Source organism: Hippopotamus amphibius, chromosome 1 (assembly GCF_030028045.1).
Source record: "Hippopotamus amphibius kiboko isolate mHipAmp2 chromosome 1, mHipAmp2.hap2, whole genome shotgun sequence".
Classification (NCBI taxonomy): domain Eukaryota; kingdom Metazoa; phylum Chordata; class Mammalia; order Artiodactyla; family Hippopotamidae; genus Hippopotamus; species Hippopotamus amphibius.
In genome coordinates, this window is record NC_080186.1 from 21377632 (window position 1) to 21517492 (window position 139861).

Below are 139861 nucleotides of genomic sequence, written 5' to 3' on the forward strand. Positions count from 1 at the left end.
AGATATAAAGCACTGCCGCCTCAGAGGCAGCCAAACGAACAGGCTTTGGAGTCATTCCTCTAGTTCAAGCCTTAGTTTCTTTATCTCTAAAACGGTGCTAATAATTCCTGCCTTTCAGGGCATATGTGAAGATTAATAAGGACAAGCTGGCCCCTAATAAGAGTACACGGGAGGCCTCTCTCGCATCCGTTCCCTGCCTCACCATCAGCATGTTTAAGCTCTATTCACCCATTTCCAGCAAACAGCTGCCCCTTGGCCACCTCGCAGGCCTAGGAATGTATCCTGGCAGTGGGGTTTGGACTAGGCAAGGGCCATTCAGGCTCTGGGACCTAGCTCAAGGGATTCTAGGATCTGGGTACCCAGAGCGGGTGGAGGTGGGCTCCAGGCGGGCATGGCCTCTTGGCCTCTTTCCAACTCCTCACTCCATGGGGAAGGGCCCAGTAGAGGAGGCCTAGAGTGAGCCCTCTGAAATGTGGGGGTTCCTACCTCCCTTAATTAGGGCCAAACGAATTAGGAATAAATGACAGGGAGTTCCTTGGTGGGCCAGTGGTTAGGACTGCGCACTTCCACTGCAGGGGGCAAGGGTTTGATCTGTGGTCGGGCAACTAAGATGCCGCAAACAAAAACAACAACAACATAAAAACTCTAAAAAAAAAAAGGAGAAATGACAAAGCCCATAGTAGACACTTAGGAAATAGTAAGAATGCCTGCCATCGATTATCTTCACAACAATCCAGAAAAGCAGGCACTATTGAGTCCATTTTGAAGATGAAGAAACTGAGGCTCAGAGAGGTAAAGTCACTTGCTTGGGGGTCACACAGCTATATCTAAGGGCACAGCTGAGATTCAAAGCTGGATCTGTCTGATCGCAAAAGAGCTGCTAGCCAAAGGACAGGAATCCCAAGGTCACCAGCAGACTCTTGTTGGGGCTGGACCAGAAGCCAGATGCTGGACGGGGTGTGGTGTGGTCCCAGGATGATGAGCAGATCCACTCAGGGTAGAGGGGTTTCATGTATCCTCAGAAACCTGCTGTGAGCCCAGCTCACAACTTTCTTACCAAAGTTATTCACTCCACACACAGTTGCACATCCCTTCCTTAAGTGGAGCCGTATGCTGGGCCCTGGGGACCCTGGATGAATCGGACTTGGACGTTGCCCTCTAAGTGCTGCTAATCTGCTAGGGGAGGCACAGACATGGCTAGAAACCTTACTACAGGGTGAGGTGGACTAGAGAGTAAGCACGTGAGCTGTGGCAACCAACTCCGTGGGCTGGAGCCCCAGCTCTATCACTTATTACCTTTAGAAACAGGGCCAGTCACTAAACCTTTCTGAGCCTCAGTTTCATGTGTGTAAAATGGGATGATGATAAGATATTTTCTTTCTTTTCTTTTTTGGCGACGCCATGCAGCATGTGGGATCTTAGTTCCTAGACCAGGGATCGAACCTGTGCCCCCTGCAGTGGAAGTGCAGAGCCCTAACCACCGGACCGCTAGGGAATTCCAAGATATTTTCTTTTAAGATATCCATGAGGATTAAATAATATCATGAACATGAAATCCTTATGTAAAGTCTAGCACATAGAAAGAAGCATCCAGGGGACTTCCCTGGTGGTCCAGTGGGTAAGACTCCGTGCTCCCAATGACGAGGGCCCGGGTTCAATCCCTGGTCAGGGAACTAGATCCCACATGCATGCCGCAACTAACAGTTTGCATCTGCAACTGAGTCAGCATGCTGCAACTAAGAGTCAGCATGCCACAACTAAGAAGTCTGCATGCCACAACTAAAAGATCCCGTGTGCCGCAACTAAGACCCAGCACACCCAAAATAAATAAATAAATAAATAAATAAATAAATATTTCTGAAAGAAATAAGCATCCGATGAGTACTAGCTGTCTGTAATTAAATGTAACGGGGGCATAAAGAGGAGAAACCTATTTTTTGTTGGGGAACAGGAGTCAGGAGAGGCTTCTTGGAGGAGGGGACATCTGGGTTGGGCCCTCAAGGATAAAGACTTCACCTGGAGAAGTGGGGAAGGGCACTCCAGGAGGCTATACCACAGGGACAAGGGCCCAGAGACCGTAGGATATGACCTGTTTGGGTGTGGCTGAGCAGAGTCAGCTGGGAGGAGTGATTGGAAATGAGGCTGGAAAGGCGGTTTCAAGGGCCTCGAGTGCCTCGCTGCCACTGCCCAGTTTGAACTTTAAAGGGCTGGGGACAGAGCAGGCCTTTAAGAGCTGGGAAGGGACATGATTGTGCCTATTTTAGGAAGATGATTCTAACTGTAGTGTGGAGAGTGAACCGGAAGGGGAGAGACTGGATGTCAGGGAGCGGATCTGAGTGTGTGCCCCCGTGGGTTAAAGTCCCCCAGGGGCTCCCCAGCAGCCTGAAGATCAGGCTCTGACCTCTTCCCTCCTGCCTGCCCACAGGCTCCTCTGCGTGCAACATCTTCCCTCTCCCTTCCCCGGCTAATTCCTGGTCCTCCCTCTGGTCTCCTTTAGCCAGGCTTCCTCCTGGAAGCCCTTCTGGGCCCCCCAGGTCTAGATGAGGTTTTCCTCCTCCTCGGGACTCGTGGACTTGCCCAGACTAGACTCTGGCCGAGAGCAGGGACTGTGTGGTCCTGCTCAGGGCAAGTCCACAAGGCCCAGCAACGTGCCCAGCACATAGAGGGCGCTCAGCCACGATAGGAGGAATGATTGAACCCGTGAGTGAAGGGACAAGCCCGTTAGGGGGCAGGTGTGATAGGCAAGTGACAATAATGGGGTCTGCAGCGGAGTGAGGAGAGAGAAGCCAAGCCTTCAGAGAATTGACAGGACACACGACTGATGAGAAACGAGCACAGGGGGAAAAGAAAGAGTTGGCGATAACTCAGGTTTCTCCCTCTGATAGCCCGATGCCTTTAACCAAGATAGGAAACATGTGTGGGGCGGAGGTGGGGAGGAGGAGCGGGCTGGGGCGGGAGAGGGGGCCACGGTGCAGGCTGCTCCCCGAAAGTCCTTCCCCCTTGGCTCCCCACTGGTGGGTCCCCATCAATGTCTGAGGCCACTTTGACCACCCTAGGTAGGCTGGCCCCCTATAGATTACTTTCTCCCAACATAACCATTCCATTTCCTTCCCAGCCCCTTTATGATCATATATCTGTTGATTTGTATTTTGTTTGTAGTGTGTCTTTCTCAATAGATGGGAAGTTCCACTAAGGCAGGGATCTTGCTTGTTTCACTGACCGTGTACACCTGGCAGGCTCCACAAAACACAGTAGGTGCTCAAAACAAGATTTTTTGGTATGAATGAGGGAAGGAAGGAAGGAAGGAAGGAAGGCCTTGGATGCCATGATAAGGAATTTGACTCTTAGCCTCAAAGGAATGGGGAGCCATGGAATGTTCTTAAGGGAGGCAGTGTTAGGATTCAGCTTGTGTTTTAGAAAGCTCACCCTGGGGGCTGTGTGGAAGATGAATTGGGCAGGGAGGCAGGGGCAGCTGAGACAAAGACAGTACCTGGGGCCAGGCTTGGAAGACCCATGCCTGTGGGGGCCTGGAGCCCCCTCCCTGTCCTTCCCCACCCCCGGCCAGGCCTGTTGTCTCAGAGCCCAGAGGCGGGCGGGCGGGCGGTGGGAAGAGCAGGGCTGGCAAAGCTGACACTCACTAATCACGGCCCTCACCCCGGAGCCGCACTGACTGTCTGGTCTCCATGGAGACACGGCAACCTCCGGCCACTTGTTCATGGCAGCTCAACAAGGCTGCAGCAGTGGGGACGGGCCTGACCTGCGTGCCCCAGCCCGGCACCACCTGCCCCAGCCTGGGCCACTGCAGCAAACCCCAGGGGCGCCTGAGTCGGGGGACGGGGCTGAAGGTCTGCTGGCAGGGAGGCTCCCCCCACCCCTCCGCGGCCCCACCTCCCTTGGCAGTGCCAAGCAGTGAGAGGGCAGAGGCAGCCTCGGCCCTGGCTGCCTCCTCCACAGGGCTGCTGGGAAGCTGAGCTCATGCAGGTCACCTCGGCAGGGCCAAAGGGCTGGAGGGGGATGGTGAGGAGAGTGGGGGGGAACCTGCCTGCATCTCACAGGCAAGAGGACCGGAGGAGAGGGCGCTTCGCCTGCCCTGACAAACCTCTGCTCTGCGAGCCCGAGGCAGGGACCCGATGGGGAACCATCTGTCCAGAACCTCTTCCCTGGTTTGCTGTCACTACATCTGAAATCTGAAATGCCACCATGAGCAATTCACTCCTTCGGGAGGCAGCGTGGCATAGCACAAAAAACACTGTCTTTGCCGTCAGGCAGGCCTGGATATAAGGCCTGGCTCTGTCTCGCCACCTCTGCGCATGGATCTCCCCGTCTGTAAAATGGGATAGTAATCGCACCCACACAGACACTCATTCAAACGTGCACACTTCTTTGGGCTTACTCTGATTTGTCCTAGGAGACGGAGCTCAATACCTGTGACTCCTGCTCCCCTAGGCCTTTCTTCACCCCCACAGCTGAGCTGGGTGTCTCCTCCATGGTCCCCAGGAGAACTTTCAACCTCCTCCTTTAACTGTCTGTCCCACCTTTGTCCTCCCCACAGACTTCCCTGTAGGACAGGGCAGCATGCGCAGCAGGAGAGGTTTGTCTAACAGAGGAGGTGGGTAGGCGGAGCCTCCCTCTGCCTTTTGTCCTCCTTCCTCCGCAGGGGGGTACTCAGCCCCTAGAGCACTGCTTGAGGGCCTCCTCTCCCTCTCTCCTTCATACCTCTGTTTGTCCATCTGTCTGTCTGCCCAGCCATCCTGCAAAGATGTGTGAGAGGGCCCAGATGGGACCCCAGCAAGCAGGTGAGGCAGAGGCCAGATTCCTCGGGTCAGACACCTGAGGCCCACCCACAGCCACCCAGACCTTGCAACAGCTGCCGCCCCCAACCACATTTCTCCTCAGTCACTCCCTAGGCAACATTCCAAGCTGAGAGGGCCCTTGCAAATGGGCTAGTCTAATCCACTGCAGCCGGATGAAGAAACCAAGGCCCAGGGAGGACTGGGGCTTTGCCCGAGATCCCACAGCAGCTCTGTTTTTGAGTTGACAATGTACCAATTATGTGGGCCTGCTTGGGAGGTGGCTTTTGGCTCTCTTGGCCCTGCTGACAGCTGTGTTCCCAGTGGCAGCTGGAATGCTGGTGGGAGGCCTGTCTGGCCTTTGCACCGTGACTCCCCAGGGCAGAACCAGGTGGCTCTGAGGGGCGCTCAGGGCCTGGGGGGCGGGGTGGGAGGGCTTCAGAGGGGCAGCCCAGATACCAGCGGGGGCGTGGGATGTCTGGAAGATAAAGGAGGCAACACTGATTTTAAAGACTTTATGAGACGCCCTGAGCCGCTATCCCAGCTCTGCCACACTCACTTGTTGGGCAACCTTGGGTGCATCATTTGACTTCTCTGAACCTTAGTTTTCTTATCTGTAGAATGAAAATGTAATGTCAATGGTGACAGCAGTACAGCGGTGAGGAATTTTTAACTGTTGCACTGAAAAGCTAAGTCTCTGGAAGGGGAAGGGACTAGCCCCAGGTCGCAGAGTGAACCCACACCTCCCTCCCATGAGTTCTCTGCACGGAATTGGTTACAAGGTTTAGGAGCTGGAAGAAGCATCCAGACCAGACTGTTCCCTTGCTGAAGGAGGAGAAAACAGGATCAGAGAGGGGCAGCAAGTTCCCCAAGGTCACCCAGTGAGCCTGAGGCCAATGTGGGCCCAGAGCCGAGGCTGGGCACGAAGTCCCCCTGCCCAGCTGCCTGGCTTGCTCATCCAGCCCCCTTGGTTTTGTCTCCCCCAGTGAGTGGGCGCGGAACGGGCCCAGCTTCCTTCCTGCCGCCCTGCCCGCCGTCTGCCACGTTGGCAGCCGCCCGCCGCCTTCTCGCCCCTGCTGCTGCTGCTGCTGCTGCGGCGGCATCAGCCGAGACCAGCCCGCCGAGAGTTTGCCCAGAACAGCCAGGGCTGCCGGAGCCGGGGCTGGGCTGGCTGACTCTGCCAGAAAGGAAGGAGTGAGCCAGCCGGTGGAGGGAGGGAACAAGGGCTGAGCCAGCCCCCAACCTTCCCAGTCCTTCCCCTCCCTCACCAGCCAAGGAAGGGAGGCAGGAGGCTTGGTTTGGGGGCCTGGGGCTGGGGGGTCTGCGGGTGAGGTTCAGATAGCCAGCTCTGTCTGTGGGAGCACGCACGCTTGTGTGTGCAGGGAGGAGCATGTTGGGGGTGATTTGTGAGTCTGTTTGCCTCCGTGTGCACTGGTGACTCTGTGTGTGAGTTTGTGCTGGTTCGTGATACTCAGGGGCCACTGCATGTTTGTGTAAGCACAAGGGAAGATGACAAGAGGACAACTGTTAGTGACAAGGAATCTGTGTGCATAGAAGGCTCAGCATGTGTCAGTGTGTGTACTCACCTCATGTCTGGCTGCACTGGGGCCCCTGTGAATTTGTTATTGTGGACAAGAGGATGATGACGTAACTGTGAGTTTGAGCTCCTCTGTGTGTGCCCAGGGGACAGCGACTGTGTGTGCACAGCAGAGCGATGCGTGCAGCTGGGATTTTAGGCAGGTCTCGGTGCCCAGGAAGACACTGTGTAACAGAGTGGGCTGGTCCAAATGCCCAGGGCATGGGCACGGGCTGTCTCTGTGCCTGGCGGGCTTTGTTAGTGTGGTTATCTCTGGTGATGCAGGGGATGACCGCGTGTGACTGTCGGTGCGGTGCAGTATGTGCAGAGAACAGGCGGCACGGCTGTTGTGTTGCTGGGGTTGCATCCGCACGGGGCCGAAGCAGCCCTGGTGGTGGTGGCGGTTGTGCTGTGCAGGGAGACAATACGCTACGGGTTTGCACTTGCTTCTGTGCTCGGCAAGGCCCTGTGTATGACTGTGTTTGTGCGTGTCTGTGAGCACCGCGTGCTGGAAACTGCGTGCTTCTGGGTCTGTGGTAAGCTGAGTGTAGGAAGGGGGGGGTACATGGCTGTGTTTGTACTTGTCTGTGAGCCCGGGGTCAGATGCGCTCCATGTGCTACCTCCTGTGTGCACAGGTGGCCGCTGTGTCCAACCGTGTCTTTGTGTGTCTCGGGTCGTCTGAATGTGCACAGGAGGAGGACGTGGAGGGGAACTTGAGTGCGTGCCTGTGCAGGCCCCTTTAACGTGGCAAGTCGAAGAAATGTCGGCCTTCTTGGCAGCAAATCTGGGCTTGGTTCCACTGGGGGTGTCTGCAGAGAGGGGCTCTTAGAAGGGACGTGCTTGAGCGAGAGAGACAGGAAGGGAAGGGGGGGCCAGCCCCAGCTCGGGGTTTCCAGGAGGGAAAGCCAGACATTGGAACTTGTCAACGCTACCTCCTTCCCCGCCCCCACCTCCCCTCCTGGCGCCTGAAGGCTGCTGGCAGCCGGACAGACAGACAGACAGTGCACACATAGACTGGCTCACCGGCACAGAGCCCGAATGTGAGCCCCTAAATACACAAGCCTGGACGCCTAAGGTCCAGAGAGGGCAAAAGACGTGGCTAAGGCTTAGAGGAGCACATGTGTTTATATGTACTGGGGGGCAGGGGGTGTTGGCCTCTGGTGCTTCAACCCAGACTAGAGCCCAGGCCTAGAAGGGGGAGGAGGCTGCGGCAGAGCCTCTGAGGAGGGGTCTCTTATTACTCTAATCAGACTCCCAAGGCTCCCAGGCCCCCTCCCTGTTTATACAACTGCTGCAGTGTCTTTGAGAATCTCATTGCCTCAGGAATCACCAACTGCAACTCTCTCTTTGTTAGAAGCAGAAGAGAGAGCCAGAGAGGGGGAGCAACGGATCCAGGGTAACACAGCCAAGTCAGAACTGGAACCCAAGGGCTGCTTCTTTCCCTAGTTGTGTCTGCTTGTGCCCACTGACCCACGGGCCAGCACGTCCTATCCCAGCCTTCCCGTTGCCCATTTAGCTGTTTCTCCCTCCCAGTTCTTCAGGGTATGACAATGACCTCTGGCTTTTGCCTTTTTTTTTTTTTTTTTGGTCCCAAGTGATGTGTCTGTCTGCTTGTTAGTCCATCTGTTTATCACAAGGGCTCCAACACCCTCTAGGGCAGCAGAACCTGGAAGAGAAAAGGAGAGTTTGGTTTTGGGCCAAGAGCTACTGGGGAGGTGGTGGTGGGATGGAGAGATGGAACTCAAGAAGAGAGGGAGGAGGGGAGAAGAGCAAAGCGGGGAGGGGCCTGGTGGCAGATCTGAGAAGCATAGACTCTCCTGGCTCCACCTCCAGTCTGGGCACCAAGGGCAAACTCTGAGCTCAGAGGGAGTTCAGCCCCTTGCTGGGTTTCTCTAGGGCCTGCCCTCAACCCCCAAACCCTGGGGTCAGCAGGGTTGGAATCTTGGGGGCAGTATTCTGGGAGCACGTGTGGTGTGCAGTGACCACACTGCCCTTGAGAAAAGAGGAAAGGGGCTGGGTATGAAACTGGGTGTGTGGCCTCTTTGGAGCTTGGGAGTTAGGTGTGTTTGTGAGGTTGTGAGTGTGATAGGACTCTGTGTGTACATTTGTGAACACAGGCAAACAGGCTTGGACTTCACTGGTAGGGGGAAGATTGTGGGGATGTGTGCATGTGTGTCTGCTATGGGCAGGGAGAGGAATTTTACCCTGAGGGGATAGTTGTGTACGTGTGTGTGCACGTGGGCACGTAGAGGAGGGTACGTGAACCTGCACTCACATGCTCTTGTAGAGCTGTATTCTGTGTACACAGGTAAATAAATAATATGGCTATGCACACTGTGTGTGTGTGGCTGGATTTGTGTGTATCGTGTTTGACTGCATGAATATTTACATGTGAAGTGTATAATTGCACATGTGTACAGCTGTGTACGTCTGTGATTGTTTCGAGGTACAAGGAGATTGTATGAGTCTTGACTGTGGGTGGTGTGTGCAGTTGTGTGTATTTGTGGGACAGTGAATGTCAGGGAGCTGTTCACATGTGTGGTTGTATATTTTGGGGGACTGGGTTAAATGTGTGGTTCTTGAAGCAGTACTTTGTTTATTTTGTGTTTCTGGTCAAACATTCCCCCACCAGAACGTAAACTCTGGAAGGGCTGGAATTTGGGTCTGTTGTGTTCATGGTACCCTTTGTATTTAGAATAGTGCCCAACGCACAGTAGGCACTGAATCACATTTCTCGACTGAATGACGAGAGAGTGTGTGTGCGCTTGGTTGGGTGTGGAAGTGTGGTATATGTCTGAATTGTGTATGTGTGTATCTGGCTGTGTGAACAGGTACAGTTTGTATTGTCCAGGTGGGTGAGATTTTAGGCATAAGTGGCTTGTGAACCAAGGGTGTGCATGTGTGTGTCTAGATCTGCACATAACTGTGTACCTGAAGCTGTGCCCCTTAGGTGAGCACTGGGAGTGTTGGGGGACGTGCCTGTGTGTGTGCACGGCTGTGTGTGCGTGTGCACGGGGGCGGGAAGGCGATGGCGGCTTCTCCCAGCCTTCAGCACTCACTCAGCTTCACCCCAGGTCGCCTGCTGTGAAATGTCAGTGGCAGAGAAGCTAAAAATATCCGCTCTCCTCCTCCTGCTCACTGCTTGGGCTGATGGGGCTGTGGGGCCCTGGCAGGCCCCTTGGGCCCTGGGGGGAGGAGGAACTGCTGGGTGAGGGGCGGGTGTGGGGTGAGATAAGGAAGGCCTCCTCAGCACACTCTCTCCTCCTTTCCTCTTGGGCTCCAAAAGGAGGCCCTAGGCTCACTTCTATCAGGAAGCCCTCCAGAACCCCCCAGGAGCTGCCACATGCTGGTGTGTATGTGTGTCTGTCTGTAGTGTCCACAGCTGTCTGGGAGGAGATATGGCCTCCATCAGACCAGAGCTCATCTGGGCAGGACAGTGCCTCCTCTGTCAGTCCAGGAAGGGATTTGGGAGGACAGAGCTACAGACAGGGGGCTCCTGGGTGTGGGCTGTAACTTTCCCCTCAGTCTACGGGCTCCCAGGGAAGGAGCTGGTGCTGTTTCCTCCCTAGTGCTGAGGGTCGGGGTACCGCCCAGGCTGTCTGGATTCATCTGGAGCTGGTACTGGGGCCACGAGGGCCCTCTGACCCCAAGGCACATCTGCTGCTACTCAGGGTTTGTGGGCAGGGAGGAGTCTCCGCTCTGCTCACACCCTAGGCCGGCATGTGTTTGTGCTATGGGCATTTGTGTGGGTGCGGGTGGGACATGTCAGGGCCCGTGGTCCTTCAGGGACTTGTGTCTCTTCACATGTTGGGCTCCTGGGTGTGTCTTTGCTTACGTCCGTGCTGTCAGCAACTGCCTGCCTTAAGCGTTGTGGGCAATCAATAAAAGTTTGGGGGGTTGTGTGTTTTTCTGTGTGCGTGTGGGTGACTCCATATGTGAGGCTGGGTTTCTTTCATAATGCAGACCTGCAAATTCTAGCTGGAGTGAACTGTGTTAGTCTGATAGCTGCTGGTGTCACCACATGGGGACATTGGCGTGTCAGCGTGTTGGATTGTGTGTCTCTATCAGATGGTCGGTGCCTGTTTGTCCTCTGTATCAAGAGGTCTGTGAGTGTGTCTGTGTGTTGGGGTTTCGATCACTTGATTACTGTGTTTCTATGTGTCAGTGTGTGTCTGCCTGGATGTCGTCATGTCAGTGGGCATCTCTGTGCCTGTGTGTGTGCCTATGTCAGCTTTGATTTCATGGGGCTGTGTGTACATGTGTCCCTGCAAATGCTGGAGTTGTCTGTGTGGGTTGAAATCTGTGTATAAACTGGGCACCCTCGTCCTCCAGCCCTTTCTCAAGGAATTTTTTTTTTTGGCTGTGCCACACAGCTTGTGGGATCTCAGTTCCCCAACCAGGGATTGTACCTGGGCCACCGCAGTGAAAGCCCAGAATCCTAACCACTAGGCCACCAGGGAACTCCCCCAAACCTTTCTTAGTCTCCCACCATTTCTCTGTTGAAGGCCTTGGGTTTTCTGTGTGTGTATATGTGTGTATCAAATGTCCCCAGCCCCAAGGCCTCCAGCTCTGAGATCTGCCCTCCCACCCTCTCTCCAGTTGGACTTGAGGTGGGAGCTGAAGCAAAGAGGGCAGGCAGGCAGGCACCAGGCACAGAGCCCACCACAGCCGGGGGCCGGGGCCAGGCTGCCACCAGGGCACTGCCTCAGCTTTCCTCCAAGCAAGTGGTAAGCCAGAGCCTCGGTTACATGTAAACACCAGCTGTGTCAAGACAGCGCAGCTTCTTCTAGGTCAACAGACAGCTGTGGGGTTGCTAGGCAACTGCCTGGCTCTCCCCCCCCAATTAAGCCCCCTCCCACTGCCTCTACCTGCAAACCCTCTGCTGGCTCCCCCTACCCCAGGATACCGCCACGCCCCTCCATGCCAATTAAAACAGCGGGGCTGAGAGCGTTGTGGGTCAAGGCTGCGTGAAAGGGGGACTCTGGGGCTGGGATTAAGGTATGGGAAGATGTAACCCTTCTGGTGCCACTGTCCCCCCAGCCCTCAGTCCTCAGCACACTCCTCCACACCCCAACCTCACCAGTCAGACAAGGGCAGAACTGAAGTGATGGTAACTAATTCCGCCTCCTCCCCCCCCCCCCCCCCCCCCCCCCCCCGCCCCAAAGGCCAAGCCAGATCTGGAGAGAGGCTGGAAGCAGATGGAAAGTGAGGGGTGTAGATTGTATTAGCGATTGGTCAAGTCCCCGCCCCCTCCCCAGCCAAGCCTGGGGAAGAGTGGCTGGAGGGCCCTCTGGCAAGAAAAGGGTTAAATTCCCCCTTTATTTCCGCCCCCCTCCCAGGACTGCCGCCCCGGTTTCCAAGACAGCACCTGCGCTCCCAGCTGCCGTGCCCGTTTGGTGCCCGTGCCCAGGCCGGGCAGCCCCCCGCAGCGCCCCAGGCCCTCACCCCGCGCAGCCTTTCACCTGGCCTGGGCCTCCTCTGGGGGTCCCGCAGCCCCGGGCCTCAGGCTGGCAAGGGGGGGGGGGGGGGAGGCTCTGGCCCTCCGAGTCGCGTGCGCGGGCCAAGCCGCGGGCCGGGGCGATTCGGGCTGAGCTGCAGGAAGGAGTGGGAGGAGGGAGCGGGGCGGGCAGGGGGCAGCGCCCGTGGCCGCCCCATTAGTATGCGGCGGCGCTGGGCGCACCATGGCAACCGCTCCCCCAGCGCCGCGCCGGGCGGGCAGCCCCGGGCGCAGCGCGCACCTCTCCTCCCACAGGTGGCGGGGCGGGCGCGGGCGCGCGCGCGGGCCCGCACACTCGGGGCGCCGGGGGGCGAGCCGTGGGCGCCGGGGTCGAGCCGTGGGCGCCAGGTGCGCTGGGCCGCCCGGGCCCGCTCCCGCCGCCTGTGGGCGTGTCCCCAGGTGCTGCAGCGTGAGCCCCGAGGGGGGGTGTACCTGAGGGTGTTCTGCCTGTGCTGGGTGTGGCCCTCAGAGTGCCTGTTGTGCCTCTGTCTCTGGTTGTCCTGGAGGGTATTTGCCTGTCTGTGCACATTTGCCTCCTTACTCCTGACTGTATGTGGCTCTGAGTGTGACTGCCGCTGTGTAACTGAGTGTGCCTTTGTATATTTGTGTTTCAGTGTGTGATTGTGTCTCCTATCTTTGTGCTTGTCTGTCTGTATGTTCCTGAGCATGTGTGTATGTATGTTTGTGTCCATGTGTGTGCCCATGGCCCTGGGTTTTCTTCTGGAAGAATGCCCCATGTGCCTATGCCTGTATATCTGGGTGTGTCAGATGAGTATTTGTGTGTGTGTGTGTGTGACTTCTTTGCATGTGACCTGTGGTGTTTGGTATCCTTGTGTGTTGTGGGGTGCAGCTGTGTGTTGAACTGTGTACCTGTGTGTATGTCCCCGAGAACCCAGCTCTCCATGTATGTCACTGTGCACTCCTGTGTGTGCCCTGAGTATGTGTCCTGGAGTGTGGCTGTGTGTCCAGGGGCTCCTGGCTCTGTGCCCTCCTCAACTTCACTCCCTGCTGCCTGAGTGAGCCGACACCTGCTCCCTGAGCACTGGGCCCCCTCCTCCCACCTGGCAAGGACAAGGAAGGACACGCAGACAGAGGCAGACATAGAGGCAGAGACAGAGAGACTTGGAAGGGGACACTGAGAGCCAAGTAGGCTGGAGAGGTGGTGACCCAGAGTCATGTGATCAGTCTCAGAGCCCAAGACCCAGAAGAGAGAAACAGAGATCCAAGATCCAGACATTAGAGAGAGAGAGAGAGACCCAGAGTCACACAGAGACCCAGAGCACCAAGTCCGGAACTGCTGAAACAGACCAGAGATCAAGGATGTGGCTCCCCAGCCTCCCTCCCTCTCTCCCTCCCTCTCCCTTCCTCCCACTCTAGAGTTTCCAGCCCCAGCTGTGCCTCCTCCACACACCCAAAGCAGAATCCTCTTGGCCCTGGGAGTTTGTGCCCTGGGACTGGAACCCAGCCTCCTCTCTGCAGCAGCTGGCTGTGTGTGTGCGCTTGAGTGTGCACAGGCCACCATCTGTGTGCTGTTCTAGGCTGGTGCTTACTTTGCACCCAGCCCTCCCCCATCACCCCCTCCTACACACACACACACACACACACACACACACACACACAGTTGTCCACATTTTCACTGGCCCACATCACGCACACCTTTATACACATGCCACACATTCGGCCACACTCATTCAAACCTGGAGACGTGCTCTGGTCTCCCTCTCTCAAACACATCTGCACACAGGGCCAGAAGATCCACCATGCACACAGCCAACCAGCAAGTCTCACCTTCCTAAGTCCTCCCAGCCAGCCACTCACCCCTCAGCAACCCCTGAGGGCTTCCCAACCCCTGCCACCCACAGGGAAAGACATGAGACCAAATTTGTCAATTCCATCAGACCATGCACACCAAGGCTGAGACTCCATCTGTCTTGTTTGCTGTTGTATCCCCAGTTGCCTGGGATGGTGCCTGGAATCTTGTAGATGCTCAAGAAATATCGGTTGAATGAATGTGTTCACACAGTGTCTCTAACAGTCACTGGAAGAACCCATGGTAATATACAACCTGCCACTCAGTGAAACACATTGATGGATGCCACAGTGTACACACAAGAAAGCACCTTATGCACACCTAGGACAACTCATTAAATATAGGTGTGTGCACACAGGTGGCTGCTTCTGCGCAAACACTCAGCACAATAGCTAGGTTAGAGGTTCTCAACTTTGGCTGCACATTAGAACCACCCAGGGAGCTTTTAAAAATCTCCATGCCCAGGCCCCACCCAGACCAATAAAATCTCTGGGTTGAGAACCACTGATCTAGATGAATGGGCCTGAAAATGTTGACACAAGGATTATTACCAGGAATGGGGGTAGAGTGGGGTTTCACCTTGAACAGTATAGTTAGTGAAACAGACTCCTGAAGGAGACTGCTTGGGTTTCAACCCTGGTTGTCACCATGTACTCATTGAGTGGTCTTTGTAACTTACCTCTCAGCATTTGAGGTTCCTGTCTGTAAAAACGGAAATGCTAATCATTACAATAAAGCCTCATAGGGTTGTTGTGGGCATGGAATGAGTTTATATATATGATTTAGAATAGGAACTAGTACATAGTGTAATATAATTATTTCCTACTCTTATTTCTATCATTTAAAAATTTTATTATAGAATAGATGAATTTTGGGATGAATTTTATAAGCAAGATTTTTTTCCCTTTAAATTGTTATGAAAAAGTAAAGGCTCACAGCCAGACTCTGGGCCAACCTACCTCTGCCACCTCCTGTGGGATCTTGGACAGGTCACTTACTCTGTGTCTCTGAACCTGTCTTCCGTCTGTAAATGAGGTGAGTATTTTTCTCTACCTCAAGGATTGTCTTGAGGAATAAAAACCTCAGGGAAGTGTTTAATAAATGGCGGCAAAACCCAAGAATCTAGGAGCCATGTTGCCTTGATGGGACCAGGTGTGGGATTGTGGCTGTGAAGACCCACATTTCTGAGCAGGGTCTCTGCTGCCCTTTCCCCGGAAGCCCCAGGGCCCAAGGGCCAAGAGAAGCTTCCATCCTAAAGGCTAGGCCCTTGGCTATGGCAGATCTCTAATACTCGGCCCTCCTCAGCACTCTTCAGCCGGGACTAAGCCACAACCCTAGACTGAGACCCCTCCCCTTCCCGAGCTCCCCTCTCTTCAGGAGCCTCCTTTAACCTTTCAAGGAGCCTCAGTTCTCCTCACCAAGCCTCCCTCCCATCCCGGAAACCACAAGGCCTTCTCTGGGTTCCATCCCTCTCCAGGTGCCCCTCTCTTTTCAATGAATCCCCACCCCTCCTACAAAGCCCTCTTCAAGTTACAGAGCCCGCTTGCTGGGCTATAATTACCTCCCTAAACTCCCATTTCCTTCCTGGGTCGTCCACCCCCACCCCCACCCCCACCCCAATTCCTGGGCACACAAGCCCTCACTGTCCTTCCTCTCCATCTTGCAGAGCCCCGACAATCCCTTCCCCTACTACCCCTTCCCCACTGCACCCCCAGCCCCTCTCACCGGGCCCCACCCTCCACTCAGCCTGCCCCACCTGGACAGCCTTCCCAGGTCTCTTCTGCTTCCTCAGTAGCCACAGAACACACTCGTTTTCTCCCTGCAGGCGATTCTTGGAGCTGAAAACAAACTTCTCATGGCTTCCCCCACTGGTCCCTTTGATGCCACACACCCCTTCCAACCAGTCTTCCCCCTGCCCAGGGGTGACCTTGCCAAAGCCCTCTCCCCTCCCACAAACATCCACACAGTGTCTACTCCAAACAGACCTAGCCACGTGTGGCTTCCACCCCTGCCCTGCTCTTTCCTCCTCTGGGAACTCCCTCAGTCTTCTGCCTCGCACCCTGGTCTTGGCCTCCAGGACGCCCTTGCCAGGGCCTCTGCTCTCACCATGCAGGAGGGTAGGAACGGTGTCTTCAGCTGAGTCTTGGGGCTGCACAGAGGGGGCCTGCTGGGAGGCTGAACCTTCGCATCCAGTGCAGAGAATGCAGTTTCAGGGACTGTTACCTGCCTCTGTCTGAACCCTCCAGTGTCCTCTTTCAGACAGGGGTGCCCAGAAGGTGGGAGTCTATCTCCCTCCTCAGACCAAGGGTTCCTCTGACTCTCCCAAGGCCTGGGCCGTGCCGGTTGGGTCAAGGAGGGCAGGTGGTATGGAGCTGTCCCTTGGGGTCTCCTTGAGCTTCAACAGGGAGGGACACAGAGCAGGGCTTTAACATAAACTGGGCCGATGGGAAAAGCTGCTTGCTAAGGACCAGGCAGCCCAAAGTGGGCTTATTCGGTCAAGGGTAGCCAAGAGCTCCCCAAGGTCAGGGGGTGGGAAACAGTTTGGCCCTGCCAGGTCCACCAGAAATAGGCACAGGATTAGGAGTTTTCTTTTTCCAAAGTTTACAAACCTGGGAGGAAATACAGACCCACTAGGATGGAAAGAAAGGGGAAGGCAGAAATATTGCGGTTATTAGCCTAGTCAAACCCTGGAGTTTACATAGGCAGATACAGGTGTGTTGGGGCAGAAAAGAGGGGGGCCTGGAGACAAAGGAGACCCAGGCCCTGGGGTGAACAGGAGACACACAAACAGGGGATACTCCAGTCTTTGTGGGAAAGAGGGGTGTTCCACAAGGGTTCTTGCACTTAGAATGGATTGAGTGTCTCAAAGACAGGTCTCCTGAACTGGAGTACAGCTGTGGGGCCCAAAGGCTGGGGGAACACAGGACAAATGAAGGGGCTGGAATCAGAGACCTGGGACCAAGGATGGGGTGAGGGGGGTCTAGAAGCAGGGGAGACCCAAGACCTGATTTATATGGGGGTTCCGCAGGGAGAGGAAATGTAGGACTTGGAGGAGAACAGGGGCCTCAGAATCATGGGACAGCCTGGACCTAGGGCAAAATGCACTAGGCACATTCCCTGGACCTGGGACAGAATGCACGTACCAGGGGCCAGGAAGCCCCAGGGGGCAGACTGGAGAGCCCAGAGGCAGGGGAGACCCAGGGCCTGGGGTGTAAAGGGAGGGGCCCAAATGCACAGGTCACTCAGGTCTCAGGCAGAGGTTAGAACTCTGAGGGAGGGAACACATGGAGGTATTTCAACTCCTCTGGGGACCCAGTGTCTGGTGAGGACCCCCAGCTGTCACACCCCTTCCACTCTGTCCACCCTCACTCACCCCCTTTCACAAGACACGAGGTTGTTTTTTGTTTTTGTTTTTGTTTTTTTTTGCTTTTTTTCATTTCTTTTTAATACAAACTTGGATCTTTGGGTGTGTCCTGCCAACAGAAAACAACAACAACAACAGAAGAGAAAACCCAAAAGAGTGAAAAATAAGAAAGAAAGAAAGAAAAAAAAAAAGCTCCCGCAAGAGGTTCTTCTCCCTCCCCCCCACCATGCGAATTTGCACACCACGGGACCACAGCAGGTTTACAGAATGCAATATACAATCCACGATTTATAATAAAACAGTATATACAATAAATAGGATATTGTTCATTTTTGTCAAACGACCTGTAGATAAATTTCTCAGTGCATACTTGCAGGGGCTCTGGACACATCGAGGCCCCGCTCGCAACCTCTTGCACACGCTCGCGCTCTCTCTCTCTCTCTTTTTTTTGTCTTTTTCTAAAACTGTGTTTTGTTTTTAAGTTTTGTACATTTTTAAAAAGTATTTACAATTGCTGGTTTTGTGCAGAAAGGGCTCACCTTCGGCTTCTGCGTGGAGGAGATGGGCAGGGAGGGGTGGGGGGGAGATGGGACTGCAGGGGGTGCAGGGGGTGCAGGGGAGGCAGAGGGGCAGGCGCTCCTGCCAGAGGACGATGTGGACGCTGGGAGGGGTCTTGGCGTTGGTTTTCTGAAAGCTGCAAAGAAACACAAGAGAAGAGGCAGAAGTCAGCAGCAGAGTCAGACCCTGAGCTCTGGGAATAGGGAGGCTAAAAGCGGGACCTCCACCCAGTCCCTACCAGGACTCTGAGAGAAGGGGAACTGCCTTGTTCCTTCTCGCAGAAAATTCCAAACGGCCCCTGCCCATGAGACTCCGGACTGCTTCTGGCCTGCTCTGAGCTCACTTTCCCCATCTGTAAAATAGGTGTATGTCCAAGGCCCACAGCACTGAGAGGTAAAGGATGTGCTGGATGAGGAGCTGGGATTCCAGGCAGTGCAATTGGTTCAGAACTTGAGCTCCTGAGTCAGACAAAGACGAGTTCAAATGCTAGCACCACCATTTAATAGCTCTATGACCTTGGGCAAGTCAGTGAATCTCTGTGAGCCTCAGTTTACTCAAAAGGGGATAACAGAACTATCCCGCAAATTTGTTGGGAAGATTCAGTGGTTTGAGGCAGATTAAGCCTGGTCCATAAATGCATCATAAGTGATACTAATTAGTATTAGTCATTACCTTCTTGGGGCCTGGGCCAGCTAGGCTCCCCAGGCCTTGGTTTCCTCATGCAACAATGAGTTTAGTAATTCCTCCTACCTAGGCTGTCCTGAGGAATGACATAATGGGAAGACAGGGCCTTAGCACAGCACAGGTGTGAACCACTGCTTTCATTTTTTCCAAATCCAACCTTCTCCCCATTCCCTACCAATGCCATTCTGTTCCTTAGAGAGGTGAGGTGATGAGGAAGTCTGTCTGATTACAGGAATAAAGAAATTGTCCAACACGATACCATCTGTGTTTGGCTGCACCCCCTGCCTTCCTGAAGCTTGGAAACTCCTGAGTCCCCAGTCCCTACAATCACTAGACACTAGAGATCTGAAGTACCTCCCTTCCCTAGATGGTCCTAATTATGTTTGCAGGGCTCTGGGGACCTGACTCCCTATCCAGACCCCCAGCTTTGCTGGAGTGAGTGGGAAGATGCCCAGTGGAAAGGTGTGGGCTCATTACCCTCAAGACCTCCAGTCATTAGCCTGGCTCTTTTGGAGCTCTGTCTTCTTCTCAGAGCCCTGAAATTCATGTCTCCTACACTTGGTGGGTGACCATCCCACCAAAATTAAGGGACAAGCGTGGGGGTGCTAAAACCACCTTCTGAGGCTCCTCAGCAAGCCATCCACCCTCCCCCATCCCTGCAGGAACCGGCAGCCACAGAAAGCCTTTCCTCTCTCGTCCTCTTTCTTGGCTTCCCTTTCCAACGGGGCCACATTTAAATTCTGCTCAGCCTCGGCTGCTGTCTGCTGGGCAGTCAGCCCCGGGGAAGACTTTTGTCCTGAGGCTGGACTTGCCAGGACTCCCCCCAAGGGCCAGGGGAGCCAGGTGCACTCCTGGGAGGTGGGACAGCACCCCATCCTGGTGCCTCAGCCCAGGTGGCATGCAGAGGCTTGAGGGGGAGGGTAGGAGCTGCATCTTTGTTAAGCTGTCAGATCTCCTGCCGGTGAGGGGAGGATGGAATATTAGCCGAAGGGGTAAGAGGTGTGCTTGTTAGGGTGACAGCTGTATTACAACCGGGGTGATTGGGGCAGGGGATGCAGCTGGGGTAGGTGTCAGTTCTCCAGTTAGGGTGATGCACAGGGTGGGGGAACAGGTTCAGCTGGTGGGCTGGGGGCATCTATCTGTAGGACAGCTTTATTGCAGTTGAAGAACAGCTGCCAAGCTAAGGAACCTGTTGGGATGACAGACATGGTGTGTTGGGGTGATGAAGTTGGGGGGAGATTTAGAACAGGCAGCTCCAAACTACTTAGCAAGCTAACTGTACTGAACCCCAGCCTCCCCTGCTCCCCTTAAGGGCCCTGGGGCAGGCTGGGAGCCTCGGCACAAATCCTTGTCGCCCCCGCCCCCTCCAGCCCTTAGCCACTGCCAGTGACCCTCTCTAAGCCAGGTCTCCATGGTGATCTCAGCCCAGCAGGCAGCTTCTGCCAGAACCATTCCCGTGGTGCCGGCGGCGGCCAGGCAGCAGGGAGGCTTTCTCACCCTCTGCTAAGCCACACTGTCTCACCTTCCTCCTCCCACCGCCCTCCCCAGCTTTCATGACTTGGCCAGAATTTAGGGGGATGGCGGGGGGTGGGGGATGGGGAGAGAAGCAAAACCAGAGGTTCCTGATCCGGGGAGGGGAGAAGTCAGAATGCTGTGGCCATGCAGAACCCTGACCCTGCCAGGTTCAACTCACCACGGAACAGAACCAGTGCTGCTGGGTCAGGTGGCCCAGAGCTGGGCACTGGAGACAAAGCAGAGAGCGAGACCTGGATCCCAGCCCTTGAGGGGCTCACAGAGCAGAGAGGGAAGCAAAGTGGACCCCAAACCAGGCGATCACAACACAGGGAGATGGGGGTGTGCCAAAAGGAGCCCCGGAGGGCTCAGGGAGCACAGTGGGGGCACCTCCCCCAGCTCTGGTGGGAGGCACTGTGGCTCTTCAACTCACCGCTGAGCAAGGCGCCCAGCACATGCTGGGGTCAACAATGTGTGCCGACTGAACGACAGAGCCGTGACCAGTCTATGTCCGATCGGCGAGTCAAGGTCCAGCTCAGGTCTTGCACACCTCTGGATGCCTCCTCAGACCACCCTGTTACCACAGCTACTGGGGCATTTGTCATTCCCTTCTGCACTCCTCCTGGGCAGAGACCTGTGTCTGGTACCTCCATATACCCGATGCCAGCATGCGGCTGGCGCCCCAGGACACCAGCCATTGTTCATGAGACTTAACCTTTTAGTGCCTCCATAATGAAGGAGTGCACAGCCACATTCCATGGAGTCCTCGTGCTCCAGCAGTTTTACCATCTGTGGGGCCAGGGCTTTATGTGGTCTCTGCCTGTCAACAGGGACTAGCACTGGGGGCACCAAGGGAGAGCTGAGCAGGGATTTAAAATGCTGCAGACCACGTATAAATCACGTTGTCCAACGAGAGCTGCTCTCCCCAGCGAAAGAAGCACATGTTCGTGCATTCACTCAAGCAACCAACAGACACGTATTCACACCCACTAACTGCCAGGCCATGAGCTAAGGTCTAACCCCACCTTCTCGTCTCTACCCTCCAGAAAGGGGTCTCGACATCAATCAAGGCAGTGGAGCAGAAGGCAAAGAGTGCATGAGAAATTGCAGAGACTGATTTGCTGTGTGACCTAGGGCAAGTCCTTTCCCTCTCTGGGCTTCAGTTTCTAAGTAAAATAAGGGGATTGAACAGGGAATGGGAGAGATCTTCAGGCACTGAGATAGTGCACCAAAGATAAGAGGTCAGAGACAAACCACAGCTGCCCAAAGGCTGATCCAACCAACCCTTCTGATGTTTTCAGGCAAAGTCAGGCCTGCGAGTCCCTTAAATGTGGAGAGGATACTGCTTTCCTGAGGCCCAGATCACACCTGACAGATGGAGATACCCTCAGGTAGGGTGGACCCAGAGTTCTGAGGGATGAAGCTTCCAATTGTGGACAAGTAGACTGTGGCGTGTGGATGGGTGTGTGGCTCTCCTCCTCACCCCAGAAAAGTTTTTCAAAATCTGTCCACCAGTGACCAGATGCATTCCTTAAGCTCCAGCTCTGCCACTCATTCCCTCCTTAGGGATCTTCCCCTACCTCCCTCACTGCTGGGCATAGAGAGGGATGCTAGTGGGACCAAACGGGGTTTATATCCACGGTCACCCACCTAGCTTGTGTGTATCTCTCACGTCTCAGAGCCTCACACTCCCACCTGTCCTGGGAGGAGGCTATACACGCCCCGCTAACACCCACATCCTCCACCCTCCCGATCAGAGATGCCTATGGAAGGACAGGCATCACCCATGGGTATGTGTTGCACATGCAACTGAGTGCAGGCTGAGGCAGGGGCAAGGGACCCGCAAGGGACCTTCCTGGCTCTACCTTTCCGTGATTCCCTGCCTTGGTGGCTGTGTGTCTTTGGGTGAGTCCCTCTTCCTCTCTGAAAACGGGGAGGGGCTGTACTTGGAGAACTCCAAAAGCCCAGTTAGCCCTGAGAGTTGGAACTGGCTTATTTATACACCCTTCCCCTGCCCCATCCTTAGGAGAGTATCTGATAACAGTGGGGTTGAGAGAAACCAGCTCATGCCCGTTCCCCGATGCCTAACCTTTTCTCTCACAATTCTCCCTAGTCTACATGCCCTTTTTTGACTCAAGGAAAAAAAAGACAAAAAACCAAAAACAAACCTTGACCCTTGAAGTGTCCCAGGCATGTTGAGACACTGGGGAGGGAGACGGGGACAGTGCACGGAGATGAGTAACTGGCCTAAAGGACCTGATGGCATGGTGAGGAAGACATTCCCAGGCAGGGCTGTCATGGATGCATACAGGACTGGAGATTAACTGCACCTGGGAAGGATCCTGGACTGCTTCTTGGAGGAGGCAGTGTCTGAGTGAAAGATAGGAACTGACAGGTGGGAGATGGATGGTGGCTAGGAAAGGGCAGCCCAGGCCAGGGAACAGCTAGAGCAAAGGCACAGGGCACACTGGGGAAAGGGCCTGGAAAGCTCCCTCCTGATTCCACAGTCTAGGGCTGGAGAGGGAGGCTGTGGGAGCAGGAGGTCAGGGCTGAAGAAGCAGCCTTGAATTCCCAGAATACCAGGTTAGGAAGTCAGGTCTTTATTTTGTAGGCAAGGAGGCTGGAGAGGGGAGGATGCAAAATCAAATGGTGTTAAGCAATGAAGTGACAAGAGCAGATGTGTTTTAATGAATTCGCCCAGTAAACATTCAGGGGGATTGCTCCAGACTCCACGCATCCCCAGGTGCTGAAGGACATTCAGCAGCCGCAATAGGGGGCTATGGGCTCAGGGAGTGGGGCAGGTGTTGGGGCAGAGACCTGGCAGGCACTGGTTGCACTGACCCTGGTGCCTGAGCTAGGGCTACAGCTTCTGAAGCCTCAAATTTGCTCAAGACCTATTTCTTGCCCCCCACCCCCACCCCCCGCCCCCGGGGAAGCTCTTGCTGCCTGCCCTGCCCATGGTCCCTGGTATTTCTGGTGGGGGCGTTTCAGTCCCTCCCCTGGAGAGAGATGCCCACATGGAGGCTTGTAATGAACACCTGTTTAAAGGCTGCAAACTCCATGAGGGCAGGACACTGCTCATCTTGTTCAGTGGTACCTTTAGCACCAGATGCAATGCCTGGCCCCAGGCAGGCAGCTCATTCGTGTGGGTTGAATACAGAATTAACCTACTTCCTCCTGCCCTCCAGCACAGAGGACACTATGGTGGCAAAAGTTGTGATGACCAGGAAGGCAAATCTGCTGGGAGAAAAATCATGATGTATTATAAAATCATAAGGAAACCTTTTTTCAGATTATCTGTACCGAGAGAGGACTGGTGTGGATAGCTGTGTGGACAGAGTTTCTAGCTGACCTGAGTCATTTAGGAGCCTGGGTCCTGTTGCCCATCAGGCTTTAGGTCCCTTGGTGCGGGGCCTGTGACTTACCTTGTCTCTGGACCCCCCAGGGAGGACTCAGCCCCACTGTTAAGGCATATAACTAGGTGGTATTTTACAGCCTCCTGCCAAAGGCCCCAAACCCATACTAGAATACAAGCTCCTTCCTAGAAGGGAAGCAGGAAAAGCAGGTGAAGGAGAGCCGGCTATGGAGTCCTGAGCTTGGAGGAAAGGGTCAGAGGTGTGTGACTCACACAGACCACAGGGAGGTATTTTATTCACCCATCTACCAACCACTGATTACGTGCTTCCTGCGTGCCAGGGACGGGCTAAGTGCTTCACGGGTAATCTCATTTAATTCTCACAAGAGGCGCAGTGAGGTGACGTGACTCACCAGATCACATAGCTGGTGAGGGATGGAACCGGGCTCTGCACAGAGGCCTGTCTGCACCCACAGGCATGCTCCTAGCCACCACCCTCCAGTTTCAGGGCCTTGCTTTCTCCCTTGGGTTCTTCCGGGTCCACAGGGATGGGGGGAGATGGGAGAGGAGGAGCCTGAGAGGGCAAGCTCAAGGAGATATATTTCCAGGAAATGAGGGCTCAGGACAAGAAGGCCTGGCCTGCAAATGGCTGCAGGAGAGGCAAGAGATAGGATCGGAGGGAGGATAGCCCCAGAGAGTGGGAAGAGGAGCCCAGGAGGGGCAGGGCAGGCCTGGCTGACCCCTGACGTAAGGGCCCCTTGCTCAGGGCTAGAGGCAAGATCAGGTGACCTCTTGAGGTTTCAAGACACGGAGAGACGAAGCCCAGAGCGGCCAGGGCCTGGCCCAGGTCTGGGCATGCCTGCTGACCTGGACTGGCTGGTGGCCTTGGAAGCCGCTTCCTGATCCAGTCAGGCCCCAGCTGGTGTAACCTTGGAGGACCTGTGACATTTCTCTTGGCCTCAGGTCCAGGCCTGAGAGGGAATAGGGAGGAGAGGGGGGACTCGAGATCCCTGAACACCTCGGAGGGCCCTTCCTACCCTCCCACCCTGTCCCCAGGATCCGAAAGGGCCGATCTTCAGCCATGAGGGCCCAAGGCGGAGCCAGTCTGTCTGTCTCTGCGTTCCATCTAAGGGACTAGAGAAGATGTTTGCCGGCCTGAGCACATCCCCCCCGCCCCTCGGCCACTTCCCCCTCTGTCAGCTCAGCTCACAGACCAGTCAGGTCCCACATTCCCCACTCTGGCCCCTCTGAGCTCTCTTCTAATTCACATTGGGATGTGACCTGCCCTGGCCCACAGCTTCCTCTGCGTGGAATGCCCTCCCCCCAGTCTCCGTGTGTCCACATCTTGCCTATTCTTCAAGGTTGAGCTCAGATGCAGCTTCTTTCACAGAACCTCAAAATCCATTTAAAATGTCAAGACCCAGAAAGAGCTGTAGGGAGCATCCAACCAATCCGTCATTTTGCGGATGGGGCATCAGGGGCACAGAGTGGAGAAGGAGCGGGAAGGCAGAGTGTCCAGGCTGAGGGGTGGGCGGTACTGAGTTCAAATCATGGCTCTACCATTTACTACCTCTGGGTCCCCTGAGCAAGGTTCAGAACTGTACCTGTTTCCTCAACTCTCTGATGGGGAGGAGGGGGTGAGCACCCCCGCCTCCCAGGCTGCTGTGAAGAGTCAGCGAGGCAGTGTTGCACAAAGGGCCCAGCACGAATATATGTCCCTTTTCTCACCAAAAAGGCAGAGAGGTGACTTCTGACCCCACGCCTGGTGCATGAGCTTTGCTTCTCCCTGCCGCTTCCCACCAGGTGTCTGAGGCTCTTTGTGTGCTTGTTTTAGCCTCCTGGGGTGGATGGGCACTCTGAGGGCAGGGGCCACGTCTGCTTTGTCCTCCCTGTGCCTGGCATCAGGACGGGCATGGAAGGGCTCAAGATGTGACGCTGAGCTCAGTGACTGCTCCCCCTGTGCCCAGGGTCAAAAGGGTTCACTGCTGGTTGGTGAATGAGTGTGTCACTGTCCTCCCTGCTTAAAGCCCTCTGTTGACAGTGACACTCCGTTAACAGTGTCCCTCCCTCCGTTAGCTCTTCTTCCTCACCATTCTTCCCTGTATCCCCAAGGCTTCTGCACTCCCACAATGCTTTTAATCAGTCCTCGGCACTGGGGGGTTTGCCCCAGATGAGGGAGTGTGTGCCACCTTGGATAAAGAAGTGGGGACAGCCCTCCCAGCACCATGGTCCGAGCCACCACCACTGCTTGCCTGGGCTACCGCAGCCAGTCTCCCTCCTTCAACACCAGCCCAGCTCCACTGCAGCCCACAGCATTCCAGCCAAGAACCCTTCAATGGTTCCCCATTTGTCTTGGAACAAAGTTCAAACTCCTTCCATTGTGCTGCGTGATCCGGCCCTGCCCCCTCACCCCTGCACTCAGTGTTACTGTCTTCCCATCAGCTCCTCAAAGCTGAGCTGCTTCCTGCCTCAGGGCTTTCCCCACTGCTGTTCCCTCTGCCCAGAATGCTCTTCCCTATCTAGCTGACGTCTCCTCATCTTTCAGGCATCAGCCTCAGCATCTGGTCAGCTGGCTGCAGGCCCTCATGGCCTCCTAGCTTTTCTTCTCTTGCACAGCTCTTTCTACGGTGATAATTATCAAATGCTCTGTGTCATTCTGTTTACCGTCTTTCCCACTAAACTGGAAGCCCCCTGAGGACCAGGACCTCATTTGTGGTGCTCACTGCTGTATCCCCAATGATGTGTCACCCACTGGCAGACAGTGGGTGCTGGACAGATGTCTCTTGAACAACTGAATGCATCGGTTTGAGGACAGCGCTGTCAACTCCCAGCTCTGAGTGGGGAGCGGGGCCAGAATGTGGGGCTGGATAGAATCCCAGTTCCTCCTGCGTTCAGGCCTCACTGGATGGTTCCATTATGTATCTCACTGAGCCGTGACCTGCCTAAACACCCAGCCCCCACACCCGCTTATTTCCCCCCCAGAGCCCGGGAGGAAAGGTTTTCGGATTATTTCACATTTCTGGATTATCCATGAGACATCTCCCCTCCAGTGAGAAGGATCGAGAGTTTGACATTTTAAACCCTAAGCAGCTTCTCCCTGGTCTGCTTCAGATCTGCGGCTCTGCTGCTTGCAATGAGGTGCATGGGGAATGGAAGGCCATTTTAATCTTGGTCTGGTTTCATTAGCAGGAAAAATACGCTGCCCCTCAAGAAAGCCTGGTCCATTGCCTGTGCCATGCGGAGTTTCAAGAGCCCGAGAGATTATCAAAGTCAATTTCCTTGAACAGATTGGGAAACAGAGGCAGGGGGTAGGTGGAGGAGGGGCAAAGGCTTGGTCAAGGGCATGTAGCAAATTGGCCAATTGGGGAGTGGTCCTTCCCCAGCCCTCCTGACTCCCATGCCCTTTGCCATCTTCAGGCACCCAGGGAGCTGAGGTCAGGCAGAGAGGGGGTAATAAGTTTCCACCGACATGACTTCAGGACCCTGAGTCACACTGGCCTTGAATAGCCTTCCCAGAGCAGGGACGGGGCTTTCCAGGAGCCCTGCTATTCCTTCTCCAGGAAAAGACACTCCCTGGAGGCTGCAGTAGCAGCAGAGGTGGGGGAGTGAGGGGCTCAGACAGGCCCCCAGCCCCCTCCGTCACCACCCACCACGTCTGGGTCAATTTTGTGCCAGGTCTGTTTCAAAAGTGGGATCTGATGGGCCAGTTATGGCTGCATTTCTGGAGCAGGTTGTTCACCAAGAAAATGACTCCTCCAATTCTGTCCCGTTTTACCACTTTAGGGGCATTTCCCCTCTTTATTTGCCTTTTCTTAAACACAAAATCTTAAGTATACTCAAGGAGGTGACAGTACCTGATAAAACAATATCTAAATACCTAACAATATTTAACGGAATCCTCATCATCATTATCATTATTATTATTTTGGCTGTGCCACGCAATTTGCAGGATCACAGGATCTTAGCTCCCCAACCAGGGATCAAACCCGCACCCCCTGCAGTGGAAACTCGGAGTCCTAACCACTGGACCACCAGGGAATCCCCCAATGAAATTCTTAAGAAAAGCATTTGGCTTCAGGAAAGGGACTAGCTTCTTCTAGGTAGGAAACATCCTGCCTGGGGATAGAGCCACTGGCTGCAGGTTCCCGGACACAGTGAGATCCCAACACCCCTGTTGAGAAATAGCCTTTGGGGTACCTGGGAGACCAGAAAAGGACAGACTGGCCACACCCTCAGCCTGGCCCTTGCCAGGCTGCATCTTGAACTACATGAAGTTCCCAGGGAGACAAGGAAGCACGCAGGGTCAGTATCCGCGCCTCAGCGGATAATCATCCAGCCTGCTTCTTTCTTCCCTTGTCTCACGTGGGGCGATGCAAACGCCCTCCCTTGCAAGAGGTCAAGTGATGAGTGTTTCCTGGGACTCAGGGGGTCCCTGCCCAGGACCTAGCATGGATGAGGAAAATGAACGCTTGACGAACCAAACCAGATGGCCCCATCTAGTCTACAGTTCTCCAGCCGTTTCAATAACGGGACCCCCTGAATGTCCAAGCCCCTTGCTGGGTTTCCCACCCAAGAACCCATCTCCTCCCCAAGACTGTGCCCAACTTCTAACGCCAGACTCCTTGAATCCTAACTCTGATCCCTAATCTCGTCCTCAAATCCTTCCTGCTCATCGCTATACTTCTTGCCCAAGCTCTAGTGTCCTCATCCCACCCCACCCTCACACCCCCAGGCTTCTGCCCATTGCACCCACAGCCTCAGACTCACCCAGGAACAAAACCTCGAGGTCCAGTCGGCACTTCAGTTGGCACTACAGGGAGGTGACGGTGAATGTGTCCTCAGGGTGAGGTTCCGCCATGGGCCCCAGGAAGCCGCTCTTGGGGCCCCCCCCCAGGCCGGGATGCGCCTGCGGCATAAAGCCCGGATACCTGTAGGCGGTATCCTGCAGGGGCAGCAGCGAGTCCCTCGGCACGGGGGACAGGGTCAAGTCACTAAGGAGTGGGCAGCCATAGCCAGCAGAGGCTGCAGCGGGGCCACGGGGTGGGCCGGGCGGCCGGGCCATCTCCAGGGGCTCCTTGTCGGCCTTAGGGGTGGCCGGTGGGCTAGCCAGGTGTGGGGCACTGAGGCACGCGGCCTCCGTCCTGCCCAGGAAGTCAGCCAGCAGCCCTGAACCCACCTTGCCCTCATAGGGTGGGCTGCGGGCAGCTGAGCCTGGCGGGTACCAGTAAGCCGTACCCTTGCAGCTGGGGGAGTCGTAGTGAGGCTGGCCCAGCGGCAGGTCCCGGCAGCTCAGGTGGGCCTGGGCTGCCGCCGCGTGGCCCAGGCTGGCCCCCTGGAGCCCGTGCTTGAGGGGCTCGCAGGCAGCCAGCTTTGTGGGAGGCGGCCGCAGCTCTTCCTTGAAGCCCAGGGTGGGTGAGCAGGTGGGTGAGTAGGCCTTCTGCAGGCCCGCATCAAACACCGTGGGCGGGTGGGCCAGCAGCGGGAAATGCTTCCCGTCCAGCTCGGGGGCACCCAGGCTGGGCGAGTCGCAGTGGAAGCCTTGACCAAAGGTGCCATCAGACGGTGTGGACGGGTTCATGGAGTAGGGTCCCATGAAGTCACAGGGGTCTCGCTCGCCCACGCTGAAGGCCCTCGACTGCGAGGGCAGTGGTGACATGCTGCTGTCCCCACTGTAGTAGTCCAGGCCGAGGTCTGGGCTGTCCTGAAACAACGGGTTGACGGGCTGTGGCTTGGGGATGAACTTGGCTTTGGCCGCAGCACCACCCCGCTCCTTCTTGGCTGAGCAGGCCCCGCCGCCCCGTCCGCCCCGAGGCTGCCGGGGTCCGGTGCTCCGTTTGGACGGGTAGCCCGAGGCGGTGGCCGACGCGGATGACGGGAAGCCCAGGTGTGAGGCCTCGAACAGGTCCACCTTCTTCCGCCGTCCGCGGCCTGGCTTGGAGCTGCTCTGGAAGAGGACGCTCTGGTTCCAGTTGTAACCGGGGGCGGACGATGCCTCGTTCCAGTCCATCATCAGTTTCTCCAGGCTGGACAGGCTCGACTGGCCCTCACTGCTCGAGGCCTCACTGTTGGCACGCCGGAAACCGCCGCCAACGGGCTGATTGAACTGGGTGCTGTCAGAGGACGACTCGGAGAAGGTCTCGGACACGGCTGTCTGCTGCTTCACCTTCTGCGGTGTATAGTTGGAGATGTCCAGGATCACGTTGGGCTCGCTGACGTGGCAGTCGAAACCTGGATTGTAGAGCTGACTGAAGGCCTCTGAGGCCCAGTCCAGGCCCCCGTAGCCCTGCCGGAAAGGCCACTGAGAAGCCCCCACAAACTGCCGACAGTTCTCAGGCGAGGGCTGGAAGGAGGAGGACGACGAGGAGGCGGCAGAGGCGGCGGAGGTGGCAGAGGCTGTGGTGCCCTTGGGCACCATGTAGCCGCCAGGCGAGACAGTGCTGGCCCGGCTGTCACAGCGCAGGGGTGTGGGGGCTGAACCAGAGAAGGGGGCCCCCTCAGAGCTGTTGAAGAAGGAGGCCTTGCTTGGTGGCAGGCAGGGGCCCCCAGTGGGCGGTGGGGCATAGCCAGCGCTGTGGGCGCTGCTGGGTGAGGCAGGTAGGCTGTTGCCACTGCCGTAGGCAAAGCTGCAGTCCTTGCTATTAGCACAGTCCTGGCCCGTAAAGGGCTTAGAGGGGGCAAAAACACTTTGTCCAGCCCCATAGCCGGCGTACTGCGGGGGGTAGGTGTTGCCGGGCGGGTGGGTGGTAGGTGAGCGGGCCACAGCAGAGGGTGGGGGAGCCAGCTTTGGGAAGGTCTCAGCTGCCCGGCAGTCTGAAGTGGCTGGGGTTAGCCCATAGCTCGCTGCCCGGCCCGGTGGGAAGGTCTGGCGAGTGGGCAGAACAGGCTGGAAGGAGGGGTCCGCCCCAGCCCCGCTGCTGCCCACTGCCACTGGGCTGGCCTTGGCTCCGCGGCCGGGGAAGGTGGCCAGGCCCCGCTGGGCAGGCAGGGCGCTGGTAGGGGGCCCTGTATAGGTGCCTGATGCCTTCCGGGACTCGGGGCGAGAGGCTGAGAGGGCGAAGTCCAAGAGGTCGGAGGAGTCATCCGAATCCAGCAGTGAGCGAAAATAGCCGGTGAAGAGGTTTTGGCGCTCCTGGCTGAGCTCAGTCTGGCCTGCAGGTGCGGCTGTGCTGTAGTAGCTGCCACGGCCCGAAGCCCCGCTCTCTAGCCCCGTGGAGGCAAAGGCCCGGGCCTCAGTCCCCTGGAACCCGCAGTTTCGGCCAGCTTGCCCGCCTGGGTGCCCATGGTGAGGGGCCCAGCCACCACCTTTGTCCCCAGCCCACTCAGTGCCCGCCTCCCCAAAGCCTGGGCCGCTGGGCACCTGCTCTGGGAACAGAGTCCCGTTCTTGCGGGACCGCCTCTTGCGTTTGGGCTTCCCAGTCACGGCGTCTACCTCCCCCCGGCCCCGTTTGCGTGGGTGCCCCAACTCAGTGAGGCCAGGGCCCCCAACCCCAGCAGCTGCCACTGCCACCACCTTCTTTTTCTTGCCGATGCCCTCAAAGAAGTCACTGAAGGAGCACCGGGCTGCCTTGGCAGCCTGGCCCCCACCCCGGCCACCAAAACCGCCTGCTTTGCCACCTCGCCGTCGGAAGCCCTGCACACGATGCAGGAAGTGGGAGATGCTCTGGGTGTCGGGTGCCTGGTGCACTGACTCGGGCTCACTCGGTGTCCAGCAGCGGGGTGGTGAGCACCGTCCAGCGCACTGGCTCTGGCGGTTCAGGAAGGCCAGCTTGGCGAGGACGTCCGAGTACTCAGCCTTGCTGTCGTTGGCGTCCGCTGCGTAGGACGGCTGGGGAGATGCCAGCTTCTGCTTCCGCCGCCGCCGTTTCTTCACCTCCGGCACGGCCATGGTGGCCGCTGCCACCGTGGCTGCCTCGGCTGCCACCACCGCCGGCTCCTTAGGCTTGCCGGGGCCCAGCAGCAGGTTCTTAGGAGGGCGGCCGCGCTTGCGCTTCAGAATGATGGGCATCTCGCCGGGGGGGAAGACCACCACCACGTTCCGCCCGTTGTTCTTCATCTTCAGCAGGGGGGTGGGCTCCGCCGACACACGCAGGCCCAGCTCCTTGCCGTCCACGCTCAGGCTGCTGCTCAAGGACGACACCTTGTATGTGGTCTTGTTCCGCCGCCCCAGTGACACAGGGATCTTGGCCATCTTCACCACCATGCGCCGCACGCCCCGGCACTTGCCTTTGCGGGGAGGGACCACTGGGGTCTGGGAGGATTCGGGCTCCAGTTCCGGGACTGGGCCTGGGCCGGGCAGGGCAGGAGGCGGCGGCGGTGGCAGTGGCTCAGCCAGGGCAGCCACCAGCCCTGTGGGCATAGGCAGGGGCAGCAGGCGGCCCTCGGGTCCGGCGTCTGCCTTGCGGCCCCGACCGGCTTTCCGTCGGCGACACAGGATCTTTGGCCTATCAGTGCGCCGCAAGGCGTATTTGGGGTGACCCTCAGGCCCAGGAGGGCCGTGGGGTGAGCACAAGTCCAGGCGCAAGGGTTCAGCCAGTGGGCAGGGTCCCAGGGGCTGCTGGGGCTCTAGACGGCGGCCAGGGACATCAAGCAACTTGGGCAGGGGGTCAAGTGCCTGAGGGTCAAGCAGCTGTGACTCCAGGGAGTCGGGCAGGGTATCCAGGGCCTGTAGAGCCAGGCCCGGCAACCCCAGAGGGTCAGCAAGAGGTTGCAGGGGCGGCAGCTCCAACGCTTCCCCGAGCGGCTCCAGTGCCTGCGGGTCCAGGAAGCGGGGCTGGGGGTCCAGGAGCTGAGGCTCTGGCTCAGGAGATGGTGGCTCGAGGGCCTGGGCCTCCAGCAGCTGGGCCTCAGGGCAAGTAAGGGAGGCCAGCTCACTAAGGATGTCGGCGTCAGCGAGTTCTGAGTAATCAGGGCCGTCCGGCTCGGGCTCTGGTGGCAGGCCGGTGGCTGCGGCCGTGGCTCCAGGGCTACGGCCTTGGCCAGGCTGGGGACTGTCCCTCGGCTCAGGCTCAGGCTCGTAGAGGGGGTGGCTGGGCCGCTCAGATTTGGCGTGGGGGGTGGCCCGCTCCTCAGGGCTGCGGATGCTGTTGGCCAGGCTGGGTGAGGAGAAGAAGCTGTACTGAAGGTCCCCGGGGGGCGGGGCAGGAGGGCGGCTGAGCCGGAGCCCACCGCAGTCCAGGTGCACGCCGCTGTGCTGCAGGTCCTGGGAGAGCCGGGTCAGGTCCTTCATGATGTCGATCAGCTGGACCACTGGACGCAGGTTCACCCGCCCGTTGTCCCAGCACCGTCGGGAGCTACTGCCGTCTCCCGCGGGTGTGGGGCAGCAGGCCTGCGAGACAGGACGGGCCGCCCTCGGGGGCAGCGGGTCGTCCCCCTTGGCAAGGACTGGTGGGCGCCGGGTGCTGGGGTCCCGGCGTGGGGGTGGGCGTGGGTTCTCGGAGAAGGTGTGGGCGAAGGCCTTGTCGGGCGGGCTGGCAGGGGGCCGGGCGGGAAGCAGGGGCCGGGGGGTGGGGGGGCCGCCGGGGTAGTACTTGGGCTCCCGGAGGTAGTCAGGAGAGCTGCACACGGCACTGGAAGTCACCACCAGGCCCTGGGGCTTCACACGCATCCTGACCTTGTCCTCCGCGGGCCGCCGGGCGGGGCCGGGGCTGACATGAGGGTGCGAGAAGCCGGGACCAGGACCTGCCGGGCAGGACAGGCAGGAGGTCCCTCACTAGAATACCCAAGTCCTCATCAGCTTCCCATGACCTCAGTGGTCCCCTGCACCCCTCTCCTGAGTCTCCTCCCGAAGCCCCATCCCCTTGTTGACCCCCAGCTTTTCCTAAACCACCACATGCACCATGAACCCCCCTGGGCCCCAGTTCCACTAGTGACAGCTCACCCACTTTCGTCTAGACCCTGGCTAAGGGCTGGGGGAGAATAATTCACCTGCTTTTGAGAGGGATGCCCATCAGCAGGGTGGAACAACCACTCCAGATCAAAGTTAAGGAGAGGGCCTGGGCCCTGTCAGAGGGCCCGGAAGTTCTACCAAGGACATGGCCTCTTCCTTCTTGCCCCATCCCCGGGCTCCAGGAGAATCCCGGCCACTCACCCTCGGCTCTGCCGCCTGGGCTGTCACACTGGAGATCTCTGTGGGCGAAAGGATAGGCAAGAGGAGATCTCAGCGGTCTGGTGGCCACAGCCCAACCACTGCCCACCTGCCCACTGGGCCTGGTCTCCCACACATACCAGCCCCAGCTCCCCATGTACTCCCTCCAGTGCACACCCGGCTGACCTGGAAGAGAGAGGGCCCCCGTGCCTGGGGGCTCTGCCAGTCGCTGGCTGTCAGCTGAGGGCGTTGTGGAGCAACTTCGGCCTGAGCCCAGGCCTCGGGGCGTGGACAGCGCCTGGAAAGGACCATCGCAGCTCAGGTTTAGTGAGCACCTACTGCGCGCCAGGCACTGGGCTGGAAGCTGTCCAGGCATCGTTTCATTTAATTCTTCATACCAATCCTGCGAGGTAGGGGCTATTAATAACCCCATTTTGCAGATGAGGAAATGGAGGCTCAGAGATGAAGTAACATCATTCATTCATTCATTCATTCATTTATATCTCATTATCTATGGAGTGCCTACTTAGCATAAGGACTGGGTAGACAAACGCTGATCAGATAATCATAAATGACTTAATTATTAGTGGGATAAGAGCTGCAAAGAAAAACTGAAGAGTGCCTGAGGTCAGAGGTTGAACAATTACACCAGGGAGTCAACAACAACAAAAGCTCATGCTCTGGGGACACTTTCTCTGTTGCCAAACACTGGACTAAGCGCTTGATAGGGATTATCTCATCTAAGCCCCCTGCAAACCTGAGATCAATACAATTATCATCCCCACTCTTATAGCTGAGGAAACCATCCGCTAGAAGGTGGTAAGCACCATGAAGGCAAGCATTTCCATCCTGCTGACTTCTGTGTGTATCTCCCAACACCCGGATCAGCACATGGCCCACAAATGGGCTTCAAAAAATATTTATTGAACAAATGAATGAATGAGGCACACGGAACAATCAGCCTTGCCTTTCCCCATGAGGCTCTCTCTCATTCCTCTCCAGACCCAAAAGGGGGACCCAAGTAGGAGGTAGAAGGATGGAAGAAAATTAAGAATGTGTAAAGAGACATTCTCTGCCCCCCGCCCATGCCACCTCTAACCTCGATCCAGCCCCTGCTACATATTTCTAGAACCCTCTTTATTTCACTTTCACAGTATTTATCACGACTGCAGCCAATTACTTGCATGACTGGCGGTTCAATGTGTCTCCTCCTCGAGGGGGCTCTTCAGGGACAAGGACTGCTTCGGTCTTGTTTACCATTGGGTCCCCTGACCCCAGGGCCTGGGTTATGGATGCTACATAAATATTTACCAAAAGGCTCCCTGAGCTGGTCAGGGCAGAGTTGGGATTTAGATCCTGGCATGTCTGACTCCCAAGGGAGGCTGGGGACTCAGGGCCCCGGCTGATCCCCAGAAGCTGGGGTTTGGGAGAGCAGGGAGCTGAATGGGCCCTGGCCACTGGGAGGATCCCTGCCCAGTGTTGTTACTCCACAGGAAGACTGCAGAGCTGACTCGGAGACACGACCGTGTGCGCAGGGACACTCATCCACTCCCTTGGGTAAGCAGCAATTTGCAATCCATGAAGCACCTCCACATACATGACCCGCTGAATCTTCACCGAACCCGGGAGACATGGTTCATTATCTCCATGTTACAGAGGAAACAGGCTCAGAGCAGTTGTATAACTTGCCTGAAGTCACATAGCTGCTAAGTGGCAAGACTCCTAATTCTGCCAAGTTCAAAGCCTCCTTCCATTCCCAGCTCCTGCAACTCTCCTTTGGCTACTCCTGAAAGTGCTCCTTCTAGAGCTGTGGACTCATTGAAGGCTGGAAGGAACCTTAAAAATCATCTAACCCACTGGCTTCCAAACCCTGGGCCTGGGGGTGCTGTGTAACCTTCCAGACACCCAGACCCTAGTCCAGGGCAGTCTGACTCATAAATCTGAAGGGACATCTGGGAGTCTGTATTTTTAATCAGCTCCCCCAGTGGGTACACTGTTCTAGTGCCACCTCATGCCCCTCCCATCTTACAGATGAGGAAACGGAGACGAGACGAGAGAAAGAGACTTTGCCCAAGACCACGAAACGGCACGGGGAGGGCCCCTTTGTCGCTTATCCAAGCATAACATCACTGTATTGCTGCAGGTCCCAGGCCTCAGCTGTTCCTCATCGTCCCACTTACTCGATCACTCAGGGTTCTGTTCTCTTTCGTGCCTGTCTGCAGACGGTGGCCTGGCCCCTTCTACGCTAGGCTCCCTCTGCTTCAAGAATCTCACCGTTGCTCCTGCAGGAAGGACTGTGGGTTCGACGCTCACAAAGGAGGGAAGGGGCTCAGACTCTGGAATCCCCAGGTCCGATTTCCAACGGTATGGCTGACCCCACAGCTCCTGCTACCCTCTTTTGAGGTGCCTACCAGAAGCCACCGTCCCTCCCTCCCTGAGGGTGGGGCTCACCAACCCTCCCTGTGCTGGAGACCTCCCACTTGGGGCCTGAGGGTGTGATCTTGGCAGAAGAGAGAAACCTCCTCTCCAGTGCTTGCTTCTGTTCCACCCACCCGTGAAGACCTTTGGGCATGTCATCCTGCCAGACCTCCTGACTCTGTCCACTGCTCTCTCTTGCAGCCTCCAGGATCTGAGGGAAGCAGCTGGCTCCCCTCCCCACCACACCCAGGCAGCCATTTTCTTGGACCCCTCCCAAGGGCACCACCTATCCCATGTCTGTGGACAAACTCGAAAAGGTTCTTCTGTCCGTCTGTCTGCTTCTGGGTCAGTATGTCTGAGCCTGCCTTTGGGGACACCAGCTGGCTGGGAGGGGGCTGGGGGCCCCAACCTGCTGTGCACAGTGCCGGGAAGGGCCAGCCCACATCCTTGAGTCCCCAGCCCCACCCTCCCCCGCTGCGGCTGTGACCACCCCACCCCTTCCCCAGCCAGCCTCCCCCTCCCCCACCCACAGCCTCCCCAGGGGAGCCAGGCTGCCAGCCCCAGCTCTCACTTCCGGCCTCATGACCCTCTCTCCAGCCTGCACACTCCTCCCCCCCAACACCATTTCCCTCCCAGCCGGAATGAAGGCCCAGGGATGTCCTCAAATGGAAATCTCTGCATCAAAGGGGCTATCACGGCTGCTGTGAAACTTCCCCTATCACCTCCCTCCAGGGCCTCTATCTCCCAGGATCTGCCCCCTCAGGAACTATACATCACCCCTCTCAATTTCCTTCTCTTCAGTCCCCTCCCACCCATTCAATTGTACCTGACGATCTTCTTCCAACCCGACTCCAGACCAAAATCATAACAAAAATAACAATGATGAAAAAAGTGACGGCAGATGTCACTTACGTAGTATGTAAAGGGAGGCTCAGAGAGGTTAAGTAATGCCCTTAAGGACAAACAGCCATGACAGGGAAGAGCTGGAGCCTGCACTTAGGTTTATTGGGCTCCTCTAAACCAAACTTCTTCACTGTCCAGAGTCAGCCTCCTCCCCTGCAGCTTCCTCTAACTGTCCTAGTCCCAACCACCAGTTCTAATTTTTGACTTCTAATCTACCCCCTCCCAGCAGCCTCTTCACCCCTCCCACCTGGGTCATCTAATGCACTACCCTCCCTCGCCACTAGGTGTCCCCTTAGAGCCACTGATGCCCCCAAGGGGAGCAAGCCCGCCCCGCCCCCTGGAATCATCAGGGCTCCCCCCCCCAGCACAGCACACCCCACCCCACCCTACCCCCAGCCACACAGAGCTCCTTTGTGCAGCCCTTGCCCACCCCCTTCCTGCCCAGAGCGGGGCACCTGGCAAGCAGGTCTGCCCTAGAGCCGCCCCCTGCCAGCCCCCTGCCCTGGGTGCCAGGTGTGTGGGCACCACCGCCAGCTCTGGCTGAACCCAAGGGTCACCCTGCCGGGCGGCCCTCCCTTCCTCTCTCCGAGGTCACCCAGGGACTGTGCTTCCCGCCCTGCTCCGCCCCCATCCCCTCCTGCCCTTGGCCCTTCCAGACTCCTGTCCTTGTCTTTCCTTCTGTCTCCCGGAGGACTCCCCTCCTCCAGCCCCACCAGGCCCTCCCCACAGCCTCTCACCACCGCCCACCTCCTTCCCCTGAGAGCTCCTTGTTCCGCCACCCCCCCCTCCCCGCCCAGGTCTGAAGAACTCCTCCTCCTGGAAAGTTGCTGCTGGAAAGGAAGTGACTTCAGCAATTTGGCCACAAGGCTGGGCACTGCTGAGCCCAGCTCAGCTGAAGGCTTGCCCAGCCCACCTCTAAAGCACAAACGGAGCCACGTGCACACACCACCCCCAGTGTGCAGCCGGAACCCTGAACACGCTTTCCTGGTGACATGCGGAAGGATCTCTGTGTACACACCCCACCCCACCCAAGTGTACTCACATATCATCCCAGTGTGTTCAGATTCTTGTCTACACAACTCTCCAGTGTACACTAGCACTCTGCACACAAACACCATCCTGCGTGGCACACACAACACTCCAGTCTCCCCACACCTGCCCAGGACACACTCTGAATCTTGCACACTCACTCCAGTGTACCACACACACCAGCCTTTGAATGTCCCCCAGCCCAGTCCACTTACACTCTTGTGTACAGAACCCTGCACACCTACGGAAAGAGTCCTACACGTGCCTGCCTGCACATAAGCCAGAGTACCTGCACACAAGATGCCGAGATGCTATGTACATTTACAGTCGCATACACCCAGCTCTGCATCCTCCCACAGCCAAAGCTCCCCACCCTTACAATCCCAGGAGGCCCCACCCCCAGACCTCAGGCCCCAGGAATGCTCTTTTGGAAGTTGGGTGGGGTCCCCAGGCAGGCTGGGCTCTAGGGAGCTTCCTGGAGCCCGAGGCTTCATGTGTCAGTTCAGGGAGTTGCCTCTGCAGGGCAGGGCAGCCCCACCTGGCCTCTGTGGCTCCTGAGCCTGGGTGGGCTGATCTGGGCCCAGGGTAGGGAGGTGGGTCCTGCCCCCACCCCTACCCCTACCCCATCTCATCCCAGGAGGGCAGCCTAGCATACCTGAACTACCCAGGTCCTCTCAGCTTCCACAGACTCTAGCAGAGAGGGGTCCTGGGGGGTCAGCTTCACACATCAGGCATTCTGGTTTCTACCTCTGCCCTGAGTTCTGGTCACTGTCACAACCCCTTTCCCTTCCCAGTTCTCTCAGGTCATCCAGGTGCAGGCAAGAGTCAGTCCTCAGACTAGGAGCCAGGACTCCGGGGAACTAGCTGTATATCCATGGAACTCACCTTTCTGGGTAATGGGGAGTCTGAGTAAGTTGGGTTAAAATATTTTGATTGTAAAGGGCCTCTTTTTGGCCTAAGCTGGGAAGGGGGAATCCCTGCTAGGACTGGGAAGGAAGTAGCCCTGATCCCCACTGCCTGGAGTGGCCAGGCACAGACCCGGCTTCCCTGTGCTCTGTTACCTGAGCAGGCTGTGCAGACTGGCCCAGCTCAGCAAGAAACACCTGTCTTCACCAGTGATTCCAGGGTGGTCTCTCCAGTGGCCTGAGAGTCGCCCCGAACCCGGGGCCCTCTGCACGCACTTAGCTGGGCAGGCTCTGGGGTCCAGGCCGATGGGTAGACAGGCAGGCAAGCTCCCATCTGTGGAAACAAAAACGGCACCCCAGACATAAGCATGGAAACAGGATCAGAAAAGACAGAGGGACCAGGAGGCCATCCGAGATGGGGCCCACTCTTGCACAGGATGAAATTGGCTCCAACCTCATTCCACTGGGGAATGTGAGCCTATCTCCTGAAACCCCAGGCACTATCTTTGTATGGGTAGGTACACGTACGCGTGAACATGAACACACACGCTATGGTGAAAAGAACTTGGCTGTGGGTGTCAGAATGGCCCTCGGCTCAACTCTTACCAACTATGTGATCTCGGGCAAGTCAGTTAACCTCTCTGGCTCTCAGTTTTCTCATCTATAAAATGGGGAGAGCTTATGAATGAGGAGAAACTATAAATGCCAAGAGCTCACTTACAATGTAGGTGTGAGAGTTGCTGTTCAAAGTGATGGTGAATGCACGTTTTCATGAGGGGTGTATACGCAGCTGGCATTCACCCTTCTCCATCAGCGACTGGTTATGTATCTCTTGTTCTCTTTAATAACCATGACCCGCCTCACCGCCCCCCTGCTTCCTGCCCATTTGTCTGCCTCCCTGAGGTCTGTACTGGAACCCAGAGGGGGTCTGGGAACCAGGCCTCACAGATTGCTTATAGGTTTTGGTTGCCTGGGAGCGTGTGTGTGTGTGTTAGACATCCTGCCTGTACAGATGCACGTCTGTGTCAGCTGTCTGCGCAAATACACCTGTGTGTGGCTTCCTGGGTCTCCTTAGCCTTCTGCATGCTTTTCTGTGTATATTTGTATGTCTATGCGAGCATATATGTGTTTAAGAGTGTACATGTAAGAGACTGTGTGTGTGTGTGAGTGTGTGTGTGTGAGAGAGAGAGACAGAGAGTTGATACTTGTGTTCAGTGTCTTCAGTTATACGTGTGGGTGTGTGCACCTGAGTATGGTCGGTTGTGTGTGTGTGTGTCCAGCTGAGCCTATGTTTGCATGCCTGTGGGGACACAGAGGTGTGTGTGCCTAATGTGTGACAAGGTGTGCCCAGCTGTGGTCAGGGGATGAGTGCCCGCGTGTGCACACTGCTCTCTGCATCTCACCGTGTCAGGAACTGAACTGGCGTCTGCCCACCTCTGACTCTCTGGGCTTGTGTATTGGGGTGGGGCATGTGGCAGATCCTCTGCTGTCCCTGCAGGTTTCCAATCTCAAGGCCTGTGACTGTGGGCACTGATGTCACTGTGGATCAGTGTTGCCTCCCTCCTACCTCTGCCTCTCTCTGGCTTTTCAGGGTCACGGCATGATGGCGTGACTGGTCAGTGTCCCTGTGGGTCTGTTTCCCTGTGGGTCAGTATGCGCTCACGTGTGTGACCTCATATGTATGTTGTATGACCTTATCATTGTGCATCTGTGTATGTCAGTGGGTCCTCGTGCCGTGTCATCGTATGTCTGTGTCAGTGTCAACATGTGTGAGTCTGTGTGCCATGGTGTACTCGTCAGCACAACAGTGCCTCAGTGTTTGTGTGGCACCTTTATGTAACTTGTCAGTGCATGTGTGTGTGCGTGTGCGCATGTGGGACCCTTTGTGAGGCAGTGTGTGTCTGTGTCACTGTGTTTGTATGCCTGCTTTCCTCCTCCCTTCCTATCTCCTGCTCTCTCTCTCTCTCTCTCTCTCTCTGTAGGAGCCAGACAACTCCCCAAGCCTGGATTAGGGACAATTTATCCACAGGCAGAGAAGGAGAATTCCAACCTGCCAGAGCCTCCCTCCTCTGATCCATCCCCCTCTTCCCCCGTGGTTGGGTGGGCACAGAAATGCAGCCGGGCAGCTCCCAAGCCCTCGGGGAGCCCCCACCTCTGCAGCTCCCCAGAGGCCCAGGAGGGCGGAAAAGATGGAAATCTGGGTGGCCCCAGAGCCCTCCAGTGGGGGTGGGTTGGCTGCCCCCCCCCATCCAGGCCCCCACAGCTCAGCTCATCTTGGCCCTGTTCTCCTACATATGATGGTGGTGGTTGGGGGGAGTCTGCATGAGGTCTGCCTGGCCCTGGGGGCTGGGGCGACCTAAGGAGTAGAGCTGCTCCCAGCCGCTCCACAACCTGATACTCCCCCACCCCCTGAAATGTAAATGACAGGGGAACTTGTGACTGTGCCCACACAGGCTGGGGGGGACGCTGGGAGGCAGGGGACAGCGTGGTGGGGGGAATGCGGCAAGGGGGGAGCCGGAGCTGAGCCGGGACGGAGGCTCCCTTCACGGTGCTCCAGGCGCAAGGCAGAATCACATGTTTCCCATTAGCTGCTCTGGCCTCCTTGTTCAGGGGGTGTTGGCTGGGGGAGATTTGTTCTGGTTGCAGACACCAGCCGAGACCACACAAGAGAGAGAGAGGAAAAGACAGAGAGAGAGAGAGAGGTTGAGCGCCAGAGAGAGAGGAAAAGACGGAGAGCAAGAAAGATACAGAGACACAGGGAGAGAAGCAGAGACAGAGAGGCACGAGAAGCAGAGGCAAGCGCGCGCACACACAAAAGCAGAGAGACAGAGAAGGGTGATGGGAGAGGCTAAGAGAGTAGGGGACAGGGACAGCAGCAGGAAAGGGGACCGAGCTGGAGAGAGGCTGGTCAGCGGGTCAGGGAGGCACAGCGTGCGAGTCAGGCCAGGCGTGACTCGGGGGCGGGGAGGGTGGCACTGGGGCTGCAAGCCTGATGGAGGGGACCCGAGGGTGACAGAGGGGGAACCTGATGCAGGGCCAGGGAGGGTAGGGGTGGTGGGTGGGGTCGCGGGTGGGCAGGGGGCGTGGCTGATCCGGAGCCGCAGGGCGGGGGCGGCCAGCGAGCCCGGAGCCTCCCGCCTCCTGCCTCCTGACCCTCGAGCCTGGGAGAGATAACAGGCCCGAATAGTGCTGACTTGCGGTTCAGAAATCCAATATCCTCCGCGGCGCACTAATCGACTACCTGAGCTCCCGGCCCGCGCAGAGCTGCCCCGATTAATCCTGCGGCTCCACAGCCTTAATTAGTTTAACAGTTTCAGGGGCAGGAGAGGCAGGGAATAGGGTCCCCCAGACCTGCGGGGACACAGCCCCCATGCCAGCCCTGCCTGGTGCCCCACCTCCCTGATCACACCTGCCCCAGCCCCAGAGGTCCTTTTCCACACCATCTGAAAAACACTGGGTCCTTCCTCCTGGGGAACAGTCCCAAGGGCTGGCACCTGGGCCAGAAGGTAGGTCTTGTGGAACCGAGACGCCCCCATCCCAGCTAGTCCCTGTGCTCATGGCCTGGATGCTTGCTCTGGGCTGCCCTTTGGGGCCCTGCCAACTGTCAGCCCCAAACCACTGTGCAACATGTCGTCTCTTTAGGGTGAGAGACAAGCTCCCAAGTTACTGACGACCCCCCCAACAGCATGAGCTAATCACACGTCACTCCCCACACCGGCATGAGATGGGCACATGGTGACATCTCACACGTACCCAACAGTCAGAGAGACAGGAGTGTGAGTGGGTGACTACCCTCCTAACAGGAAGAGCCAAGCACAGGACCTGGCACTGCCCCCCAAGCCTGAGATGGACAGATCTGATACCCCCAGACAGTACGAGACAGGAACACAGGTAGTCACCCTCACAACGGCCTAACTGACATACCACCAGGCACCCCCACCCACTATAGGATGTGAAACGCACAGAGAACCTGTCTGCTGTCTCTTTCTCACACACACACACACACACACCCCCCCACCTTCCAGGTATGACAAAGGTACAGACCCCTCCCTCCAACACACAGAGTATAATCCAGGGACATGACCTCACCCCTTCCCCAGGAGTCCTCCCTCCAGACTGCAGGATGGGTAAACGACATGTCACCCCAGGCTGCTTTGGACAGGTGACAGCCCACCCCACCCCTCCCCCATCACTGCCAGTCTGGTGGTGCTGTCCTCTGCCTGCAGAGGCGTCACAGCTCACAGGGCATGAATGTCACCCCAGCACTGCCAGAGCCGGGCACAGCCACACGTTGCCCCAGTGACAAACACCACTGGCCCCAGGAGGTGGAGGCGCACAGGGCTCTGGGCGTGACCTTGCTCCCTGGACACCAGGAGGGGAGGTGCCATGGCCTCCCTCCGGGGTAACCCGGTGGCCCGGAGCTGGGGAAGATGAGAGCTGGGAAGAAAGCCACCTGGGCACACAGAAAACCTGAAAATGCCACCTCCCCAAGCAGCCACCCCCACCCCATTTCTAACCGAGTGTAGTTGTTATCGAGGGAGGGGGCAGACTGCGTAGTGGAAGGAGGCTGTCACACCAAGGCCCGAGGAGCAGTTCCTACAAGACTTCTTAGAGGTGGTGGAGGGGAGGCAGGGTAGAGGCTGCTGTCACCATGCCCTCAGGGCCCAGGACCGAGGAGACAGTGGGATGATAGCTGCAGACCCCCACTGGTGAGGGGAGCCCCTCTTTAATACAAAGGCCCCCTCTCCAAATTCAGGCCACAGAGCCTGACAAGGAGGCTAAAGTCCAGGGGCATGACTCACCCAGGGAACAGGCCCAGCCTGCTGGCCAGAAAATCAGGGAGGACGGGAGCCAAGGGGCCTGGGTTCAAGTCTGAGCTCCTCCCAGGCCAAGCGGAGTGACCTTGGAGCGGAGGCTCCGTCTCTTTGGCTTTGGGGAGAGGGGAAGAGGCAGCAGCCAGGGAAGCGCTGGGGCTGCAGACCAGCAAGCAGAGCACTGGGGGCCACAAGAAGGAGGACACAGCGGGCCAAGCCCCTGGCTCCACCGCTTCCTCACCAGGAACCTCAGCCTTCTGTTCCTCAGTTTCCTCAACTGCAAAGCAGGGATGATAACGTCAGCCCCATGAGATAATGCAGCATCAAGTGGGCAGGTGCTCAGGAAGCGGGAGCTTTTTATCGAAGAGGGGAAAATAGACTAAGAGAGGGCAGGAGACTTGTCCAAGCCACAGAACAAGTTAGTATCCGCTGAACTCAGGCTTCCCACCTGAAGCTGTTTCTTTAAGACTGCTTAGAGATCCACAGTGTGTGTGTGCGTGCGTGTGTGCGCACGCCCGCACATGCACACATTTGTGTGTTGAGGCTTACAGAGCTGCCCTACTGTCCAGTGAAGATCAAGAAAATGGATAGGAGTCTGTCGTATAGCCCGACCTTTACCCTAAACCCACTTGGCCCACCTTCACAGTTATTTTTTTTTTTTTTTTTTGGGCACACGGGCTTAGTTGCTCCGCGGCATGTGGGATCTTCCTGGAGCTGGGATCGAACCCGTGACCTCTGCATTGCCAGGCGGATTCTTAACCACTGCGCCACCTAGGAAGCCCCTTGGCCCACCTTCAAACTCTGGACCAGAGGGCCAGCTCTAATGGAGGGAGGCAACCCACACCCCAGCCCCCATGACCAGTGCCAGCACCTAGTGCTTGCAAGGACTGGGGGACTTGGGAGGTCAGTGTCTGGGGCCTTCTCATTGTACAGGAGCTCAGAGAGGGACAGGCCAAGCCTGAGGTCACACAGCATGACAGCAGCAGAGCCCAGAGCCCTGGCCACGGACAGCCTCAGAGCAGAGTTCTCTAGCCCCTGGGGTGGCTGGAGCTGGGGGGCCCTGGGGGACTGAGCAAAACGTGGCGACAGATGGCCTGCCGAGGCAGCGGCGATCTGGGCGGCTGGCAGGCATGCTCGCTCCCGCGCAGGGAAGCGGCTAATTTTAGCTGAGGCCTCGATGCCAGCTTTGTTCCCCCCCACCCACCCGCCGAGGGGGCCCAGCATGCCTTGCGTGCAACCCGCCTCCCCCAGGCACCCCTACTACCCCGCCTGGCCCCTTGGTGAGTAGTGCCCAGACCCTGGGGTCCTAGAACTGTCTGCCTGACCAGGTCTTATCACACCCAGAGGCAAGGGCTGGGCCCTGGAGGCCTGGCACCGCCTACCCCAGGGCCTGTTTCCCCTGACTCCAAGCTCATCCTGAAGAGGGGCTGTGAGCAGGAGGCTAGAGGCCACTGCCCAGACGGGGAGAGAGGGCGCGACAGCAGGGCCTGCCAGTCTTTGGGGGGCGGGGGTGCAGGACACTGTCCACCACCAGGTACTTAAGGAGACAGGACCTTTATTCCACCCCTGTCCTGAGCCAAAGAAATTCTTCTGTGCTGGAGTCCGCCTCCAGCACAGAAGCATTCGTGAGTAAGGGGGTGGGAGTCACTTTACCCGCTCCCTGTTCTTAATAACCCTGATTTTGCTCCGGAAACTCAAAGTACTTTAAAGAAGTCAGAGACAGAGCAAGGGTAGTACCCCCCATGCCACTGGGGGAAACTGAGGCACACACTGAAACAGCCATCATCGAAGCAGGGGAGGAACGAATCCCAGAAATCGATGAGGGAGGCCTAAACATACTCTTCTTTGAGTTCTTGGAGCCAGGGGGCTTCTTGGGCCAGCTCAGCCCCTAGGACTACCCTCTGCCTCCACCAGGGCTGGTGGAAGGTAAACTAGGTGGCTGAAGCCCGTCCTCTGAACCCTGGGAAGGGAGGCCTGGCACTCTTGGGTTCTTGTTGCCCCGCCCCCTGTTGGCTCTTTGACCTTTGAACCTTCCCACTTCATCTCAGGCTCAACTACATGTACCAAATGGGGTGCCAGGACATCTGGCCCCCACTTGAAAGGGGACTCCTTTGGGGTGACTCTGGAGGGCCCCCCCTCCCAGTTCCAACCCAGAGGCCATGAGGGGAATGACCAAGTGGGAAATACAGAAAGAAGACTGAAAAGAAATCTATGTATTTTGGAGGAAAGAGTCGGAAGAAAAGAATGAGAGAGAAGGAGAAACCAAGGCAAAGAATCAGATTCAGGAAGAGAGAGACAGAAAGAGGAAGAATGTGAGGGTGGAATGAGGATGAGGAGGCAGAAAGAGATGAGGCGGGCGGGGATGAGAGAGAGACAGAGAAAAAGCTAGAGGAAGGAAAAGAGCAAAAAGGAGACTTGGGAAGAGAGGGATAGAGGAGGGAAAGACAAAGAGACAGAGAGACGGGCAGGATGAGGCAGAGACAAAGACAGAGAGAGAGAGCAAGACACATGCAGAGGGGAAGAAGATGGAGAAGGAGCTGCCACAGACAGGGCAAAAGGCACAGGGAACTGAAGACACCACAGGGAGCTGGAGACAGAGGGACTGACACACCCGAAGACCAACAGAGACAGAGGGAGAGGGTGAGACGCACTCAGAAACTGGGGAGGGAGGAAGGGGGAGACACTAAGTGATAAAGTGTGTGGCTGGGGGGGGCAGCAGGAGTAGACAGAGGCAAGGAGGGAGGGGGCCTGAAGAGGAGGAGGGGGAGATGTCATCGCCAGAGCTGGGGAGGGGGAGAACAGAGGACAGAAATGGAATGTGGGTCTGGGCATGAGGCTCACAGATGCATCGGCTCTGGTTTCAGCTGGGGCAGTTGGCTGCTGGGGGGGTGGTGGCAGGGAGAAAGGAGCAGAGCTGACAAGGGAGGGGGGGCCTGTTGCCATGGCTGCGGGCACGGCAGGGGCACAGTCTGCTGGCACTTGGAGTTCTGGGCATGGTAGGGGGCTGACCGAGGGGAAAAGAGGGGGGCGATGAAGAAGGCTGGCCCCTGCCCTCGGGGCTCTACCAGGAAGAAAGTTTGCAGAGAGGATGGGGGGTGTTGGGAGCTGAGGAAGGCTCTGGGCCCTGCTCCACTCTATGGGGGGGCACCGCTTTCCGGGCTGCCTGTGGGCATCCCTGGTTCCCACCCGTGCCTCAGGCTGGACTCCGGGGATCTTCTTTCTCTGTCCCCTCCAGTCTAGCTGAAGATCCTGCATGCTGCTGCTGCCGCCGCCGCTTCTGCTTGCAGGGGAGCGGCAAGATTGTGAATTCAGGATCTGTAATCCTAACGCAGAGCCCAGGCCTACCGGGCTCCAGTTGCCAAGGCGACGGAGGGTCAGAGGGCAGCGCGGGGCGCCCGCTCCTCCAAGTCAGAATCCCAATTGTTAAAGCCCAAGAATAAACAGCTGAAGCGGCCATGGGGGGGCCGGGAGGGGGGTTGAGGTCTGCATCGGCTCAGTGTGGTGTTGTCAAGCGAGATGTCACTAATTGTCTGAAGGAACGGGCTGAGGCAGCTCTTAACTGCTTCTGTGCCACCAGAGACACCTTGGCTGCCTAGCCCCATCCCCTGGGCCTCCCAGCATTCCACTGGGCCAGCCTGGTGGTGGGGGGAGTGCTGGCCCAGCACAATCCCTGCCTCTCTTGCACTGAACCCCTACATACTTTGGCTCCCAACATGCCTCCCTGCCCAACTTAGAACCTCCCACCTGCAAGCTACATGCTTTATGTCCCCAGAACCAGTACCCCCCAATTACTGGAACCACATTACTCCTTATAGCCCAAAACTGCCACTTTGGCCTGCAAAAGCCCTCTCAGATCCTCCAACATCTCTTAGTCCTCATCCTCCCAAAAGTCAGGGATTCTGGTACAAAGTGTGTGGTTTGCAGAGGAAAACAGATTTCAGGTTGTTCTGATCATTGGGGGTGGGGAAGCCTTCCTATGGGGAAAGGGAAGGTCTATGGCATCCTTCCGTGCAACTCCCTACTCTTAGTCACACACCGGAACTAAAGACCTGAATGGAGCCTGGAAACCTGGTTTCTAGCTTTGATTGTTTTACCTACTTACTGTGTGACTTTTGCCAGGGTATTTTCCCTCCACGAGCCTGTCTCATCATTCATTATCCATCCTAAACATGTAGTAGTGTCTATTCTGACCTACGCCATGTCTGGAACCCCTGCCCAAAGGAACTTCCAATCCAGTGGGTGAGAAAGGCTCATAATACATGGTAGAGAGCAATCAGAGATCCATCAGGTAAGGTATTCCATGAAAAACACGCAGCAGTCTGGTAAATCGTTCAGTGGACGCCTGCTGGTGTTAGCAGCAGTCAGTACCGGTATTACCGTTACTACAGAGGGTCGCTTAAAGGGTGTGGGTAACCAGAGAAAAGATTGGGGGGAGGTCGGCTCTGGAAGGCTTCCTGCCGAAAGTAGTACCTGGTAAGATCTGCACAGGTGGGCAAGAAAGCATAGCACTCCAGGAGAGAGGAGGTCTTGTGAGGTTCTTCAAGGGGAGCGGCTCTGTACGCTCTCAGGGTCGTGTGCTCAGCCAAGCCCAGAGCAGGAAGGGCAAGGCCTTCAATGGTCTCCCCGCCCCAGGGGGCGGCTCCGCCTCCTCCCTCACCTACTACGCCTCGAGATCTCCGGAGATCGAAGCCTGGGAGGGGCGGGCCGTCCGTGCGGACGGCTCCCGGAGATTGGTAGCACCTGGAGTGGTGTCACGCGGGGCGGGGTCAGGGCTTCGGACACGCCCCTGCCCCACCCCGCCCCCGCCCCGCTCGGGGTCCGAAGCGTGGGTCCCGGGAGGGGGCGCTCAGGCAGCCTCGCGGCCCCCACAGGTGGCGGGTGGGGCTGGGGCGCTGTCCGTGGGCTGGGAGCTGGGCGCTGGGCGCGGAAACAGGGGATCCCCCAGAGGGCCTAGCCCAGCCCGGGGCTGGACTCGTACAAAAGGCGACTTGTTCTTTCTTGGGATGCCTGCGCCTTCTCAAACATACCTACAGCCGCACTCCGGGGACAGCGACACCCACACATGGCTACGCAAACCCGCGGGGTGGGGAGTAGGAGGCTGTCGCCCAGAGGTCGGCGTTAAGATCCTTGCCCCAACCACCCCTTGCCACAGACTAAACATCATTCACCTCACCCCATCCTACCCCAAGTGACCTGGATACTCTCACAGTCTCATGCGGAGCCCTGGGGACACTGACCCAGTCACATTCTCATAACTATCCTCTCCCTCAGACCAACTGTAGCTCACCAACTCCTCTGGAGCCAGACTGCCAGCTTTAATGCGGGTGACACACTAGTGTGCGACCTTGGGACACACGGAGGCTCATCAAGGGTTACTTTTTACGGAGCGCTTGTTCTGTGCCAATCCCTACAGTTGCCCTTTATGGTGAGTACTCTCAGTCCCATTGTGCAGCTGGGGAAACTGAGGCTTAGGTTAAATAGCTTGCCTAAGGCAGAGGCAAGGATCTGAATCCAGGTCAATCTTGACTTCATAGCCCATGTTCTTCCGTGTATTATCTCTGCTTCCCGTCACACCACCCTACATTCTAACACCCCACCACACGCAACAAGGCCATCTCAGAGTTAGGGTGCCATTCTCCACCACAAACACATCTCAATGTCACTGTCTAGCATCAGGCAGCTTCTCTCACTAATCAGTGTGTGTGTTTGAGGGGTTGTCTCCTACCTTTAAGCTTCCCCAATCCCCAATGTTGGTCATTAGTCATAAATGGGACAGAGAGTGGGAGCAGGGCCAGAACAGGCTACCTCTAACCTTTCCAGCAAGCTCACCTCCACCTCCCCTGACCTCAGGATGACAAAGCACTGCCATACTGGCTGGGGCTCCAGGCCTGCAGCTCTCCCTGACCCCTTGGGCCAGGACCCTCCCCAGCCCCCCACGCCTGCTGAGAACAAGTGGCCTGCTGAGAACAAGTCGAAACAAACTCCTTCCTGGGGATGTCAAAGCACCTTTCCTGGGGGAGGCGGCTCTATGATCCCTTGAGCAGGGCTAGGAAGAAGGATCGGGTTACTCTTTCCCCAGCTGTGCCTAGACTCCTTGGGGCTGACCTTTCACCTCATCCAGGCCAGGACCCAAAGGGGGCTGGAGTCCAGCCCTCACCTCCTGTTAACCCTCTGCATTCCTCATCTTTCCATTCCAGAACCCCCTCCAGGGAGGGGGGTCTCAGGAAGCCCAGCCGGGCATGCCATCCTTTCCCTACCCTCCCATCCTGGGGTCTGGTTTCCCAGAAAGCTTTACAGAATGCTCCTCCCTGCCCCCTGACCAAGCTGCCCTGCCCTGCCGGGATCAGATACCTCCGCCCAAGCAGCTGAAAATGACCTGGGCTATTTTCGCTCTGGGATCACGTTGCAAACTCCCCCTTGAGCTGGCAGCTTCTCACAATCCTTCTAGACCGTTGCCCCCCACTCCTCATCCCTCACCCAGAACCACTGACCAACAGGACAGGAGGGCTGTAAGAGACCACTGGCCTGAGCCCCTCAGATGGGGAGACTGAGACCAAGAGGAGTCAGGTACAGGGCTGGGCAGAGAACCAGGCTTCCTGGGTCCCCGCCCAGGTCTCTTTCTACTGTCTAGCACAGCCTGCTCTGTACCCTAGATCTCAGAGCCTCTGACCCAGCCAAAAACCCAGCCGACTGCCTCTAAGCACCAGAAAGTCACACTGGAGGCTACCCACAAATCTCTGTGCCACCCTGCGTGTCGGAAACTGCTTTTTGCCACACACTTTTCTTTGTTTAGAACTGGAACCAGATCTGTACCTGTGTCACAGCTATGTGGACCACAGAGATGTTTTGGGGGTTGCAAACTGGGAAGAAAGACAGGGAGATAGGCCCAGAGGAATAGGAGGCTGATTCAGGCTTCCAGAGGTTTACACTGCACAAACCTTCCATGCTCCCAGCAGCCCCCTGCCCTACCTTCTTGGTACCGCCCCCCCCCACCACCATTCCTTCAAACCCAGCCCCCTTCAGGCCCCTGCACCTCCACCTCAAGCCCCAGTCCTCCTGGGCAGGAATGTGACTGGTCAGGTCTGAGCTGACCACATGAGTGGCTATAAGGCGACAGACACCCCCCCCATCCTCCCATCCCCCCAGCCTGGGGGAGCTCACATACCAAGGTGAGGGGAGAGCTTTAACCCTTTGCAACCAGACTTTCAGGGTGAAACAGAGGGGTACTCTACTTCCAATGGCCACTCCTATATGAGTGCTGCCAGGCTGGGAAGTGTAGGCAGGACCTACTTCATCCAGTGGGTGGAATGGGGGTACTTGCCCTGCTAGTCGCTGTTAAGAAAAATTATTGTTTGCCACCCCAACTGTTTAGTCTCATCTCCCATGACATTTAGAAAAACAGTCATGAACTGCTGCTGAGGGAAGAGAAGGAAAGGAGGGATCATGAACCCCAACCTCAGGAGCACCTAGTCTGATGGGAGAAATACAACCCTGCCCTGGGGAGTCTGATGGGGGAGACCAGGCAGAGGCTGGGACAAAGAGCTGAGAGGAAAGAAGAACACAGAGCTGCGCAGAAGTGGGAGGAAGCCAGGGCAGGAGCAGAACAAGCCAGGTGGGGTCAGATCGGGCAGGCTTCCCAGAGGCCCCTCGGCCCACACCCCTCCCCCCAGGCTCTGGAATCTCGGGGGTCAGGGCTGAGGGACAGCCCCGCCCCCTGCTCCCCTCGGGCTCAGGAATTCCACCAGCCAAGGGGGGGGGGGGGGGCGGCTGCTTCGGCCTCAGTCCAAGTTGGCTCCCACTGGACCGGGAACTACAGCTCCTCCTCAGCCCCCCACCCCCGCCCAAGCCCCTGGGCTGGCCCCCGGCCCCCTGCCTCCCCCTCCCAGGCTGGCACGGTGTGTGCCAGGCGCTGGCAGAAAACAAACCCGCCGGGGTGGGTTTGCAGGGAGCGGGGTAACCTTGACACAGTTGCGGCAGTCGCTAATGGCAGACACACACTCCGCCTGTTCTGGGGGGACTGTTGCCGTTGCTAGGAAACCGGCAGCCGCGTGAATGGAAATGGGTCAGTAAACCTGGGGAGAGATAGTGTGACACTCGAACCACTGCAGCTGCTCCAGCCCACACCGAAATCCCTCCTCTTCAATATTTATCACTCCCGCTTGGGCCCTCAGCTCCTGCCAGGCCCTGCACCAGCCTGGCCCTCAGGCCCCCCCAAGGCTCAACAGAGGAGGGGGAGAAAAAAGATGGTGGGGGTTGCTTATCCGCTCCTTGGGGGGGGCCCCCCAGGAGGGACGGAACTGGTTCTGGAGGAGATTGAACAGGAAACAGAGTCTAATCCCGTGGTGGGGAAGGGGTTAAAAGGTCAATTCACGCCTGTTCCTGATTTAGGCACCGTGGTAAAATTACTGTGAGTGTGAGCGGGTTGCGACTGCCTGCTTGCCTACCTGTGGAGGGACTGATTAAGACAGGAGACCTCTCTCCCAGTGTGTAAGAGGTGGAGGAGTAAGAGGCACCCAAAACATGGCCAGGATTCCCTCACAGCCTGAAAACATGCTCCTTACAGCCCGTCAATTCCCCCAATATAGCCCAAGGCTTCCTAACAGCCAGAATTGATGCCCCTCGTACAATCGGATAGCACCCCAAATGGACAAAAGCTGCCTACTGCCTTACAATGTCGTCCTGTACAGACATTCCCCACAAACAGCCAGACACTTGCTGTGCAAAAAACCTTGAGAACACCCCTACACAGATACCCCCACAGCAGAATGTGACAACTGCAATTCAGAACAGTGCAGTTCAACAGAGCACCTATAAACAAGCCGACAAACCTAGGCACAGGCAAAACTGTGTCCGACTGTCTTGAATCTTCTGTCACTTCCCCACAAGGCTGGAGCCTCCCCAAACAGCCTGCCCTAACCCAAAGCCTGGCTCTGCGGTTCACCTGTGTTTTTTTCCTCCATCCCACTGTCGGTCTCCTGGTCTTGCACACCCCCCCAGTAAACTGCCCCTGTGATCACTCTTCTGGACACACCATCCCACAGCTAGCTGCCTCATGCACCGCACCCCCCATTCCCTGGAGGCTGACTGGTCACTGACACACACATTCCCTTCCCCTAGAAGCAAAGCAGTCTCACAGCCCCGCCTGACACAAGCTCTTGTTCTTAAGCACAGGCCTATCTACAGGCAACAGGGACCCTGGCAATCAGCAGCACCACTTCGGTGATATGCCCCCTCCACCCATCACAATCTCAGCCAGTATCCCTGGAGGGTGTGTCTTGGGAAGGGAGGCACTCCAGCTTTCGGGGGGGGGGGGGGGGGCGGGCGGGGGGGGGGATACCTCAACAGGAATCTCCCAGCTGACTCGGTTCTGTGTGCTCCTATCTCCTAGGATACATCAGTCAACACAAGCTCCCAGCCTGTCAGAGCTGGAAGGTGCCTTAGGGAGTCACTAATCCAGCCTCCTCAGCTATGCAGGAGGAAACCGAGGCGCAGAGAGGGGAAGTGGCCTGCCCAAAGTCACACAGCCCAACTGCTGCTTCCAGCCCCTTTCTCTTCTACAGTCTCTGAGAGCCCTCTATGATAACTGAGGGTGGGGAACAGTTAGCCCAGGAAGGCTTCTCTGAGGCAGAGCAAGATGGGACTGGATTAGTCCAGAGAGGGAGAGGCTGTAGTCCTAGAGAGTTGATGAGAACTGCCCAGCAGTATATTCAGAGACATGGGCACCTTGGCAGCCCTGGACTCTGGGCCACATAAGTTTGCTCGAATTTGTACTCTGCCAAATGGATCTGGTAGACACTCACCCCCAACCCACTCCCTATCCTTGGGGCCCCACCGAGCTGCCTCCCGAAACCAAAGGTAAAGGGAGGCTGCTCTGTTCCCTATACCAGGCCTAGTATGTATATTCTAGGGAATTCCTGCCTTTTATTATTATTATTTTTGGCCATGCCACGCAGCATGTGGGATCTTAGGTTCCCTGACCAGGGATCGAACCTGCGTCCCCTGCAGTGGAAGGGTGGAATCTTAACCACTGGACTGCAGGGATTTCCTTGCCTTTTATTATTTAAATAGATCTCTGCCAGGGAGCCTCTGGGATGCAGTGAAAGAGAACGTTTTCTGCAAGGTAGTTTTTATTTCAGCTCCATTTTGCAGAAAAGCAAAATGAGGCTCACAGAGGTGGTGTAGTTTGTTCAAGTTCACACAGACAACAAATGGAGCCTTGAGTTCCTTCCAGTACACAAGGAAGACCCATCCAACAGGAAACAGGGAGAACTGGGGGGAGGGTGGGATAGGAGAAGAGGGAAGGGTAGGAGTTGACACAGGCCCAGGCCCAACATCCTGGGCTGAGGGGGAGCCAACAAGCATTTGAATTTGAATCTGGGTATCTGGGTTCCACCCCCACCCACTCTAGCAGAGGTGGAGTGAAAGGTCAGCAAGGAGATGGGAGGGAAAGGAAAGCAGAATTCCACCAGCTTCTCAGCCTGCCTGGGCCATACCCAAGGGAGCTGGGCCAGGGGCTGTCCCAACTTCCCAGGCCCAGAGCTCTGAGCCAGCCCCCACCCCCACCCCAAGAGCAGAAGGAGCACTGTGAGGAGACCCCACCCCCTCCCTGGGCCTCAGTTTCTCCACCTGTACTAAGAGCTAGTCTAGCAGGAAGGATTTCTTAAGGGCACTTCCAGCTTTAACATATCTGGTGACCTGTCCTAAGTCTCAGTCTCCAGCACAAATGTATGTCTCTCCCCTAGACTGGAGCTGAGAATAACCTTAAACATGTGTTTAATGAATAAATGAACACTCAATAGACCCAATATCTTTCCATCTTTCCCAGCCCAACTAAGAGGCACTACTTACCTTGGAAAGCAGAATTTCTCAGGGTTGTTGGAAGATAAGGGGATTCAAACACTTTGAAGGCTCTGAATGGGGCTGATACACAAGTGCCCTTTATTTCCTGTCCTGACTATACACAGACACTATGGTAATTGCTTTCACTTTAAGCCCCCCAACCAGGCAGTAGCCTACCTACTATCACCTAGTTTTCCAAATGAGCAAAGGGACTAAGGAGTGAAGGGACTTGCTCAAGGTCACACAGCCAGTGAGTGGCAGAGAAGGTACGGGAACTGTACCTATCCGCTCTGCTTGTTTCACACGGTGAGGGTCTGCTCGGTTGGGGCAGGACATGAAGTTGAACAGGGACCACTGGCAAGGGGAGAGGTGGTCCACTCCAGGAGGGGGAGGTGCCTGCTGTGTTGCCAAACGGTTCATCAGTTTGCAGAGCACCAAATGGTGCTGGAACCAGCAAAGTGTTGGGAAAGCATCCCTTCCCCTCCCCCACAAAGGGCAGGGTAGACCTCTTTCCCTCCCGCAAGCCACCGTGCCAAGAGTGAGCCCTAAGAGGTCACTTACCTACTCCTCTGGATCTCAGGGCACCTGTAAAAGGAAGTCCCTCCCTCCCTGGAGCCCTTTTCTGGACTCTGGGACCTGCAAGGTGCAGAGCCGCCCCCCCAGAAAGCTGCCGCCACTGTTGAGAATACTGTCCGGGATTTTTCTGGCACATCCGACTCCCACCGGGTCCGCAGTTGCGGGGGATGGGGGTGGGGGACTGCTGCGAGAAGACTGCCTCACCTCCCTCCTAAAAGCCCTTAGGCGCCTCAAGCTTGAGCAGGGAGGCTCTGGTCCGCAGGCCCAGCCGTCCTCGGGCCCGAACGGTCCGCCTCCAAGTTTTCCCGCCGCCGCCTCTCGGGCTACCTGGCAGGCCTGCGCAGCCCCCTGATCCCTGCCACCCCCCGCCCCCTCCCAGATGAGGCCGCGGAGCTTCTGACTCCTGGAGGAGGTGACGGGCCGAGAGGGAAACCAGGCGGCTGGGGGAGGGGCGCTGCCTGCACCTGGCCCCTCTCCGCCGCCCGGGCCGGGAGGGGCGGGACTGGACCCCCGCCAGACCCGAAAAGCGCGGCGGGGGATAGAGCGGGGGTGTGCCGCCCGCCTCACACGCAGTCTGGGGGCGGGTCAGGAGATCTCCCCCCCACTGCCCTCGCCGCGGGGGCGCCCCCTAGGGTCGGGCTGCAAGGCGCCCCTTCCCGAGCCGCGCGCTCAGCCCGCTCCCCCGGCCGGCCGCGCTCTCCAGCTGCAGGAAATTCCAGAAGCTCTCCATCATCCCGGCGCAGCGCGCAGCCCGGGCTGCCAAGGCTCCCCGAAGGAGAGCCACATGCCGGCCGGCCGCGCGGCCCGCCCTCGCCCCCCCTTTCCAACCCGGCCGGGCAGCCACGTCGGGCCGGGCGGGGGCCGGGCCGGCCGCCCCTTCCCGCGCCCCGGGCCCAGCGGAATGCGTGGCAGCCCCGGCCGGGGGCTATTTTGAGCGGGAGGGGAGCGGCCCAGCCTCGGTGTTTTTGGCTTTTTCCTGGCCCCCGGCCCGCCAGCCAGGGCCCTCGGCTGCCCGCGGAGTGGGGGGGTCACGTGGCAGCGGGAAGGGGAGGGCCGCCGCGATCCGGCTGGGGCTCGGGCCCCGGCCCAGGCCCGGGAGGCGCCCGGCGGCAGTCCGGACCTGCGCTCTCGGCCGAGGCCGAGGCCGAGCCCGAGCGGCGGGATTATTAATAGCGCGCTGGCTCCGGCTCCGGCTGCGGCTCCGGGGCGTCCGCTACCTGCACGCCCCTCCTCCGGTGAGCACGGGCGACCAGGGCGCTCCCTCCCCAGCAGCGGACTCAGGCCTCACTGGATAGCGCCACTGTGCACCAGTGGCCAATCACCGACCTCGATTTCCTTACCTGTAAATTGGGGATGAGCTACCTGGCTTTACATGGGGGGTACCAAATAAAGGTTTCGCTTGCTGCCTCTCCTTGGCCAAAACGCCTTCCCTTTTGGCGGCCTCAGTCTTCCCGTTTATAAAATGAGGGGGTCCGAGAGGACCCTTAACAGGGGAAGAATCCCTTATATTTGAGTAATGCATTTTCACTTACAACCCATTTGAACTTATGGACTACCCAATGACAAGAACCAACACTGGGTCCTTGCCCTGTGTAATCAGCATGTTTTAACTCACTTGATTATAAAGTTCCCATAAAGCAGGTAATGTTCCTTTTTTGCTGATGAGGAAACTGAGGCTCAGGAAGGTTAAGTGACCCGCCAAAAGTCACACAGTGGCAGAGGCCAGAATCAGATAAACTCTGGCTCCAGAGTCTGAGTAAACCACTGAACTTTAGTGCCCTGAGACAAACAGGACAAACAGTGCCCCCTTTTCACAGAAGAGTAAACTGAGGCTCAAAGTGATTTGCCCAAAGTTGCCTTTGGCCAGTTAGTGGCAGAGCTGAACATCTAACGCTGATCTTCCAACTCCTAGTCTAATGCCCTGCTGCAGCCCTCTGAATCTGTTCAGCTTCTGCCCTGGGGCAGCTAGTGGGACTCCTAGGATGGGATCTAGAAATGGGCACAAAGCTGTATCCAGGGCCCTGGGGGATCACCCTCTGCTCCCAAGGGTCAGACCCAGACACCTGGGTTCACTAATCCACCAAATTCTAGACTTAGCCCAGCCTCAGAGCCATGGGGGTGAGCACACTTGGGCATGTGGAGAGACCGCATGCAGGGGTAACAGCCTGGGAGAAGGCCTGGAGTTGCTTCCTGTCCCCCCACCTCTTAGCAAGGAAGCACAAAGGTTGGCAGGCCCCCCACTCCGCCCCGGAAACCTGGCAGTTTATTTCTGTCTCTGGGCCCCCTGTTTCCACAGAGTCAGTCCAGGAAGGCTGGCAGCAGCTGGCTTGCAGGGGTGGAGCTCCTGCTCCCTCAGGGGTCCAGCTGCTACCTCACCCCACCCCCACCTGCCAGGCCAGACCAGACTCCAGAGTCAGAGGTGACATCGGGATGAGGGAAGAAGGAACTAGAGGCCAGTTGATCAGGACTCCAACAGAGGGACCCCACCACCACCACCTCCCAACCCAGAGCCTAGATGCTCTCCCAGGAAAGCCAGTCTATACCCAGTTCAAGTCTGCTAAGAATATAACCTCTGGTGTGTCCAACTCTACTCCAGATAATTCTGACTCATGACTCCTCTGGACCCTGGTCCCAAAGAAAAGCCTGCTTCCAAACAGCCCAATGCTGGTAGAATATGCTGCCCAATGTGGTAGAAACTAGCTACTGGGCACTGGGAATATGGCTAGTTGGAATTGGGATGTGTTGTAAGTATAAAATATATACCAGATTTTGAAGGCTAAATATGAAAAAAGGATATAGAATATCTCAATGATTTTTAGAATGATCATATGTTGAAATTATTATATACTGGGTTATAAAAGATATTAACATTAATTCATTTCTTTTTACTTTGTTTAATGTGCTACCAGAAAATTTAGATTACATATGTGGCTATTACATTTCTATTGGACAGTGCTGTTCTAGATCATATGGCATTCTGGCTTTGGACCAAGATTTTGCCTGCTCTAGATCAATATCTGTGTGGCTTTAGCTCACCCACTTCCCCATATCCAGACCACAGCCTTACGTGTGGGTCTAAATCTCACCATCCCACACCACCCCTCCTCAGCTTTCTGTGAATCTGGCTCAGCCAGGGATTATGGCTTAGTCTGCTTTAAACTACTATCAAGCACATTTCTTGATCACCAATTCCCAACATCTGGATCCAGCAAGAGTGCGGCTCTAGATCACCCAGCCTTGCTTGCTTTTATCACTGTCTAGTAATATTTCAGATCTAGACATCCGCAGGAAGAATACAGTTCTAGATCAGGGGTTGGCAAACTATGGCCCAAAGGCCAAATCTAGCCTGCTGTCTGTTTTTATGATTCAAGTTTGATTGGATCATAGCCATGATCATTCATTGTTTTTAAAGATTTTTTTTTTGATGTGGACCATTTTTAAAGTCTTTATTGAATTTGTTACAATATTGCTTCTGTTTTATGTTTTGGTTTTTTGACTATGAGACATGTGATCTCAGCCCCCGAACCAGGGATTGAACCCACAGCCCCTGTATTGGAAGGCGAAGTCTTAACCACTGGACCGCCGGGGAGGCCCCTGCCATGCCCATTCATCTTATGCATTGTCTATGAATGCTTTCAAGGTCCCGTGGCAGAGCTGAGTAGCCACGACAGAGACGCAGTGGTCTACAAAGCCTAAAATTATTACTATCGGACTATTTACAGAAAGTTTCCAACCCCTATTCTAGATGACCAACAAGTCCAGCCCACCATAAATCTAGATTCCAGCCTGAGACTATGGCCTAGTCTAATCTAGATCACCTCCTCCTAGATGGTACTGCTGATCAGGATCTAAACCATAACCTAAAACATGTACCGCCATGCTGTTTGGGTTCCAGATCCCACCCTGATCTCAGGACAAGGACCCCAGGACTCTTCTCTGGGACAGAAAGGGTGTCCCACTTCCGAACTCCCCTAGAGAGATCAACACCCACTGGCCCTTGTCAATGGCCTTGGGAAGGGTAGATTCTAGAGAAAGCACTGGAGGCTGAGTCAAAGAATCAGGGGTAAGCTCTTCCTACCAAGGGGGCAGAACATAATCAAGCCAAGAAGACAGGGTAGTCCCACCCCTTCCCAGCAGGCTCCAGAGCAGGTCACTTAGCTATGGGTCACGTGGGACAGATACCAAGGCACCTCCAAATGGAATCTTCACTTCCAACCACCTTGGGCCTACCACCTCAGGACTGAGCTGCTGCCACTATCCCCCTTTCCCACAGTTTCCCCCTAGCTCTCCTTCTCCACGGCTTTCCTTGAAAATCCTCCCACATCTGCCCTCCTCCCTGCCATTTCTCCTTCCTCCATCCTAGAATCCTAGCTTTAACCTTAGTGGCTAAGATCTCGAGCTCTGGCAGCTGACACACCCAGGCTTTGATTCCACCTCTGACTTTGGGCAAGTCACTCCACCTCTCTAGGCCTCCTCAGTTTCCTCATATGTTAACAGAATAATAATAAAGCTACCTTCCTCAAAGGGTTGTTGAGCAGACTTAATAGGATTACAATGTATAGCACTTTGCCCAGCACCTGGCCCATAATAAGCATGTAATGCTAGCTATTTTTTTGTTTTGTTTTTACTATTATTGATGATCTAGCTTGGTTCCATGAATGGACTTTGACAAGTCTGTAAATCTCACACAATTTTAACCAAAATGTATTTTAGTATTTTTCTGAAGAGAAGGCCCATCATCTTCTCAAGATGGACCCTTAGCCTAAAGGGTTAAAAAAAAACAGAGGGGAAGCCTTTAGTTCAATCCAAACGGGGAAATGGGCACAGAGGGGAAAGGATTAACCTAGGGTCCCTCAGAAAATTTGAGGTAGGGAGTTCCCTGGTAGTCCAGTGGTTAGGACTCGGTGCTTTCACTCCCATGGGCCCAGGTTCAATCCCTGGTCATGGAACTAAGACATCCCGCTAGCCGTGTGGTGTGGCCAAGAAAAAAAAAAAAGGAAATGCGAGGCAGACCCAAGGCTAGCACCCAGGAGTACCGTCGCCTAGGCCCCACTCTTTCCACTAGTCCAAGCTGTCTCTCTGATCTGACCTCCTCATCATTTCCTGCCTGGTCAACTAAGACAGCCCCCTGGAGGGCTCCCCACTTCCAAATGCCTCCCCTAAATCTGCTCTACCTAGTGCTAGATTCATCTTCCTCAAATCTCATTCTCATGACACCGTGTCCCAGCTCTAAAAACTTTAATAGCTCCCCACTGCTGATGCCAACATCAAGGCCGAGGTCTTTACCCTGATATTCAAGAGCCTGCACAGCCAGCTCTGGCCCCACCAACCTCCTCACTGTTCTCTCTTGTCTGGTCAGTCCTACCCCCCGCCCCCAGTATTCTCCATACCACCCACACACTCACTCCGTTCTGGACAGATTCTGCCCCTCTGCTCAATCACGCAGTGTCTCAAGCCCAGCCTGCTGCCCCTGCTCTGCCCTCAGGGTTGCCCCTGGGTCCAGCCACTTCAAACCCACTCTGATCAGGCCACACTGAGGTATGCTGACCATAGCTCTGGCTCCAGGAAGTAGGCCTCTGCCCCTGCTCTCCGGCTCAGCTCCATCCCAAGACACTGCCCCACCTTAGCCACTGTCCATATCCTCTCAATTAACCTCTCTCTCCTTCTCTCCTCTAGACTTTCAGTGGACTGAAAGTCTGGAGTCATGACTCCAAGGTCAGATTCTTCTCTTTGAGCCTCAAGGTCCTTATCTATAAAGTGGGGACAGAAATACCTACACCTCGAGTGATTCTAATGAAGGATAAATGCTTCATAAAGTGGAAGATGTTTTTTCTACTAAAACCTGTCATACAAATAATGCTATAATATAGCTATACAATAATTCTATACAGTAGCCTCCATTTATAACTTTACTTGAAATCGCAACCAGCCGGCATCCGTGGCACTCCCCAAGCCCTTTCCATTTTTCTCCTTGGCATTTATCAGCATCTAACAAACCATATATTTTACTGATTTTTGTGTTAACTGTTTCACCCTCTAATTGTTTTACCCTCTTTGAGGGCAGGGATTTTTATCGACTTTGTTTTGTGCTGTGTGCCCTAAAAAAGTGCCTGCCACCAAGTATGCACTTGGTAGTTGAGGAGTGAATGAATGAATCGAGCGCTTACTATGGGCCTGGCACCGCACTAAACACTCCTCACAAATTGTCTCATCTTAGGAGAGAGGTACTTTCATTGCCCCGCATTTTGAAAATGAGACATCAAGTGACTTGCCCTGATCACAGGGCAGGAAGCAGCAGCCTGACTAGAATGTGACTCCAGAACCTGCCCTCTTGATCACTGTGCTCTATTTCCTGTCCAGATGGGAGGTTATTTCTATTTCTACATTAGCGAGGCCTCTTGAATCTGTCATCCTCCCTGTCTCCCTGGGGCTGTCATTCTCCCGATGCCCCTGAGGCCACGGGCCCTCCCAACCCGCATTCTGACCTCCCTCAGCCATTTCCTCCCACTTCTCAGCCCTCCGCCACGCTGCTCACTCACCTCAGGGCCTTTGCTGATGCTGTGCGCTCCGCCCGGAACACACTGGCTCCCCATCTCTTTCAACTCTGCCTGTTTCTCAAGACCCACCTCTTCTGGGAAGCCTGGCCTCTGGTCTTCATGCGCTCCCTTCCCTGAGAGCATGCCTTGTTCTTTACTGCTGGAAAAACCCACTGGGGGCGCATATGCTGACCTAGTCCATTCCTCAATGCCGAGAGTGGAGGCTTTGCCCACCTCTGTCCCTCTCCTGGCCAGGTCTCTCCCTCCTTCCTCTGCTGGATCACTGCCCCGACCCCGCACCATCTCGTAATCAGGTTTAAAGCTTTGTAATCAAGAGTCTGGCTTTTGAGTCTCTCAAACCCCAGCTCCACCCCCTACTAGCTGTGTTTCTTTGGGCAGGTCACTACACCTCTCTCGACTTGTCTGCTACCTGCTAAAGGGGGATGACGTCAGTACCTGCCTCATAAGCTAACATGCCCAGCACAGGGTAAGCACTCACTAAATATCAGCCTGTGATCAAGAGGTCCTTCATCCCTGTTTAGGCAAAGACCCTGAAAAGCCTCAGCCTCCTCTTTTCCTCCTCCCTGAACAGTCCCCGGCCCCCCGAAAATGACTGATAAGGATAATATGATTGCTAACATATATTGACTATTATCTGCAGTGAGTAGAAATATGTCTGGCACCCAGCAGGTGCTCAATATTGCTTACTGAATAAATGAATTAACTAGTTTGATCCTCACAACACCCAATGGGGGGGGGGCACTATTATTATACCCATTTTACAGACAAGGAAATCAAAGCCCAGAGAAGGTAAGTGACTCATCGTGATTGGGATTTAAACCCAAGCAATCTGACTCCAAAGCCGAGACCCTCACTGGCCTCCTCATCCTCACTATTCCCACCCTGACCTGCTCCAATGCCAACCCCAGGGGCGCATCCCTTTCTTTCTCCAGATGTTGGGCCTTAATATCCAGATGGATGCTCACTGGGCCCCAGCCACAGAGCTCAAACCCTTCACATTTTATCTCATTTGAGCCTCACCAAACCCTACGGAGTCAGTGCCATCATTATCTCCCCTTGACAGGTGAAGAAACTGAGGCTGAGAGAGGAGTTACATGGCCACACAGGATTCCAAGCCCAAACTCTTTCAATTGCATCGGGTTTTATGCTGTTTCTCTTCCACTGGCTTACACAACTGTTGATAACTATTCACACACACCTGCCTTGTTTTTCCAGTCAGTCAGAAGGCAAGCTCTCTGAGGGTTCAGTCTGAGGCCAAGGCTTCCCGTCAACACTTCCGTGTCTCCGACCCCTGACCGTGGCCAGAACTGTGGCCATGGGCCGTGCTCTACAGAGGCTTCGCTGCTACTGATCTGCGCCTCCCAGCCAGGCACACCCTGGCACTCTGCCAGCTTCCCCCGCAAAGCAGGTCTTGATCTGTGAGCTCTGTCTGCCCTGTCAAACTTGGGTTTGGTGAGGGTGGGGCTGGATCGCCCCTTCAACCAAGGCTAAGGCTCCCCAAAGATGCAGGATCTCCTGGGAATTCAGGGCCCTATCTCCCACTTAGAGCATTAAGGGGGCAGGATGGTATGGTGGCTCAGAACTGGGACTCTGGATCCCAGTGTTCCAAGTTCAAAGACTGCTCCACCAGGTACTGGCTGTGTGACCTTGGATGAGCTACTTAACTTTGCCAAGCCTCGGTTTTCTGATATGTAAAATAAAGATGATAAGAATAGGGTTACTATGATGGTTAAATGAATATCCATAGTTAGAACTGAGTATGTGGGACATGGTAAATGCTATATGTTTGTTAAATAAGTAAAAGTAGAGTTCCACCTAGCCACAGATGGGTCCCCCTGGTAAGGTACAGAGCAAGTGACAAAGCAAGCCCCAGTTCCAAACAGACAACTGAAGACACCGAGGGAAATGGAAACAGGTGTGAGACACCTCACACCTCAGGAAGCCCCTTGTGGCAGGGACCCACTGGTCTCCTCTTGCCACATCCTCAAGAACCAGAGGACCCCACTTCCTGGCCCCATCAGTCTTCTGACCTAATCCCCCTACCCTAAATGCCACACCAGCCACTTCCCCTCCCTTCTCTCCAACTGTTAACTCTTTCTATGCAGCCAGATAGATTATAGCCAGAATCCAGGCCCTGCGTCCCTTAGTTGCGGTGTGACCTTGGGCAAGTCACTTAGCCTCTCTGAACCTCACTTCCTCCTCTCTACAGGGGATAATCCTCCCCAGAGGTCTGTCCTAGAGATTAACTAACAACTGAAATGACACCCATGGATGTGTTCACAGGTGTTTGAACTTGCTAGTGTCCCACAGGCCTGACCACACTGATGGGCGTGCTATCTGGGCACTGGGGTGGGGAAGGGAGCTGCCATTTAAAGCTGAGCCCCATGTTGTAAGTTTCCCCAACAGCGTTTAAGCACTGCTTAGGTTGCAAGCCAAGCTCCCTGTCCTTTAATCCACCACCTTATGACATTAAGGTACAGTTTCTTGGGGGACAGGCAGGGGCCTCATGTCAGCTTCTCTTCACCAAGTTACAGCATCCGAGGCCCTGAGGCAGGCCTGAGGGGAGAGTAGGAAGAAGTAGGAGGGGCCCCTAGTAAGGGGAGGAGGAGAGAGCCCCTTTGGAGGAGAACCAGGGAGAGTGGAGAAAAGCCTTGGATTGAAGGGCAAAAGGAAGAGGGTCAGGCCCCCAAGGCTGTCCTGTGCCCCCACTGCTAACTCAACAATTGCCTGGCCTGGCCTTCCACCCTTCCGAAAAGGAAGAGGAACCAGCGGCAGCAAGTTACGATAGACGATTACTCGCCGTTAATTAATTAAAATAAACAGCAAATTAAATACAGCAAAATTAAAATAGCACAGGAAATTAATTCTCTGCCAGCCCCACCTCACAGGTGAGATGCTTAAAGAGCCCCTTGCAGCCAGGATCCCAGGCAGCTGGGGGGTCACCAGGACTTGCTTTGGACCACAACTCCCGGCAACACCAAATATCAATGAACCCAGCTACCCATGGGCGTTTACCTGGCTCTGCCACCCTGAGACTGGCCTCCTGGCTCCTTAACCCCAGGGAACTCTAAGCCCTGGGCCACATTCTTGAACCCAAGCCTGCTCCTCTGTCAGTGGGCAGGAAGGGTCCTGATACCCTCTGGGCCAGGGACTGGGCACTGTGCCCTCCTGGGCACATGGCCCACATCTACCACCACACGGGTCAGGGCAGGAGGGAAGAGGGACCTTGGCGTTCTCTCCTGGGTTCCCTCTGGGGCTTGGAGTCAGATCCTGGCAAAGCCCTCTACCTTCCGTGTGGAGCTCCTGGCCCCTCATTTGGAGCACCCGAAACCTGCCTCTGGGGAACCCCTCATTTTGTTCCTTTCTTTGACTGAGAATGCTCAGGAAGGAAGCACTGCTGGGGCCCAGAATCCCAGGCCAGAAGATGCCCAACAAAGTTGGCTAGACCAGCCCCAGGACACGATACTGGAATTCCCTCCTAAACAAGGCTAAACACCTCATCATACAGATGGGGAAACTGAGGTCAGAGAGGGCAAGGCATTTGTTCACGGTCACCCAACGGCTTACCAGCAGAGCCTAGAGCAGAGTCTCTAACGGACACATTCCACGCCACCACCAAAACATGGGATTTCTAGAGTGAGGCTCAGCCTCATGCTGACCCTCCTCTCAGCCTGGCCACCAAGGTCTTGCCTCCATAATCCCATCCCACAACCCCTCCCCCGCCTGTGTCCCACACAACAGCCGGATTAGACTCCGTGCCCTCGGGCTGCTGTTCACGTGGCTCCTTCTCCCCGAAGCTCCTTCTTCCACCTCTGCCTGCCCAGTTCAACCAGCGTCTTTAGGGTCTAGCTCAATGCCAGCTCCTCTGAGCCACCCAGAGCCCTCATGCTCCTTTAACCATCCAAGGTGCTCTGCCCCCACCCCCCACCCCGCCCTCTGCTGTCCGCATGACCTGTGGTTATGGTGTGTGAGCTTCCCGAAGCCACAGACCACCGTGCCCCTGTGCCCCAGCACCTGGCACAGTAGGTGCTCAGTAAATCTCCTCCCCATCTGATCTCTGCCATGTCCTGCTGATAACTGACAACGAGGGCTACTGTTTATCAAGCATCTACTATAAGCCCAGCTCCCGTGCTGGCCCATCCTCACGTGATGGACCCAGGTCAGAGAGGTTGGCTGACTTTCCGGAGGTCACAGCTCTGGAACTGGAACCCCACTGGCCCTTGTGCCTAAATGAGTCTCCTTTCCTTTCCACTCACCTCTTCTAAGTCAGACCACCATCATCTCCCCACCCTGTCCTGTCACTAAAGACTTCCCACGACTCCGTGTGGCCCACTAGACAAAATCCAAACCCCTGAGCATGGCATCTAAGCTCTGTGACATCTGGCTTCTGCCCTCTTTGCAGCCTCTCCTCTAGTCTCTGAACATCACCTTGGTTTCCAGCCTACTGTACCTTGACTTACTTGTAGGCTTTGCATATGCTGTTCCCTCTGCCTAGAACACCCTTCCCCTATTTTTCCTCCTGTGAATTCCTCCACATCTCTCAACATCCAAAATCAGGGGTTACCTTACAACCTCATCAGACGAGACAAGCAGCAAACAAATTGGCCACAAAATTGAGAGCTCGACGAGGGAAGGACCCGTGTCACCACAGTATCCCCCATGCTTAACCCACAATCAGGGCTCAAGCAACACCTGTTGAATGAATAAATGAGTACGTATATTATTGTTGACTAAACAGAGAAATGACAAAAGAATACAAGGCCATAGGATGCGGGGCTGGAGGTGGAAGAGAAGAGACTGAGGCCAGGAAGGCCAAGGACGTGATAGAGAACAGTGACAAACACTTCAGGGGCTGCTCCGCAGCACAGCCACGCTCTTGGCAGCGGGAGTTTTTGTGAGAGACAGAGGAAGGAAAGTGATGGTGTGAGGGAGGCTCTGAAAGTAAGTGTGCGCGCGCACACACGCATGTGTGAAAGTGGTGGCGAGTAGGCGGGGGAGCGTGCGCGTGCGCGCGCGCGCTGCATTTGTGAATCAGTCTGTGAGAGCGGCGGTGAGGAAGTACGCGCAGGAGCGCGTGCACGGGGCTCGTGGGTCTGTGAAGGAGAGCCCGCGCGTCATGTTCGTGCGCGGGGATCTGTGTGAGGAGCCGAGGGTGTGGGCCAGGAAGGCTGTGCTGGGGGTTGTGCATGTCTGCAGGGGGTGGGGGGCAGTGACCCAGAAAGACAAGAAGGGGGGGGTGTGCGAGAAACCCGAAGTGCGTGGGCGTGGAGGGTGTCGTGCGCTTGTGCAGGACGAGCTGGGGTGCCCGTGAGGGTGCACAGTGCGGAGGGTCAGGTGAGAGACGTCAGGGCTCTGCTGAGGGTGTGGCCGCCGTGGCCTCGGCCATGGGGCCTGGTGCCAGAGGTGGGGGCTGGCCCTGGGCCCAGGGCGGGGGCTCTGACAGAGCAGAAGAGTCCTCAGAGCCCTCCCTGGAGCCACAGGCGCCAGATTACCATGTCCCCAGGCAGGGAGGTCGAGAAGGAGGCCCAGATGTGTGTGTGCCTTACATCTGTCCACAGCAAAACCTCTGGGCACTTATTTGTCTTTGTCTGTGTCCGGGTGTGCACGCCTGTGCTTGTGTGCGTGCTGCCGGCTGTGTGTCTGTGCCTGTCTTTGTTTCTGTATGTATCTGGGCCTTTGTCTCGGTGTGTGTGGCTGTTGGTCTAGGCCTGCCCACATGACTGTGTCTGGGGTTGTGTGTGTCTAGGTGTATCTGTGTCCGCGGGGCACTGTGTGTCCTTGATCTGTGCATGTCTAAGTAGGGCTGCGAGCATCCCCCTGGACCGCCTGTTTGTATCTCTGTCTGTGTGGCCTTAGTGTGAGTGACAGAATGCTGTGCTTTGGAGGCTGTGGGGCTAGATCTCGGTGTATCTAAGTGTGCGTGTGTGCTTGTGTATCTGTATGTGAGGCTCTGCCATGCGCCGTAGTGTGGAAATGCTCGTGTGTGTCCGTGGGATGTGCATTTGTGAGACCCAGGATCTGTGTTGTGTCTCTGTGCCTGTGTGTGTGTATGTGTGTGTTGGGTGTGAGGGGTTTGTCACAGACTGGTGAGCAAGTTAATCTCAGACTCCGTGACACGTGGAATAAAATCACGCTCCCATAATGGGACCATCCGTCTTCCTGTCCAAGAAGAGAACCAACTCTTCACCCTGGGCCCTGGCGGAGCCAGTGGGGCCAGGGCCAGGCTTAGGCCCCCATCCAGGCCCCCTTGTGGCCTCAGCACCCCACCCCCACCTCTCCTCTGCCACACCAGGCCCATTCTGCCTCCGGAGTGCCCTGGTGCCCACTGCAGGCTGGGCTAGGCTCCAGGACATGTGACGGAGCCTTAGAGGCCTGTCCTGGGCCCCCCAGCCCCACCCACTGCCAAGGAGCCCTGCCCCAGATGGGAGGCGGGGGGGGGGGGGGGGGGGGGGGGGCGGTGCAGGAAGGAATCTTTGGGCCCCTCCTCCTCCCGGAGGGGAGGGATGAGCTGCAGGCCCGGCCGGGATTTTCCATCTCTCAGCAACAAGATTCCTGGTGAGCAGGCTGCGGGGCTTGGCAGGGTGCCTGCCGGAGACCCGCCCTCACCAGCCGGGATGCCTGGGTCCCCAGGGCCAGGCAGCAGCGGGTTCCCTGGGGAGCTAGGAGGGCCCCAGAACTTCAGGCTACAGCTGCCCAGGACTATGGGAAAGCCAAACCGTTCCAGGCTCCCACCCCCAACCACAGCCAGCTCCTCGGCCCCCCAGGCAAACCGCCACCCTTCTTCTGGCCTCTCCCCAGCCTCAGCCTCTGCTTCCGAAAGCCATCGCAGACCCAGCACCACGCACTCGCTGCCCGAGCCTCAGCACACGCCCCAGCCTGGGTTCAAGACCTCACCTCTGGGTTTGAGGGCTCCCAAGGCCAGGGCTGTGCTGCTTATCTCAGAATGGGGCTTCTGAGGACAGGGCCATGTGTCCCGCAGCTGTGAAATCCCTCTTGGTCTTAGCACTCCTTCCTGACTGGGCAGTCAGGCACCAAGAGAGGATCTCAAAGCCAAGGCTGGGGAAACCGAGGCAAGTGAAGCCCTCTGCCCTGCCTACCATTATGAATCAGAGGCTAAATCCAATAGTCTAGACATACAAGCTCTTAATTCTGTCCAATGGCAGTGGCTGCAGCTTGTTCTTCTCCATGGGGGGTGCAATTTCAGGAGCGGGGGCATCAGTTGGAGGGAGAGGGGAAAGGGCAGGTGGACTCCCTCAACCCCCAGCCTTGGGTGAGCAGCCGGAGAGCAGGTTTGGTAAGAGATTAAGGTCGAGGAGAAGAGAACCGAGACGCTCCAAGATTTATGAGCCTAATTCTTCTCCCTTAAATTCCCCTCCAAGCCCCCCAGCCCTAGCCTGGTCCCTCCAGGGTCATGCTGTGGCCCCAGGCCAATGTCAAGGCCGTAACCCATCCATCAGCTGTTGCCAGGGACTTTCCACCCCAATGGGTCCCAAAGGGAGGGGGCTCAACTAAGACTAGAGGCCCAGATTGACGGAGAGGGGGCATAGCCCTAAAGAGGCAGCCAACAGCCCCCTGCACCCTCCCAGGAGGTAGGGGCTCACAACCTCCAAGGAAGAAGCTAGGCTGGTGGGTGGGGCCCAGGAGGAGGTGACCTCCCAGCCCTGGCACCACACCCAGCCCCACCCTTCCAACAGGCCAGGAGACCTGGGATCCCATGGGGCCCTACAGCTCACAGGGTGTGTGACCCTGGGCGGTTGCTGCTCCTCTCCAGGCCTCGGCCTTCCCACCACACAATGCAGGAAGTGGTTCGGATACTCCATGTGTCCCCCCTTCAGCTCCTCTCCCTCAGGGCTAATCCCTGCCCTCTCTCCAGTCCAGGGGTATCACCTAGAATCTGGGCCAGATGGGGTGAGGCCTTGGCAGTTACCTGAAGGAGTCCCTGAAGCCACCCAAGGCAGAGCTGAAAAGCCTATGGTGATCACCCTGCCACCACACATCCATTTTCCAGAAGAGTGAAACTGAGGCCCTGAGAGAAGGTCGGGGTCTGCACCAAGACTTGAGTTTTTCTGATGGGATGGTTAAGAGCATGGGCTCTGGGGACGAAAAGGCTTAGATTAAAATGCCAGCTGCAACAGAAATTCATTTTGTGAAGTCCCTTGCCTTCTCAGCTTCAGGTTCCTCATCTGTAAAATGGGCAAAAGTGCCTCCCTCCTACGACTGCTGAGTTGAAATGAGAAAATGCATGTAAAGGGCTTGGCCAGTGTAGCAAACGCTCCGACGACAGCAGCTATCATGATTGTGGGCAGTATTAACACAAAGCCAAGTGGCCGGGGGAAGGGGAAGAGGGCTCCCGACCTGGCTCCTCCTCCAGCCAAGGAGGGCCAGCCAAATTCCTCGAAGCCCCCCCAGCTGTCTCCCCTATTCGTTAAAGGCCTCTCATTAGTGAGCCTGGGCACCTGCCCCTCCACATGTAATAAGCCTCATTAGTATCTTAGCCCCAAGCTCTGAGCCCAGAGTCTGTGCATGTGCACACACATGGGGGGGGGGCGGGTGCTGCAACAGGCCACCAGCCAGGAGACAGCATCCCCGCCAACCACACCCCCTGCCTGTCATCAGCACGGCCCGTCACCACCCAGCTTGTCACCTGCCTGCCTCGCACCCGCACCACCTGTCACCCACCCAGCTCGTCACCCACCCAGCCCATCACCTGCACCACCTGTCACCCACCCAGCCTGTCACTGGAGCTGCCTGACAGGCATCTGGGTGGGGGATAGGAGATGGGGAGGAGAAGACCACAGGGGTGTGGAGCTGGGGGCCCCAGAGACCCTGCAGGACCCCCACTTCAGCGCGGCATCCTGCAGCATCGCCATGGCAACCTCTCAGCCGCAACCACTTTCCCAAACATCCCCCGCCCGCCCCCCCAGGCCCTGCTCTTAGCTGAGCTGTGGCTGAGAAGAACCCTGAGTGACAGCAGAACGGGGCAGGAAGAAGGTGCTCATCCGCTGACTGGCCTTGGTCATCCTGCCCTCTCTGGACTTGGCTACTTCATCTGCAAAACGGAGGGGCTGGAACGGGGGGAGGCCTCTGCAGAGCCGGTCATCCCTTCCCAACCTGGATTTGCTGAGCTCGTGGCCAGATAACCTGTGAAGGCTGGGGTGGGGGTGGGGGACAGGGTACAAAGGGATGGAGGGGTTCTGGGTTCTTCCACACTCCCTTGCCCCTGGCCCAGCCCAGAGAGGCTGGGCCTCTGGCTCAAGCTCACACAGCAAAAGAAGAGGAGCAGGCTGGAAGGGAGAGGAGCTCTGCCACAGGACTGCCAGATGGAGATGATGCCACAGTGGGTGACCCAAGGTGACCGGGGGCTGAGTTGGCCCCCACCTCCAAGCTGCATTATTTATAAAACCCAGAGCTCCAAGCGGAGCAACAGCTGCAGTGCTGCCCCTCCAGGGGGTACATGCAGCGGTGGAAGGGTGGTGCCTCCCCAGGGGAGCCCCCCGGGGTCCTGGGCTCCCTCCACAGCTGGCCAGGGCAGGAGCTGAGGTGGGAAAGGGGCGGCCGCACCATCCTTCCCCTCCCAGCCCCCTCTCCTCTCCTCCAGGCAGGCGGCGATAGGATTACTTCTGCATGACTGCCCGCTCCACAGGGTTCCAGAGACCCTCCTGCCTGCAGCAATCTTTAAAATTCCTCCAGCCCAGCCTAGCTCCCTTTCTCCCCACAGTGAACGCTCCGGCTCCTACCGCAGTGTGCCCGTGGCACCACCACCGAGCGGGCCGAGGGCCCAGGTCCCTGGAGCCACAGGCAAAGGTGGACCCATCCTCGGGGTGTAGCCTGGTGTCCCTCAGAACCCTCTGAGGTCCAGACCCTGGCCCATCCGCTCTGGCCCCTGGTGCCCGCCCAGCCCCACAGGGCACGGCTCAAGCGGGGGTCAGGCCTGCCAGCTGCGCCAAGGAGGACGGGCACATGTGTGCAAACACACCTGGTGGGTCTTGGCGTGCCTGCCCCGTCCTCTGCTGCCACACCTGAATGTCCCCCCCTCTGCTCTAACCGCCCCTCCCTACCTCACCAACCCTTGCTACCCCTGCGGTGGGCAGACAGCTGGCCCAGGCCAGCGCCGGTGGCTCCCCAGGGCACAAGAGGCAGGCAGGAGATCGATCCACTGAATTTTTTAAGGCTCTAATGGAGCCTGCATCCCAAGACTTGGGGCCTGGGACACAGGCGATGTCTCAGGGACCCCTCCCTCAGCATTGCAGTTGCTTCTTCTTTCAGGTCTAGGGGGTCAGGGCACCTTTCTAGGAGCCTTCCCCCAGCAAAAGAAGAGGCACGAGGGGCCCCTGAGAAAGAGATGGGATTGGGGGGCTGTGAGCAATACCCAGAGGCCCCCCCAATCTCCCCAGCCCTAATGCAGGCAGAAGCAGCTCAGCCTCTAAATCACTCCCCTCATGCTGCCCTCTGAGGCGGATTCTGTGCATCTGTAATTAGGGGGTGGAACAGATGGTGGAGATTCCGTTTAAAATCATGCATCTAGTAAAGTAACCTTCGCTGTCGGAACTGACTCCCAGGGAGACCAAGCCCCAAGCCCAGATCTGGGGGGTAGGGGGGAAGCATGTCAAGCCAGCACCTTCCCCATCTTTTTTCCTGAAGCCCCAGGCCCAGTGTCCCCCACAGGTGAGCCAAGGAGGAGGAGGATCTGGCAAGCACCTGTGAAAGCACAGGCTGGGGGTAAATCCCCCTGCCCAGGCCTGCCTCCCCCCATACATGCCAGAGTCAGGGCAGGGCTGGGTACTCAGAGTTCTTGGCTCAGAGACCAGGATGACCAGGTGCCAAGAGCCCCCAAAGAGGCCCCAAGCCCCCAAAGCCCAGGCCAGGGTGCCCAGAGCACAGGGTCTTGGGTGGGGCAGCTTTGAACCAGATGTACAGCCTCACTGTCCAGGAATTAAAGGCCTGGAGCAATGGGGGGGAGGGGTGGAGATGCCTCCCCAGGCAGAGGAGGCACTGGGAAGTGGGGGAGGACCAGGCAGCAGAGAAAGAGAGCACAGAAGAGTGGGCCCGTGTGTGTGCAAGGCTGAGGCTATCTGGGGGGGTGGGGGGCCTTGCGGGGCGGGGGGGGAGGCTGGGGAGAACAAGGTGGGGTGGGGGAGCGGTGATGGAGAGCGCTGAGGGGGGAGGCTGTGCTGGAATGTATGATGATGGGAGTGAGGGCTGCAGGGTGAGGTGGGGGCACAGGGCAGAGCTGTGAGGTGAATGGGTGCAGGGCTGCGCCTGAGCTGGGGCTGTGTGTATCTGTGTATGCGTGCGGGACCCGTGTTTGGAGGGGGTGGGGACTGTCCCTGGGCCCTTGCATGGCTGAGGAAGGTACTGGGGCTGGAGCTTGTTGGGGACGCACAGAGGAGTACTTGTTTGGGGTGCTGGGATCTGGGTGGGGGGGGGGGTTGGCGTGTGCACATGCATGATGCCCTGGAAGGTATAAGAAGCTGGGGGACGTGATCTGTTCAAAGATACCCTAGACCTGAAGCCACGTCTGTGTGTTAGAGGTCAGGGGTGTGGCTACAGGGGGTGTTCTCGTCTGAGTTCGTGCTGAGGCAGTGTGTGTATGTGTATGTGGGTGGGGGAGCTGTGAGTTTGGAAAGGTGTAGGGGGCTGTATTGGGGTGTCTGGGGACGTGCTGGGCTGCAGCGGGGGGCAAATGCTGGGGCTGTAGGGAGAGTCTGTGGGTGTCTGGGTAGGTGTTGGGGCTCTGAGAGTCTGAGTGTGTGGAAGGTAACAGGGCTTGAGTAGGGTCCTGGGTGTACGTGGGGAGGTGCTGGGGTTGGAGAGGGAGCTGATGTGTTTGAGGATGTGGTAGAAGCCATGTGTGTGTGCTGGGGTGTTTGGGGGTACATTGGGGGTCATAAAAATCTGGGTTTTGGTTGAGCACTAGGGCTGTCAGTATGTGTTCGGGTGGGTAGGCGTGCTGTGGTTGTGTGTTTGGGGGGCGTGCTGGGGCTGTGTGATTTGGGGGCAGTGGATGTTAGGAAGGTGCTGGAATGTAGAGGGGTTGCGTGTCTGCGGAGATGCTGGGGCTCTGTGTTTAGGGGTGTTGGACCTACGCGTGGGGAAGTGGTTGTGTCCTTGGGAGGTGTGAGGGGCTACAGTCGGGTCCCTGTGCCCAGACAGGGGATGGGGCTGCAGGGTGAGGGTGGGTCCCCTCTGAGGAGGTGAAGGGCAGAGTCCTGGCCTTTGCTCAGCGGTCTGCCTGGGGGCGACCTGTTAGAACCCCTCTGCTGGGGGGTGCCTGTCCACCCCAAGACCCCGCATGGGGGTGTCGAGACAGGCAGTCCATCTGTCTCATCCTTTGCCCAGGCTGGAGGAGCAGAGCCGCCTCCTGGCTCCCTGGGGGGCAGCAGCGGATCCCAGCCCACCCATCTGCCTTCAGATGGTCGAGGCAGGAGCCTCCACAAAGCTGCCTGGAGGGCATCGCTGTGTTTGAAGAGGCATGGGCTGGGGGCTGGGGGGAAGTGCACAGCAAACAGTCCTCATGGAGGCTCTTTTGAAAACCACTGACGCCAGGAGGGAGGAAGAGGGAGGACAGGGGCGGGTCTGTCTGTCCTTGTGCGTCTGTGTGGGTCAGTGCCCGGCGGTGCGCCTTGGAGCCCCTTTGCATGTGTTCGTGCCGGAAGCCTCTGTTCAAGCAGCATTCCTGCCTTGGAAGACAGCCCTCCAGCCCAGGCTACGAGCTCACAGCCTCACACAGGCAGCTCCCCCCTCATACACGCACCCTGCCTGCACTCACATGCAAACGCCCCCCCTCCCCCCACCTTCACATCTGCAGAACACTGCACCCTGGCACGCATGCACCTCAGCCCCAGGGTCCTAGCCCTTCACATATGCAAGCCATCACCCCCCCCCCGCCACTGCAAAGCCAGGTCCAGCCACATACACCTGTCACACACACATGCCTCCACACATACATACCTGACAAGCAGCTATCACCCACACCCACACACTCCACACACCTTGGATCTCCCTGTCACACCCATATCCCATCTCACACGTACTCAGTCTCTCTCACACACACTGTAACAGACACTCACCATCCCCTACACCTGTACATACATGCTCATGTACAAACGTGTACACACACACGCACACACGCTCTCACCAACTCTCAGCTCTTTCACACCAGTCAATTTATCTGTGTCCAGGCCAGGCACTGCAACTTCCCAGGAGGCCTCCCACCGGCTGAGAGGGCCTCCTGCCTCCCCACCCTTCCAGCTAGGTCAGAGCAGGGGGCATACCACCCTCCCCACCGCACGACAGCATGGCTCCCTGAGAACCCTGATCTTCCCCTCCAGAGAGAAAGAGTCCTCTCTCTGCTCTGGGGTGACTGCCACTGTTGTGTGAGAGTGTGACGGTGTATGTTGTGCGGGAACACGTCCTGAGATGCCACGATGAAGCCTGTGTGTCCCTGCCTGTATGGGTAAGAAAAGCACAGGGACAAGTTCACCAGTTATGTTTGTGACATTCAAGATGAGTGTGAGAGTGGAGACATGTATGCCACAAAATGTGTATTTGTGAGTGTGTGAGGCCAGACCCGTGCAGACAGGTGTGAATATGGGCGGGCGGGTGCACTTATACAAGGAGACACACACCCCGTGAGTGGGGAGTATTCTGGGATATTTCCTGAGGCAAGAGGTATGTACATCTGGGAGGAGGGGTCAGGGCTAGGAGAGGTGCCCTCTGCAACTCCCTCCCCCTACAAAGAGACGGTGGGGAGGGGTCTCTGGGATGAGTGGGTGTGTGTGTGTGTGTGTGTGTGTGTGTGTGTGTGTGTGTGTGTGCGTGCGCGTGTCTTCCTCCCTCTCCTTCTCCCTGACCTCTTTAGCAGCTGGAAACGGAGCCGGGGGTGGAAGGAATGGAGACTTGGCTGGCCTGGGGGTTTGGGGAGGGAAGCAGGAGAAAACACCTTCCAGATTCTCATCAAATCCTTGTTTGTGGTTTGTAGCCTCCAGTCTCTCCTCTCTCTTTCTCTTGGTCTGGGTTTCCCCCTTTCTTTATCTCTTCCCGCCTCTCACTCTCTCCCCCATATCTCTCCTCCTCCCATCTCAGTCACCATGTCTCCCTCCTTGGGTCTCCCTGTCTCCAAGTCTCTGTCTCGGTTTCTCTCTCCCCAGGCCCTTCCATTTTTCTGACTCCTCTCTCTGCCAGCACCTCTGTCTGTCCGTCTCTCCCTGTCCTGGTCCATCTGTCCGTCTCTCTCCGTCTGCCTATGCGTGGGTGTCTCTGTCCATCTGCTCCACCACCCATCTGTCTGGTTGTCTGTGCTAGTCCTTCTAAGGGTGCCCACTCGCTTACCAAGGCACCCTCCCCCAGGTCAGCAAAGGCCTCTCCTGGCTCAGGGGGTGGGGGTGGGGGTGCAGAGCTGCAGCTTCTGGAAGCTTCAGTAGCAGCTGGGCTGAGCTGGGAGTTCGGGGCCAGCCAGCTGCAGAAGCGGCCCCTCCCCTGGGCTCCCAAGCCAAGGACCCCAGAGCAGAGAGAGGAGAGAAAGCAGGGCCTCAATGCAGCTGAGTCTGTGTGTGCATGTGTAGGGGGGAGGCAGGGGGCCTCACTGTGCCCTCACTTCACCATTCCCCCCAAAGCTAGGCCCTGTGGGAGAGGAAGCCTCAGTGCCCACCTTCCTCATCCCCTTGCCAACAGAAGAGACGCTGGGGATCCAGCAGGGAAGGGGGGGGGATGCCAGGCCTTGGGTGAAGGAGGGGCTGGAGCCATAGTTTCCTGTCAGCTGGGTGGGAGGGGGGCTCCTTCCCTCCGCCCTTCCAGAGTCCCTGGGGATCCCTCCAGTTCTGGTCCCAGCTCCAGACATGAGGGGGCTGCACAGGCAGTTCTCACTGGCTTCCACAAGGCCCGTTCCCACCTCCTGGCTGCCCCAGAGCCTCTGACCCACAGGGATATGGAGGGGGGGGAACTCACATGAGTGTCTCCCCCTCCCCAAAAGGAGGCTGGTTCTGGACACGTGGAGATCGTGGCCCTGTCTAGACACTGGCCATCCTGAGAGGCCCCAGGCAGTCCACCTACCATTGCCAGCCCAGCACCCCTCTCTCTCTCTCTCTCTCACACACACACACACACACACACACACACACACACACCACCCCAGCACACACACACACACACCACCCCAGCACTCACAGCCCACCGCCCTCTGTCTCTGGCTCAGCAATTCTGAGGGCTCAAGAGGAGCTCTGCCGCAGAGACCTGCACCCTACCCTGACTGGTGGCAGCCTCCAACAGGGACCCCAGCACAAAGCCCCACAGCTGAAAGACGTACCCCTCAACACCTCCCAGGAGGCTCTGTTCCCCACACGCCACCTCTAAGAAGAGCTCATAGTCCAAATCCCACGACAGACGGGGAAACTAAGGAAGGGATGGGATGACACAGTCTTTCCTCCTGAGACCCCGGCGTGGGATCATAACTGAGGGACAGGGAACGAAAGGGACGCCGCAGGGGCAGAATCTGGCTTCTTCCTGACCTGCCACGGGCAAAGTCCATATTGGCTGCACCCTCCGCACAGCCCTGCACAGCCCTACCGCTGGGCCAGGGCCAGGGGCTGGCTCCCTCCCTCCAGAGCTCTCCTTGCCCCTGGCTGGGCCCCCTCCCTCTCCTCGCTTCTGAGCAGCCCTCCCTGCCCTCTCCCTCCCAGCTCTGGCTCTCTCATCCTCAGCTCTTGGAAGCCTGACTCACTGTTTCCCCTCCTCTCTCCCCTCCCTCCCTCTCTCTCCCGGCAGCGGCGCCTCCCCCTCCCCTGGGGGGGGCTCTGGCCACAAGGGTGCCCGCCTGCTCCTCTCCCCAGACTCTGGCCCCCTCTGCACCCAGGAGGCCCCCTGCAGCTGTTCCAACTCTAACTACGGAGAGGTGACGGGAAAGAGCCTAGGTCCCAGGCCTGGCTCTGCCAAGTGTCCGACCCCGGCAAGCAAGGAGTGGGTGGGGGGGCTCTCTAGACTGGGTTTCCAACTGTCAGACAAGGTGGGGGGGATCCAACTGGATGACACCCCTGGTGTCTCTAACGGTCCTAATGTTCGCTGCTTTCAAAAGCCTGGTGCCTCCTGGAACAGAGCGCCCACAACCTGGGGGGGCGGGGCCTGCGGCAGGTACAGCGCTGTACCTGCCGCAGGCCCCGCCCCCCCAGGTCCAAAGAGGAGCTGGGCTCTGTTCCCAGACATTTGAGGAAAGCAGTGGGGAGACGCTGCCCTGAGGCAGGAGCATTCATCAAGTGACCCCTGGAATCCCCCTGTCTCCCCGTTCTCCCTCCTCCCGTGGGAGTCCTTCCTTCTCTCTCTCCCACCTGTCCTCCTCCCTCTTCCCAGAGACCTTTGCTTGTCTCCACTCCAAATACAATCCAAGCAGTGTTTGATCCTGGGTGAGAAGCTCACAGTGCCCGCTCATTTCAGGCTGTGGGGTGGGGAGTGGCACATGCCTAGGCCTTCTTGGTCCCCTGGATGCCACCTCCAGGGGCTGTGATTCTGGCTCTTCTCCTTGACCATTTTTCTCTCTCATCTCTGGCTCCAGTCACCATCTTTCCCTCTTTCCACCTGGCCTGGCTATCTGGGTCTCTTTCCTCCCCACTTCCCCCAGCTCTCTCCCTGGGGGGCCCATCTGCTGACATTAGCAACAGTGTTACCCTTGCTCCCCCCCTTCAGTTCCCAGCTCCACCCCATCCTGGCTTCCCCGACACAGCTCTGTCCCAGGAGACCCAGGGGACCCAGAGACAGAGCTGGGCTCCATCCCATAATAGTGAGTCTGCTTGACCTCACTAATCAGACCAGAAGCGCCTGGGCATCTGGTACGAAGGCATGGCACCCTGTGGTCTTGGGTGGCTGACATGAGACACAGAGCTCTGTATTCCACAAACCAAAAAAAAAAAAAAAAAGAAGTTGACCTGGGGTGGGGCAGAGTGGAGAAGAGGGGAAGTGAAGTGAGGGGGATCAGGTCTGCCTGGAGGAAGCCCCTGTCCAATTGGGGAACAGAGGCAAGAGGAGGCAGTGGCTTGAGCCAGTGCTCCAGGCTGATCTGAGACCAAGCAATGTCCCTCTGGGGCTGTGCTGGTCCAGAGCAGCTCCTCGCCCCGCAAAAAAAAGGTCTTCTGCCAGGGACTGCTTGCCCCCCAAGCCTCTAGCACAGCCACACCAAGCAGGTAAAGATCCCATCTCTCAATCTCCTTTAGAATCCAAATCCATCCTCCCTGCAGTATACCTCCACTTAGCTCAGCAGGGGGTTCCAGAAGCCTCCCTGCCAAAATCTAACCAGGTGGAAAGGGGGGGACAAAGCCCCCCAGCTCCCAAGCCCCCTCACCAAAGGCCCCATCAAGGGCTGGGGAGCAATGCAAAATAATCCCGGGACCCACACACGTCCAAACGGAGAAGCAACGCTGTCCATCCACAGCACCTGGGGGGGCTGGGGCTTCCTGCCCCCGTGACCCTGTTCCAGACCCCCCAGCCCAGCTACCATAATAAACAGCAAGCTCTTTTTCTTTATGACACCAAATTTCTCCAAGCCCAACAGCTCCTTCCATCACTACCTCAGCCATAGATCACATTAAAAACTCACAGAGGGCAACTTAAACACATCACATTTGTTTCTCTCTATATTATTTCAAAAGTAACGGCATTAAAAATGGATTTTACTACAGAAAATAAATATCAGCACGTGGGCCAGAAGCCCAGGCAGGGGGAGAGAGCCCACCAGGAGAAGGTCCCTGAGGGCTTGGGCACAGCTTAGGCACTGACCAAGGAGGTGGCTGAGAAGACAGACTACACCCTGAGGTGTGGGGGGATGCCTGGGGAGGGGGCAACGCCTGCCCACCTGGGAACTTGCCTGGATGCCAGACCAAGAGGGACAAGAGTCACTGGCTTGAACGGGTGCCCACTGGTCCCCCAAAGCTCATGCCCTCACTGATCCTTGCAACCTCTGGAGGGTGGGAGCTCTGGGGCAAGAAGTTCACTAGTCTCTGGGGGTTAATTCAACTATTGACACAGCAGAAGAAAAAAATGAATTCAACTTACTATCCAGTTTGATTTTCCATTACTATAAAAATAAATACACATCTGCTCAAAGGAGGGAGATGGCAAGCTGCAGGCACATGCCACCTGGGGGGGCCCCCCACAGCTCACCACCACAACCCAGCCTGTCCCCCCAGGCAGCAGGGGTGTGGGTGGGGGATGGACCAACTGGTAATCTTTCACTTACAACCCCAGCTCACACAGCTACACACACCGGGCCACACGGAACAGGAACAAGCCAACAATAGAAACACCCCAAATGCTCCTGGCAGGACTCTGCCCAGGCCCGGGCACATGCCCCCGCCCCGCCGGCGGCAGCAGCAGCGGACAAAATGTGGCCACCCCGACCCGGAGGCAAAGCTTGTCCTCACACCCTGAGCTCTGCCCAGGGAGCTGGGGCCAAGTCCCGCCTGACACCAACTGGTCCGGCGGGAAACGCCTGCCCAGCCAGACAGGCACAGGCCCCCCAAGGGTCCCTCCTTGTGTTCAGGGGCCAGGCTGGTGCAGCCCGGCCCTGGCTCCCAGGGTGACGCCTGGGCCCAAATTCAGCTGGCCCTGCCAGTCAGGCACTGGTGCAGAACCGAGGGCACCAGGCTCAGCCCCTCCCAGCCCAGCCCCAGGGCCCCCAAGCTAGGAGGGAGGGGGGACTCCCCACCCCTCCACATCTGGCCCTGGCCCCCAGGGTCTGCGGTAGAGAATTCCCGCCCCCGCTTCTCTCTCTCTCTCCCTCCGCCCTCTCGGTGCCCGCTGCCCGCCTCAGGGACAGCCCCAGCTCCCGCCTCCGGCCAGCAAGGCCCACATCCTTCCTCCCTCAGCTGGCCCCTTCGCCTGGCAGGAGGCTGGGGGGTCAGGCTGCTGGGGACCCCCTCCAGCTCCCATCAGTCTTCATCCCCAGCCCCCAAACTCTGGGTTGCTGTCCCTTTTCCTGTAGAACAGGAAACAAGGTTATTTCCTAGACTCAGAGCCGGCCCCCTGACCCTCTGGCTCTGCCCGGGGACCAGGACCCAGCAGGGGAATGCGCCCTCAGCCAGAAAGCAGAGGGATTCAGCAATTCACCCCCGGCTACCGGCCCAGGGGGCTGACAGCTGTCACTCAGCACCCCACCCCCTGGGGAAGAGGGGGCCGATTCAATCAGAGCCTCAGAGGAAACGCATTGATAAGCGATTATTTATTTATTTATGCAAAAGTGAGCCGACTTTGTTCGCCAGGTAACCGGGCACGCGGCCCAACCCCTCCAGCCCTGGCCGCCCCCAAATCCCTCCTCCGCCCCACACCCCCTCCGGGTCATTAGGTCCCCGCCCCTCAACTCCCAGAGCACCAGCGGAACCTTGGGATTTGGGGGTTGGAGGGGAGGGGCTCCTCCCTCCGCAGTCTCCCCCTTTCCCAGCGCCGTTCCTAAAATCCAGCCTTGTTCTCCGCTCCCACGGTCCCCCCGTTCACCCACCCCCCCACATTCTCAGCAAGCTGGAGAGCAAATTGCAGTTTTAAATCCAAAGACGGAGGGAGGGGGAAGGAGGAGGGGGCGCGCGGCAGCGCTGGGCGCGCACCTCGCCCCCGAGCCGGGGGAGCCGCGGGGCGGCCAGGAAACCCGAGAACCCCCCCTCCCAGCCCCCCCCTTCTCGTCCCCCTCCCCCTCCCCCTTCCCGGCGCTGCCTGCCAGGCTTCGAGCCGAGCCCAGCCGAGCCGCGGGGCCCCGGTGGAAACAAAGACCGATCGCACCGCGGGCACCGCAGCCACGGGGTCCGGCGGACCGGACCCGGGCGCGCAGAGGGGGCGCGGGGCCCCCCCGGTGCGCTGCACAAAAGAGCCCGGCCGGCCGGTCCCCAGCGGGGGTCTAGGGCTAGGGAGGAGGCGCCACTCACCGGAGTGCTGGGCTGCCGGCTCCGTGGGTCCGAGCCAGGCGAGGGGCTTCGGGGGGCGTCTGTCTTCCGGCGGCGGCAGCGACGCGGGCGCCCGGCAGCTGGGGAGAGGAGTCGTGGAGGAGCCCTGAGCCGCCCGCCGTTGCTGACAGCATGGCTCGCGCCTCGGCTCACATTCTCCGCCGCTAACTCCGCTGGACACGGCCCCCCGCTCCCGCGGCGCCCCCCACCTCGATCGCTCCTTCGCTCTCTCTGCGCCCCCCTCGCTCCCCCCACCGCGCACACACTCTCCCAGCCCTGGACACCCCCGCCCCCACCCCCCCGATAGCAAACCTGGGAGGGAACGCTCCCCGCGTAGTCCTCCTCCTGCTCCTCCTCCTCCGCCCTCCTCCCTCCCGCTCTCTCTGGCTGTCTGTCTGTCTCCCTGACTGTCTCTATCTCTCGCTCCCTCTGCCTTTCTCCGCTCTCAGAGCTGGGTGGGAAAAGGAAATGAGGACAGAAAGCAGACGCTGGCTTTGGGTGGTGGTAGCTGGATTCCCTCTCTCCCTCCCTCCCCCTCCTCCCCTCCCTCCTCCTGCCTTCTGCTCTCTCCGCGGCGAGCGGGGCTGAGCGCAGCCTGGCGGGTGGCTCGCTCTGCCCGCCCGCCCGCCTGTCTGTCTGTCTGGTCTGCCTCGCTCGCTCCCTCCCTCCGTCTCTCGCCCTCGCCCTGCCTGCCTGCCTCTCTCCGTCTCCGCCGCCGCCGCCGCTGCCTCTGCGAGCTCGCCTTACCTTCGCCGCTCACCATCCGGAACCCCAGGGGGGAGCGCGCGCGCGGCACGCCGGGACTTGTAGTCCCCGCCTCGGCTGCTCGGCGCGCGGGGCGGGCGGGGCGTCGCCCGCAGCTCCGACGGCGCGGCCGGGTCCCCGCGGGCACCCGGCTCCCGGGCCCCTCCGGCGGGGGCGCGTCCTCTTTTACCGAGGCGTGCTGGTTCTCCCCAAGGATTGGGAACGTTTCCCACGTCCCTCGTCCGCCGCAGGGGGCTCTGGCTCGAGCGGCGGTTGCGGGTGGGAGCGAATGGGCGGGGTCTGCGAGTGGAATGGGAGTAGAATAGGGAGGGAATCGAGGGATTAGCTGAAGGGCCTGCGACTTTCTGGGGCGTCCCAATTAAATGAGAGAGGAAGAGGAAAATGGAGAGGACCGGCTCCCTGAATTTGGGGGCGTTCTCCCTTTATGAAAAGGTTTCCTATTGAGTAAAGGGCAAGAGCTTACGGTGAGACGGCTGCTCCAGAAACCTCAAAGCCCGCCAGCACCTCCTGCTCACTCAGTGACCCTTCTCAAGTTCTGAGCTCTGGGTTTAGCGGCCCCCACCGAAGCCTAGTTTTTCTAGAAGTCCAAGAGCGGCGAGGGCACAAAGTCCTGGGTAAACCACAGATTTCTGTCTCTCTGTGTCTCTGTCTCTGTCACACACACACACACACACACACACACACACACACACACACACACACGCCTTGCTGTCCTGAACTCGGCTGAGCTTTTCCCTTGTGTCAAGAAGCACCATTCAGATTCAACAGTTCAGAGCTCCTGCTGTGCCCAGGGGGCTGGACTCAGCACTTTCACCTACCTCCTCTTCAGGTCACATCTGTTACCCAGCCCCTCGCTCCGGGCCCCCTGCCTGGCCTATCCCCACAGATGGGAATGTGCACTGCCAAGGCCTGGTTACCAGGGGAGGTATCTGGACAGCCCAGGAAAGAGAACTGCTGCTGCTGCTGCTGAACCCTGCGGGGCTCTGAGTCCCGCAAAGATCCGGTGAAATAGTACTGTTATCATCTCCACTTCAGAGATGAGGGCACTGAGGCCCATGACACCCACTGAAAAAGTGGCAGAGCCCAGCCAGAACAGAGTCTGTTTCATTCCAAAGCCCACTGCTTAACCTCTGGGCCATGGCAGGGAGCTTTGACTCCCCGGGTCTCCGTCTGACCTTCTCTCCCAGCGTCTGTGGGTCCTCCCTTGGCACTTCAATTCGACCAATGTTAACTGAGGTGTGCAGGGCTCACAGGGGACACGGAGATGAATAATGCATGGTGGCTGTCCTGTCCTCGGCATCTACCAACACCGGCCCTGACTGGTCCTGCGCTCGTTCCACTTCATCTGTGTGCCTGACATTCCTTTGTGCAGTGTCTGCTGGCTTTTTTCTGTCTTGTCCCATGTCTGAAGTTCCTTTAGCAGTGTCTTTGTCCTTGGCCCACCTGTTTCTGACTCTTCCTTTGGCCGTGAGGGGTGATGTGAGGTGATGGCCAGCATGTGACAAAGGCAGGTGGTGTCATTTTGCCAACTGCGGCTCCCTGTCACCACCTTCCCTACACCTCCACCCCTCCCAAGCCCCTCCTCCAGGACAGTCTGGAACCCCCAGAGGGCAAAAGAGGGGACCTAGGGAGCACTCTCTATTGGCCCTTTGCGGGGACAGGGGGCACAGAAGCCATGGGAGAGGTCTAGGGCTCTAAATAATACACCTATTGATCTGGCATCATGGGGCCAGCATGGGCAGCTGCAGAGGCCCCCGTTTGGGAGCAGCTTCTCCTTGCAGGCAAGCCCTGGGTTCAAAAATTTATTCATTGGATGGGAACAATTGTAAGGTTAGATACTAATGAAAGCAATGGTTAGTCGTTAGGGGCCCTTTGCAGTTCCAAAGCCTGAGTCTAAAGTTATCACAAATAGATGAGCCTTTGGCATCTTGCCCCAGCTGTTTCCCCACCGGCGAGACTTTAGCATTGGGGAGGGTAGGAGAGGCCCAGGTTCCCCTTTCTTTTACCCCCTCACAACATCCTTACCTATTAGGCTCTGCCCAAGGACATGAAGACCCCACCTAAGCTGAATCAAGTTTTGGGAGGGAACTGGGTGGGAATACAGGATGACTTCTGGGAGATAGGGAGCCCTAGGTACCTTGGAATGAAGAGAAGTTTGGGAAAGGCATGAGAAGGGAGAGGTTAGGTGATAAGGCGCAAGGTTAGTAGGGCCCATGGCTCCACGAGTGAGAGGGGAATAGAAGTTAGGTGGGGTTGTCCACGCAATCCCCTCCCACTCCAGGCTGCTTCAGCGACCCCCTCCTCAGAGAGGGTGGGTGCTCTTAGTCCCCAGGGTGTTGGGCATAGCTGGAAACCAAGCATTACAGGGTTTCCCAGTCATTTGGGGGCTGGTTTTTCTCTTGGAGCCTCTTCAACTTGTGTTGGGGGGGGGTTGGCCGCCCGAGACAAACCCAAGCAGAGTATTCTCGTGGGTGACTGCTGCCACCTAGCGTCTAATCGCCATATCTACTTCACCAGCCTAGTCTAAAAGGGGGCTACCCAGTCCTTAAAAACAGCATCTGGGTCACCAGAGTCTGGGCAGGGTAGCTGTAAGCTCCCAGAGAAAGCAGACTTGAAGGAGGGGACCCAGGTTCTGGAAGAACCTGCATCATCCCTTTCTGGGATCCCTTTCTCACTCCAACCAATATAAGCAGAAGGCAGTATAGCTAGACCCTAGGAGAGGGGAGAGTCCAAAGGCAAAGTTGTGGGCCCTAAGGATTTGGAGGCCATGTGGAATAGAAGTGAGACAGACCTGGTTCTTTATTTTTTAAGCTGCTCTAAGTGGCTTGCAGGATCCTTGTTCCCTGCCCAGGGATCAAACCTGGGCCCCCTGCAGTAGAAGCATGGAGTCCTAACCACTGGACCACCAGGGAAGTCCCCAGACCTGGTTCTGATTCTGCTTTTACTTGTGTGTCCTTAAACTCTCGGAGTCTCAGTTTCCACGTGTGGAAAATGGAGGAGTAATCCCTTCTCTGTGCTACAGGCAAGGCTGTTGAGAAGAGTTACTGAACACATGCATGTGAAAGCATTTGAAACCTGACATGGGCATGCTGAGGGGTTATTGAGTCATGAGAGTAATAAGGACAATAACTGAGAGGTCACAGCAGCCTGGAGCCAGGCCCCTGGAGCTCCTGCAAAGGGCAGAGTGCAGTGAGCCTTGCCCTCCCTGACGGCAGAAGTTCTGGGGTTGGCCCCACGCTTGGAGCTACCTCAGGAAAGGTCTGGATTGCTGGAGGGGGATTCATCCCAGTCCACAGAAGGAGAAACTGAGGCCAAAAGAGGTCGAGGGCCTGGCCTAAGCCACTGAGCCTCAGATCCAGGAACAAGAGGCCCATTGGGCTAGAGCCATTATGGCCTTGGTTTCCCCCTCCTCTGGATGGGAACAGCTCAGAGCTGGGGCCCAAGAGACCATGGAAGCAGGAAGGCCTCCTTCATTGTGGTACAGTGGGAACCAAGGCCCCCACGTCCCCATTATCCCTCCTCCTGTGCTGGCCTCCCTGCACTCGCCCCTCCCTGCGAGTCCTCCCACATTCCTCCAGGCAACAGGAAACCCCAGCTGCAGCCCAGACTTCAAACAGCTCCTCCCTCTGGGCAGGGGGTGTGGGAGGAGAGGCCAGAGGCCAGAGGGCAAAGATCAGCTTTGTTCCTGTCCGAGGTGGTGAGGGACCCAAGGGGAGAGAGAGGGGGGCAGGGTAGAGCCCTTGACAGCCACACTGCGTGTGTGAATTCCTGTGTCCATCAGGGTGTGCGTGGTTCTCACTGTCAGCCTGTGTCTGGGGGTACACGTGTGTCCTCGGTTTCCTTTTGGCTTGAGGACCTGAGTGGTGGGTCTGAGTGTATGTGGGTATGTGCTTGTCTGTCTAGGTGCTCAGCCTGGGGTCCCACTGACATGTCTGTAGGTGTCATCACATGTGTTGATATGTCTGGTTCACAGGCCTGCCCAACGTTCTGTGTGCTCCTGTGAATGTGACCTGGTGTGATTCTTTGTGTCCATCTCCCGCCTCTTCCCTTCCCATCCTTCTTCCGTGTTGGGCTCCTTCCGGAAAGTGAATTTGACTCTGTTACTCCCTGGCTCAAAACCCTTAAGTGGCTTCCCGTGGCCCACGGTTTGGAATCCTAGCTCGAGTGCAAGGCAGACAAGACCCCCTGCCTACCTCGCCGTCTTCATCTTTAGCTACCAATCTCCCTCACTTTTTTGACTCCAGTCACACCTACTTAATTGTGACTTTCTGCACAGTCCCATTCCCTGCCTCTGAGCTACTTAACTCTGTCAAGTCTGTAATGCCCCTCTCTTGCTTCTTTATCAAGCAAACTTTTACTCCTTTTTCAAATCTCCGGTGGTGAAGCGACACCGCCACTGAGAAGACGTCCCCCTGCCCAATTGAGTTAGGACTCTCCCCTGTTCTCCTACATTTTCTGCCTGTGTCTGTCCCCTTAACCCTCATAACCATTAAATTGTGAGCTCTCTGAGAGCAGGAACTGTACTGAGTTACTGTCTCTCCCATCCTGAGGGATGGGGAGGTTCTGAAGGGACCCTGTCCTCCTATCCCAGGGGAAAGTTTCCAGCAGTTTTGAGTGTAGTGCCTAGTGTGACCACTAGAGGGAGTGTGGACATCACTGCAAGACCATCCAGGCTGTGTGTGTGTGTGTGTGTGTGTGTGTGTGTGTGTGTGTGTTGTAATGGATGTGGGTGGCGGGGTAGGAGGGGTCCTATGTCTGGGAGAGAACTCCTGAAGTGGATAGTGGGTCCACCCAGCTCAGAACTGGGGCTGTGGGATCCAAAATAGACTTGCTCCAATAGGTCCTGGGCCACCCAGATTTTTTTCTCTGGCTTTTCTCCACAATTCAGGGGCCATAACCCTTGGTTTTCTGACCCTCCTACCTCCGCCCACTGACATTCCAACAGCCTTCTTCCATGTCTCACCTTTTCCCTCAACCCTCCCATAATTATTTGCGCTTGCCTGACTTGGCCTTGCTCTACCATACCTCTGGACCTTTGCACATGCCGTTCCCTCAGTGGGAGATGATCTCACCCTCTGGCTGCTTCATCAAGCAGACTTTTCTTTCACTTCTTCCAAGAAGTCTCTCTTGGCCTCCAGACTGACCTTGCACCTAAGTGTTGTAATTGTTTACTGTTCTGCTTCCTGGACAGGACCAGCCTGCAGGAGATATCAGTCGATGTGTGTGAAATTAATAAATGACTTGGCTCTTTTATCAAAACAATCCTCAGCACATATTGGGGCTACCCCCAACCTCCTATCTGCACCGTGCCCTCCCTGGGCTTGACTCTGGGTTAGTATTATACTTCCCCATGCAGCTCCATCAAATAAGGGACTGTGACAGTGAGGGGTGCATGAGACCTTGAAGCCACACAAACCTGGGTTCAAATCCTGACCCTATCGTCCAGCTGGATGACCTTGAGCAAGTGCTGCAGGCGTTCAGAGTCTTTGTTTCCACTTTTGTAAAACGGGAATAGTCATACTTCTGCACTGCCTCATGGTGAGGCTCAAATGAGATGATGTATGTGAAACACCCAGCATTAGTCAATTAGGTGTCCTCCTCCCCCACCATGAACTTGGAAATAAAATTGCCCTCTGAGTCTTAAGCCAGTAAAAGCACGCATCACAGAGGAGAAGAGCCAGGTGGGGGAGTGAATGAGGCGAGAGATGGTTTTGTAAATGACTGAAGAGTTTTGTGAACGGTGGAAACCGCAATCAAGGTGACCCACCTGTAATCTCAGGGAGGCAGGGCGAGGATGTGATTGAAATTGAGAAAACAGAGGCCTCATCAATTGCATTGTGCTCTATCTGAAGAGAACAGAAGGAAGCACAGAAAAGGGGGTGCAAGGGAGAATTCATTCAGTTGCACCACAGGGAGGGACAGGGAACCAGTAAACATAGGGATTCCAGGCTCAGGCAGCTCTGGTCTCTGCTAAGGAGTCATGGGGGCCTGGTGGACTCCAGGTGGCTCACTGCCCTGCTGGGCCTCCATTTAAACCAAATGGCCATCCAGGTACCAGGCAGAGAGCCCCTTTGGGCAGACAGGAATATTCTGGTCCCAGGAAAAGACTCTAGAGACTGAGAGCACTGATTTTGGAGGCATAGGACCTGGTTCAAGCCCCTGTTCTGCCATTTATGTCCTACAACCTATTTACTTCACTTCACTTCTGTTTCCTTTTTAGTAAAATCAAGATGTATTAGCCCTTTCCTCATAGGGCTCTGTGCACTTAGTAGCCATCATGCACTTAGTAGGATGTCTGGCATAGAGTAAATGATTTGTAAGTGGTAGTGACAAAGACAGCTAACATGTATTGTATATCCTATTTCCATTTCAAAGATGAAGAAATTGAGGCTTAGAGAGATTAATAACTTGCACAAGATGACACAGCCAGCGTGTGGTAGAGGCAAGATTTACAACATCACACTACAGCTCCAGAGCTGTGCTCTTATCTGTTTACTCCATGGCAGGTGGAAACGCTGGGCCTCTAGTTCATACATCAGGCTCTTGTGAGTTTGGTTGTCCAGAGACCATGGCCTTCTGGAAGCCTTGGCCCCTGAGAGCTGGAGTGTGGAGAGCTAAGGCTCCCACTCCTGTGACTACTTCTCTAAGCAGCCACTTGGCTTCTCCTCATCTTATTGCTTCTGTTCAGCCATCCCCAGCACAGGGCTGAGCACAGGGAATGCTCCATCTGCACTGGCCACCACATCCTCTTTCCTTTAGGTAATTCAACCTGGGGGGGGTGGGTTTCCAGGGAATCCATCTACCAATTTTTAGAGAGAGAAGGATCCCCCAAACATCCACCTGGGACAGATAGGATCTTTTCCCAAAGCTGAGAGGCAGCAAGTTCTGGTAGAAAGATCATGGGCCTTGGTGTGAGACCTGGGTTCAAATTCCAGCTTTGTCACATATATCTTTATGACCTTGGTACATCATGTAACCCCTGGGCCTCAGTTTCCTTATCTGTAAATGGGGGACTAATCATAGAGCCAGATTCATGATGGGGTTAAATGAAAAGATGAAAGTAAACACATTCGGCTTTCAGCTGACACAATAAAGGAGTTACTATTATTACTATTCTTTCTCTTCAGCCTGACTGTGACCTCCTTGAGGATAGGGACAGGTCTTGTTCATGTCTGTGTTCCCAGGGTCCTGCCTAGCAAAGGCCCCTTCACAGAGTCAATGCTTAGTCATTGTCTGTCAAGCATAGCTGTGATTCCCAGCTCCCAGACTCTTTTCCCTGGCCTTTCCCTTAGTAAGTCAGGGGTCCGCAGCTTCCTGATGGGAGAGGTGGGAGTCCTTATTCCCTGTTCTTCTTGTTTCCACCTGCAGGCACAGCAGCTGCTGGAGTGTCTCAAAGCGGGAGCCGGGGGTGGGACAAGTCTTCACTGCATGGGTACATGGCAGGCTGTTAAGCAGCCCCTTCCTGTCCACTACATGCCAGTAGGAGCCCCCAGTCATTGTGACTAACAAAACTGCCTCCAAACCTCTCCAACAGCCCCCTGGGGGCAGAGTTTCCCTAGGCGAAATCCAATGAGCTAGACTCTCAGGCCTCTCTCCCCCCCCACCCCCCCATCCCTTCTGGGGAGCTGCAGAGATCCAATGTGGTCTTCCCCCTGCCCCACTGGGGGAGGCCTGAGGTTCTGCTGTAGTGCCTGCGATGAACAGTAAATCCCCCGAAATCAAGTAAAGAATTGGGAAAACCACTGCACGCAGATTGAAAGCCATGTCAGTAATGAAGGGGATATTTTGATCTCCAGTTACCTGTCTTCTTTATCCACCTTTCAGCTCAGCCTAAACTCACATGGGGTTGAGTTCAGGACTTTGGGGTGTCCTGGAACACACCTTGGGTGCCCTGTGCTTAGTAGGCATTAGGGTGCTCTCTCACCTCCCCTTCCTCCCAGTAGCCAAAGCAGCCCCACTCACCTCCTACTGACCACCATCCCTCCCAAAGGAAGTGGTTTTCATGGCTCAATGATTTATATTGTCACTTTTCTTATTTACAAAATCAATAAACACACACATGATTCAGAGAGGTGATGAGCCCGCAGCTACACTCTCCTTCACCCTGGGCTTGGACATCAGTCCTGGACTACAGCATCCACCCAGTGGGAAAGGGATCCGGCAAAGACTTTCTCTGTCTTTGTAACTTGCAGACATGAGGGAATTGAGTAGGAGGTGAATTCTGGGGGCCAGGACCAGGGTGGGATGGCAGGGTAGGAAAGAAGGGCTAGGAGATAAGTGAGGGAAAGGATATACAGTTTTATAAATAACTAGACAAGATATGAGCATTTCTTTGGGGGGGGGGGAATGGTGCAGACAGGAAGGCTAGAGGCATGTCAGGGCGGAAGTGGGAAGGGGAGAAATAGAGCTTGGACCAGAGTGGGTGAGGGATTATCTCTGAGCCTCAGCTTGCCGCATCTTTAAAATGAATGGGTTGCCCTAGATGATGCCAAAGCAACTTGCTTGCTCTGACATGCTACCACTCTGTAGGGTTCTAGGCCTGGGAGCTTTGGGACCAGAACCCTGGGGATTGGAGGGGGCTGGTGGGCACCCCCAGAGAGGTGGTTGATGCCCAAACAGGCTATGTCTCATCCCCAGGCTGGTACTGGGGTTCTGTGGAGGTGAAGTAGTCCTCCAGGAAGGACTGCAGGTACTCGAAGGTAGGCCTCTCCTCTGGGTCCAGACGCCAGGTCTGTTCCATGACCTCGTACAGGGATGCCGGGCAGCCTGGGGGGCAGGCCATGTGGTAGCCATGCTCTACCTGTTCCAGCACTTCCCGGTTATTCATGCCTGGAAGGTGGAGCTCTGTCAGTCAGGGGGCCTAGCCCCTCCTGAAGAGGCAACCAGGAAGAAGCCCTTCCCATGACCACCCTTCCACCTCCCCACCCCCACAGCAAACCTGGGTAGGGGACTCGGCCCTTGGTGATGAGTTCAGTGAGCAGGATCCCAAAGGACCACACATCTGACTTGACGGTGAATCTGCCAAAGAGGGCAGCCTCTGGGGCTGTCCACTTGATGGGGAACTTGGTCCCTGGAGAGATTGGGGGAGAAGGGAAAGTTAGTGAAGAAATCCCTGGGAACAGCTGGATGAAGAGAATGGCATCTTTAGGACTGGGGACCCTAAGCACAGAGGTCTCTGGGCGTAACAGAAAAGACCTGGTGTCTAGCCAGCACTCACCATGTGTCTAGTATAGTGCTGGGCACTTTGCAAACATTGTAATAATTCTCATCATAATAATAGCTAACATGTGTATATAGCCTTTACCACGTGCCAGGCACCATTTTAAGCGATTTACATGCATTAACTCATTTTAACCTTCATGAAAACCCTCTGACCTTTATTACTATTTTTTTTTTTACCATTACTGTTTTTATCCCCATTGTATTAAAGAGGAAAAGGTGGCACTGAGTAGTTAACAACTTGCCCAAATCACACAGATTATAAGTGGCTAGGATTCGTACTCAGGCATTCTGGCTACAGCGTTTTCCCTATTACACTCCGTGGTCTCACTTGAGGTTTATAGCAGGGCTTGGCACAGGGCAGGTGCTTGATAAATATCTGTTGACTTACTGTTGCCTAAATATTTTCATTGAGAATATTCACTGAGAGTTTCATCTGGAGATACGACAGCTCCCAGAGAGGTTAGGTGACTTGCCCAAGGCCACATGGTTGGTAAGCGGAGGAGCTGGGTTTGAACCCAGAGTCGCCTCTTACACTACATCAGAGTGGGAGTGTCCCGGATGGTCAGGGGGAGGTGGGACCCCATGGCAGCCCCTGGTTGCACTGCGGAGCTCTTGGGAGGTGGGGTGACGCAGGGCACCTTGCTGGGGGTTGTACTCATCGTCCTCGATGAGACGGGCCAGCCCAAAGTCGGCGATCTTGCACACCAGCCGCTCCCCCACGAGGATGTTGGCTGCCCTCAGGTCTCGGTGGATGTAGTTCATGCGCTCCATGTAGGCCATGCCCTCAGCTACCTGTGGGCGAAGGTATAGAGAGATGGGAACACCATGGTTTGCATGAGGGATCATTTGAAAAACCCGCTTTCAAGACTAGGGCTCAAAGAGAGGGCAGTGCCCTGCCTCAGGTCGCACAGATGATCCAGGGATTGGGGCTGCACTTCCAGGGGTAGGCTAGGTGTTTGAAGACGTAGGGATTTGTGGAAGATAATAGGAGGGGCTCTGAGAGAGAAAGGCCGCTGTCCCGGTTTACCTGGGCTGCCATGTCCACCAATTGGGGCAGCCTCAAATCCTGGCCCTCCCGGTTCTTGAGGAACTCCAGCAAGCTACCTGAGGAAGAGAACTCAGAAAATCAGCCCCAAGACCTTATTCCCAGCTGGAGGCGTGCCTGGTCTCGCTTGGCCCCGCCCCTCTCCAGGACCCCTCCCACATACTTTGGCCCCGCCCCCTGCTCACAGTTCTCTCACCCTAGATCCGCCCCCACCCAGGATCTCGCCAGGTGCCTCAACCCCTCACAGATCTCGCCCAGGCCCTACTCTCACAGACACCCTGATTCTGCCCACGTCTCGTTTCTCTTCTTCCTCCATCCCCCCAGACAAGCCCCACGCAGAGTCCGCCCCAGATCCTTTCTCATCACAGATCACGCCTTCACTCGCCCAAGCCCCACCCACCAGCTGACTACCCACGAGGCTCCGCCCCCAGGCAAGGCCCCGCCTCGTCTACCTTGGCCACGCCCCCACTCCCAGCACTCCTGTGTTTTCACTCATTCCTGCCCCTCACTCGGACTCCGCCACCCAGGTTCCACCCCAGAGACACCACCTTAACTCCGCTCCAAATCCCGCCCTCCAAGACTCCGCCCCTCGCCCCCGCCCCTCACCGTGGCACATGAACTCGGTCACGATGTAGATGGGCTCCTCTGACACCACCGCGTACAGCTGCACCAGCTTGTCATGGCGCAGCAGCTTCATGATCTGAGCCTCCGCCAGGAAGGACTTCGGGGACATGGTGCCCGGCTTCAGCGTCTTCACCGCCACCCTCGTGCTGCCGTTCCACATGCCTGTCGGGCGGCCCAGGCTTGTCAGGAACGGGTCCCCGCCGCGCCCAAGCCCTCTCCCCGGCTTCGGGCCCCAGCCCCGGCTCCCGGTACCCCCGTACCCAGCCACACATCCCCGAAGCAGCCGGTGCCCAGCCGGCGCTCGAGCGCGATGGAGCTGCGGCTGATCTCCCAGGCGTCCTTGGCCAGGCCCAGCGTCTGCGGCTTCATGGTGGTGCAGGCCGCCGTGAGCAGGTGGCACAGCCCATCGTTCACCTCTGGGCAGTGGGGGATAAAGAGGGAGCTCAAAGGTAGGCCATGATGGCCCACACATTCCTCATCCCGCCCCAGCTCCCAAGATGAGTTTTAAGGAACTAGACCACAGCTGAGATCACAGGGCAGAAGGCAACCTGGTCCACTGAGTAGGTGAATATGTTGGTGCCCAGGGAAGGAGGTGGCACCAGAGGGAGGGATGATCCCTGTGAGGACTGGGGACCTTCCCATAAGAGGTGGCCTCCAGCTGGGCCTCCAAGGACTAGGTGGGATTCTGACCGGTGGAAATGGGTTTGGGAATTACAGACAAAGGTGTGGACATGAAGCCCTCATCCTTCCACAGACCTAACCAACCAAAGTAGAAACCAGGCATGGATGCCTTCCCCTCAGCCCCACAGCCCATCCTCCAGGTCAGGTCCACTCAGTTTCCTACCCAGCTCAGACATTAGGGGGCGCCCTTTGGCCATGGACAGCTTCCCGCCTCCGTTTCCTCTGAATCTAGGGCTGGCAACCCAAACACTTGGGTTCTAGTTCTGGTCCAGCCACTACTGCTTTGGGAGCCCTTTCCCTTCTCTGGGCTTCAGTCTCAGCTGATTGGTTCAGGAATTTGAAACACATGCCAGCCTCCAGGGCTGCCCTCACCAAGGTAGTGCTGCACCAGCTCCTGCACCGAGTCGAACTGGGCCCTTGTGGTGATGTAGTAGCCACCTGTGTCCAACTTGCGGATCTTGTAATGCTTCACGTGATCACCTCTGGCTTGGTCCCAATCCCGGATGGACAGGGAGTAGGCGCCTGTGGACAAGGGTCACCTTTGGGCCTGCTTTCCTCCTCACCACCGTTCTGGGAGCCCGGAAAGGCCCAAAAGGCTGGGGCCTCTGAATTTGGATGGCCACATCCCTTGAACCCAGTCCCAGTCTTGCTCCGCCCCCCAACGCTGTCCCAGTCTTGGTCCTGACTCAAGCCCCATCCCACTGCTCCGAGCCCCACCCTGAGAGCTAGGCTTCCCCGTTGGGCAGAGAGTGGCATAGCCCCACCTTTGGTGGTCTCGCTCTCTCGAATGAGAAAGGCCCCCCGGGGGTTTCCCAGGGAGAGCAGCTGCCTCTCTGCATCCTTCCTCCCGATCTTTCCAAAGTACCACCTGTTGGGAAGGATGGGCAAGAGTCAGATACACCCGGTTCAACCCCCAACTCAGCCTCCTGGGAACAGTCACCTCACTCGCCAAGATTTCCTCACCCATGAAACAAGGATCGTACACCCACTTTGCAGCCTGATCAGGAGGGTCACGGAGAGGGGCATGTAGAAGGCCTGGCACACAGGAGGTGCCCAATGAAGTTTAGGTTTCTCCTCTTCACTCTCTGGGTTTCTCTTGAACTAAAATTGCTAGCATCCCGGTCATCAGTGACCTCATCAGGGTCCATCTCACTACCGCTCCTTCCACAGGCTCATTTACAGATGAGGAACTTGAGGCCCAGAGAGGGGAACTGACCAGCCCACAAGGCTGGCTGATGAGCTCTGCCCAAAATCCTTTGCCACCTGCCCTACTTCTTTTCCCACGAATCCAGGCAATAACTCAGATTCCTCTCCCCGCACATACCTCAAACCCTTTCCTTATTTGGCGTCCAGAACAGCACTCTTTCCTGCTTCTCTTCCTCTTTTTTTTTTTTTCTTGGCCCCACTAGGAGGCTTGTGAGATCTTAGGTCCCCTACCAGGGATTGAACCCAGGCCACAGTACTGAAAGCACCGAGTCCTAACCACTGGACCACCAGAGAACTCACTTTCCCCCTCTTTTTGTCTGCTCCTGCCCAGCTCTGACAGCTCCCAAATTTCCTCCACCCTCTTAATTTGGATGTTGTTCTGAGTCTCTGCTTCAGCCTGAGACCTCAAGCATTTGTGCTGTCTCTTGGATATCCTTCCTGGGACTGAATTGTAGCCTGAAGCCAACTGGGAGAGTACACTGGGAGAGTCGAAGTGACCACAGGTGCCATCGAAGACTCAGATGTCTTTTGATCACTAAATTGGCTTGTGACCATCTTGGGCTGAATTAAAAGGAGCATAGTTTTCAAATTAAGGGAGGTGGCAGTCTCAGTGAACTCTGGGACTGTCAGTCCACACCTGGGTAGTAGGCACAGTTTGGGGGACAGGGGAAGGCATTGGTGAGTAGAGTGTCCAGGAGGGCAGGCAGGGTGGGAAAGGAGAAACTGTAGGACTGTGTAGACAGAACACATTCCCAAGTTTTTTCAATGCCCTGCCCCGACTCATACCATGACATTAGCTACTTCCTTAATAATTGACATAATAATAACAGCACTTATTTTGTGTCAGGCTCTGCTGTCATACATACATGTATTCATTTAATTCTTATAACAACACTGTGAAGTAAGTACTATTATTAACCCCCATTAGACAGATGAGAAAATTGAAATGCCTAGTGGTTAAGCAACTTACCCACAGCCACACAGCTCTTAAGCTGTGCTACCAGAATAGGAACCCAAGCTGTCTGCTCTCAGGCCTGCGCTCTTAACCACGACACTGTTCTTAACCAAGACACCACACAAAGTGCCTCTCAGAGCTTCGCAACACTGCCGCCAAAATGTGGACCCCCAAATCTCTGCCTTCTGCCTCATTACCTCTCCTCTCCTCCATGCCTCCTGCCACCCTCCCCAGATGAAGGCCTCCTCCCATTTGATCTCTGGACCCCGCTCACTCCCCTCTGCTTAGGGACATCTCACCCCCACCGACCAGCCCCCATCTGCAGCCTCTGCATCCCACCAGCCTCTACATATGCCCACATTTCTTCCTTCCCCAAAGGAAACTGTTCTAAGTTCTGTCATGCCATCAACATTCTGCTATATCTCTCACCTTCCTTCACTTGAAAAAGCACTTCACACTTGGGTCTCTATTTCCTCACCTCCCACTCCCTCCCAGGCTCTGCTGTCTGGCCTCCACTCCCACTTCATGCGGAGAGCTCACTCACCAAGGTCACCACCATTGCCAAATCCAGAGGCAGCCTCTGACACTCCCTCTCTTGTTTCCTGAAACCTCCCCTCCGCCCTCTTGGCTGTTCTGACTTGGCCTGGCCTGGTTTTCCAACAGCTCCTTCTCCTTCAAGGGCAGCTTTTTCCAAAGTTGGGTCCTAGGGCCAATCTCTCTCCCTCTTCTCCCTCTTCCTTCACTCCCCTCTGCAGCTTTAATTATCGTCTCCACTCTGAAGAGTCCTGAATTTCCACCCCAGCCCAGGTGTGCCCTCTGCAAGAGCCACAGCAAACAAACTAAGGAGCATTAGTGCCGATGAGAATAAGATGCCCCTTCCTCCGGGCTAATTCAGGGGCATGGCTTGGCATGGGCTGGGTACCTCTGATACAAAGCACAACCTAATCTAATTGCTGGCCATCTCCTCCATGTGGGTGTTCCTCTCCACGAATTCAAACTAACAAGCCGCCCATGTATCTGTACCTGCTCCTGTGTTCCCCACTTTAGCAGATGGCACCCACTCAGTTTCTCGAGAAGCTTTTGGGTCACCGTGGATTCCTCCCACTCCCCATGGCCCAGTGGCAAATCAGTCACCAAGTCCTGGTGACTCCCACTCTGTAGTCTCTCCAATCTTTACTTTTCCCATATATATATGTATATGTAAGGCTAGATAAAAAGTTTTTAGGAGCCTCAGTTTCCTCATCTGTAAAATGGAACAATAATAATATCCATAGTGTTAGTGTGAGAATTAAATGAATCAGGGCAAGTAAAGTACCTATCATAGCATCTCAATTACACCAAGATACTCCATAAATGGTACTTCCCTGATTCCTTAATAGGATTAATTCTAAGTAATGCCCTTTCCATCTCTTTAGCCCTTTACAATTTTCTTAAAGCTCATACACTACTGTTATCACCAAGAGGCGATAGATAGATAGATAGATAGATAGATAGATAGATAGATAGATAGATAATGCTTAGCAAATATAGCCAGACTATCTGAGTTCAAACACCAGCTCCACTTACTTACTAGCCATGTGAACTTGGTCAGGATATTTAATTTCTCTGTGCCTCAGTTCCCTCATTTGTAAAACAGGATAGTGTTAGTTTCTAACTTTGTTAATACATAGGAATCACTTTGAATGGTGTTCAGAACATAGTAGGTGCTAGATAATATTTACCCACTATTAGTAACATCATTCTTATCTTCTTTTATCCTCACAAAGACCTCACAGAATTACAGATCAGGAGATAGGCTCAGAGTGGAGCTGTGACTTGCCCAAGAGGTGGCCTTGAGTCTGGACTCCAGGGTGCTATCCATAAGGCTGGCCTCCCTCCCAACCCCTACTCACTCTTCAGCCTGGATGGAGTCCACAGGGGCCACGTAGTTGCTGGGAATGTAGCCAGTTTGTCCGGAGCTGAGGGACCGAGCCTCCCACCAGTCACCCTCGCTGGAGGCACAGAACAGGGGGTGTCATTGGCAACCCAGCCCCTGGGGCACCGTGGGGCCAGGCAGGGCCACACTGAGGATCAGGTGGACACTGGCTCTGCCAACCCCTCACCTTGGATACACCCCCTCCCCAGGGCTTTTGTCTGCTCTGTCCCCCAGCCACTGTGGCTGCCCGGGGAGCTTTTCCCCACAGAAGGAATATGTCTGGGGACATCTGGGCCTCCTGGTTTTCTTTTCTGGCACCTCGGCTGGGCTGGAGTTTGGGCAGGCAGTGGATAGCTAACTAGGTCACTTCCCCTTTAAAAATCCTTCCAATGGCTATATTTCCTTCTTGATAAAATCCAGATTCCCCAAGTTGGATTAAAAAGCCCCGAGAATCTGTTTCCACTCCCCTCTCCAGGATCTGCTCTCTCTGTTGTGCACTTCATACTTTATGACCCATCTATACTGAACCACTGGGTGGTTTCCAGAAGTCATCATTTAGTTTTATTCTCTTTCACTCTCTTTTCCTTTTTCTCACCTCTACTTTCAATGTCTATTCATTTTTCTAGTCTCAGCTTAGAAATCACCTCCTCCAGAAAGTCTGCCCTGATCACTACTACCCTGGAGACCACGGTGTTCTTTCTGTGCCCACAGTTCCTCAGGCTTCCCCGACCTGAGGAATTCCCCAAGGCTGTTATTGTCATGTAGCCCTCCCCAGCTTGGCTGGAGCTTTCTGAGGACAAGGACCAGGTAGGATTTCTCTCTGGGTCCTGCTCGCAGCCCAGGCCATGTCCTGAGCCGGGTGGCCTGGTCACTTACGTGTTGTTCAGGATGTGGAACTTCTCGCCCTTGGTGAAGGTGAGGTCATCCTCTGTTCGGGCCTCATAGTCATAAAGGGCGATGAACAGGGTCACCCCAGTCCCTGCAGAGTCAGGGCTACTCATCAGGGGGCACCACGGGGGCTGCATCCCAGAGTCCTGTCCCCCAGCCAGGCGCTATGCCTCCCCACTGCTGCAGTGCCCTGGTTCGCAAAGGTCTTTGGAATCCAGGCGATTTCTGATTCGATCCCCCTGGATTCAAGACACACCTTCAAGTCCATCCCTCCCCCCCAGGGACTCCTTGGGGAGTCGCTTCTGCTCTCCCCCACCAGGCAGACTTCCCACTGGCATCTGTTATCAGAGTCCTTCTCTCAGACTGGGAACAGAGCTGTGTCTCCCCCTCAGACTGGGGTTTCTGAGAGTAGCGCTGTACATACTCCAGCAGACTGAGCGCTAAAAGCAGGGCTGTGTCTCCCAAGTCATACTGGAGGCTCCTAAAGACAAGTCCAAGTCTCTCCTTCCCCTGGGTCCTCCCAGAGTCCAGTCAGTGCCTGCCTCCAGCCCACTGGACTCACCTGAGACGGCCCTGATGGTGCTCCCATCGAGGAAGGTGTGGCTGGCGGGCTGAGGGGAGAAGTTGTTGTAGTTGGGGATATGGGTGAAGGAGGATGCAGACCGACCCTGAGTAGGGTCAGGGCCATAGCGGTCCGCAGCCCCGTAGCCCCTGACGTCTGCTTCCAGGCCACCATCCTCCTTGGGCCCCGGCTCCAACTTCTTGCAGAACACACAGCCCATTCCAGGTGCCCTGCTACAGAACGGGGGCATGCTTCACTCGGGGGCCCCTGCCAGATGTGCCCCCCTAGGCACACATACACGCACGCTTGCACACACTCACACAGGCATGCAGCTTCCTCTCTCAGACCGGGTGGGGGGTGGGGGAGGGTCCTCCCTGGTGAGGGATAAAGGTGGGGCAGGGCCACCATGGCGTCCACCCCCCAGCTGCCTTAGCGTATGTGGAGAGAGTGTGTGTCTCCTCTACCAGGCTGGTTTTCTGCTTCAGGATGTTGCTGTGTTTATTTATATATTTTTGCCTCCTATTTCTTCGACGTGTTGGATTTCTGTGTCTCCCTCAGAGTGCTTGTGTGTGTGTGTGTGTGTGTGTGTATTTTTTGCGTCTCTATTTTATGAGTTTGCTGGTGGGTGTGTGTCTGTGTGTGTGTATGTGCAGCTCTTTGTGAATGTCTGCATCTGTGTGTGTGTGTGTGAGTGTGTACGTTTATTGCATGCAATGACTCTGCGTGCTCATGTCTGTATAAGTATGTACGTATGCACGTGTTTCCGTGTGAACATGTGTGTATGTGCCTGTGTGTGTGTAACTGTGCATGCATGTGTGTGTGAGTGGCTGCCTCTGTATTGGTGTGCCGCGACCGTGTGCATAGCCTCATGTGGGAGTGTTTGTGCCTGTCTGCGTGTGTGTATCTGTGTGTAGGTCTGTGTAAGTATGTGTGTGAATGTCTCCGTGCTGATGTGTGTGTCTCTGTGTGTGTGTGCACGTCTATGTACCAATGTGTGTTTGTGTGTGAGCGTGTGTGAGGGCTGTGTGCCGGCACCTGGAGATTCCCTGCAGAGGGGGATCAAGGCCATTTCCTGTCATGGGTCCAGCCTCTGGCCTTTCAAGCTGCCTCATTCTGGCTCCCCCATCTGTTACCTAGCAACAGGGTCCTTGTAGGAGGAGGGGGTTGTGAGGAATTGTGGGGCCCAGAAAGGCCACCCGCACCCCGTTTCCTGACCTTGAGAGCCCTCAGTCCCCGCTCCCCCCACTCACCCCTCAGGCCCCTACTCCTGGGTCAGTGGGGCTGCAGCATGGTCCTTGGGAGGGGCCGGAGACCTGAGAGCGAGACAGAGGACGCGGAAGATGAAGTCTCTGCCAGTGATCCTGCAGCCAGACGCCAGTCTCCGCCTGTCCTCTCCAGGAAGCCAGGGGACCTGGGCTCTGCCCCAGCGTGACTTCTGCCTTCATTTTTCTTCCCACAGCCCCGGCTCACTCATACAACCACCCTCACACAGGACACACCACCACACCTGCCCTCTCACATTCGTAGCCACCTGACACCCCAACACATAGAGTAGCACACACGGCAGCACACAGTCACACACCAACACTCACAGCACACACTTGCACAAGTGTGCTCACCAGCACCGCCACACACCAACACAACTAACTCTCACACAAGCCCAAGCTCTGAAGCACGGTAACGCGCGTGTGCACACACACACACGTACACAGTCTGCCTCTCAGGCTAACAGACTCTTACATTCACACACTCGTATCTTTGGGTTAGACCCATGTCTCTAATAGGGTTTCTGTCAAGCCCTGTTCTGCTCACTATAGGCCTTCGGTCACTGTCTCCTGAAAACAAGCCCTTCCTCCAGGTGCTGCCTCTATTCCCACCCTGGGCTGGGTAAACTCCAGCAGCCCCAGAACTACATCTGGTAGCCGAGTGAAGATGGACACCTACCTCCAGAGCTTGTTCCTATCCCTACATCAGGCAAAGGCCCAGGTCAGAAGCCAGGGCCACCAGGATCCCTTGGGGAGCCTCCAAGGGAGCCAAGCCTTTCCTGGTAGCTGTGTCCTCTGAGTGAGAGGGCAAACAGGTCATTGAGCAAGGGCTCTCCACGCCCTGCCAGAAACACTGCCATTGCAACACTCAGAGAGGAACTGCTGGGGAGAGGGCTCGGTTTCCTCAGATGTGAGAAGAATAGACAGTTCTGTGGTAGGGCCAATCCAGTGAACCCTAAGTGGCCCAAGGGTCCTTGGGACAGGTGCCCCACCTTGTCCCTCTCAACTCCCAAGTCCAGTTCCCTTTATGGCTATGCTCTTCCTCTTCTCTATGGGTCCTGCCCCTCCTACCCAGCACTACTCACCTCTTCCAGGAAGCCTTCCTGGATCTACCAGATGCAGCTGCTTAGCTGATGGCTCTGTCACATCAGTGCCCTGACCCCCACTCTAGACCCACCAGCCTGTCTCATGCTGTACTGTAACTGTTCTCCTGTGTATGTGTGTGGGGTGACACCCATGTGGTGAACTGTGAGGCGGGCTGTGGTTTGAGCCCCGAAATAGCCCCTGTTCACCAAGCCATTGCTGAGATCTTCACCTCAGGACCCCTCCCCTGGGGTGAAGCCACTGTCTGAAGGGCTGCAGGGTGGTTAGACTCAGGGAGAAAATAGACACAGAGATGGAAGGCATCTAGAGCCAAGGGAGGGGATTTCAGGCACTGAGGGGGTAGATGTGGGTGAGATGAAAGCAAAGTTTACAGGATGAGAATGGAGGTCTTCTCACAGGAAGACACAGGCACATCTCAAACAGCACAGAGCCCTACATGCAGGTGCACACAACCCTCTTGACACATTCTCAGACGCACACGTCACCTCAGCTACACACAGCGCCTCACAGAGGCTCTGAGCTCCTCTGTACAGATTCAAAGACGCAGACATCTGTGAATCTACACACACCTTCAGCCCTTACCCATTTACACACACACACACACACACACACACAGAGCCTCTCCCAAAGAATAGCATATGGAGAATTTATAGCACTTCCTCTGCGCCAGCCACTGCATTAAACGCTTTATATATATTACCTCATTTTATTCTCACAACAGCTCTACAAGGCAAGTATTATTATTATTGATAAGGCACCTGAAGCACAGAGAGGCTAAGAAACTTGCCCAAGGTCACACAGATGACGTATTCTGGCGTTTGGTTCCAGGGTCTGAACCACTTCTCTCCATTGCCTGGTCACAGACACAGATGATTACAGCCATTCTTTTTTTTTTTTTTTTTTTGGGCACACGGGCTTAGTTGCTCCACGGCATGTGGGATCTTCCTGGAGCTGGGATCGAACCTGTGACCTCTGCATTGGCAGGCGGATTCTTAACCACTGCGCCACCCAGGAAGCCCCTACAGCCATTCTTGCAAACATGCACAGGTGCATGGAGCCCCCAAAGGGAAACCAGAGATATATGTAGCCCCCTCCCCATCCCTGAGTCACAGACCCACACAGAGCTCCCCTCTATAAGAAAGACAAACTTATACAACATCGTGGGTCTCCACTTAGATACAACGCAGCCACTTCCAATGATACACAGGTACATGTTACCACCATGTTTTAAAATCAGCCTAGGGGGAGCCCAGAATTCTGCATGCCTGGAATAGGATATAGGTTCAGAAACTGTCAGCCTCCGAGAAGGAGGCGGAAGGCTCTGTGGGCTGAGGGACAGCCCCGGCAAGACAGTGGGGATGGGGTGAGGGTATGCTGGTATACTGACTCTTAAAAGTGAAGGGAGAAAAAAGGCCCTGATTGCAGCATTTGGTGATTTCTATGGTGTAAATATTCCCACCATGGCTGATTTCAAGTTACCGAAGTGACTTCCTGGATGCTGGGCCAGAAAGAGATTCGCAGAATCAGCTCCCGAGAGCCAGTACCAGCTAGCTGGCTGCAGCACATCACTGCCAGAAAGAAACAAAGAGAAGAGACAAACAGAAATGAGAGGTGGAGAGACAGAGAAGGACAGAGGCTGAGAGAGAGTCAGACACTGAGAACTAAAGAGCCAAAGATAGGAAAAATAGAAAGGGAACAGGTAGGGTCCTCTTTGCTCGGCATCTGCATGAAAATAGCCCCCCAGGTCTCTTTGTCCTCGCCTAGCTCTGATCTCAACTACAAGCTACCAATTCCTAGGAGAATAATTTGACTTAGAAGTCTGGGGTGGGGGTGGGGGGCACTAGCTATTAGTTTTTAAAATGCTAATTTATTAAACACCTACTCAGTGCCTGACATTGTGCTGCTAGGCAACTCCCATGATTGATCTCACTTAGTGACCCTATGAGGTAGATTTCATTATTCCTATTTTACAGATAAGGAAACTGAATCACAAAGGTGTTAAATAACTTCCCTAAGATTACCTACATAGCAAGTCAGGGGAAGATAAAATGCAACCCCATCAATTTAGCTCCAAAGCATGTCATAAGCCCTGTTGTATTTTGAAGTCCTCGAGAAAGCAATAATGTGTGTATCTTACTGAGCACCTACAGTGTGCCAGGCCCTGTGCTATGTGCCCTGAATCCTCATTACAGCCAGCGAGCCGGAAGTGACCTGCCCAGGGTCTCTCAGGCAATCGCTGATTTTCATAGTCTTTAGAATCTGAATCTAGATCTCTCTTTTCTCAGTACTGATCTAGGCTGTCTGCTAACACCAGAAAGTGAGCAGCTCAGAGAATGGCCACAAGTGTTCTGGTCACTGCACGGACTTGAGTCTGTTAATAAACATGCCTCTTGAATATCTGGTTGACAGGAGTTGGCTTCCAAAGTCTGATCTGGTCAAAACCAGGTTGTAGATGTCAGAGCTGAGGTCCTGGACCACAGTGTTACCACCTTCAGCATCTCCCTTTGTGGTCCTACCCAGATCTGGGGACTTGGGTGAATAATGTGAGCTTTCTGAGTCTCAGTTTTTGCATCTGTATCTTCTGTGCAGTTGTTGGGAGGGCTCTTGCCCAGTGTGGCTGAGTGAGGCTGAGAATCAGAAGCAGTAAAGCTAGAATGGCCCCCAGGGACCATTTATCAGTCTACTTCCCTCTTGTGTGTGGGGAGAAGCGACTTGCTGGAAGTCAAACAGTCAGACAGGGGACTCAAAATCAGGACTATTAATTAGGGTCCAGAGTTCTGTTCCCGGCTGTGCTCTCCAAAGCCTGAGCAGGTCATGCTGTCCCTGACTGGTGAACGTCATATTTCCCACCCGGCCCCTGGCCAACCGATCACCACCTCTGCCATATGGCAGCTGGCCACCCAGCAGGGAACCTGCCTCCCTCCCACCCCTACTCCTGGACATAGGAGCCCCAGGCCCACCCATCCTTTCTTGAGGTCCGTACTTGCCAACGCCACATCAGGGCTTCGATGTACACACAGGATGTCCTGTTCCCCCATGACCTCTGCCAAGTATCTGAGGGATCTGGAAACAGATTTCACCTCAAATTCTAGCCAGCCAGACAACTAGCTTGAGACATTGGGCAAGTCAGTTCACTTCTCTCTAAGCTGCACTTTCTTTGCCTAGAAAATAGGAATCTAAGTCTCTATCTCATGGGGTTGCTTCTGCCCATCAATTGTGGTCAAGCCCCTGAAAGCACAGTGTGCACAGTAGATGCTCAGTGAACTTTCACTTCTGTTCCCTTCCCTTGAGGAAGCCCCCTCCAAGGCTGAGGCAGGAGGAATGGCAGGGCTGAGAAGAAAGAGAAGTGCTCAGGGTGAAGCGGGAGGGCTAAGTGGGCCCAGCTGCCTGGGGGATTTCACCAAAAGGGAACTGGGACTGAACAGCGGCAGGAAACCACCATCCAGCAAGAGTTCCGGCTTCTCCTCAGGGCTCTGGGCAGCCGGGGGCGGGGGGCAGGCCCGAGTCTCAGCCCCACTGCACCCCATCCTTTCAAGCGCCTGATGCCCCTGATGAAGACTTCCATCCGTCACTGGGACCCTCCGCCCCTCACGGGCTCCAGGGCCCTTACTGAGCTCTCACCTCTCATAAAACCTCCAACCATCTCACACCCTTCTTGCCTAAGGCCCTATCATCCCCACCTCTGAACACCCAGGGACTAAGAAGACATACCGGGGTCTGAGTCTGCCACCCTGGTAGGGCCAGGTGTGTGGGGGTGGGGGAGGGGCCACACCAGCTTTACCCTCCACGTGGTCCTGAGGGTGTCAGCAGAATCGTCTCCATTTCTTGTGGGTAAAAGTGGTTTCTCATCTGTTGCTGAAAACCTACTCATTAGCCTCTAAAATAGGGGTCTTTGAGGGACTTGAGATTCTTGGGGGAAGGGAGCCTTGGGTGGTCCAGGGGGAGCTGAGGGAACAAGAGCCTAGATTCCACAGTGTGGCCAGACTTCCTCAGGGTCCCACGGTAGCTCAGACTGGTCTGTTCTGTGCAGGAAGGGCCTTGGCTCCTCCTTCCCCAGCTCTGGGGTCCCCCTACCCATCCTCCCAAGGTCTGGCCACTTCCTTTGCCACATCAGCCCCAGGTGGCTGCAGAGAACACCCAAACACCCACACACATGCTCACATGCTCATTCACTCAAAGCCCAAACCATTCTCACAAACACTCTCCACACTCACTCACAGCGTCACGCCCACTGGGGAGCAGGAACCAGCCATAAAGCCCAGGAACTCCGTACCTTCTTCCACCACTCCCCCGTCACCCACTCCCCAGTCCAGAGGGCTACATGAGATTTGGTAAGGATGAGAGGGGAAAACAGGCCTTAGCTCTGGCTGCTTCTTTCCCCACATCAGGGACAGGATGCCCTGGACTCTGGGTCCCTACTGCTGGCCTGTCAGTCGTTCACTCCCAAACCTCCATCTTCCCACCTGAGAAGTGGGAACAGAACCCTGCTCTCCCCACCACCACACACAGATGGAAGGATGCCAAAGGACTCAGGGATCACTGGTTTCAACAAAACAAAGTTTCAATAAAATGAATATTCTGTGAAGTGCATTGAACTGTGTATTATTTGGAATTGACAAGAGCAAAACTTGCTGACAGGGACTTCCCTGGTGGTACAGTGGTAAAGAATCCACCCTGCAATGCAGGGGACACTGGTTCGATCCCTAGTCAAGGAACTAAGATCCCACATGCCACAGGGCAACTAAGCCTGCGCCACAACTACTGAGCTTGAACGCCTCAAATAGAGAGCCTGCACGCCACAACTACAGAGCCCATGCACACTGGAGCCCTCCCGCCACAACTAGAGAAGAGAAAACCTGCACGCCACAACTAGAGAGAAGACCACATGCCACCAGGAAGATCCCAATTGCAGCGATTAAGACCTGAGGCGGCCACAAATTTAAAAAAAAAGGCTGAATTATTTTTAAAAAGTAAAAGACTTTCTGACAAACCAGTGCTTACACCATAAACATAAACACAAAAAAAACAGCAAAAAAAAAAAAAAAAAAGAAAAGAAAAGAAAGGGGGATGTTCAGGGACGGATCTCAAACCCACCGACTTTCCCAGTATGGGGCCTCCACAGACCCACAAACATTTATTTCATTAGAAGTCAGCTGTGTGTTGGTCCCTGGAGGCTCTGTCAGGCTTTCTGGTCCCGCTACATGTCTTTGAGAAAGTGAGGGAGAGGCTCCCTTGTTCAGTGATAACTCTTAACCCCTCCAGGACACTGGGCAAAAACTGTTTTCTGCACCTGATATTCACGACTGGGGATAAGGTGGGGGATGGTAGCCGGGCAGGGGAAGAGACAATTTCCCATATAATTCAAATGAGGAAAATGAGGCCCAGAGAAGCCCCATAATTTGCCTAAAGTCACCCAGAAATCAAGGTCCCAGTCGGGCTAAGTCCCTGAGACCTCAGATTCCCCACCCCAGGATTCCTGAACGCGGAGCGTCCTAGCCTTCCTCCTTGGTGCCGCAGGCCTCCCTACGACTGAGGACCCAAAATGGGGGCCGGGGAGGGGACCAAAGGGGGCGGCATCAGCGTTGAGCCCTGCTGCAGCCAAGTGCTGGGCTCGGTCTCTCCGCCCTCTTGTTGCCATGGAAACAGCCCCTCCCGGCAATCGCGGTCAAAGGCAGGATTTCCGTCGGGGCGGCCAGCAATTCCCGGATCCCGAGAGGAACGTCGACCGAGACCGCCACTGCGGACGGGCGGGGAGGGGGCACCCAGAGAGGCCCATCCCTGCGGAGGGCGGGGACTTCCCCAGGAAGCGGGGACCCACGCCTCCTGCGGGATGAAGGAGTTCCCTCGCCATCCGGGACCCGCCCACCTGTGCCGGGCGGGAGAGTCTAGGGGGCTGCCTGTTGGCAGCCTCCCCTCCCCTCCCGGCTACAGGCTTCGTCCCCCCGACTTCTGCCGATTCCGAATAGGGGGACTTCCTGGACCCCCGGAATTGTGCCCTACAATTCTGCGTCCTCCAGAAATGATTCTCCTTGACTCGTTTCTGGCAAATTCCCTCACCTGATTCTCCCAGGTCCCCCACCTAGTAGTTCCTCTCTTCCAGACCCCTCAGCTTCTCCCCAAATTCTCACTTTCAATGTCCCTTTAGTTTCTCCCCCAGACCCTTTTTGGGGTCCCCTCCGTTTCCCTCCCCCGACTCAGCCCACTTCCCAAATTCTATCTCTACAGGTTCGCTCCGTTTTTCCCACCAGGCCTTTGGGGTGGGGGGTGGGGTTAGTTTTCTTTCCCCGTATTCCCTTAGCTCCCCTCCCCAAATTTTATCAGTTTCACTCTCCAGGTCTCCTCAGTTTTCCTTCTTAGGTTCTTTTTGGGGTGGGGTCCCTTTGGCCTTCCTAAGCTCACCCCCCCCCCCCCCCCCCGGTTTCGGGCTTCCTCTCTGCACCGCACGTCCGCCCGGGGCCAAGGGCCGGCTGGGGGCGGGGCACCGCCTGCCCATCCAGCCGCACCTGACGGCACCTACCTGGTCGCAGGGGAGACCGCTTCCGACCGACCCCAGGGCTAGCCAGCCGGGGCTCCCAGCAGCCACGAGTGCCAACGGGGGTGGGGGCGAGAAAACTGGGGTGCTCCCCGCCTGTGACCGCCGCCCCCTCTGGGCAGGGAGGAGGAAGCCGCCTCGGACTTCTCTGATTGCGTCCGCGGCGGCTCGGCGGCTGTGGCGACGGGGAGAACTTGCAGTCACGCCCCAGCCCCAAGCCAGCTGCCCACAGCGGGGAGGGGCCCTCAAATCCCAGGCCCTCCCGCCCCCATTTCCCACCTCCCCCGGGTTACCGCGGGTCGGCTTTCCCAGGCCTCCCCCTGCGCCCTGGCTCCACCTCCCCAGCCCAGCCCAGCCCGCCCAAGACCCCCTCCAAAGCGGCAGCTTCCTAACACCGAGAAGCACCTGCTCTTTTAGAATCATTGCATTTGAGGTTAAGAGGAGCTTTTCTCTGTCAGTAGCCTGCCCTCCTTCCTTTGCAGCTGAGAAGACTGAGGACCAGATGGGGACAGGCCTGAACCCAGTTCTCACAGCCGGTTGACCTCACACTGCTGTCAGCAGAGCCACTTCGGATCCAGTCACCACGTTCTGCCATCCTTGGGGACTGAGCCCTGGGGAGGCAGGGATCTAGGACAGTGGAGAGCAGCAGAAGACCCTTCTCTTAGGAAACTGTTTATCAGAGGAATCAGTCATCGGGCTGCACAGAGGAAGCAGGAAGGTGTCCGTCTCCCCCACACACCAAAGTTTTAGAAAAACTGAGTAGCATCTTCTATCACAGTTCCAGTCTTTCCAGCTAGCAGGGGTCCCTGACCCTCCCCTCAACCTGAGGTTCAATCCCCTCTCCCACTATTATTACTTCTCCAGCCTTCAACCAGGACCAGGAGAATCCCTCCTGTGTAGGGAGGAAGACGTGTGTGGGAGGGCTGTTTGGTGGAGAGGTATGTGTGTTGGGATATGGTGGGGAGGCAGGGAAGGTGTGTAAGCACAGATGTGTGTGTGTGATTGTAGGCAATGAACATGATGGAATCATGTTGGAATCAACAACTGGGACACACATGCAGGCACGTGTGTTTCTGTGTATGAGCAGGGATGCGTGTGAATGCTTATGTGTGCCTATACACATGCATGCCCTCAGGTGTGCCTCAATACGATTGTGGTGTAGCAGAGAACAGTGGGGTGCAGGTAAGAATGCTTTTCTCTTAGGAAAATGGGAGGAGGGGTGGGGAGGAAGACACAGGGGAGGAGGTGGAGGTGCAGAGACTTGGGAAGGGTGGCTTAACCCTGGCTGGACACCATCACCATCACCTCCACCATCAAGCACTCCCTGACTGGCTATTGTCCCACCTGTTCAACTGACAAACAAACATTTATCATTGCCTGTCAGGTGTCATGCTTAGAGAGCACAGACATGAAAGAGACTGGTCCTTGCCCCTGGGGATCCCCCAATCTATCAGGCTCTGTCATCCTTCAAGGTCTGGCTCCTTATTCCCAGCAGAGCACTCAGCACCATTTGCCTGGAGACCACTGGTTCCTGGGGTGTGGGATGTGGGATATGTTTTCCTCAAGGGCGAGGACTGGACCTGGCTCTTGGCAATGCCCCCGGAGCCCAGGCAGGTCTGGCACAGAAAGGCAGGTTCTCTGGATACAGGAGTGCATGAATCAATCAAGGAGCAAAGGAATTAACAGGCAAACCAATGAAAGCCCAATGAAAAAATAAATGACTGAATGTAAAGGTTAAAGAATGAAGATAGGGCTTCCTATGTGGCACAGTGGTTAAGAATCTGCCTGCAAATGCAGGGGACATGGATTTGATCCCTGCTCCAGGAAGATCCCACATGCTGCAGAGCAACTAAACCCGTGTGCCACAACTATTGAGCCTGCACTTTAGAGCCCATGAGGCACAACTATTGAGCCCATGTGCCGCAACTACTGAAGCCCACACTCCTAGAGCCCATGGCCTGCAGCAAGAGAAGCCACGGCAATGAGGAGCCCGCCCAGTACAACAAAAAAGTAGCCCCCACTGGCCACAACTAGAGAAAGCCTGTGTGCAGTAACAAGACCCAACACAGCCAATAAATGAATAAATGAATAAATTAATGAATGAATAAATAAATAAAATGATGACTTAAAAAAAATGAAAATAGTTAAGAATCTATGACTGGGGACTTCCCTGGAGGCGCAGTGGTTAAGAATCCGCCTTCCAATGCAGGGGCCATGGGTTCAATCCCTGGTCCGGGAAGATCCCACATGCCACGGAGCCACTCAGCCCCTGCGCCACAACTACTGAGCCCACTCACTGAAACTACTGAAGCCTGTGCACCTAGAGCTCGTCTTCGGCAACAAGAGAAGCCACTGCAATAAGGAGCCCACACACCACAATGAAGAGTAGCCCCCACTCTCCGCAACTAGGGATAGCCTGGGGGCACAATAACGAAGACCCAATGCAGCCAATAATAAATAAATAAATAAAAATTAAAAAGAAGAATCCACCTGCTAATGCAAAGGACACAGGTTCCAGCGCTGATCCAGGAAGATCCCATATGCCACGGAGTAACTAAGTCCATATGCCACAGCTACTGAGCCTGAGCTCTAGAGCCTGCGCGCCACAGTTACTGAGCCCATGTGCCACAAGTACTGAAGCCTGCGCGCCTAGATCCTGTGCTCCACAACAAGAGAAGCCACTGTAATGAGAAGCCCTTGCACTGCAACAAAGAGTAGCCCCCACTCCCTGGAACTAGAGAAAGCCTGCGCGCAGCAATGAAGACCCAACTCAGTCAATAAATAAATAAATTTATTTAAAAAAAGAATCAATGACTGAATAAGCAAATGAAAGGAAGAACATAACTGCTTCTGCTTTTAAAATACAGAGCAGACCACGTAAGCTCCTTGCTTAAAACTCTCTAATGGCTTACCTTCCATTTTTCTTGGAATAACAAAAATACAATTCAACAATAGTGAAGAATAATAAATCCCAAATGCCTTGCTATGATCTCCCAAACCTGGTGTGCCTGGCCCCTGCCCACCTCTTCAGTTCCATTTGGCCCATCTTCCCCTTCAGCCACACTGGAATCCTTTTCGGTTCCCAGAATACATTGAATTTTTGCCGTAGGCTCTTCTCACATGCAGTTCCCTCTTCCTAAGACACTCTTTCCCTGGCTTTTCACAGTACTGGCTCCTTTCCATTGTTAACCTGAAGTGCCGCCTCCTTAGAGAAGCCTTCCCTGACCACCTCATCTAAGGAGGTCCCTTTATTCTTGCCCTTGGCACCCAGTTTGTCTCCTTCATGGCAGTTGTCACAATCTAGCACTGACTATTTCTCAGTTCATTGTTTATTGTCTCAGGGTCCCTCTTGGCCAGACCAGGGCTCTGACCTCAAGAGATACCTGGCTTCACCCAGGACGGAGATAGGCCGATTCCATGACTCTCATTCCTCCATTCAGAATAACCTGGTGCTTAGGAACACAGACTCTGGGCCCAGACTGCCTGGTTTGTAAACCACCTCTGCCTCTTTCTAGCTCTGTGACTTTGGACAAGTTATTTTACCTTTCTGTGCCTTCAGTTTTTTCATCTGTAAAACGGGGAGACTCTACCTTACAGGAGTCTTGGGAAAAATCAAGTTAGACTAGTGCCTGGGACATAGTAAGTCCGTATAAGTGGTTGCTATCATTCATTCATTCATTCGTTCATGCATTCAATCAATCAAACTCAACCTTCTCTGTCACTAATCTGTGCCAGCCTGGGTGGTGGAGGCTTGAATGGGAGTCAGGTCCTGTCCTTGTCTTCCGTGTGTTACTTGCTCCCCATGTAACACAGGAGACGATGGGCACAGGGAAAAGAGGGGACCTGTTGAACACCTTCCCCTACTTTTCTTAGAACTCACAGTTCCTGTGCTCACATGTTCCTTTAAATCAATTCTGAAAACTGATACCAAAACCAAAAATCAAGGCTCAGCAAGCCACTGAGACCTCCCACCCATTTCCCATCCAGCCATCACTCTCCTGCTCTCACTTCTGTTTTCAACCATCTTGGATTCTGTGGTCAGTCCTTATGGTGTCCCTTTGCCAAACCTCTGCACTGCCTTGCTGCCCTCGCCCTCCAGTGTGCTTGCCTGGAAAGCCCTAGGCCTGCAGCAATCTAACCATTCACCTTCTCTGGGTGTGGTGGAGAAAACCACCTGCCAGACAGACAGAGTTACAGCTTCCAGATTCAAAGGACACTAACCAATCTGCTGGTGGGTTTCTTAGTAAGCTGGCCCTGTATGTCTGCCCAGATGACCAGTTCACACCCTTTCTTCTGCCCTGCTCCTTCCCACCCTGTCTTCCCCTTCCCCACTTGCACTCTACATCCTCCCACCTTTTTAGGACTTCACACCTTCTGCAACCTCCTCTCCTGCACCATGTCTTTCCCCAAAGAATTATCCCCTCAGCATACAAACAGGTTCTAGAATTTCCCATTTAAAAAGAAAAAAAACCCCAAAACCCTCCCCTTAGAGAGTTCAGCATTTATCCTGCCTTTTTAGAAGGAGCTGCAGTTCATTCCTACTTGATGAAGGAAAGCTTTTTGTTGTAGATAAAGGCTAGCGAATAAACTAGAAGGAATGTGAGAACTAGAAGAACTCCATTTTGCAGCCTCAATTAGATCATCAATTGAAGCAAGCATCGTCAATGATGTCATGTTAGTCACCTCGGGCTGCCATGCCGAAAGCCATAGACTGGGTGGCTCAAACAACAAACATTTATTTCTCACATTTCTGGAAGCTAGCAGTCCCAGATCAAGGTCTGGCAGGGTGGGTTTCTGGTTAGAACTCTCTTCCTGCTTTTGCAGATGGTCGCCTTCTCCGTGTGTCCTCACACGGCAGAGAGGGAAGGAACTCTCTGTCGTCTCCTCTTATAAGGACACTTGTCTGATGGGATTAGAGCCCCACCCTTATGACCTTATTTAACCTTAATTACCTCCATAAGGGCCCTATCTCCAAATACAGTCACACTGGAGTTCTGGCTTCAACATATGTATTTGAGGGGCCGGGGCACAGTTCAGTGTATAGCTGGTCCCAAAAACACTAGTTGAAAGGTGCTAAAGAACACAGTGTCCACATAGTGCCGAAGGAGCCCTGCACAGCCCATCTGGTGTTTGCAAAGACCATCTCTCTTTTCGACGGAGAGATCTGGTGGACACCCCGCAACTGGTGGAAGCTGGCAGTACGTGTCTCCTCATGCGATGACTATTAGGTATACACCATCACTGTGAAGAATTCTTGCTACGGATGCTTAACCTAAGTCCAATCAGGGGTTAGCAAACCATGGGTCAAAGATGGCCCTCTGCCTGTTTTTGTGCAGCCTGTGAACTAAGAATGGTTTTTACATTTTTAAATGGTTCCAAAAAATCAAAGAAAAAATAGTATTGCGTGACATATGAAAATTACGTTAAATCCCAATTTCAATCTTCTTAAATAAAGTTGTACTGAACACAGCCACGCTCTATTTACATACTGTGTATGGCTGCTTTCATGCTACAACGACGGTGCTGAGTGCTTGCAACAGAGACTGTATGAGCTGCAAAGTCCAAGATATTTACTTTCTGCCCCTTTACAGAGGAAGTTTGCCAACCTGTGCTCTCTACCTAACTTCCAGTTACAAATGATACCGGGTTTAGAGAAATAGGGTAAATGACCCTAGAGGGAACCTTCAGAGTCACCTGTAATGTGGGACATTCTGAAAGACAACTGACCTGGTCATTTTAAAAACTTGTTGTCTTTTAAAAAAAAAAGGCAGGACGGGGGTCACTGTTCTATATTAAAAGAAACCAAAGAGATATCATTGCCAAATGTAATGTATAAAACTTGGCTAGATAGTTTTTTGGGAAAAAACAGCTCTCATGGTGTATATGGCAATGTGTTTTTCTCTCCCCCGCCTAGGCTTTTGGCTCCACTAGGGCAGGAGTTTTGTTAGCAGATCTACCCAGCACATCAATAGTGCCTGGCACCTAGTAGGTGCTTGATAGATATTGGTTGAAAATAGGAATGAAGGAAGGGATGAACTTTGGGGGTGAAGGATGATTCCCCAGAGGAGGAAGTGTCTGAAGGAGAAATAGGAGATTGCCCACAGGTGAAAACTCTGATAGAGCCCCTCTCCCATCTCCCACCCCCCATGGTTCTGGGATGACACTCATTCTGGGGACCCAGGCAGCAGAATTCTGACCAGCAGGTGCAACCTCGGGCAGCAGAATTTCAGCTCAGGAGCAGGAAGAACTACATTCTCAAAATAGCTCAGCAGCAGAATGGTTGGTCTCTGGAGGCACCCAGGGGAGCAATAGACGGGATCCTCGTGGACTGGCCTCATGTGTGGGCAGCGGATGGGCCCCCATGGTGACGCACACAAGTCCCACCGCCAACCCTTGGCTCAGAGGTCCTTCCAGCTAGCAGCCTCTCTCTCCTCTTTTCTTGCCCAGGGTCAGCCTTCTAGGCAGGTGCTATTTTCTCCCTTCTCTGACCCTCGAGCACTTCTCATCTGCACCACTGGAGGGCGATTGGCACGCTGTCTTTTATGAGCAGCAAGTCTTTACCTGGGTAAGAGGCAGGGCCTCTGATGGGTTGTGTGATCTTGAACAAGTGTCTGCCCACCTCTGGGCCTCTGTTTCCTGATCTGTACAAAGACAGGGTGGGACGAGATGCCGCATGAGGCCTGTTCAACCTGCAGATGTCTTGCTTGGCGTCTGGTCCTCTTGGCCTCCACGGGACTGGGGACTCCTGGAGGACAGAGATGGTACTGCCTCAGGCCCCACTGCCAGGACCCCCAGGAACAGACCTGGCTCATGTAGGGCCCTGGGCTGTGGTGCTGCTCTGACCTCTTCCTTGTCAAAGGAAGGATAGACCAAATTTAAGCCCCATGAGTTACTAGCTATGTTTTCCTAGGCCATGACTCAACAACTCTAAGCTTTGGCTTCCACATCGGTAAAACCAGAACTTAGTATTTATCTCCCAGGATGAGGAGTGAAGGATTGAACGCCTTTGAAAGTACCTTGTACATAGCAGGTGTACGGAAGACTGTCAGGAGCCAGGGAGGGATGTCTGATCAGGAGTTTTAGAATCCCTCCCACCACCACGCTATACCCTGGTCCCTTCACGCTCATAAGCTGACTGATGCAGGAGAAATAATAAATACTTTATGTCTATGTCTGGTGCAGGCCTGGCACAGAGTAGGCACTCAATAAATATTTGTTAAATGAAAGATTCATTCTATAACTACCAGTTCACTTGAGCCTTGAAGCAAACTGGTGAGGGGCAAGATGTGGGTTATTATCTGTTTCAAAGGTAAAGCCCCTGCAGCTCAGAGAGGAAAAGTGATTCGCCTAAAGTAACACAGCAGAGCTGGGCTTGGAACCTAGTTCCTTCCATTTGTAACCCATCATTGAGATCACCTTCCACACAGCCACCTTGTGGTCAGAGACTTGCTGGGTTCCGGCTACACTCACCCTCGCATCAGGGTGACCCAATGGGTGGCACTTGGATAAGCACAGAAAAGGGCAGGTAGCCCCCCAGACCCTCCCCAGGGGCCCAGCTCTGCTCGCTGGTGACTCAGAGGCCCTACTGGGTCACTGTGTTCCTTGAACAGAGGCAACTCAGCCTTGGCCTAACTGCCGTTTTATCTTAGACCCATGGAGCCACAGAACAAGTGTCTCAGAGCAGCACAAGGGGGAAACCAGCTGGGTGCTGGATCTGACTGAGCCTGTGGGATTACTCTGGGTGGCTGACCCAGCCGGGGGCTCCTGACGAGTGGACTTGGCAGGTCAGCGGTGTGCTGTCCCCCAGGGCCTGGGTACCCCCAACCTTTGGGGACTACAGTCATGTTTGGTTACTGGGGCTCTTAGCCTGGACCGGGGGGAAGATTTCTGGAAGGGAACTCAGACTGGCTGGAGGACTGAGAGGAAGCCGGTGGGGTCCTCTCACAGCCTGCTCCCAGCAGGGGATCTGATGCTGCCCTATGCTGATGTCCAGGAGCCGTTAGAGGCCCAGGGGGACATTTGAACCAGCAGGAGCCCGGAGCAAGTACTGCCTCTCAGTAAGTTCTAGGCAGGCCTGGGGGTGGGGGGTTCCATCTTCGGGACCAGACAGAGCATTACAGAGGTTTTGGGCTATCCGAGTGGGGCTGGAGTGTTACGGAAGGGGCTGGAGGGTTTTCACTGTGGGTGGAGACAATAATGGGAGGGAGGGCTGGAGTATTACAGGGGGTGAAGGGTAATACGGGTGTTGGCGTATTTCAGGGGGACTGGAGTACTGAAGTTGGAGCACGCATTTAAAGTTGAGCTGCAGCACTTCCCTGGTGGTCCAGTTGTTAAGACTCTGCGCTTCCACTCCAGGGGTCATGGGTTTGATCCCTGGGCAGGGAACTTCTGCACGCCTTGCGGTGTGGCCTAAATAAATAAATAAATAAATGATAAATAAACAAATAAAATTTAAAAATAAAGTTGAGGGACTTTCCTGGTGGTACAGCGGGTAAGATGCCGCACTAACAATGCAGGGGGCTGGGGTTCAATCCCTGGTCGGGGGGCTTCCTAGGTGGCGCAGTGGTTAAGAATCCGCCTGCCAATGCAGAGGTCATGGGTTCGATCCCAGCTCCAGGAAGATCCCACATGCCACGGAGCAACTAAGCCCGTGTGCCAAATAAATTTAAAAAAAAAAAAAAAAATCCCTGGTCGGAGAACTAGATCGCACATGCATGTCACAACTAAAGAGTTCACATGCTGCAACTAAGAAGCCCACATGCTGCAACTAAAAGATCCCACATGCCACAATGAAGATCCCATGTGCCCCAAATAACACCCGGCACAGCATAAATAAAAAATTAAATAAATAAATAAATAATAAATATTAAAAAAAAAGTTGAGCTGCAGCTTAACAGTGAAGTGCAGTTTCAAAGCAGGGGCTGGAGTACTTCAGAGATGATTGGAATATTGTAGAGTAGGGGGGCTACAGAACTTCACCGAGGGCTGGGTTATTTCAGAAGGTGTTAGAATACTGTGAGGAGTGAGGAGGATCTAGAGTATTTCAGAGAGAAGCTGGAATGTTACAGAGAAGGTTGAAGTCTTCTGGGGGAGGCTGGATTTTTTCAGGGGGAGCAGGAATACTTCAGAGGGAGCTGAAGTCTTTCATTGGGTGGGCTGGGATATTTCAGAGGTGAGTGAGAGTCGTGGTGGAGATGCTGTATGGCCTTGGAGGCCCAGAGAGCCCCCTTCAGCGCTGAGTCTGCAGTCCAAGAATTCTGGGGTCCCTGGAAGTCCAGTCTCATGCTCTCTCCTGCTCTCTCCCTCAGGGCAGGTCGTCACCCTCCAGTTCAGCCACAAGCAGTCCTTCAGTATGGGCTACAAGGCAATGCTGGTGACCATGGCCTTGGGGGCCAATATTCGCTGTTGCCTCCAAGTCAATGGCACCAAGGAGAATCCAGTCCTGAAGCAGCATTCCGTCTGAGCTCTGGGGCTTCCAGATAAGGGTCAGGTTAACTTAGCCATCCCTCTGCCTTTGGGCAGGACTTCTTTCCTTTCCTCAGCAGTCCTTTCTCAAGAATGGGACTCTTCACTGAAGTGGAGAGCGTTGCTGGGCACAGACCCTTGCTTCCAAGGGTCTCTCTGCAGTCTGCCTGCAGTCCCTCCTGCTTTATGGAGGGCTTATTTCCTGAGTATAGGAGACCTATTGGGGTGGGGGAGCCTACTCTGCCTCAGAGGTCCCTGGTATTTCCTGCAGCCTGTGAGATCTGAGGCCCTTGGGGCCCAGGGTGCTCAGTGAGAGGGTGTCAGTAGGCGGTGGGCGGAAGAAAGTGGGCCCGTTTGGGTGGCTCAGGTCCTCAGGGTACAATTCCTGTTTGCTCCACCATGCGTAGCTTTAGCAACCTACTGGGTTGTCACTCTGACAAGTACCAGCTGGACTGTGCCAACTCCTCCAGCAGCCGTCCACACAACGCACACACCTTCCAACAGGTAGTGGCCCCAGCAGCTCACTCAACATAGGGCAGAGCGCCAGACACCCCCACCCCCCGCCGGAGCACCAACCTTTTTACCTCCTGTGTGCACACCCCAACCACACGTACCCTGTGCAATGAGGTGGCACAATGCTGTGGTTTCCGTGTCAGGCCTGGGGCCGGTATCTTCCTTTTCTCATTGGGCTGTGTCTCCAACAGCCTGGAGAGTACCCCCTAGACCTCAGTAGGCTGAGGCTCCCTGGGAATGGAGAGACCCTTGGAGTCGGGGAGTGCTCCCAGCAGTCCCCCAGGCCTTATCAGTATGGGAAGAGAGAACACAAATATTGTCTCTAAGACAACTAGGTCAGCCCACAGGCCTGAGATCCCTACCAGAGGAGGGAGAGATGGAAGGGAGGAGAGAACGCGCCTTTTATCGAGCACCAACTCTGCGCCAGGCCCTGTTCTAGATATTCCACCTGCATTATCTCCCTATGAAGTAGAATCATTCTTCCTGTTAATAGGGATGGAGGCCAGAGAGCTCCAGAGACTTACCCAAGGTCATGCAACTAGTGAATGAGTGAAAAAGCTGGGGTTTAGCCAAGGGTCTGCTTGAACTGATTAACACTGCCTTTTCTGCATAACCCTAACATTGGCCTCTAGACGAATCCTGACTACTCCATTTACTGACTGGGTGAACTTGAACAAGCTGCTTAAACTCCTTATGCCTCAGTCTCCTCATCTGTAAAATGGGTATATTAATAAAATCTGTTATGTGGTGAACTGAGATGATGTGTGTGAGGCGCCTGTTGTATTCTGTTAGTGTGTAAATGCACAGTAAGGTCAATCTCTCTGTCCCTATTTTACAGATGGAGAAACTGAGGCCCAGGGAGGCTGAGTTACTTGTCCAAGAGGTTAGTGACTCAATAACAGTTGGCCCTTGGTATCTGTGGGGGACTGGTTCCAGGACCAGTGAGAAAACCGGAGCACAGAGAGGCTAAATAACTTTTCCAAGATTACACAGCTCCTAAGTAGCTGTATTACTACTACAGCTTCTAGGGCTGCTATAAGAAATTATCACAAACTGGGTAGCTTAAAACAACAGAAATGTATTCTCTCACAGTTCTGGAGGCTACAGGGCCAAAATTGAGGTGTCAACAAAGTTCATTCCTTCCGGAGGCTACAGGGAGAACTTGTTCCATGTCTCTTTCCTGGTTTCAGGCAGTTGCCAGCAATCCCTGTCATTCTTTGACTTGTAGTTGCATCACTCTAATCTCTGCCTCTGTCTTCATATGTGTGTGTCTGTCACTGTGTCCAAATTTTCTTCTTCTTATAAGGACACCAATCATATTGGATGTAGGGCCTACCCTAATCAGGGATGACCTCACCTTGCCTTGATTACATATGGCCTATTTCCAAATAAGGTTACAGTCACAGTTTCCAGGTGGACATTAGTTGGGGTGGGACACTACTGAACCCAGTATGGTACCAGAATGTGCATTTGTACTCAGGCAGTCTGGCTTCTGAGCCTGTGCTCTTAATCACTGGCACCCTGACCCTCAGTGAAAATATGAATATATAGTTGACCCTTGAATGACACGGGTGGGTCTACTTATAAATGAATTTTTCTCCAATAAATATAGTACCTGGACTTTCATTTTACAGGTCTTTAAATCTGTAAAATTTGTATGGGGAAAAGTTTGTGTTTGACTAGAGATCACAATCTATGGAATCAAAAGAATTAGAGTTTGAATCCTGATTCTATCCAAACTCTTTCTGCTTTCTGCCCTTGTGTGAGTCATTTAACAAGCCCTTTGTTTTTGAGACAGAGATAGCAGTATATGGATTTTTCCACTGTGCAGGGGTTCAGAGCCCCTAACCCCTGTGTTATTCAAGGGTCACTGTATATATAATTCTCCCCCACTTTTCCTACAAAAGGCGGGATATCATATATGCTGCTCTGCACCTTGATTTTTAAACTTAGTATCCTGTCCATCAACAGATGAATGGATAAAGAAGATGTGGTACATATATACAACAGAATATCACTCAGCCATAAAAAGGAACGAAATTGGATCATTTGTAGAGACATGGATGAACCTAGAGACTGTCATACAGAGTGAAGTAAGTCAGAAAGAGAAAAACAAATGTCACATATTAACACGTATATGTGGAATCTGGAAAAATGGTACAGATCAACAGGTTTGCAAGGCAGAAATAGAGACACAGATGTAGAGAACAAACATATGGACACCAAGTAGGGAAAGTGGGGAGGGTTGGGGGGAATGAATTGGGAGATTGGGATTGCCATGTACACATTACTAATAAGAAAAGATATCAAATTGTACACTTTAAATATATGCAGTTTATTGTATGTCAATTATATCTCAATAAAATTCTTTAAAAAAAAAGAAAAAGGTATCGATATATCTGAATTCTAAAAAAATTAATAAATAAAAAAATAAACTTAATATCGTTTACAGATATCCTTTCCCCATCTGGACACACAGATCTCCCTTGTTCTCTTTCATAGTTGCATAGTATCCCTTTTTATGAATGGGCTGTGCTCTACCTAACCTAACACTTATTAATGGACAACTGAGTTGTTTCCAGTCTTCTGCTATTGCAAACAGTACTGCAGATATCCTTTGGATATACTTGAGCAAGTATATCCAAAGGATAAATTCACAGATGTAGAATCTCTGGATGCATTTGTAATTTTGATAGATTTTGCCAAAATGCCCTTTCGGGGACCTGTACCAATTTATATTTGCAGGTGTGAAAGTACCATTTCCTTACAGAAATGCCCACAGAGTATATCATTAAACTTTTGGATTTTTTACCAGACTGATAAGAAATGGTATGCTAGTGTGGTTTTCCTGATTTTCATTTCTTTCGAGTGAGTTTGATCTTCTTTCCTTATGTTTAAAAGCCATTTGTATTTATTTTTCTTCAAACTGTCAATTCATATCTTATGCCTGTTTCTACTAGATTGTTGGTCCTCCTAATGGACTTCCAGGAATTCTTTATAAACGAGAGAGATGACTCTTTGTCTGTGATCTGAGAGGCAAATATTTTCCTTTAGTTTGTCATTCATCTTATGACTTGCTTTATATGATTTTTCCATGCAAAAGTTTTTGATTTTACATAGTTGACTTTCTCAATCTTTTATAATGACTTTTTGGTTTTTAAGTCATGGTTAGACTTTTCCCACTATGAGATTACAGATTCTCTCTTGTTTTCCTTTAGTGCTTTCATTTTAATTTTTTTAAATATTTAAATCTTTGGAGCTTATCCTAATGTTGCATGTGAGGTAGAGATCTCATTTTCCCCCCAGCTGGCTACCTAGTTGTCCCATCACTATTGACTAGAGAGTCTATTCACCACTTTGAGATGCCGCTTTTATCAAATACTAAACTCTCCTGTACAGTTGGGTCTATTTCTGGACATTCTAGTCCAGCCCATTCCTTGGTCTTTTCCTGCACCCAAAGCAAGTTGTTTTAATTATTGAGGCTTTACATATTATTATCTATAGTAGTATGGTTAATATTGCCCTTTCTTTTTTCATAGTTTTCTGATATTCCTTTCTCTTTCCTTTTTTTTTTTTTTTTTCTCCTGAGAGGTGGGGAACCGTAGGAGATTTCATGGGACTTATACTCCTGTAGGGGAACACACAATAAGCAAATAATTACCTGTCATTTAGTAGTGGCAAGAAAAAAATAATAAAGCAGATAAAAGGACGGAAGGCAAGTAGGAAGTAGTATTTAGATGGGTAGCGAGAGAAGGCCCTTGGATGAGGTGGAGACACCTGAGTGAAGGGAGGCAGACCACCTGGATACCTGGGGAAGACATTCCTAGCAGCACCAAGGGCAAATGCAAAGGCTTGAGGCAGAAGCATGCTTGGCATGTTGAAAAACAGCAAGGCAGCCCGTGCAGCCGGAATAGAGCTCTCAGAGGGGAGAGTGGGAGGCGATGAGGTAGCTCATGCAGGCCTTGCAGGTCACAGCAAGGACACTGGCTTTTCCTCTGGGCTGGGGAGACATGGGAGGGGGTTGAGCATAAGAGTGACACGTTCTGACCTCTCTTTTATCACGATGGCTCAAGCTGCAGTGTGGAGAACAGACTGCACCGGTGAGGGCAGAACTGGGGAGGGCAATAGGATTGGGGATGGGTGAATGAATTATAACTTGCTTTCCTTGTCAGTCTCCCCCTTTGCAAGGACCAGCACTGAGCTTATTCAGTGACACAGAGTAGGCATGGCTAAACATTTGTGGGAGGAAGAAGGGAGAGAGGACGACGATAGGAGGAGGCAGGAGAGGCAGGGTCCCCTGGGGAATGGCTCTGCAAAGGCCACAGATAGCAGAGGGAGCAGAGGTGTTGAGAGCCGGCTCCTCTGCAGAGATGGAGGCTAAGAGGGGCTGCAGCTGGGGAAGCTATCCCCCCTCCCACCTGGTGTCTGCCCAACCCAGGATCTGCCACCTCCCTCCCCCTCCCAATCAAGGACAAGGCTAGATGCACTTTTTGCTGGAGTTTCGCCATCACCGGGCTATGTTCCTCAGAGAGGGTTCAAGGGTGAGGAGGCCTGGGAGAGAGAAGAGCAGCACGTGGAGGCCCTGGGGAGGGATACTATGTCCCCTTTACAGATGATAAATTGAGGCTCCAAGAAAGAAAGGAAGCCACTCAAGGACATTCAGCAAATAAGTGGTCCAGCCCAGTTTCAGGGGCTTGGTGGCTACCAGAATGCTCCTTGGCCACTGCCTAATTTTGGTCTAGGTCCCTCCGTAGTTTGGGAAGTGACCAAGGACAGAAGGAAGGGGTGACTCCTGGCAAGCAGCCAGCCCTTAGCTGCTGCCCAGGCACAGCTGCTGGGGCCCTGGTGGACATGGGATCCAGCTGTGTGGAACAGGAGCCATGTGACCCTCAGGACTTCATGATACTTCCGGCAGGATGGGCCTCGCAGCAGGGCAGGTAGACAAGAGGCACCAAACTAAGTGGTAGAAGAAAGAAGTCGGGCTTTGAAGTTTGCCCTGACTTGACCACTTTATCACTGTGTGAGCTTAGGTAAAAAGCATCCATCCAGAAACCCCAGTTTGTGGGTCTGTAAAATGGGAACAGCATCTCGTGCAGGCCTGGCATGGGGTCCGAAGAAGGCAATCCTTCGGTGCTACTCCTCGTCCAACTCTTTGGGGTCTGAGTTTGGGGTGGGGGGAAGAGGCGAAGTGTGTCCAGAAGTGTGAGGGAGGAGTGTGAGGCTGTGTTTCTGGGACTTTCCTCGCTGAGGTCAGGGGCCCGAAATAGCCGCGCGCTTCGGTGAGCGCGTCGAGGTTTGGTCACTGGCTCTCTGCCCCGCCTGCTGTGGGCAGCTGTCCAGCCACAGCGCGGGCCCCCTTCCGCTGTCCCATCTCCCTGCAGAATGGCGAGAGCCTGGCCAAACGCCCTGTGCTACGTGAGCGCGCCCCCAGGGGCCCCCGATGAGCTGAAGCGGCTGCGGACGGCCTCGCCGAGGTCCACGCGGATGCCTTGCTGCATTCCCCCGCCTTAGGTCCCACGGCGTCTACTCAGATGGCAGTAGCTGCGAGCGCAGCCGCCCGCGGCGCCCGCCAATCAGGAAGCAGAGGCTGACTCCGGGCACGCCTCCCGTGACGTCACTCATCCGGCCCCGGAAGCCCCGCCCAGTGGCCTGGCCTGGGAAAGGCCTTGAGGGGCCAATGGGTGGGGCCTCTCTAAGGGTGAAAATAACTCCCTTGTGAATCGCGTACTTTATAGCTGCCCTGAGAAATACAGGCAGGTGAATAGTTTTCTCTAAGTTTCAAAATGCATTTATTCACTCAATCACTCGTCCACCCATCCATGTGTCTGTCCTGCAGTGTTGGTGGTATAGTGGTGAGCACAGCTGCCTTCCATATGTCCGTCCATCCAGCTGTCCATCTCTCTGTCCATCCACTGAACAAAGCTATTGGGTGCCTCTTGTGTGCCAGGCGCTGAGCTGGGTGCTGGTGATAAATAACGATGAGACCTGTGCTTGTGCTGGGAGAGCTCAGCAAGTCTGACAGTAACAAATGCTTACACCAATCATGCTTTTATGACACTGGTGATCAATTCTAGGAACATAACGTACAGGCTGCTGGAATAACGGAGTGTTTAATTTAGACTGGGGTCTCAGGTCTCTGGAGAAGTTACATTCCAGCTGACTCCTGAAGCAACAAAAGTGTTCCAAGCAGAGGAAAGAGCTTGTGGAAAGGCACTGAACTTGGCAGGCTCTTAGATGGTTCTGGGAAGGGAAAAGAGGCCAGTATGGCTGGAAAAGAGTTGGGGGAGGGGAAGCAAGGTGAGATAAGACTCTGGAGATTTGGGGGAGCAGATTGTTAAGGACCTTGAAGGCCAGAATAAGGAAGTAGAATTTTATTCCAAATGTGATGGGCAGCCACTGTTGGTTTTGAGGAGGGTGGGGCGGACGTCACTTTATCTACTTTGTTTTCAGATCTTCCTGGCTCTGTGTGGAGAATAAACAAGAGTGAACACAGTGGGGCAAGAATGGACACAGGGAGACCCATTAGAAGGAACTTATAGGTGCCCTCCAGGCCTGAGGGTAGTGAGCTAGATGCTGAGAGGGCCATGTGAGTGGAGACTTGTGAACAGACTCAAGAAATCATTAGAAAATAGAATCTACAGGCTGCCTGGTTGCTCAATTGAATGGGGTTGGATGGAATGAGGCAGAAGGAGATTAAAATTAAGTTCCTTGATTGGACAGTCACTTATAGAGTCCTCTCTGAGTACCAGGCAATGTCCTAGTGAGGCTGACTGGGTTTGAATCCTGGCCTGTCTCTTGCCAGCTCTTTACCTTGGGGAAGTGATTTGACCTCTCTCTGCCTTGATTTGTTTTCTGTAAAATGAGGATCCTAATAAAACCTAAGAAGATTGTGGTAAGGATTAAATGAGTTGATAGATGTAAAACCTTGAACCTGGGACTGGGTTCTGAAGCTGAGTACCTGGACTTGAGTATTTGGGGCTGAGTGCTTGGGCCTGCTTCTTGCAGTAACCAAGGCCCCATTTCATTACTGGCCTTATACAGAAAATTAAAACAGGATGGTATGCTAGCACAGTGGTTCCCACATTTGTCTGTCTACACATTAGGGTCACCCAGAGATGTTTTTTTAACTTCCAAAGCCCATGCTACACCCCAGATGAGTTAAATCACAATCTCTGTGGGTGAGACACAGGAGTCAGTATGTTTTCAAGCCCCCAGGTAATTCCCAGCTGCAGATAAGTTTAGAAACCACTGTGGTGGAGAGAAACAAAGAGTCTGATTTACAGTAGTGGTCAGGGAGGGCTTCTCCGAGTAGGTGATATATGAGTGGAGACCCCAGAGTGAAGAAGGAGCTGTCATTGGAAAGTCAGGGGGAAGGCCTTTGGGCAAATGTCTAGCCTAGGTTCCTACATGCCTGGAGGTGCCTTTGAGCTCTACTTTGAGTAACCAAGGTGCCATTTCTTTACTGGTCTTGCACAAATGAGCTGCCCCTAACCTGACTCTCCTCTCTGTGGCTTCACAGCACATGGGAAAGGTGTGACCCTGCCTGTCTGACTGCTCCATGGAGACCCCAGAGGAAAAGGAAATAGAAGGCTGCTCTGGGCCTCTTCATAGGGTCTTCCTGGGGCCTTCCTCTCCCCCTGAGCCAGGAAACCCATGCTCCCTAATCTTCTGCCCCTCCCCCACAGCCATCTGCTTAAAGGAAGTGGCTCTTCACTTCTTCACAGGAAGCCACAGGCCTCCTCTGCCTCAGCTCCCTCCAGCTACTGCTGACCCAGGCCCTCTGCTGGCCCAGGTTCCCTCAAGGCTGGGTCCAGGGATGCCCTATTCCTGGCATCACCATCTGCTACCCAGATAAGAAGTGTTTGTGTGAAGTGCTCCTCTCATTGCCTTCTAAATCTCTGTGGCTCATGTCTGGAAGCACAGGCTGGAGTGAGACCTGATTGCAGAGGGCTCTGAATACTGTGCTCAGGAGTTAGGAGATCTTGCAGGACTGAGGGCCTGGAAGGAGAGGAGGAGGGAGGCCCTGCAAGGATCCTCAGGGTTGACCACTCCTGTGAGCTTCAGGAGCTCCTGCTGCAGTGCAGGCGCGGGGCCTGTATCATTTTGGTTTCTAACATCCGTGGCGGGGCCGGCCCCAGGGAGGGCTGTTGATCATCGTGGAGCTGCTGGAGGATGATTCAGGCTGAGGATTCTAGGCTGAGACTGTACTGCCACCTGGTGGTCATACCAGTGCATAGTGCAATGTAACTGTGGGAGGCTTGTCCAGAGGGGGAGTGAGTGGACTTTCAAGGGTCTGGGGGTCAGGAAGGCCCTTAAAGAACAAAAGAAATCTCTAGATAAAGGGATTTTTTTAATCAAAGATCAAGGCACCTCTAACTTGAGCACTTTGGAAAGACATTCTAGATCTAGAGGAGAGTCCAACTCTTCCCTTTCTCCATTTTATAGACTAAGAGACCGAGGTCCAAAGAGAGATGATGAGGTCAGAGGACCTCAACGTTCTTTTCCATCAAGTCAGCCACACAGATGGGGTTTATTTTTGGACTTGTCTCAGGGTGTGGTCCCAGAGTGAGGAGCTGCCCTGCTAGTTTCTAGCCACCCTCATTTGTGACCAAATAGGCATCTCTCAGCACCATCACCCACCTTAGTCACCAGAGTTGGCACCACAAGGTAGCTTTCAGCAGCTTCCAAAAATAAAATCTCAGAGGACTGGGACATGACAGGACCCAGGGGATTCAGAAGCCCATGCTTCAGGCTCAGCAGTTTTGGAGCAGGAAGCGTCCAGTGACACTGATATCCATCCCCCCTGGTTTTAAAAGCGAGGAAGCTGGGATTCAGAGAGGGCAAGTAACCTGCCTGAGAACCCCACCCTGGAGCTGGGCCAGGACTCAGCATTGTGTCTTTCTGAAGGCCATTGCCAAGGAGGAGTCCAAAGCTGATTAGCATCTCCTGACTTGTTGCACTAGCGAATTTTGGTTTGTGATCATCATTCTGTCTCATACTTTGTAGACAAGATGATTGTGGTCCATGAAAGTTGACAAGGGTCAGGGCAGGTGAAAGAAGATGCGGGCGAGGAGGTGGTGACAGGGAGAGAGAAGGGGGGGGTCATGGATGCTTTGGGGGGCTCCTAGTTTGTGCACGGTGGGCTCCAGTAGGTAGGAACTGGGTCTCTTCCACCGCGGTGTCCTTAACACCTGGCACAGTGCTTGACACAGAGTGAGTGCCCAGTAAACCTCTGCAGAATGAAAGCAAAGAATTATTCTGCATGGGCCCAAAGGGATCCTGTGGCAGGCAGGCGATCTCCTTAAAGACGAGTCATTGCCAGTGTCATTCAGTCTGAGAACTGCTGAGGCCTCAGATCGAAAATCTGGGGGCAGAGCTGTCCATCTCTCTGGCCTTGATGCTGATCAAGGCAATATGATGTCTAAGGAGGGTATATGCCACTGGGACAGGGTGCCCACCTTTAGGAGGAAGGAAGGACACGGGCTGTGAGCCCTAGAAAGTAAACCCTGACTCCAAAGTTAGATGATCTAATTCTTGGTTGTTATTTGGCTATCTCCTTTTTGCTTTAGGTAAGTCCTTAATCATAATAATAACAGATATTTACTGAGTGCTTACCATGTGCCAGGCATTACGCTAAGCTCTGTTCATTACTTCATCTAATCTCATAACAAAAACCCCACGAGGTAGACGCTATTGTCATTCTCAGTTTACAGGGGAGAAAATAGAGGCACAGAGAATTGGAGGAACTTGTGCCAAGGCACACAGGTAGGAGATGGCAGGGCAGGTTTGAACCCAGGTCTGTGGGACGCCAGAGGGACATCTCTAACCATTCAGCTCCACTGCCTTATTGAAAACCCAGCCTCATCCATGCTAGAGAATACTGAGTAAAAGGTTAGGGGCCTGTGTTTACTCGACCACAGTGTTAAGCGGGGTTGAGGTCCCCTTCCCGAGGCCTGCATGGCAGTGACAGCGGGTATTATCAAGGGCTCCCCAGCGAAAGAACAAGCAGTCCAGTCCCTCCTTCCCATGAAGGTTGGGGAAGGTGAAGGGACAGGCAGATGGGAGGAGACTGACCTCAGGGTCAATTCTACCTACATATATTGAGCACCTACTGTGTGCCAGGCACTGGGGAGGAGAGATGAATTAGATGCAGGGCCTGCTGTGAAGGGGCTGAGGGATACACGGTTCTGTCTCTGGGATATCAACTCTATCGACAAACTGGGGTGCAATTACCAGGCCTGAGAGAGGGTGATGCTTGAGACCCCACCCCCTTCATCCACCCCCTCTGCCCCTCGGTGGGTGGCCTGAACCAAGGCAGAACTCAGCTGAGGCCCAGCGGTGATTATCAGGGCCGGGGTCTCAGCTCAGCTTCTGCTCTTGGACACAGCTGTGGAGACAGTGTTTGAGGTGCAGATGGTGCCTTCACCACCTGTGCACCCCTCTTCCACAAACACTGCTTCTCTGGGCGCCTGGGGCAATTAAGCTGAGGCAAACAATTGTCACCTGCAAGGGTGGCACTGGGGACAGGAACAAGCATGTAGAGACTCTTACCCACCTCCACACGTTTGTAATCAAAGAAGAAATTCTGGATTAGAAGTGGGGTTGGGTGGGGGAGGCCCGAGGACAGCTGGCTTGGGCCTTTAGTGACCAGCTTTTGTGTTCACACATGGCCACTTCCCGGTGGTGCAGATCTCTCTAGAAGGCTGGCCTGGCCATGAGGCTGGTGCGCCTACTCAGACCAGAACCATAGCACGATTCTGTCTCTCTCTCCGTTAGTGCTAGAACCAGCCCTAGCTTTACTGCCACGTGATTTCCTAGGCGGCCCTTCCCCCACCTAGGTCTTGGCACTCTGGTTCACTGAACAGGCCTCCCGAACCTCAGATCCTCCCAGGGGCTTGGCCTTTCCTTCCCCCTCAGAAGGCATGTAGGCTCCGGATGCAAACTGCCTACCCTGTCCCCAGAGCTCTCTAAGGGAAGGGAGGCCTTGCTGAGTCCCCCAAAGCTGCTGTTACACCGTTTCCTCAAGACAAAGGTCTGGCCTTATATTCTCCATCTGAGGGAGGCCACTCTAGCACTTTTTTGGAGAAAGGAGATCTGGCTTCTCCATCTCTGCCTAATCAGGGAAGTAGCTGGAAGCTTCTCTCACTGAGAATAGAAAGACTCTCCCTCCCCAGGCACCCTGTGAAATGAGCCTGAGCATTCAGGCTGTGATGGGAGTAGCAGGAGGCTTGGCTGGGAAAGGGTCCCGGAGGAGGAGATGTCTAAGCTGGGTTATGAGCTTCAGAAGGACATTCTAGGCAGAGAGAACAGAATATGCCAAGGCTCAGAGGCAAAATCAGCTAGTTGTGCTCCAGGAGCTGTGATGGCCTTTAGGGGGAAATGGGGGCGGGGTGTGTGGATGAGGCAGACCACGGCCAGATCTCGCTGGGATTCTCATAGCAAGCGGGACTCACAGCAGGACAGAGTGTTTTCTGAGAGACGTTTATTCTGTTTTTTTTTTTTTTTTTACCTAGGTCATTGCCAAGTGTGACAGAGGAAGCTCTGGACTGCAGCTGGAAAAGGAAGACAAGGAGGAAGGAGGGAGTTCCAGGGAGCTGCTGGCTACTTCTCATCCTCTCTCTCCTTCCCTCTGCTTTCCATTTGCTTGTGGACAGCATAACCCAGAAATGCCCCAATCTTGGCCATAATGGCACTGCCACCACCAGCCCCTGTAAAGCAAATACAGCCAGTGAGAAGACAACCACCTTATAGCACAGGACCATTCCTACCTAGCCCACATCCTTCACCTCCCACCACTGGGGTGTGGCCTGGTCTGTGTCTTCCTCTCTGTCCCCTCTGAGAGGGGTTCTGTCCTTTTGGGCTGGTTCTTTGGGCTTTTGTCATCCAGAACCAAAGGAAGATGGAGGGTTCAGAAAGGCAGAGGGACAGTTTGGCAGGGTGGTTTTTCTGTAGGATTTTGGAGGCCTCAGGGAGAGGGAAAGAGAAAAGAAGAGAAAGGGCTGCATAAGAGACAGAGCGGTGAAAGCACATTTATCAGAAGCACCATTTTGTGCTCTGTATGTATCCCCTTCATGATGTTCAGGAAAAGCAAGAGCAGGATTAGTATGAGATTGACTTTGGTCACCTCACCACGTTTCTTTGCCACTCTGGTTCTCTGAGATTGAGGAGATTCTTAAAACCTTAAATTAAGGATGGTGGACTTCCCTGGTGGCTCAGTGGTTAAGAACCCACCTGCCAATGCGGGGGACATGGGTTCAATCCCTGGGCCGGGAAGATCCCACAGGCCACGGAGCAACCAAGCCCGTGTGCCACAACTACTGAGCCTGCACTCTGGAGCCCGTGAGCCACTATTGAGCCTGCGTGCCACAACTGTTGAAGCCCGCACGCACTCGAGCCCATGCTCCCCAACAAGAGAAGCCACCAAGCTGAGAAGCCCATGTACAAGTAAGAGGAGCCCTCGCTCTCCGCAACCAGAGAAAGCCCCATCGCACAACAAAGACCCAACACAGCCAATAAAAATAAATAAATAAATAAATAAAAATTAAAAAAAAAATTAAGGATGGCTATCCAGGTTAACACAGGAGGAAACTGAGACTTGTGACTTGGCCAAAGCATTAGTGAAGCCTCTGGCCCTAGAGGCTGAAAGCCAGAAGGCAGTCTGACTGGGTTTGAATCCTGCCCGTGGTGCTAATTATATGGGAGAATTTGAGTACATTCCTTAATCCCCGGGTGCCTCAGTTTCCCCACTGTGTGGCAGGGGTTAGAAGAAGCCCCACCTGGTAGAGCTGAGTTAGCCTGTGAAAAGAGCTCAGGACAGAAAAGAGGTCCACCTGGCCTGGGTGTCCCTGCCCCCGGCCCGGCCCGGCCCGGCCCGCACTCACCCAGGCTCTGCAGCGTGGCCACCAGCCCCCCGGCGGGCACTCCGCCCCCGTTCGCCACGGCCGACCAACTCATCAGCGAGGCGGCCACCGAGTTGGCGGCGATGCCGGTGCTCGCGAAGCCCAGCGCGGGCAGTGCCATGGCCATGAGCCCTGGAGGGAGAGGAGGCGGGTGAGGGACTCCGGCCGCAGGATCAGCCCCACCTTCCTGAGCTCCCCGCCCTCCAGACCCACCTCCTCCGACGGCCATGTAGGTCAGCGTGCCCCAGAGCCCGGAGTCACTGTCCTCTGAGCGTCTTCTTTGGTCTGGAAAGAAAGTGGACAAAGCCCAGTGGGGAGCACGCTCCCCTACTCAGTGCCTGATGCTCTCCGGACCACCCCCAGAGGTGGGGCCACCATCCTCCCATTTTGGAGAGCCTCAATGAAGGGAAGAGACTTTTCCTCCCAGGGCGCCTTGCCTGGTATAGAACTGGCATGAACACATTTCGGGAGAATGGAAGAATTGGCAGAGCAGTGATTTGAATCTGGGACTCTGGCTGCAGGAATCCCACGCTGTCCATTGGAATAGCTCCTGTCGTTCAGAGGCACGCCTGGGTCTCTAAACCTGGGATCCTGGAACTCCCTGGCTTCTTTAACCCACAGTCCTCAGATGCCCCAGGATCCTTACCTGTCTCCTCGCAGCCGCAGGTGTAGAGAAGCAGGTAGCACAAGAAGAGCGATACCGCCTTCTGCCGCATGGTGGCGCAGCGCAAGGCTTTGTCACTGTACCTGGCACGGTAGAGAGGGAAGAGATGGTCGACAGAGCCCCTTTGCAGCCACACCCACTCAGTTGTATTCCTTTTCGATTCGAGGATGAGTCCACAAAAAGCAGCGACGTGCTCTCGACTGAGCCCAGGACCCCTCTAAAGAGCCACAGGCTTTCCGTTTCCTCACTGCATCAGCGGCGCAGATGTTCCAGCCACACCGGTGGTTGTAAGAATTATTGGATGGAATCCTCTTCTGGTACCGTGCCTGGAATGTATTGCGCACTCAGAAGTCAGCTAGTATCATTACTGTGGTTTCTGTTACTGGCTATGTCTGGCTGTGTGACCTTAAGCAGGATACCTGGGACTTCTTTGAGCCTCAGTTTCCTTATCCCTAAGGTGGGCCTATTAATAAAGCCCATTTTGCAGGGTGGCTGTGAGTATTGCAACTGTTCACCACTATATCCCTAGCATTTAGAACAGTGCCTGTCACACAGAATTTTCTAAATAATGGTTGCTGATAGATTTATTCTTCCAATGCACTGAATATTTATGGCTCCCAAACATTGGCCTCACATCAACTTCCTTTCTCAGAAAGAAAGCAGAGAGGAGAGATAGGATCAAGATGGTGGAGTAGGAGGATGTGTGCTCACTCTCTCTTGCAAGAGCACCAGAATTACAACTAACTGCTGAACAATCATTGACAGAAAGACACTGGAACTCACCAAAAAGGACACCCCACATCCAGAGACAAAGGAGAAGCCACAATGAGATGGTAGGAGGGGCTCAATCGCGTTAAAATCAAATCCCAAAAATGCCGGCTGGGTGACTCACAAACTGGAGAACCGTTATACTGCAGAAGTCCACCCACTAAAGTGAGGGTTCTGAGCTCCACGTCAGGCTTCCTAATCTGGGAGTCCAGCAATGGGAGGAGGAATCCCCAGAGAATCAGACTTTGAAAGCCATCCAGATTTGATTGCAGGACCTCCACAGGACTGGGGGAACCAGAGACTCCACTCTTGGAGGGCACACAAAAAAGTGTGCTCACTAGGGCCCAGGGGGAAGGAGCAGTGACCCCATAGGAGACTGAACCAGACCTATCTGCTGGTGTTGGAGGGTTGTCTGCAGAGGTTGGGGGCAGCTGTGGCTCACCAAGGAGACGGGGCACTGGTGGCGAGGTTCTGGGAAGTGCTCATTGGCCTGAGCCCTCCCAGAGTCTGCCATTAGCCCCACCAAAGAGCCTGTAAGCTCCAGTGCTAGGTGGCCTCAGGCCAAACAACCAACAAGGTGGGAACAGAGCCCCACCCATTAGCAGACAAGCAGATTAAAGTTTTACTGAGCTCCACCCCCCCAGCTCTACCCACCATCAGTCCCTCCCATCAGGAAGCACGCACGAGCCTCCTAGATAACTTCCTCCACAAGAGGGCAGACAGCAGTATCAAGCAGTATCAGCAGTATTTCGTCTTGTGGAACTGAAAACCACAGCCACAGAAAGATAGAGAAAATGAAAAAGCAGAGGACTTTGTACCAGATGAAGGGACAGGATAAAAACCCAGAAAAACAACTAAATGAAGAGGAGATAGGCACCCTTACAGAAAAAGAATTCATAATAATGATGGTGAAGATGATCCAGGACTTTGAAAAAAGACTGGATGCAAAGATCAAAAAGTTTACCAAAGACCTAGAAGAATTAAAGAGCAAACAAACAGAGATATGCAACACAATAACGGAAATGAAAAATACACTAGAAGGAACCAATAGCAGATTAATGGAGGCAGAAGGGAGAATAAGTGACCTGGAAGACAGAATGGTGATAATCACTGATGTGGAAAAGAATAGGAAAAAAGAATGAAAAGAACTGAAGACAGCCTAAGAGACCTCTGGGACAATGTTAAATGCACCAACATTTGCATTATAGGGGTCCCAGAAGGAGACGAGAGAGAGAAAGGACCTGAGAAAATATTGGAAGAGATTATAGTTGAAAACTTCCCTAACATGGGAAAGGAAATAGCTACCCAAGTCCAGGAAGCGCAGAGAGTCCCAGGCAGGATAAACCCAAGGAGAAACATGCCAAGACATATAGTAGTCAAACTGACAAAAATTAAAGACAGAGAAATGTTATTAAAAGCAACAAAGGAAAAATGACAAATAACATACAAGGGAACTCTCATAAGGTTAACAGCTGATTTCTCAGCAGAAACTCTGCAAGCCAGAAGGGAGTGGCATGATATATTTCAAGTGATGAAAGGGAAGAACCTACAACCAAGAATACTCTACCCAGCAAGGATCTCATTCAGATTCGACAGAGAAATCAAAAACTTTACAGACAAGCAACAGCTAAGAGAATTCAGCACCACCAAACCAGCCCTACAACAAATGCTAAAGCAACTTCTCTAAGCGGGAAACTTAAGAGAAGAAAATGACCTACACAAAAAAAACAAAACAATTAAGAAAATGGTAATAGGAACATACATATCGATAATCACCTTGAATGTAAATGGACTAAATGCACCAACCAGAAGACACAGACTGGCTGAATGGATACAAAAACAAGACCCATATATATGCTGTCTACAAGAGACCCACTTCAGACCTAGGGACACATACAGAAGGAAAGTGAGGGAATGGAAAAAGATATTCCATGCAAATGGAAATCAAAAGAAAGCTGGAGTAGCAAAACTCATATCAGATAAAATAGACTTTAAAATAAAAAATGTTACAAGAGACAAGAAAGGACATTACATAAAGATCAAGGGACCAGTCCAAGAAGAGGAGATAACAATTATAAATATATATGCACCCAATATAGGAGCACCTCAATACATAAGGCAAATGCTAACAACTATGAAAGGGAAAATGCAAGGCAGAAATAGAGACACAGATGTAGAGAACAAACACATGGACACCAAGTGGGAAAAGCAGGGAGGCTTGGCGGGGGAATGAACTGGGAGATTGGGATACCAAATTGTATGCTCTAAATATAGGCTGTTTATTGTCTGTTAACTGTATCTCAAAAAAAGTTCTTAAAAAAAAAAGAAAGAAAGAAAGCAGAGAGGGGTAAAGGAGCTTGCCCAAGATCACACAGGAATCATGCAGCCTAGACACACACTCAAGACTGTCAGAATCCAAAACTTATACTCTTTCCATTGCATCACAAAATAGAAACATTCCCTTCCCCCACCGCAACTCACCTCTAATGTGACCTTTGTCTGATCAATGCATTTTCCTTGAATTAAAAACAAACAAGAAAAATACTCAAACAATTTCCCCTGTACTGAGCACTTACTCAGCACTTTATAGCACAAGGTTATTTATACCCATAACAACCCCATGAAATAGGTACCACTGTTCTAAGCCACTCTTTATAGATAAGGAAACTAAAGTTCAGAAAAGTAATACTCCCAAGCCTGTTAAGCTAGAGAGTAGCAGAATCAGGATTTAAAGCCACAATCGACGGATGCCCAAACCCACACTTAGAACATCTACTTCACATCACTTAATCTATCCTCACTGTCACATTAGATCCTACAATAAAGGGATTTCAGAAATCATCCAGTCCTTTGGGCAGATAAAGTAGCTTGATCCTCATTTTACAGATGAGGAACTAAAGCCCAAGCAGGTAAAGTGACAGGGTTAAGGCCACAGACTGCTGACATGGCCTATAAACTAAGTCTCATGACTCTTGGGGTTTTGCAACCCAACCCCCTAAAAGCCCACTAACACATCTCCCTAGACCAGTCTGAGTCCAGGGTACTCAGGGGTGTAGCCTTTCTGAGGAATGGGCATCCCGGCTCTCATGGCATGAGGCTCACAGGCAGGCTAGCCTGGCAGCTTGATACCCACATCTCATAGCTTCTGGGTTTACCTTGGAGGAGAGCAGAGAAGGAATCTTCCTGCCTGCAGCCTGCTGATAGATGGAAACAGCAGTGAGGTAACAGCTCTCAGGCTGGTTTTTTATAGTCTTTTCAGATTGCCGCCAGGTGGCCAATCCCTGTTAGAGTTTCCAGTTTCGGTTTCCCTGAGCTCCGCAGTATCTTTTCTCCTCCCCTCCAGCTCTGCTCAGTGACAGCAACTCAGCTGAGCTGCCTACTGGCCGACAAGTGTAAATCAAGTCAGAGAATTTCCGAATAGCTAAGAGTATTCGAGGCAGGTCAAACTAGAGTGAGATCCACAGCCCTACTGGGTTTACTGAAGCCAGACCACCAGGTCCTCCTGGGGAAGAAGGTCTTTCATGATTTAATTCAATTAATAATAATGCCTACCATTTATTGAGCACTTGCCGCATATAAGGGCCAGGAAAGAGATCCAATCCCACAACAGTCTTGTGAAGTACTATAACTGTTTATAATCCTACTTTGCAGAGGAGGAGATTAAAGCTTGTGGAAATGAAATCACTCCACTCCATTGTTCTCTCAGGCTGGCTGCTTCTGGGTGATGGGCGTATGGTGAGACCAGAGAAGCCCATGTTCATTAGGCCATTGTCACATATCCTTTGCCATAAAATGAGTCTTCTGGCTCTGGGTAATGGATTGAGCATTCTTTAAAGCTTTGAATGGTGTTGCTTGCAGAACTAGAAATGCAACCCATATTTGGAGTACATAACAATTCCAATGAGGGTGAATCATTGCCTTCTGTAAGGTAGAAGGGGGTTGATATAACTGACCTGTCCCAGGTGGCTGGCTGCCCTCCCTAAGCAATGTTTCTATACTGCTGCCTGCTGCTGGCTGGTTGACTAGTTGTTGGCCATTGTTAGATCAGCCTTGGTGAAAGGGAGCCCAAGTTGTTGGGGCCATTCATAGCCTCCATCCTTGCCACCATGGCCACCCATTCATGGGTCTTCTGCAAAGCAACAGGGTGGCTAACTTTAGAGGCTAGCTGACATTCACAAGATGGGAACACCTGACCATCTGGCTGGAGAGCCTCGATAGTCTCTGGTGAGCATTAATGTGAGACACAAGACCTGCATACTTTGCACCCACTCTGGTAAGTTCATCTATACGCCCCTTACCCAAACCTGCTTATCTGTGAAATTCCACTCTTCCTCTTTCCGTGCCCTTGACCAACTAGCCAAGCCATTTGCCACTTATTAGGAATTAGTGTATGTCTGTGCTTGTCATCTCTTCCTCCATACAAAGGGAATGACAAAGTATACTGCTTGGAGTTTTGCCCCCAGGGAGAATTTACTGCTGTCCCTCAAGCGTACCTCCATCTGGGGTTGTAATAGAGTGGTCCATTTCCAGCTAGTGCCTATACTGACTTACATGTAAAGTGGCTTCTGCTCCCTTCCTCCTTTATCAGTTGGTTATTGGGAACCCTCCATGAGGCCATCAGTATGAGTTAAAGGAGAGGTGTCAGATCAACAGAGTTAGATGCCGTAGGAGTCTGAGCTGCCTGTTCATGTGATTTACTCATGCCTCTGAACTCTTTGAGCCCAGCCCTGAATGTACCACTTCCGTCATATTGGATTGCTGCTGTGCCCGTCTGATAACATCTAGCTTTAGACATACAGCCACCTGACATCTGGTGGTCACGTGCTCAGTCACTACTGGGGCCCAGTGATACATCAGAACCCTTTTGTTCAAATGGACCATGGCAATTATGGCCTTCCTCCAGAATCCTAGGGGTCCTCACTGCAACTCTCCTATTTGAGCTTTCAGAGATTCCCCACAGAAACTTTATCCACCACAGATTCCTCCAGCAACATTGTATCTGCAGGATCATATAATCCAAAGTGGCAGCATTGCCTGTTTTATGATCTGAACCTGCTATATAGCCTTCTCTTGGTCTGGGCGCAACCCAGAACTGGCAGCCTTCCAGGTCACCTAATAAAGGGTTGGAGAAGTAGTTTTAAGTATGTCTATCCCATCTCCAAAATCCAAAGAGGCCACCCAAAGCTGCATTTTTCTAAGAGATATGTGAGGTGAGATAATTTGTCCTGGCACGCCTCAAACTACTGAACCCCTAAAAATGTTCCCAGTGTGGCAGGACCATGAATCTGCATGCCATTTATCCTCCACTCTCTGGCAAATATTGTGCTTACCATTTCCTTTTCATGTCCAATGAGCATGATGTCATCAACATAGTGGACCGATATGATGTTCTGTGGGATGTAAAGATGATCAAGTTCCCTGGAGACTGTAGGTAACAGAGAGCTGGAAAGTTAACAATCCCCTGAAGGGAGAGAGTGAAGGTGCTCTCATTGTCATATTGTGCTATAAAGGCAAACTAACTGCCTTTGATCATCTCTTCTCATGGGTATTGAAAAGAAAGCACGTGCTAAATCAATAACCAGACACAAGTGCTCGAGGTTATGCTGATATGCTCCAGTAAAGATACCATATTCAGGAGAGCAGCTCTGACGGGGGCTATCACAAGGTTAAGTTCACAGTAGTCTATCCATCATCTACATTGATCCATCTGTTTTCCTGGAGGTCAGACAGATGAATTGAAAGGGGATATAATGGGGAATCCAAGCTCAGCCGAAGTATTAGATCAGAAATAATACTGCACAGGGAATTCCCTGGGGTCCAGGGGTTAGGACTCTGCGCTTTTACTGCCAAAGTAAAAGGGGTTCGATCCCTGGTCAGGGAACTAAGATCTCGCAGGCTGTATGGCACAGCCAAAACAACAAAAACAAAAGAAATAATGCTGCACAAATCAGCAGCAGGGCAGTGCAATGGTTAATTTTATGTGTTAACTTGGTTAGGCCACAGTACCCAGATATTTGGTCAAATGATACTTTAGATGTTGCTGTGAGGTAGTTTTTACATGAGATTTGCATTTAAATCAGCATACTTTGAGTAAAGCAGATTACCTTCCATAATGTGGGTGAGGATCATTCAATCAGTTAATAGCCTAAAGAGATTAAAAAATTCTGCCTCCCCCCTTGGAAGAGGGAATTCTGCCTGCGGCCTGCCTTTGGGCTCAAGCTGTAATATCAATTCTTCCCCTGGTCTCTGGGTGGCCAGCCTACCCTGCAGATTGTGGACTTGCCAGCCTCCACAATTGCATGAGCTAATTCCTTAAAATAAATCACTTCCTTTCTATATATGTACACATCCTATTGGTTCTGTTTCTTTGGAGAACCCTGACTGATACAGGGAGTTTCAGGAGTTTCTGCTTGGCTCTTCCTATCATAATAGCCTTTACACCACAGATCATGGAATCAATGAAAGGATTCTGTCAGCTTCTATGGGACCCATGGACTTAGACTAAACTCCATCTATATCACCTGGCCTCCTTTACTTCCTGCTTTAGCCAGAGAACTATGTTTTGTGTCAACTCAGACTCCATTTCTTTAACAGTCTTTCAATATTCTGAATATGGTCCTTTTTTCCAATGCACGATTATCCTGGCAAATGGCAGCAGATTCCTTTGGGGAAGGATTGGAGGAATATTTACTATATCTAATTATGGTATCACTGTAGAGTTGTTTCTTAAGGGGGATGACCTCTCCTGTAGCCAAGGGGTTCTGGCTCTGTGAACTTAGATCTAGACTCCAGATGAGGGACTGTGGTTTTCCATTGTAGCAGCTGATGTCAGTCTTCTGCTTACCAGCTCTTGATTTTTTTTTAATATATTTATATATTTATTTATTTATTGGCTGTGTTGGGTCTTTGTTGCTACATGCAGTCTTTCTCTAGTTGCAGCAAGCGGGAGCTACTCTTCGTTGCGGTGCTTGGGCTTCTCATTGCGGTGGCTTCTCTTGTTGTGGAGCACGGGCTCTGGGTACGCGGGCTTCAATAGTTGTGGCTGGCGGGCACTAGAGGACAGGCTCAGTTGTTGTGTTGCACAGGCTTAGTTGCTCTGAGGCATGTGGGATCTTCCTGGAGCAGGGATGGAACCCGTGTCCTCTTCATTGGCAGGCGGATTCTTAACCACTGCGCCACCAGGGAAGTCCCTTGATTTTTTAAAATATATAAAAATAGAAGCTCACCCAGTCAGCTGTCCATCCATCCCATCCCCGTAATAACTTGCCATAGATTCCTGCAGCCTGAGGCATCCGCATTGTCACTCTGGCCTTACTGCCCTTGACAGTAATTATATTCACCTGGGGTTTTGTTTTGGTTTTTTGCTGTTGTTGTTGCATTGGGTCTTCATTGCTGTGTACGGGCTTTCTCTAGTTGGGGCAAGTGAGGGCTACTCTTCGTTGCGGTGCGCAGGCTTCTCATTGCTGTGGCTTCTCTTGTGGAGCACGGGCTCTAGGCTCGTGGGCTTCAGCAGTTTCGGAGCATGCCTCAGTAGTTGTGACGCACAGGCTTAGCTGCTCCATGGCATGTGGGATCTTCTTGGACCAGGGATCGAACCTGTGTC

General features: G+C 54.6%; 3 protein-coding genes across 13 annotated transcripts; all 3 read right to left on the reverse strand.

Moving 5' to 3' along the window:
* Window positions 1–17090: 17090 nt before the first annotated feature.
* Window positions 17091–82070, reverse strand: AHDC1 (AT-hook DNA binding motif containing 1). 7 transcript variants are annotated; one of them, XR_009048396.1, is made up of 8 exons: window positions 81498–81897; window positions 81168–81265; window positions 38643–38820; window positions 33418–33529; window positions 33235–33272; window positions 27915–32825; window positions 22831–23029; window positions 17091–17732 (listed from the first exon to the last, which is right to left on the reverse strand). XR_009048396.1 is itself a non-coding variant. In XM_057701947.1 (7 exons), exon 6 carries the CDS (start codon window positions 32749–32751, stop codon window positions 27958–27960), a length of 4794 nt encoding a protein of 1597 aa, XP_057557930.1. In that variant the 5' UTR covers window positions 32752–32825; window positions 33235–33272; window positions 33418–33529; window positions 38643–38820; window positions 81168–81265; window positions 81933–82070; the 3' UTR covers window positions 17091–17732; window positions 27915–27957. The 7 variants fall into 7 exon arrangements, 5 of the variants coding, with proteins under 5 accessions (XP_057557930.1, XP_057557915.1, XP_057557906.1 ...); XR_009048397.1 differs by lacking the exon at window positions 22831–23029 and adding an exon at window positions 27345–27590; XM_057701947.1 differs by lacking the exons at window positions 22831–23029; window positions 81498–81897 and adding an exon at window positions 81933–82070.
* A 7897-nt stretch (window positions 82071–89967) lies between these two features.
* On the reverse strand, window positions 89968–108058 carry FGR (FGR proto-oncogene, Src family tyrosine kinase). 4 transcript variants are annotated; one of them, XM_057701992.1, is made up of 13 exons: window positions 107935–108058; window positions 100299–100361; window positions 99049–99278; window positions 98475–98577; window positions 97576–97674; window positions 94287–94390; window positions 93895–94044; window positions 93102–93257; window positions 92824–93003; window positions 92200–92276; window positions 91811–91964; window positions 90889–91020; window positions 89968–90779 (listed from the first exon to the last, which is right to left on the reverse strand). In XM_057701992.1, the coding sequence occupies exons 3-13, from the start codon at window positions 99266–99268 to the stop codon at window positions 90571–90573; spliced, it is 1584 nt and encodes a 527-aa protein (XP_057557975.1). In that variant the 5' UTR covers window positions 99269–99278; window positions 100299–100361; window positions 107935–108058; the 3' UTR covers window positions 89968–90570. The 4 variants fall into 4 exon arrangements, with proteins under 4 accessions (XP_057557975.1, XP_057557984.1, XP_057557965.1 ...); XM_057702001.1 differs by having other exon boundaries at window positions 99049–99281; XM_057701982.1 differs by lacking the exon at window positions 107935–108058 and adding an exon at window positions 100993–101123 and having other exon boundaries at window positions 99049–99281.
* A 21333-nt stretch (window positions 108059–129391) lies between these two features.
* IFI6 (interferon alpha inducible protein 6) lies at window positions 129392–135554 on the reverse strand. Of its 2 annotated transcripts, XM_057746772.1 has the most exons (6): window positions 135414–135539; window positions 134740–134774; window positions 131473–131573; window positions 131040–131111; window positions 130809–130958; window positions 129392–129635 (listed from the first exon to the last, which is right to left on the reverse strand). In XM_057746772.1, exons 3-6 carry the CDS (start codon window positions 131540–131542, stop codon window positions 129529–129531), a joined length of 399 nt encoding a protein of 132 aa, XP_057602755.1. In that variant the 5' UTR covers window positions 131543–131573; window positions 134740–134774; window positions 135414–135539; the 3' UTR covers window positions 129392–129528. The 2 variants fall into 2 exon arrangements, with proteins under 2 accessions (XP_057602755.1, XP_057602760.1); XM_057746777.1 differs by lacking the exon at window positions 134740–134774 and having other exon boundaries at window positions 135414–135554.
* Window positions 135555–139861: the final 4307 nt, after the last annotated feature.

Coding starts and splice junctions, on each gene's coding strand:
- AHDC1 (XM_057701947.1), bottom strand. CDS start 32,751: ATGCGTGTGAAGCCCCAGGGCCTGGTGGTGACTTCCAGTGCCGTGTGC.
- FGR (XM_057701992.1), bottom strand. CDS start 99,268: ATGGGCTGTGTGTTCTGCAAGAAGTTGGAGCCGGGGCCCAAGGAGGAT. Junction 94,045..94,286: donor AGAGAGCGAGACCACCAAAG/GTGGGGCTATGC, acceptor CCTTGTCCACAG/GCGCCTACTCCCTGTCCATC. Junction 91,965..92,199: donor TGGTGGACATGGCAGCCCAG/GTAAACCGGGAC, acceptor CTTCGCCCACAG/GTAGCTGAGGGCATGGCCTA.
- IFI6 (XM_057746777.1), bottom strand. CDS start 131,542: ATGCGGCAGAAGGCGGTATCGCTCTTCTTGTGCTACCTGCTTCTCTAC. Junction 131,112..131,472: donor CTGCGGCTGCGAGGAGACAG/GTAAGGATCCTG, acceptor CTTTCTTTCCAG/ACCAAAGAAGACGCTCAGAG. Junction 130,959..131,039: donor CTACATGGCCGTCGGAGGAG/GTGGGTCTGGAG, acceptor CTCTCCCTCCAG/GGCTCATGGCCATGGCACTG.